Source organism: Phyllostomus hastatus, unplaced genomic scaffold (assembly GCF_019186645.2).
Source record: "Phyllostomus hastatus isolate PE091 unplaced genomic scaffold, TTU_PhHast_1.1 phas_scaffold_114, whole genome shotgun sequence".
Lineage (NCBI taxonomy): Eukaryota > Metazoa > Chordata > Mammalia > Chiroptera > Phyllostomidae > Phyllostomus > Phyllostomus hastatus.
In genome coordinates this window covers 13,433,491-13,577,669 of record NW_025334006.1, presented here as the reverse complement: position 1 = coordinate 13,577,669, position 144,179 = coordinate 13,433,491, and the positions used below count along the sequence as shown (strand labels likewise).

At 35.9% G+C, this 144,179-nt stretch overlaps 1 protein-coding gene and 1 pseudogene across 5 annotated transcripts; both read right to left on the bottom strand.

Annotated features, from left to right (window-relative positions):
* Positions 1-35,050: 35,050 nt before the first annotated feature.
* LOC123829807 lies at positions 35,051-35,562 on the bottom strand (annotated as a pseudogene).
* A 6,644-nt stretch (positions 35,563-42,206) lies between these two features.
* Positions 42,207-111,853, bottom strand: POT1 (protection of telomeres 1). Of its 5 annotated transcripts, none has more exons than XM_045855786.1 (20): positions 111,801-111,853; positions 110,828-111,007; positions 108,708-108,780; positions 107,845-107,936; positions 105,259-105,366; positions 104,532-104,579; positions 102,822-102,936; positions 84,591-84,721; positions 77,156-77,446; positions 68,413-68,568; positions 63,664-63,833; positions 62,439-62,521; positions 59,572-59,628; positions 57,322-57,478; positions 54,332-54,537; positions 50,934-51,069; positions 48,191-48,279; positions 45,821-45,912; positions 44,157-44,262; positions 42,207-42,590 (listed from the first exon to the last, which is right to left on the bottom strand). In XM_045855786.1, exons 2-20 carry the CDS (start codon positions 110,948-110,950, stop codon positions 42,478-42,480), a joined length of 2,346 nt encoding a protein of 781 aa, XP_045711742.1. In that variant the 5' UTR covers positions 110,951-111,007; positions 111,801-111,853; the 3' UTR covers positions 42,207-42,477. The 5 variants fall into 5 exon arrangements, with proteins under 5 accessions (XP_045711742.1, XP_045711744.1, XP_045711741.1 ...); XM_045855788.1 differs by having other exon boundaries at positions 111,754-111,823; XM_045855785.1 differs by having other exon boundaries at positions 110,828-111,105; positions 111,801-111,822.
* Positions 111,854-144,179: the final 32,326 nt, after the last annotated feature.

Genomic DNA, 144,179 nt, shown 5'->3' with positions numbered 1-144,179 from the left:
TAATAAAAACATAATGAGCTATTATGCAGACTGTATAATTAACATTAAAGTAGATGCCCTTGAATAAGATAGTTTTAAATTGAGACCTGTAAATGGATGGGGAGGGAATGAGAAGAAGAGAGTTGGACACCCAGAAGAAACTAGGACAAAGATGAAATTCAACAAGATAGGCATTACACTAGTGACAGTGGTACCGTGTGGCAGGGAATAGAGTTGAAAGTGGAGGTGGGGAGAGACAAGTTAGAGAGGCAATAAAGTGACACATTATGAATACACTTAAAAGCCAGTGATTTTCCCAGAGCATCCCCTACAAGGATGCTCTGAGGGGCCATGATCCACCCTTTGTCTCTGCTTCTTTGTGCCAATAGCCTTTTTTTCTTTCTCCCAGAATCCTATCTTCTTTTGCACCTCAAATATATGATAAAATATACCTGGCAACACCTTGTGAATTTACACATGAAAGATTTAATCATTAGAGAAAGATATTGACTTCCATTTTAGTTCCAGTATCCCCAGAAAGGGCTGGACTTGGTCAGAGAACCATACCTGGCTCTTAAGTGTGGCCAGAGGGCAAGCACAGCACCTTGAAGTTATGTTATGCAGAGAAGTGAGTTCACAAAAATATGTGGCGACATTTCCCCACAATAGGAAAAGCCACAAGGCTTCACTTCATTGTTGTAATGATTGAACAAACAATGTATGTCAAGTCAGAGCGCACCTCAAAATGCAGTGGCTACTCAGAAAGTAACTGTTATGTTTTAGTTGCTTCAATATCAACAAAGACCTTAAAGTTTTTACAAGGACCCCTTGTTTTGGCTTACCAACAGCCATACACACTTTTCTGGGGAGTATGTCCACACAGTTTATTTTCAGAGGATTGGTTCTGTCAAATAGACCAAAGTTTGGCCAATAAGCCCCATGCCTGGAACTTTTCTAACCGGCAAAGACAGAAAAAGCAGGTGGGGAGTAGCTCCACTGTAGCTAGATCATGGGAGCTGCTGGCAGCCTTATTTCCAATGGAGATAAAGACACATAGAAACGCAGGCTGTAGCTGGGAAGACAAGTGAAGGAGACAGAAAGAGAACTTCACCGGAGCTCCAGACCGTAGTCTGTTCCTGAAATCCAGCTGCCTCTCAGTCCCTGGAGTCCATGAGCATTTTTTACCAAGTTAGGTCGAACTGTGGTTCAATTACTTGGGTTCAAATTTGTCATTGCTAATACGCATTCTCTATCTAAAATACTTTATTACACTTTTATCTATACAAATTGCCCAACCTGTAAGAAAAAACTCTTAAGCATCATCATAGCAAAGACTTGTGCACATTTTAAACCCAGTAAAGTAACTATAGATAGAACCTTAAACAATAGCAGAGTTTTATACAAAATTGTTAGGTTTTCTAGATATTGGATTTTTTAATCTGTAGAAGGCATTTTTCTTACTTGTGTTTGCAATCCATGGAGGATTTTATGCCTAGAAAGATTTCCTCTGTGGGCCTATAAAGGAGGGAAATAAAAAGAGAAAGGAAGTCATATTCCTTTCACACCTCTGAATCACCAGAGGTCACCTTGAAGCACAGCCCTGCTGTGGAGCGGTTGTGGAAAGCTGGCTCCTAGTCTCTCCCATTTTCTCAGGGTACCTTGAGGACACACAAAATGGGGGAGGGGGCGGTGTCTATAACCCAGGTCTTTAGCTAGGAAGAACAGGTTATACGACTCTAGCACAGAAAATGGGAAGTAGGTGAAAAAAGCATTTCTTTCCCCCCAAGCTCAAGGTGAAGAAAAATGAAACAAGTACAATATTTAAGATGTGGAGGTCATGTTACAGCAAGAAAAATAATTGGAGACAATCAAACAAGTGTCCATCTTTATGTCCATCTTTATGTCCATCTATCTTTATGTGGCACTGTGCTGTGTGGCTGGTGGAGAGGACTGAGCCAAGGTAGTTCTCAATTTTGAATTGCTTACAACCTAAAACTGGGCTTCAGAACTATAGACAGGATTTTAGAAGCACTAGCACAAGACATTTTCATTTCTAACAAGTTCTGAAATTCTTTTAACTTCTGGTGCCATTTTGAAAAAGCAATTCAGAGTTTTGTTTATTGGAGGATATTTTGTTGCTGTTCTACAATTGCTACAATATTAAACTATTATTAGGAAATATTTTTACAGTGTTAGGGGCTGCCATTTTAATAGAGGAAAATACTTTTACTAGGAAAACACATGCTCAGACTGTTACAGCATACTGTTCATCGTGAAAATTAGACCTATGTCAGGTTCCTATATATTAACATATTGAGAAGAGATCTGGGTTCTAATCCTGACTTTCACTAACTACCTGACAGGATAGTTTTGGGAGTGACTCTAATCTTCCTATATTCGTATCCTCATTTTTAAATGGTTGAGGCATTTTAAAAATATAATATTCAAGAAAATAATAAATCTTTAGATGTTCATTTAATTCTCATGATAGTGGTTTTCATCATTATATTGTTTATAAAAATCTGTCTTTGGTACAAGAGGTTATGGAAGAGGAAAAAATCTAGAAGCTCTAACATAGGTCTGCCAACATCACTACTAATATTTATGAGATAACAGGAATAATGATGGCTTATTATAAGTACATGTTGCTATATCTTTACATGATACATGCACATTGCATGAAACATGGACTGTGTTGAAAACGACTGTGTTACATGTGGTCCATGCATCTATGGATGGAGAATGATCGACACGATGATTGAAAACATAGTGATTTTCCAGGTGGTGCAATGTGTACCATTTTTATTTTCATAAATAATTTTTTTAAATTTCTATAATAAACATGTTATCCTTAGGATAAGGAAAAAGTACACTTTAAAAAACATACAGTTCAGTTAAAATTAGCCAAATTTTTGGATTCACTAACGCTGGCCCTTCACCTGTTTGACGACGACTGCCCTCGGCGGACCCGACCCCGCCCCCGCCCCGGCAGACTGTTCTCTCCTGGACTCATCCCTTCTGCCCCCTCCCTTCTCCTCGCTCTGCGCGGCTTACACATGAAAGCCAGTTGTTCTTGTAGCTCTAATTATTTAAATTAGCTTTGTATAAAAACTAATGAGGTGATTATGAAAGTAAAAAAGTGGTTCTCTTTGAACATTTTATAAAGGGATGATTAAAATACTATTAAATTGGGTGGCAGGAAGGCAACTGTGAAATATTATGATAAAAAGTTAAAATGCTTATGCTTTTAGATTGCTTTACAGTGATAAGTACTTTTTTCTTCTTTAATGAACTCAAATTGGAAATGTAAATGATGTGTGGTTTACGCAAGAAAAAAGGTGAGAATCTTCAATCAGAAGACATCACTCAAAAGGTTAGTAAACAAACGATAAACTTACATATTTTTTATATTAAAATGAAGTATTTAAGGTATGCAATAATCACTGTTTAATGAATCCTCACATTAATTGCTTTTCAATTATGTCACCTACTATAGGTTTTCCTTGGGTTAGATAAGAAAATTCCTATTATAACTATTTAGACACCAGCGTGGTAAGTAATCATCCTGTGGCTCGCTCCCTTCCTACTACACTTATGTAGATACCATCTACCTTACCCTTGAACCTCAAGCCCTTTATTGTTTGCAAATCCTTTAATTATCAACAAAGGATAGGTACACCCTGACTATAACAACCTAAAAAAAAAAAGACTAAACACAATTATGTTGAAGGACCCATTAACAATTCTCTTTTAATCCGGACTATCATTCTAATTACTACAATTTTTAAGGGAATTCATTTCTTGGTCAAATCAGTCCATTCACCCAACTTTGTTGTGTCCTGCAGAGCAAAGGATTATTACTGTACTTGATAGTTTTTAATGTTTGAAACAAGCATTTTATCTTGATCAAGTTAAATAAAGTGTTACTATTCTCCAGAATGGCTTGTGAGGGGGAAATACAGATATATAACTATTTTATAGGCTTATTATTTCAACAAATATTTACTCTCTATTATGTGCAAGACAGCAGTGTGCTGTATGTACTCGAACAAAGGGGGAGAGAGGTCTCCTATAAGGAAGCTTCATATGCCTGTTGTCCTCACTTTAGGGGGAGTTTCTTTGGGTGATTTTAAACAAGAAGTATGAAACAGACTATGTAAAATGTGAACAGAAGTTCAATAATATACCTAAAAAATTCTCTGATGAGAGCTCTGTGCCTGAATAATATGAAGGCCAATGCATTAAGTTTAAAACAGAGGGCAAAAAAAAAAAAAAAATAAGGCAATAAAAATAACAAGGGAAGCCCTCAGGATTTAGAGTGAAGGTTATTGCTGTTTTAATCTGTATTTAATATACTAAAAATTCTTCACAGTTTTCTGCTAAAACCTGTGCACTGAAACAATGCCTGACATATTTTCTCACTGCGAGTTTTCAGCCATGTGTGGCTGCTAATGACAGCATTTGCTTGGGAGCCTTCCCTGCAGGAGAGCTACAGCCTTTGGGGTGGGGAATGTTCTACAGCGGCAGAGCTGCCACAGCTGATCTGTCAGGCTGAGTCACAGAGGCTTTCTGCTCCCTAAGGACAACAAGAAAACCAATAAAAATCAAACAAAATGCAAACAATTTTATCAAAGATATTTGGCAAATTAGTAGTTGCCCTGAAGAATCAAAAGCAAGGACAGAAGAAACAAACAGCACTTTGATTTCAATATTTCAAACATAAATTAGATTATCTTTTATGTCTTCTGATATTTAATTGCATGAATATGTGGGCTTGAAACATGGCCGACATTATTAGGTGCTCTCACACACTGCTCATAGTCATTTTTCACTCTTTCTACAAATGTCTGTCAAGCTTCTACTACTCCAAGGCACGGTGCTGGGCACTCAAAGAATGTAATGGTGAGCACGGCTGACAAGGACTCCCCTTCACCAAGCCCAGAGTTTATTGGATGGGAATGGGGAGACAGACATAGTAGTTAACTGTTCATGCAAGCAAATATGAAATTGCAGTGGATACAAATTTGATGGTGAGCTATGTGATTCTTAGAATTGATGGTTGGAGTATTTTATTTAATCCAGAAGATCAAAGATGACTTCTATAAGAAGGTCAGAAAGATTTTCAGAAGTTAATTACTCAACAAAGGAGGAAAAGATGCTGCAGGCTTAGGAAACACCCACCTTCTAAGGCATGGTGCAGAAGCAGGAAAGATCGGGTGAGACTGACAGGAAGTCACGAGCTAAAGCTGAGTGTCAAGGTGCTGTGGGTCTGGAAGAAAGATGACGGGGACAGAGCAGGAAGGGCCCCACAGGCATGGTGAGTGGTTTTGCCTCTATCTTGAGAGACTTATGAAATCAATGGCATATTTCAGGGTGTGCGTGTACATGTGTTTCTGCATGTGTGTATGTGTTCATGCATGGTGTGTGTCTGCTGATGGTAAGGGTGACATGCTATTTGAGTGGCATGGCGTGATTCAGTTTACTTTCATACTCTAGACTTTACTTAACTGTTACAGGGTGCAGCCAAGAGGGAGGCCCCAAAAAGGGATTTGGAATGGGGTCCAGAACTCAAGGTGTCCAGGAAATATTGGGATGTCCTCACCCCTCCCCGCCACAGGTGTGGGTTGGGGGAAGGGACACACGTAGCAGGGCCATTGAGAGTTGTTTTACACAGCAACAGCTTTGCAGCTAACCTCTGGCATGGTCATTTAACACATCTATAACCTTTAACTGGTTACATAGATATGTTAAATACCTGTGGCCACACTCTGAGCCAGGGGAATGGAAGTAACTTCCCCACCAAGAGGTAACTGGGGGGCAGGTCCCCTGAGTTACAGCACCTGAGTGGGAACTTGGAGAAGACTGGCTCCATGACATGGGGCCATGCCTGCCCAGACCCATGATGGCAGCCCAGTAAAGCTGGAAGGATATGAGAGTTCTGGCAAGTGTAGCCGATTGTGGGAGGAGTCGGAAATGGGGCTGCAGAAGATTGGCGTGGGGATTTAAACTGAGATGCGGCAGCCATTGTGGAGGGAGGACCACAGCCAGTGCAGAGAGAGAATCACTCGGTCTTTAGCAGAGTGGGGACTCCTGCCGCCCTGTGAGAGAGAATCACCATGCAGCCTTAGCAGAGAACCGCCCCCTGGCTTTGGCAGAGTGGCAACCCCCCTCTTCGCAGCCATTGCTGAGAGAGGACCACAGCCCTGTGAGAGAGAACCATGCGGCTTTGCCAGAGTGGGGACCCCTGCAGCTTTAGAAGGGCAAACCAAGACCCGACTTTAGCTGAGATCCCAGCAACACAGCTGATGGTGCCAGGAACCAAGGGAGGCCTATCAGCTGAGACGAATTACTGGAAAGAACTGGGGGCTGCCTGAGCCATGGAATTCTATTTCTTTTCCTGAGATACGATACCCCAGACTGAGCAAAGGGGGGAAGGAAGGACTGTGTGTGTTTGTGGGTGATTTAAGGGACTTTTTGAGATTTTAGTGAAGACATTAGGTCGCTACTTTAAGTCTGTATAGCATTAAATAAACATTTCTTTTCCTTTCCAGAATCTCTGGCATTGAGAGATCTTTCCTATAAGGTGGTGGACAATCGAGCCCGGTAGGGGGTCCTTTCGACAACAGTATATCCCCCTTGGCCCCCTGTGTTCTGGAACATAACCACTTCTTAATTTTACCAGCAGACAGCTGTCCTTGTTAAAGTTCTCCATATGTTAAGAGTAATTGGAGCTGAATAAAAAACAGTTTATAACTACATCATGGAAAGCACAAATAGAGCATCATTTATGAAGAAAATAGTAAACCAGTATACATAAACAGTCACAAGTTTTGCATGTTTTTATTTGTAACAGAATGTAACTGAATGGCTTTTTTAAATATGTATTCCAAAATACAGGGTGTGGCTAAAGTAGGTTTACAGTTGTGCATACGGAAAATAATACAAGAATAAACTTTTTTTGTGTACTTAAACTGTGGGCTCTTGCCCACCCCCCCCCCCCCGTAGTATAATTGTTACAGAACAGAAGAGGGGGTGCTGAACAGTATAAAAGAATCCCTGTTTTTCTCTCGAGGGTTCCTCCCCCAAACTAGGTTCGCTTTGCCTGCCGCCAGAGGAAAGACGTCTCTCAATGCTAGCGATTGGTGAAAAGGAAAGGAATTGTTATTTATTTAAAAGTTATACAGACTAAAGTTCTTTAGAATACCCACAAACGCACACAGTCCTTCCTTCTACCTCTGCCCTAATCTGGGGTACTGTATCTCAGGAAAAAAAGTAGAAGTCTATGATTCAGGCTCCTGGCACCATCCACGTGGCAAAAAGGGAGTATTTCCAAAGCCTTGTGATCCTGAAAAGGCTGCCACACCTGGGCTTAAATCCCAGCCCCAATCTTCCTCTGCAGCCCCATTTCTGGCTCCTCCCACAATTGGCCACAGCTGCCAACGTTCCAGGTAGGTGTGGCCCTGTGGTGTGGAGCCAATCATCTCCAAGCTCTTCTGGACCCCATTACAAATCCCTATCTGGGGCCCCCCCTCCTGACTGCACCCTGTTGCGTAATCTGCTCTTAACATGAAAAGAATCAAGAGGAAGATTATTCTGACTAAATCTAATTAAATATTTGAATGATCACCTTTAAGCATATACACTGTTTTTCCTGAGCAAAACATTAAATGAAATGTTATATACTTACCAGTATTGGTTACATTCAAAGGTGACTAATGTTTGTATTTTAGAGAACTTACGATACAGTAAATGTACAAGAAGTTGGGAATATAAACGATCTGAATATACTCTAAGCATACTACACTGAATGATAACATACAAATTAAGACATTCTAATAATAATAACGTGCTGTCATGGGTGACTTCAGGACTAAAGAGAACCCAGCTCATAGAATATGTTTTTCAAATCAATTTAGCAATATAGTGATAAACCCATAGAATAATGGACAACATTACAGATGCTGCAGAATTCCAGTTTTAATCGATTTAGGGCCTGCAATATGTCCGGCGCTCTGAATGTTTCCACATGGAATCTTTGTGAGCCGCTTGTTTGCAGGAGGGGTCCTCACAGAGCGTGGATCCCAGGCCTGCTGAAGCCTGAGCATGGGTATAGAACCCCACTTCATCCCATCGCCACATAAACACTCGGGAAGGTGCTAATTTTGTTTTGCAGTAGTTATTTGCACCTAGTGAGGGGGCAGGCATGTAGCCAGAGTCTCTGGAACAGTCTACCTGATACCAGTAGTAGGCTATTAAGAAAAACAAAATGAAACAAACAAAAAAAAACCCCTCAAAAACATCAAAGGAAACTTCTCGCATCTGGCAGAACCCTCACCATTCAGACAGTACCATCTGAAGCTGCATCATTACCCTGGAATGCTGGGGGAGCCTGAGAAGCCCTACCCATCTCTGAAACCACTGTGTGTTAAGCCCCACTTTACAGAACTGCTATCTGTTTCTCCCACCCCCGTAAAGTCTCTAACCTGAGCTATTGAAGCCTTACCTCTTTCTGTCAATCACATTGCCATCCTGTTGTGGTGATGCAGAAATTATGGCACCCACTTTATAAATGAAGACACCGAGGCTCCGAGCACTACAGTGATCATCCAAATGGACAGGCAAGAGTGTTGGGGTCTCGAGCAACACAGCTGAGCCCTTTGTGGGTGCTCTTTGTTGGGGAAGAGCAGGGAGGCTGACAGGCGAGTGCATTATAACGTAAACGTTAGGAAGAGAAAAGGAAATCAGTTCCATAAATGTGAAACTGTGATGGATGGCACACCATACAGAGACTCGTGTCTTTATGGCTATAGACACAGATACATATATAAAATATACTCATATGCTTTCGATTTTTATTTCTAATCAATATCATGTGTGAATAATTTTAACTTTTCAAATGACTTTTCCATCTGCTATGCCCCCTCTTGCACACTGACAGCCCTCCAGTAAACCTGCATGGTGGCAGCTAACTAGCGGTGGGCCAGAGGACCCAGGTGTCGTCACTCGCTGGCTTTTTCCTCGAGGACCCACATCGCCTCCCTCGCTGAAGATTTCAGTTGCAAAATAGCTAGGTGTCAATTTGCCAAGAAAATGCCATTTGGGTTTCATTTTTCTTAGCTTCCTCGAGACTAGACATATGCCCCTGCACTATTTTCTGAATGTTAGAAACTATTGAAATATGTCTTTTCAACATGACAACCTGTGTTTGCAGATGCTTTTTGTTTATGAGAAAAAATGTAACGTGAACTATTTAATTCATCCTATCACAATTCAGTGTCACCTTGGTTTTTATTTTCAGCACTTTCCTGATCCTTAAAAAATGTCCTCTGACTTGCTAAAAGTAAGAACATAATGCTTCTACTTTGGGCGTTAATGACAGTGCCTGGGATGATAAGATGAGTACCCCAAAGCCTCTTTAATGTGTAACACATAAAACTAACTCAGAAGGACAGGATTAAAGCAAATAGTTTTACTAAAAATAGGCCTAAATGTTATCAATAGAGTTACTCTGTAGATATTGGGTCCTAAGGCCTGGAAATATACAATCCTCTCCCTCATTGTTAAACAAAAGAAATAAATGTTTCCATGCTATTGATAATACTTTGAGTGAAGAAGTGAGGTTCATGACAATTGTATTACAAATTAAAGCAGAACAAAAAGAATGCAGGAAGATTCTGCTTAGTTTCCAAAATATACTCCTCAAACCATTCTTTAAAGAGCCCAGTGGCAGTTCAGAGCTTCAACCCTCCAAAGATCACAAACTTTAATTTTGTATTTCCGAACTCTTAAAAGGTATGTGGAAGAAGGAAGCCATAATTCAAAGTCAAAATCTACTTTATTTTCAGAGTTGTGGCATCCTCCCCCTTGTAGAACCTTCCGCAGGAGTAGAGGCTGTCCTAAGCCACCAGCAGCCCTAAATTACCCAGTGGGATCCATCAGAAAGCACTCACCTGGTTACTCTAGTTCGACTCCAGCACACTCAAGACTGAGGGCTGAGAGTGCTTATGGATGAGCTAACTGGAAGGAAAGCCCTCCCATCTACCCTCTTCTTTTAAAAGTGAGTGGACACTGTAACTTGAGTATTCCTCTGAAATTACTTGGAATCTCTGCAAAGCTCAATACAGTTGTGAAAGGTCCTCCCACCCCCAGCTGTGTTAAGCCTAATTACGTTTCTCATGGTCTCCAAATAACAGCATTGCCATGATGTTGCTTGAATACTTGAACATGTGTGGGGGGCGTTTCTTCTGACTGGGTTGGCTTCTCATGCCTGGTTTTCTCCTGGAGGGTTAGGTCAGAGTCCTGTGGGGAATGCCAGGATGGGTTCATTAACTGCAGCCAATCTGTTTAACTTGATCATGTGAAGTTTGCACTTTAACCTGCCTGGATCTTTTCTACATTGATAGTCCTCGATTTGGAAACCCAAGTTTTATGTATAAAGGAATCTATAATTAAAACCTCAACTATAGATTGCACGTATAAACAAAATGTATAATTTGTGCATTGCCTACAGATTTTTTTCTTCAGAAAAACAGAAATTTCATATAAGGTTTTGGAATTAATAGAAATCTATTCAGTTGTGATTTATGTGCACTTCCAATTTGAGATTGTTACAGAGGAAAGTGTAGCAGTTAATCAGCATGCAAATTACATGTTTATGTATGAGTTAAAATGAATTTTGACAGAGGTATATATGCCAAATATTAAAATTTAAAGCTTTAACTTGTAATGAAAATAACTCAAACCATAGAACTATCCGCCTTACCTGTAGATATACTGAAGGTGAAGAGAGTTTTAATTAACACTTGACAGGTAATTTTTCATTTATTGATAACAAGTTATATAAAATATAAATACTCAAAATGCTGGAAGTAAGGAAACTCTTACAGTAAAAACCTCACCTGCCATCTTCATCACCACACATTGTAACAAAATCCATTCCAATACGTAGAATTTTTAGACATGTTCTCAGAATGAAGTGGGTATATTTAAGTGACCATTCTGAGATAAAATTCTTTTATTTTCTGTTCATAAATATTTGAAAATGCACCACTGTTTCAGAATCTCAATCATGAAAGGAGCTATGAAAAAGTGTGAGATTAAAAGATAAACACAGAGTAGTTAAAGTAATTTTCAGTAATGTCACTCATCTGTGCCTTCTTTAATTCTCATCACTCATTTGGAAGATCCTCAGGGTAATGTGATTTAACACTTAGAGTGTTCCATAAATATTAACTACTGTTACAGACCAGGCAGCATGCTAATTGCATTAAGTTCATTATTCTCTTTAAACTTTGGCCATACAAGAGAATTTAAGCAAACTGAGGCCAAAGGAATGAAATAAGTTGTCTAGCTCACACTGCTGGGAAGTAATGGAGCTATGTTTTCAACCAAGCTATGGTCCAAGGCTCCATTCATGCATTTCAGACTAAATAATCAACTAAAAACAGTGCTTTCTCCCACAGTTCTTTGTTATTTCCTGTTGGTGTGGAACTAAACTTGGAGTTACAAGACCCAGGATAGCAACTATAATGCCAAGAATCAGTTCGGGAAGGAGAAAGACTAGCTCTCCATATGGGAGAAACAAGTCAAAAGAGAGTAACAATTTGCAAAGAAGATGAGTGCATTTGGTCAGACTCTGGGCGAGACTGACAAATGGTGGGGCTTCAGTAAGACAGCAAGGTACAAAGCAGAGGATTAAATGAGTGTAGAAAATGCACAATGACAAATGCAAAATGTATATTAAAGAAATTTAGGTATAAAGTGGAGATGAGGAATGAAGCAGTAATCAAAAGCACTGATGTAGAGAAGGAAGAGAAAAAGAAGGTAAGATAAAAAGAAACTAAAATGTACTTAGTATCTCCCATGGAACAGACATTCTTTTTTATGTCTTACTCCACTTAGTTTTCCATTACCTGCTCCAAAAACAAATATCGTAGAATATATTTTTCTCATTGTTATAGATGAAGGTACTAAACAAGATCTTGGAGAACACTTGGCTGGTAGAATTTAAAGAACCAAGATTTGAACTCACACCCTTTGATTCCAAATGCCACCATATGTTTAAGAACAAAGAGGGAGGGAGTTAATGGGAAGAGATGTTTTAGATGATTTTGAATGGATGTAATTTGGTTGGTAAATTGGAAATTTTCTGCATAATGTTTCTAAGTGTAACAACTATAAATATTTATAGAAAGAAATTTTTAAAATTTCTAAAATTTTCTATTCTTTTGGCATTTTTAAGAAGAAAATACCTGTACTTTTCTTGTGGATCAAATGTATTTTTATAAGCTCAACATGACCTTTTTTGCTTCGGTTTACTCCATCTTTAAAAGAAATTCTGTACTTGAAATGGCATCTATCACACATTGGTATAGATCTGTCTTGGAATATTTTTGGTGCAGAGGAAGAGGGAAGGGGTAAATTCAGGCAGTGCATTTATTTGACCAGCTAAGAGATCCAGCAGACTGGAGGAAGCAAAGAGGTGCATACCATTTGTTTGAAAATATTGTTTTCTTTGTTTTTATTGACAACAGGAAATGAACTAAAATAGGACACTATTTGTGTGTGCATGATAAACCAGGATGTGTTAAATCTAGAGGATATATCACATGCACCGTGGTGTTAACGCCAGAGCAGGTCCCTGGGCTCCCCAGATGGGGAGCATCAAGGGTTTCTTTTGGAGCTTCTCCACTGATTCCAGGTGCTTTGCTAGGAGGGGGCAGCTTAGGTGTGTCCTTCGTTATTTTTCTACTGGATCTACATGGATTAGAAAGCGCTCAGCTTCTGAAGAGTTGCTATCATATTCCATATTTACCTGCCCTGGAAAAGGGTTTCTTTTATTTCCTTTCTTTCTTTTTAATAACCATTGGTCATTTGAAGGGGTGTCTGTAAAGAGGGAGTTAACCATGTGGTAAAATTACCATTTTAAACCTAAGCCCCTTTTGAGGAGACCATCTTCATGTAGTTTTAACAAAATTTAAATCTTTCAAAACTAAGAAGTGTTTGTGAGAAATCCTCCAAGTAATTTTTCAGCATATCTAAAAATATTTTTAAGTACATTGAGCTAGTGCAAGTATCATATTGTAAATGTTCTATTTGCCTTTAAATACATGAATGTATTGTTTCTCTCTGCTTTGTAGTCATGTGCCACAATTTGCATAAAATGCTATGGTGCCGGCCTATGTAAGGATCTAAACACAGTAAGCCTCACTACCTGTTTGCAGTCTGTGGAAGAAAACGAAACTATTTTTTCTTTAGATATTTATTCAGAATACATGTCCTACAAAAATTCGAAGCCAATACTACTGAGAAAGTTCATTTGGCTGTTCACGGGAAGGTTACTGTTCCTCCTCCATCCACTTGGTTACATACTACTAAGAAACACTGACGTGCCTTGTGGATGGAGAACCAAGGACTGCTAATTCTGTGTTTCCGACACATGCACAAACATTCTCACAGTTAATCTGAGATACACGCACACTTACCGAACACACTTCCTTCTCTTTCTCAGGATTTCCCTCTCATCTCTTTTCATCTTTTAATTTTCTGTTCCTCATCTCTATAAATATCTGGGACCTATGTAGTATTTTCTGCAGGTAGTCTCTCAATTTCCAAGCATCTTTTTGTGTTATTGCCTCCTAGTTTATATTATCTGACACTTATCCTTTCGTTTTCTTTTCACTCGTGGAATCATCTGCCATTTTTATCTTCTATCTGTATAGTCCACATTCCCCGTCTTCTGCCATGTAACCTCAACCCCTCACTTCCTCTCTTCTTTTTCCCACAAGGATGAATTTGTGCTGTCACTTTACCTCCCAAGATAAGTTTAATTTTTGTTCATTTCCTTGCATTCATCATTCTTTTCTCTTTCCAATAAGTAAAAAAGAATAAAAAATATATTCATGGACACGATTCAAATTTTTCATTGTTTTCATATTAATTGTGCCTTGCACATTTTTTTATTTTTAATGAAAGAATATTTTATTTAACTGCATAATGAGAAGCAAATTTTTATCCACTATAATATAAACACAATTGTCTTAGCTTTTTATTGTAAGTCCACTATATTCCTAGTGACTTCAGTTGCCTCGGCAACACTCTCTGCTCCCATTTCCCCCCTAAACTGTTATCGGCCACTCTAAGGAAGCCCTGGTGTTTCTCTCTCATAAATTGACTTCTCGTTTCACAGGGAACTCAAAGTCTTTTAAGTTAGATGCTCTGAATGGTGCTTCTGCTGAAACAATAAAAATTTTAGTTATAATATTTAAAAAAATCTTTTTAAATGCCTACCTGACCTAGCACAAATTTGAGAAACAGAGTCCAAATCTGAAGTGAAGTTGAGAACACAGGGAGGTAAGTGACAAAGTTAGCTTTGGTATCAGTGGTTTCAGACAGGCCCACAGCCAGACTGGGTAGAAGGAGGCCAGGGGTAAAGCCTAAAGCCTGAGTCCAGCTTGGTCTGCAGCATAGCAAACCCTCAGAGTAAAGGTTAATGAGAAAGAAATTCTCCCATAGAAAAGGATAGCAAAGAAACTTGTCTTTCTAGAACTTGATGCCTCCCCTGAGGATTTATAACCATTAACAAGCTTTCAACCGAGTTTCTAGTCCAAACTATCATCATTTTGCTGTGTGAGGAAAGTTTGAGTGGAAATTTTAATTCCAGGTAGTCTTAGCTTTAATTTTTTCTTTTAAAAAATAGAACTTTAAAGATTTGAAAAGACACACATGAAAGAAATTCAATGAGAGAATTACACAGCAGATTTGCATAGTGGGAGAGAGAATGATCGAATCTGCAGGATAAAATGATTGTCAGCAAATGAAAGCAAGATTAAAAAGAGTGAAAGACACAGTGCAAGGACTAGGCAGCTGTTGAAACTCCAGGAAGAAATGCCTGACATATTTAAAGAGATGAGGGCTAAAGATTTTCCAGAACTATTAAAGGACATCAATATTTAGATTCAGGAAGCTCAATGATTCCCAACAAGAAAATGACAAATTCCCACCTTAAAACATTGCCATATGAGGAGGGATGCCCTCCCCAAAACCAAAATTATCTTCTGGAGGGCAGGCCCCTTGTAGTACAGGCCTCCCCTGTGAGGTGGGTGCTCCAGGAACCCATCTGTGTCAGTGTACCAGATGGTGTTGTGATGAGAGGCTTCATTCAGCTTCAGTGAATTGTTTTTGAAGACTCAGCACTTTTACCCATTTCATGATGGCTGATTTATGAGCGTACCTGCCCACACCACACTGAGTGTTCAGCAGTTTTTGACCAGAAATGGCATGACCCTCATGCTCCACCCACCCTATTCACCCAACCTTACCCTGAGCTACTATTTTGTGTGATTGTTTGTTTGCCCAGATGAAAAAAGTCCTCAAAGGGAAACATCTGACTTGGAAGAGCTGAAACGAAAAATGGCAGAAGCACTAAAAAGCATCAAAATCAACAAATTCAAAAAACTGTTGTGTAGCCCAATGGATTAAGCATGGGCCTGCAAGCCAAAGGGTCACGAGTTTGATTCCCAGTCAGAGGTACATGCCTGGGTTTTGAGCGGTGTCCCCAGTGCAGAGTGCACCAGAGGCAACCACACATTGATGTTTCTCTCCCTTTCTTTCTCCTTTCCTTCCTCACTCTCTAAAAATAAATAAATAAAATCTTAAAAAAGAAACTGTTTTGAGCAATGGAAAAAACATCTCGATAGGTGTATTGCATCAAATGGAGAGTACTTTGGAGACTGAAGTTTAAACATGTAAGAATAAATACACAATTTTTTATAAATAAATTCCTTTTGGGTGGGGAGTCACCCTCGTAAATTGCAGGGACCTTGAAAGAGAAAGAAGACATAATAAGCCAGTTTTTTTTTTTCCTCAGTGATCTCACAGCCTGTAGATATGCAAAGGACCTAGCCTCTGCATTTGCAGCAGTTACTTCTGGCATTAGAGGCCCTTGTGATAATTGTTTCCATAAGTACAATTTGCACCCCATCCCACTTCCATTTCTCCCATGGCTCTGCTAACAGAAAGATGGACTCCTGCAGATTTATGATTTCATTCTGACTCCAGTAAGTCCTGGGAAGCCAGATCCTGAAGCACAGAAGTCTCTGAAACAGGGTAGAGACTGAACATTTCTTGTCTTCATGCTGCTCTTTGTGATTCTCTTAACTGCCCACGTTTTTAATCTTCACACTGGTCTGTGTCCATCATTCACTCCTGATGACATTTGTGTACTTAGCATCATATGACCCATTTTATTTCTCTTCTGCACCCAAAGGATCATCATTTCAATGAGCCAAAAATAGGACACAACAACTGTATAGGACTATAACCTCTCTACACACACAGGCACAAATGTTTGCACACGTTCCCAAGGAGCTGTAAGTGCTAGATTAGGGAAAGCTACTGGAGTAGGATCCAGGAAAACTGGGAGAAGACAGAGAGGTAGCTAGAAAGTGAGAGCAACTACTGCACTCATCACCTTCCACCTGGGAAACTAGGCAAGAAAGAAAAGAACATCACTGCAGGAAATTTTCCTCTTCCTGTTCTGCGTGCTGCAGACAGGGTCGCTCACTGTGATGCCATTGGTCTATACTAACCTCTACTCCTCCTCCTCTCTGTGGTCTACTGACTTCCTGGGAACTCGCCCTCATTTACTGAAGCCTTTAGTGTCTCACTTGTGGTTTTCATCTCCACCTCAATTTCCATTTCAAAAAACAACAGATGTGAAAATCCTATCCCCTGCTACCTTGGCTTTCTGGCTCTAATGATCTGCACCTTCACTCAGCTTCAGTCATGCACTCCCAGTGCCGCATCCTGGGCCTTATCATTACATAACAGTTCTCCACCACTAAAATCTTAACCTGAAAGTCCCACTCTGCATGAATTCCTTCTCTTCCAGCTCTTCCATTCAGTTTCTTCCATCAAATGCTGTTTTACATTATCGTGCTCAGTTCTCTCGAAACCATGTCTGTGAACAACTTTTGATATTCACATTCTTTCTAACTTAGTAGATTTCCATGATTCTTCTCTTATATTGCAAGTCCTGCAATCCCATTACTTAAATAGTTCAGGAATTTGCACTCCTCTATTCTACTTTGATATTGTGATTTATAATTACAAATACATATTTGGTTTTTATCAGTTTCTGGCATAAACCTCCTAAATCCCTTGGAAATTCTGAAGTGAGAGAGCAGACAGAGGTATGTTTTGTTATGTTGATGAGGTGGTGTTTGAACCTCACCTAAGGATGGGGGCTGTTGCCAGTGGAGCCAACCATGTGATCAGAGAGTTGGAACTTTCAGACCCACATCCTGACCTCCTGACACAGGAGAGAGGCTGGAAATAAAGTTCAGTCACCAGTGACCAATGACTTAATCAAGAGCAACTATGTAATGAAGCCTCCTTAAAAACCCAACAGACAGGGTTCAGAGAGCTTCCAGGCTGATGAACATGTGGAGACTGCGGAGATTGGTGCCCTGGAGAGGGAATGGACGCTCCACACCATTTCCCCAAACTTTGTCCAATACATCTCTCCCACCTGGCTGTTCCTGAGTTATACATCCTCTTATAATAAGCCTGCAATTTAGTAAGTAAATTGTTTCTCTGAGTTCTTTGAGCCTCTCTAGCAAATTAATCAAGTCCAAAAACAAGGTCACTGGAACCTCAAGTTTGTAGCCTGTCCCTCAGAAGCACAAGTGACAATGGAGCTTTCAACTGGCCTTTGAAGTGGGGTGAGGGAGGGAAGGCACAACAGGTTTGTAGGACTGAACCCTTAACCTGTGCAGTCTGGTGCTGTCCCTGGGTAGGTGTGTCAGAATTAAGTTGAGTTGTAGGACACCCAGCTGGTGTCCTAATTGCATGTTGCTGTGGGGAAACTGCAATTCCACATCAGAACTGGTACTCTAACCTATTTACTACTGTAACAATCCTAGTTTAAGTCACCATTATCTCTCACATAGGTTACTTACTGATACCCACCCTGGTCTTCAAGACCCTGGTCCTGAGCCTACCCTCCAGACCATTCTCCACACTGCAAGCCAGAGTGATCTTTCCATAGTACAAATCTGACCATGCCATTTGCCCCTTTAAAACACTGTTATGACATCTAGTTGCTTCTGGAATAAACTACAATTTCCATGATCCAGCACCTACTTTCTTCACAAGTTTCCCACCTCCCTGATGAACCTACTTGCTCTCAAGAACTCCATATTTCAGGCAGACCGAGTTATTTTCAGTTACTAAATCGGTCATGCCTTATCATATTTATAAGTTGTTGCATGTGTTCATTCATCTTTCTGGAATATTCTTCTGTACTCTATTCTCTTACTTCATCACTCCTCTAATCCTAATCATTCTTTACATCTCGCCTTAGGGATCACATATCTCAGGCAGCTTTCCGTGACGTCTCAAGTCTGAGTCATAAACCCTCTCCCACGTGCTCTATCACCCTGTCATGGCACTTAACACAGCGTCTCATAAGTGTCTAAATGTGGGCATCTTTCATCAGATGGAGAGATGTCTGGGTAAGGATTGTAGGTCCATGGTCTAGCCCAGTCTAAACCACACTCGCTACTCAATAAATGCTGAGTGAAAGAAAGAAATCACAGAGCACAGTGTTCAAAATGCAGAAATTAAATTACGTACACATAACCCTAAATCAGGATGTTAAATGAAGAAAGTAGGGAATTTCCATGAGATGATATGCCTGAAAATGTGGAATCTTATCTGCTATCTTTAAAGGCTACTGAAAATAAAATAGCATTATTATTTCCAAAATGATTATAAAATTTGTCTTTTTAATAATATGTTAAATAAGCATTTTCATTCCATGAACTTTACATTTTAAGAAATCCATTTTGAGATTTGCACATGTAATCTTCACAGTCAGTACATGTACACTAGCACTAGACACTATTTTCCTGATTCCAAATCAGCATATTTTCTGAAGAATTTCCCTTTTTGCCTCAATGTGATGGAAAGTGACATGTAGAGGCACACAAAACTGGTGTATATCAAATCTCTCATGACTTGCCTTATGATGTACCGCCAGTCCCACTGGAATCTAGCATTTCTGACAGATTCTCCATCTTCCACATAGCTTCGGCTTCACATAAATACAGTAAGTGCCACAGACTTGTCTCCTGGAAACTTCAATGCCAAATTCACTCAGGCTACACATGTGTGAGTTGACAGAGGACAGTGATATTCTCCTGCATGTCTCCTGATCCTATAAAAATGGAAGTGTCAGATGATAATTCTCTTTCTATCAAATGCCTGTAAAAGGAAGACAAATTGAAGTAAGATAAAAGTTAGCAAGAAGGTTTTAAGAATAAAAGAGAAAATAGCAAGCTGTTAAAACTCTCCAAGCCTTTCATAATTGCTGTCATTTTGATAACATCATTCTTGCAGCCCATTAAGCCATGTCCTGCTCCCTCCAGCTGACAAGGGTGAGAAGTTCCTGCTGCTCTTACAATTGAGTGGTGTGTCTGTATGAAGGAGAGAATAGCCTGTTAGAGGCTTTATACTGTCATAACCATGTGGAAGTTGGTATGTCTATCTACACTGATAGTTTCACACAGGGATGATCACTGCAAAGCATAAGTTTCTGAATTCCACTTCCAAAATTCTTATCTACTACATCTATTTTTGTTCATTGTGTTTATAGTTTTCTTTTATGAAAATAACATTTTATATACAATGAAATGTAGAGATCTCATTCCCTCTTTTGAGTTAGTTATCTATTAGCATTCCATTTTAAATCCTTTTTTACTTTTATCTACAATTCTGTTAATTTTTTAAAGTAATTTATATATAATTACCACATACATCTCAAGTTATTATAGTCTAGAGTTAATATTTTCCCACTTGACCCAGATTTCTAGAGCCTGACAACAGCATAATCTTATCTACACCCATTTTTTGTGCTATTGTTGACATATATTTCAAATCTACCTATATTATAAACCCAACAATACAACCTTATATTTACATTAAAAGGCAGTGGTCTTCTAAATAAGAAAGCATATTCCTTTATATGTATCCAAATGTTTATCTTTCCTTCAGTTCTTCAATTCTTCCTGAAGAGTTCCCCAGTCATCATTTTTCTTCAACTTAATGAAAATTCTTTAGCCTTCTTTTAGTGCAAGTCTGCTGGTGGCAAACAGTGAAGTTTTCTTTCTTTGAAATGTCTCTGTTTTGCTTTTACTTTCTAGAGATTTTTTTTTCTGGAGATAAGATGCTGATAGTTTTCTTTCAGCACCTTAAAGGTCTTGTTCCATCGTCTTCTGGATCCCACAACTTTTGGTAAGAAGTCAATCATCCTTGAATCATTGTTTCCCTGTATGCAATAATATTCTACCTTCTACAGGCACACTTCTGGCTGCATTTAAGATTTTCTGATTAGTTTTGGTTATCAGCAGTCTGATTATGATGTATATACTCTTGTGGTATTCTCTGTATTTATCCTTCTAGAGATTCTCTAAGATTTTTCAACCTGAAGATCATGTTATTTACCAAATTTGAGAAATTTCAAACAAATTTGAGAAATATCCTTCCTGAATTTTGATCCACCACACATGGGTGAGGGACCAGACTGTTCTGTGTTTGCACCCCTCCTACCAGCCTGGATGGCTGTGATATCTTTAATTCTGTGGTTGTCAGGCTTCCATTCAACTCAATTTCTGACAGTTCTGAGTGGTGGTGTTCTATATTTTTGTTGTTATTTTGATCAGATAATTTCCATTGCTCTGTCTTCAAGTTTAACCATTTCTTCTGCCATCTCCAATCTACTATTAAGCTCATCATGTGACATGTTTATTTCAGATATTTTAATTTTCAGCTCTACACTTTGCATTATGATTTGTTTTATACTTTGTATTTCTCTGCTGAAATTCTTTACCCATTCACTGAATATGCACAATCTTCTTCTTCAGCCCTTGAACATATTGATAAAGGTAGTTTTAAAGGTGGATTCTGATAATTTCAGCATCTTATGTATCTTTGGGTCTGTCTGTTGTTTCTATTGCCTGCTTTCTTCTCCTGCTGATCCAGCATCATAGTTTTATTCTGCATATTTAGTGATGTTATATTCTAGGCATTATGGATGATACATGGAAGATATGCATGATTCTATATTGTTCTCTGAGTACTACTGATTTTTTTTTAATTCCTAGCATGCAGCTATATTATTGGCTGCTCATCTCAAACTCGTGAAGGCTTGCTTTTACATATTGCTAAAGTTGGCCCAGTTTTGGATTGTTCTTTCCTCAACACAAATCCCATCGGGCAAATCCTGTGATACAGTGTGAGGCCTGAAAGCACTGTGTTCCGACAGAAAACCTAAGGCATCTGTCAGCCCTGCTCACTTCCTGTGACTCACACTGCAAATGCTTTCCTGTAGTGGCAGCAGCTAAAATCTTTATAGAGCCTTTTAAACTTTGAAGCTATTGATTTTCACTGAACTCCTTGGATTCTGTCTTACTCTCATACAGTCACCCAGATTTGAGCCAAGTTTGTATTTATATTGTGGTGCCATCTCCTCTGTAACCCCTACCTGAAAGGAAATTCTCAGCCACTTGGCAGCCCAAAATTCTGTCTCCTAAGAACCCAAAGCAAAAAACACTACAGCTTCCTGCTTGAGTTGTCACTGCCCTGTACTATACAAAGCAGGGTGGAAAAGGATGGCAAATGCAGTTCCTTTATGTCAAAGGACAAATTCCACTTCTGGTCATTCTCTAGTGACTTCATTATTTTTGTTTAAGATTTTATAATTTGTAACTATGTGAGGTGATGGATATTCACTAGACTTACTATGGTAATCATTTCACAATATATACATATATCAAATCATGTTTTACAGCTTGAATTTAAATGTTATATGTCAATTATTGCTTAAAAACTGGGGAAAAGCTTTTATAATTGTTACCTACAGTGGGTGGGAAGGAGCTTTGCACAAATACAAGTTACTTCACCATGATCAGAACCACACCTGTCTGGTCATTTAACTGATTTTTTAAAAATAAACTTCTTTTTTTCATTAATTACACAAATGGTTATTCATTGAATACATCATAAGTGCTGGTCACTCTTCCTGACTCTGACAATACAATAGTGGACAAAATAGATACATTCCCTGTTTCCAGAGAGCTGAAATTTTAGAGATATAGAGAGACAGAACAATATATACAGAAAGTAGTATCAGGTAGTAGTAAGTTCTATGAAAAAATTAAAGCAGAATAAGGGGTAGATCTGTTTCTTTTTTCCCTTCATAAGTTTAAGAGCATCACTGAAAAAATAAATTATCAAAATCTTTACAATAAAATTAAAAACACAGATAATAAGAAAATCACAGGCTATTTTTAAAATCAATATATTACAAGCTGTTGTGTAATCTAGTCTTATAACTTACAAACATTGTAGGAGTATTTATATTATAAAAAGTACAAAATGAAGCAAGCTAATCATTTGAAATATAGTAAAGTCAATCGTAAAACTACCTACTTCCTCACAATTTCATTTACAAAGAGACAATATGAAGATCCCCACTTGAACCCATCCCTTATCTAACCCGCTACGGCACTCACTCCCCATGTCACTGTTGGCTCGAGTGTACCCACGTTTGCCCTCACTCCATCACTCTGGCACCTCGGTCCTCCAAGTCCCCTGCCCAGGGTTAACACTGTGAACATTCCTCTCTGCTTTCCCATGTCCATAGCGCTCTCGCTCACAGCTCCACTCAGTTAAACAAGTATGTATCAAGCAACCAGTATGCATGTGCACTGTGATAATAGCCAGGGATTAAGGCACAGAAGGGAACCATCATGTAGGCTCCACCCTTCAAAGAATCTAGTGGGAGATACAGAATCATTACAAGTCACCCTAGTTCAGCGTATGAAGTTGCATGAACAAAATGTTATGGGAGATAGAGCTGCTTAGTCTTCCTTTATGAAAATCTGGTTATAGAAAATGACAGAAAGTAGTTGACATTTGAAATATTTCTTGAAAAGTGAGTGATCATTTGCCAAACGTGACTGAAGTGAACATGACAGGCAGAGGGCACAGCTTGCTAATAGGCCAGGTTGGTGTGACAGTTTAGCATGCTGCATTTGGATGAAGTGAGAGTTCTAGTGCAGAGTAGGGTAAATGTGAGCCAGCAAAAGTGCAGAAAACAGTTGTGACTAGGTTAGGTTATAAAGTCTCTTGTTATGTTGTTTTGCACATGATGAAGGTAGCAATCTAATAAGCAGGAAAAGTTGTAATTCCCCTCTTGTCTTACACCAAAATAAATTCTAGGTAGATGAAAGATTTAAAAAGAAAGAATGAGACTCTAAAAGTATTTTAATAAAATTATGGGAGAACCATGGCCTAAGAAAATTTTTAAAAAATGATATAATAATAACTAGAAAGTACCAAAGAGATTAATAAATTTAACTTATAATAACCAAATTATTTTTCATGACAAAATAAATTAAACCTAAGGAAAGTAAAAATGACAAATGACAAATAGAAATATCCTGATAAAGAAATGGGCAGTAAGTCAAGTGCAAGTAAAAATGAGTTTAATTCATGAAAATTATAAAGTCATGAGATTTTATATGACTGAGAGTGTTTGAATTCTAGTATTGCCACTACTAGCTATGTGAAGTTACTTAACGTTTCTGTGCTTTGTTTTCTTCATTTGGCAAATTTATTACAGTCACACAGGGACCTATCTTCCCTGTAGGATAGTTTATCTGTAATAAAATGTTACTTTCTTCAGGGCTATCATGTGGATTAAATATTTATCACAGTACTTTGGAACATCATGGGTACTCAATTAAGGGCAGAGAAATGAAAGGTTTAAAATTATATATTGATTAGGAATGGATGCAGTTGCAAATAACAGAAATCAAAAATAGAAGTGTAAGCAAACAGGGGTTCATTTTTTCATAAAGAAAAATGAGCCCAGAGGTGGGAAATTAGTTCAACTTTTGGGGACTCGGGCTCTTTTTAACACGTTGCTCCATGGCCAGCACTGTGTGGGTTTCTGTACTCACTCCCTCGTGACTGCAAAGTGCTGCTGTATCTCTGGGGAGAGCATCTGCATTCCACGTGGGAAAAAGGATAAAGAAATAAAAAGCATAAAGGTTACAATGGGATGCCAGCTCACTCTCTCTCTTTTTATCAGGAAAGCATCCTCTCAGACAACAAACTTCTACCCCTAAAAATGTTGTGTGGTTACCATTAGCTGAAATGCTGCTAGAGGGAAGGGGCTAATGAGTAGGCTTTGGGTCAAACAGTAACAATGAAAAGAACATCCAGACACTTAGAGTGGCTTTAACCTTTACAGTCTTAATGAAACTCTTCATTGCTTTCTCCCCACCCCCCATTTTAAAATAATTTTTATTTTTCAATTATACTTAATATACATTATATTATTTTCAGGTGTGCACCCCAGTGAATTGATATTATATAACTTACTAAGTGATCATCACAGAATATTATTGACTGTATATTCCCTATGCTGTACTATACAACCCCATGACTATTCAGTAACAATTTGTTCTTAGCCCTCTCAACTTTTTCACCCATGCCCTCAACTCCTCTCCCATCCGGCATCCATCAAAATGTTCTGTCTATGAGTCTGTTTCTGTTCTGCTTGTTCATTTATTTTGTTTTTTAGATTCAATTGTTGACAGATGTGTATGGCATTTTATTGTTCATATTTTTAATCTTTTTTTCCCTCTTCTTAAAGAAGGCCATTTAATATTTCATATAATGCTGGTTTGGGGGTGATGAACTGCTTTAGCTTTCTCTTGTCTGGGAAGCTCTTTATCTGTCCTTTGATTCTAAATGATAGCCTTGCTGGGTAGATTATTATTTTGGTGGTAGTTCCTTGCTTTTCATGACTCTGAATATTTCTTGACAATCCCTTCTGGCCTGCAAAGTTCCTGTTGAAAAATCAGCTGACAGTCTTCTGGGATCTCTTTTGTAAGTAACTAACTGCTTTTTTTCTTGCTAATTTTAAAATTCTCGCTTCATCTTCAACCTTTTGCATTTTAATTACCATGCGTCTTGGTGTGGGCCTCTTTGGGTTCATCTTGTCTGTGACTCTGTGTGCTTCCTGGACTTTTCTATTTACTTCACTCCGTTGGGGAAGTTTTCTGTTATTTTTTTTCAAATAGGTTTTCAATTTCTTGCTTTCTCACTTCTCCTTCTGGTGTCACCATGATGCAAATGTTGGTATGCTTGAAGTCATCTCATAGGCTCCTTACACTATCATCATTTTTTAAATTCTTTTATCTCTGATTTTGTGATTAGGTGTTTTTTGTTTCTTTATAGTGCAAATTGTTGATTTGATTCTTGACTTCTTTTACTGTGCTGTTGATTCCCTGTAAATTATTCATTTCAGTTAGTGTACCCTTCATTAGACTTGTCCTTTTTTATGCTGTTGAGGTTCTAAGTTTATGGAGAATTCTTATAATCATTTTTTTGAACTGTACTTTTAGTAGATTGCTTGTCTCCATTTTGTTTGGTTCTTTTTCTGCAGTTTTGTTCTGTTCTTTCATTTGTGATATGTTTCTTTGTCTCCTTATTTGGGCAGCCTCTCTGTGTTTGTTTCTATATATTGGTAGAACTGCTACATCTTTCTTTCAGGCTTGGTAGTGGCCTAATGTAGTAGGTGTTCTGTAGGGATCAGTGGCATAGCCTCCCCAATCACCCAAGCTGGGAACTCAGGTTGTAGCTCCCATGTAACTTGTGTACACCCTCCTATTGTAGTTGAGCCTTATTTATTGTTAGTGTGTCAACGGGAGAGTTTTACTCCCCATGCTAATTAACTGTAGGACCTAGCTGAGATAACTGGCCACTGTCCTCTGACCACCATGAACAATCAGCTATGCAGGCATCCACTCCACAGAGCAGGACTTACTTCAGCAGAGCTCTGTTACCTACTGAGTCTGTTCCTTGAGTGTGTATCTTGTGGAGGTGGTTGGGTGGTGGTGCTTCGACATGGTATGAAGCTATCCACTGGGTGCATTAGCTGTGGGGCCTCCTGGGAGGTGCAGGCCAAGGTCAACTGCTAACTGTATTCTGCCTGGGGCTACCTAGCATGAACTACAAAGCGATTTGCCAATGGCTGCTTCTTGTATTGGGCCTGGAGGTGCCTATGTGAGGCAAAGCTGTAAACTGTAGTTGGCTGCTGCTAGTGCCAGACCTGGGTCACTTATCAAGAGTTATGGGGCACACTGAGGCCAGATGCTGCTTGTTCAAGGGAATTTAGGAATATCTGAAGCATGAGCCAAGACAGGTCTTCTGTGTGGAAAAGCCACTGGAAACAGCTTGGGTGGGCCTGCAAGCTGGAGGAGATGGGGTCTCAGGGAATCATCTGGGTGGGGCAAAGAGTGTGAGCCAGGTTAATGAAGTCTCAGATACGGTGCCTGCTTCTGGCTCTGTGGGGAAAGGGTTCATCAAAGGAACAATGACTGCTGCCAGCACTTCTGTCTGGGAGAAAGATGCCCGACTAGCTTTTGCCCTGATGCCAGAAAATTCAGTTCCTCACTAAATGTCTTTGGTGCCTGTGAAACTCAGAGGATATGAGTTCAAGTAAGTCTGTGTGTGGGCCCTTTAAGAGGAATTGCTTGGGAGTCCTGAAGCCCTCCGTTTCCCTTCACCTCTATCCTCACTGGTTTTTACAGCCAGAAGTTATGGGGACTTCTCTTCTTGGCACTAGAACCTTGGGCTTGGGGTTCTGGTGGGCATCTGGGACCCCTTGGTGCACTGGAAAACCTCTACAGCTGATATATCCCTCCTGATTTTTATGCACCACACGTGGGTGTGCGAATAGCCTGTTCCACATCTCTACCTTTCACAGCACTCTCCATATGACTTCATTAATTGGCTAGTTGTAGGACTTCCATTCAACCAGATTTCAGGCAGTTCTGAATGTTGATTATTCTGTAGTTGAGTTGTAATTTTGATGTGGTTGTGGGAGGAGGTGAGTACCATGTTTACTCACATTGTCATCTTGACCAGAAGTCCTCTGTTCATTGCTTTTTCACAATAAAAATTAATTATTAGAAAATAGAGCTCTGATAACGTATACTTTTTTTTCTGTTTTTCTATAATCCCCCCACTGCAAACACATACCTAAAGAAAAGGGAGAATAAGAAAATTACATTACTAGCATGCTGACATTTCAATGCATCATTTTGGCACTTGAAGACATTCATAAATTTTAATCTATTACTTGTAGAGTATTAGTGACATTTTTGTGTTTATGAGACAGTATGTGGAGACCACTCCCTTATATCACATGCTAACATCTTTCTCTCCTTTACAATGAAGCTAAGAAACCAAGACAAAAATTGCACATATTTTTAACTGGTTTCTTTACTAAAGTTTCCTTCTATTACAAATATCCACTTCAAGGACAGCAGCCTGAGGAATTTCACACCCAAACACTAAATAAGGCTGAGAAAGATTATACAAATTCAGTTTCTCAAACTAAATTTTAATCTCATTCAGTTTAATCAAATAATTTCTCATTTCTAACAAAAAGTCATGAAAGAAGAGAATGGTGATAATGAGAGCTTCACAATAAGTACATGGAGTGGAGGGATGTCTCATCAATAGGCATGGGGAGAAGTATGTAAGGACTAATTATTTGATGTGTTGGAGGTGTTAGCTAGCCTGTGGTGGTAAGCATTTTGCAACGTATGAGTGTATCAAATTAACATTGGATATCTTAAATCTATGCAATGTTATATGTCAATTATATCTTTAAAAAGTAATATTGAAGATGAATTATTGAAAAGTCAACAGCTATCAAGTTAGACTATCTTTGCCTCTGCTTATTTAAAATAAAATCTGTATGAAACAATCTTCTTTATAAAAAAGATTGTATGAACACAATTTTCTTTATATAAAGGTATACATATATAAAATATTTGTTTTGCTGTTTTGTGTAACTGTAAGAGAAAAGCAAAATCTGGTATTTTGGACAAAATTATGAATAATCCTTGTTATTTTAATATAAACTGTGGAGGAAGTTTAAAGACCAAATGTATTTGCATTTGTAATCAGAAAATGAAGATTTGCAAAATCTTGAGAAAAGTATTCTGTTGATCTTAATGAAAATGCTTCACACTAATTTTATAACAGGTAAATACCCTGATAAACTTCACAAATATTTTTTTTTATTTATGATAAAAGTTCACTACAGAGGACAGGTAGTTAACAGTGCTTCAAAAGATAGCAAATGTAATTTGTACCTGAACTTGAAAAAAATTCAATGTAAGAAAGTAGTCGTTTGCAGTAGACCACACAATAAATTAATGCCAGAACCAATAAGACATTTGGGTCAAGCTGTCTTCTCAGAATAAGAACATTCCTGGCCTACTGGATACTTCCATTCTTATTCATCATTTCACACAGTTGTCCAATTTGTTCTTGATAATCATAGTTATAAATTATTATTGTTACATACCAGATATTCATGCATACATTTTAAATGAATAAACAAAAGACTCTCCTAAATGAAACACAGTAAACCAGTCAGTAAAATTCATTGTCTATAAAAAATTTCATGAAGAGACTGAAACTATGGGATTAAATGTTCCTAAACTGATCTAAATTCATCCAGAGTTTTTAACTTTTATACAAATATTGGCTTTCCAGTAGACACAATTTTCTTAGCCTATTTGTTCTAGGATAAGACAGGACAAGAACAAAGACAATTTGGTTTGAATTTAATACAAGACTGATCTATAGAACTTTTGATAATTTCACTCAAATTTATTTGAAATCAAAAATAGTTGCTCTTTAAAGAGATATGGATAATGTTTACAAATACTAGTTAGTATTCTCACATTCTCCTTCATACTCAAGACCTGAATGTTTTTGCATCTGATGCAAAGTCAATGTTTTAAGCTGTTTAAGTCTAAAGTAATTTCTATAGTATGCACAATAAGTTTCTTATGCATCCACAAACTCCAAATTCATCCTCCTTTCCTTTTAGAAAGCAATTTCAAATGAATTTATGATGGAGGAATAAACAAATACTTAGTGCATAAACTACATCTGCTCAGTGAGTGAAATAGAACGTTTAGTATTGCAGAAAAGATATTTCTTGAATTATGCACTGCATCTAGAAACTTAGTGGAATCAAAAAAGCTTTTACAATGATAATTATACACTGATACTTAAATTACTTGATGGTATCTTTAAATGAGATTTTTTAGTACAATTAAAAATGATAGACCAAGCTTCCATACCAGATGGAGACATAGGTAGATAAGCTTCACTTCTTTGCAAAACCAAAAGAAGGATACCAACCAATTTAAAAACAAAAATAATTTAGAACTGCCAAAAACCGAAACTGTATGGAAGTCTGACAACCAAGGAGTTAAAGAAGAAACATTCATCCAGACCAGTAGGAGGGGCAGAGATGGACAGCTGGGGCATAGAGGATGCATGGCAAGGTGGCAGCTAACGGACCAGGTGGTCTGACATTTGTGTGAGGATAAACCAAGAAGAATAATTGGGGAGTGAGTCAGACCATGCAACCCAGGGTTCCAGAGTGGGAAAAGAAAGCTTCAAAAACCTTTAGCTGTAAAAACCCGTGGGAGTTGTGGTGGTGGGAGAAACTCCCAGTCTTACAGGAGAGTCCATGGGAGGGGCCCACGGGGTCCTAGAATGTACACAAGCCCACTCACTCAGTAATCTGCACTAGAAGGGCACAATTCACTTGTGAGTAGTGGGGGAAGTGACTGAAAGAAAGGCGAGAGCTGAGCAACCAGCAATGTTCCTTCTTGGACTCCTCCCCCACAGATAGCACCACAACACCTCAAAGTGGGTTGCCCCACCCTGGTGAATACCTAAGGATCCATCCCTTACAACTAACAGGTGCACTGAGGCAAAGAAATGTAGCTCAGGTGAAAGAACAGATCAAAATTCCAGAAAAAGAATTAAGTGACAAAGAGATAGCCAACCTATCAGATGCAGAGTTCAAAACAATGGTAATCAAGATGCTCAGAGAAATGACTGAGTATGGCTGCAAAATAAAGGAAGAACTGAAGGCTATACAAAGTGAAATAAAGAAAAATATACAGAGAACCTGCAGTCAAGGGAAGGAAACTGGGACTCAAATGAACAATTTGTAACAGAAGGCTGAAATAAACATTCAACCAGAGAAGAATGAAAGAACAAGAATTCAAAAAAAAAATGAGGAGAGGCAGAAGAAGCTCTGGGACAACTTGAAATGTTCCAACATCTGAATCATAGTTGTATTAGATGGAGAAGAATAAGAACAAGAAATTGAAACATGTGAATAAATAATGAAAGAAAACTTCAGCTATCTGGTGAAGAAAATAGACTTCCAGGAAGTCCAGGAAGCTCAGAGAGTCCCAAAGAAGTTGGACCCAAAGAAGGACACACCAAGACACACAGTAATTAAATTACCCAAGATTAAAGATAAGATAAGAAGAGAATCTTAAAAGCAGGAAGAGAAAAGGAGACAGTTACCTATGAAGGAGTTTCCATAAGTCTACCAGCTGACTTTCTCAAAAGAAATCTTACAGGCAAGAAGGGGCTGGAAAAAAGTATTTGAAGTTATGAAAGGCAGGGACCTATATACAAGGTTATTCTATCCATTTCATTTAGCTTTCATTTAGAATGGAAGGGCAGATAAAGTGCTTCTCAGATAAGGTCAAGTTCAAGGAGTTCATTATCACCAGGCCCTTATTATATGAAATGTTAAAGGAACTTATCTAAGAAAAAGAAGAAGATAAAAAATATGAATAGTAAAATGACAACAAACTCACAGCTATCAACAACTGAACCTAAAAACAAAAACAAAAACAAACTAAGCAAACAACTAGAACAGGAACAGAATCACAGAAATGGAGATCATATGGAGGGATATCAGCAGGAAAGGAGGGGAAAAGGTACAGGGAATAAGAAACAAATAGTAGGTAGAAAATGGACAGGGGAGGTTAATAGTATAGAAAATGTAGAAGCCAAAGAACTTATATGTATGACCCATGGACATGAACTAAGGGGAGGGAATGATGGAAGGAAAGGGGATACATGGCAGAGGTGGGTAAAGGGGAGAAAAAATGGGACAACTGTAATAACATGATCAATGAAATATACTTAAAATAATAAAAGGAATAAAATGAAAAAAAAATGGCCAACCACAATGGTGTTCAATTTTATTGAAAATATATTAAATTAAGTGATTTTGTACAGTCTGGTTAGCCAAAATATTTATAATATAGCAGGGTTCTTCCATTTTTGTACCAATTCTTCCTGAAGACATTTGCCTGAATTTTTATTTTTATTTCATTTTTAAATTATTTTTTATTGATCATGCTATTACAGTTGTCCTAATTTTTCTGTCTTTCCTACACTCCACCCAGTGCCCCCTACTTTCTCAGGCAATCCTCCCCCCCACCCACATTGTTCATGTCCATGGGTCACGTGTATAAGTTCTTTGGTTCATCCATTTCCTGTACTATATTTTATATCCCCGTGGCTATTCTGTGACTACCTATTTGTACTTCTTAATCCCATCACCTTTTCACCCATTCTCCCCCTTCCCCTCCAATCTTGCAACCTTTCAGTATCTAACTTCTTTTCTCTTGCTTTTAAGAGTCTCTCTTTATCTTTAACATTTGGCCTTTTAATAATGATTAAATAATGGAGTGGGCCTTCATTGAGTAAATAATAAATAATGGAGTGGGCCTCTTTGCATGCATCATAATTGGGACTATCCATGCTTCCTGCACTTGTTTGTCTATTTCCTTCACTAGATTAGGGAAGATTTCTTGCATTGTATTTTCAGATCAAGTTCCAATTTCTTGCTCTTCTCCTGTCATCCCCATGACACGAATATCGGACCTCTTAAAGTTGTGTCAGAGGCTACTTATACCATCCTCATTTTTTTTGGGGGGGGGGGATTCTTACCTATTCTTGTTCTGTGTGGTTGTTTTTTGCTTCCTTATGTTCCAAGTCACTGATTTTATTCTTGGCTTCACCCATTTGACTGTTGTTTCCCTGTAAATTGTTCTTTATTTCAATTAGTATATCCTTTGTCTCTGACTGGGTCTTTTTTATGCTGATGAAGTCCTCACTAATTTCCTTGAGCATCCTTATAAACAATGTCTTGAACTCTGCATCAGATAGATTGCTTATCCCCATTTAGTTTAGCTCTTTTTCTGGAGCTTTGATCTGTTCTTTCATTTGGGCCATGTTTGTTTGTCTCCTCATTTTGGCAGGTGCTGTGTTTGTTTCTGTGTATTAGATAGGGCTGTTTTGACTCTGTGCCTAGGTAGTGTTTGCCTAAATTTTTAAAGAATACCTCTCTTAGTTGCAAAGTAGAAATACAAGAAAATAATATGCTTGTTTTATTAGTTTTCCTCCTTATCACAGAGAGTAGGAACATGTTATGAAGATTATCATAATGCTAAGAGAGATTACTTTTTTCAAGCTGCTTAAGAAAACCACCTTTATTCCTCCAGCGTTTCTCCTCATCTGAGAATAGTAAAGTGAGTAAAGTAACAAAAATGTGTTTATGCTTTAGTCTGAATATGAGTTCATACATGATCCTCACAGGATTCTGAAAAGTATAGACAGGTTCAAAAATGCACAACTGTTAGCATTTGGACTGGTTCTGCCTGTAATTTTTGGCCTGTGTATGACTCTGAGGGGAGGGACTGTCTTTGTTTATGCTGCTTTCCCAGTTTTCATCACAGTGCTCACAAAACGTGCTTGTTGAATAAATGTGTGGACACCCATACTCAACGGGGTCAGAGTGCATGAAGGCTGGGCTGGGAATCCAAGTTTACTGACTCCGGGTCAGCGAGAGGTGCACCAAGCAGCCTCATCTTTTAGCCCTGCCTCCACTTCCAAACTTCTTCAAGGCTGGTGCCACGCCACTGTAGTGTGTGAGCAGTGATCTTTTGAGTTGTGCAACATGGTCCTCTTATTCTTGTTCTTGGAGACCCTGGACAGTCCTCTATTTTCAAGAAAATGTCACTTAAGATTTCATAGTGGCTTTAAATATTTATAACAACATGAAGTATTGCCTTTCTTCCAGACTTATTTGCATTTTATGAAAGCCTAAGTCCAAACAAGTGAAGCTCTTCCAAGGAGGTTCAACCTCTTATGAGGTGTTGTTCTGGCAGAGAGGAACTTCTGTTAGGCAGCCAGTGACTAAGGCAAGCATGAAGTGGATATTAACTTCTGGAAATCACTGATCTATTTAGAGCGGGTGGGGTAGTCCTGTTATGAGTAGCTTCCTTATAAGGGCAGGAACTGAACTGTGCCATGTGATTTAATATCCTCTGCCATGACCCTTCAGGTGTACTCTGGTTCTGAAAGATGTATCTTATTGCTGTCTTAGGGTAACCGAGCATTGTATCATGAAGCCAGGTTCCAGTAAATTTTAAGTACCTAATATGTGTTATCTCTGTAAGAATCAAATCTTATTTTCTGAGGCAGATAAATTCTGATGTGTCATATGCTCTTTTTGTGATCTTAGAATAGAAAGTAATTTTGCACATTCAGTATTGGAAATCCAATGATTTCGAATAGGTGTCAGCTATGGTCTGTGGAACCATAAAATAAGCATTAAAATATCTCGCCAATTATCCTGGCATAAAAAATGCATTTTGATTTGCATTTAGATTTAACTAAAACCACAGGGACTCGATACTAGTGGTGTATTACATCATTATTCTCTGTTTAAATCTCGATAATAATAAGAGACAAGTACATGGGATCGTATAGCTCATTCCCAAACTAGATCCTACCAAATATTAAGAAGAAAATTTCTTAATGACTCTGAAAAACAACTAATAGATGGCTAGTGAATGACTTATTAAATATAACCACTCTTGAGTGATGAAAGCATTGGAAAATTTATTGATTTGTATTTTAGTTTTAAGGGATTGAAATAAAACAGATAAGACTATACAGACTACATTGCAAAAAATTTTCCCCATATTTACATATGACTTTCTTCTTTTCCATCAGTGTTTTAGAGCTGTGTTTTTAATCAGACAAAATATTTGCTTTTTTCCTCAGAGCTTGCACACTGTGCTATTTTCAGATTCCTCTCCTTGTCAGTCAAGCTATTCCCTATTTCAAAATGAACAGCCCTACTGGTACATTTTGAGTTTGTTTTTCTGCATTTTTCATAATAAGAATGAAATAGTGAGAAAATGGGATTTGAAATAAAAAACCTATCCAAGATAACCTCCTTAGGAGAGGGTTCTTTGGTCAGTTAATCCAGTGATTGGGCCCCATTCCATTCCCACTTCTGTGATGGCCTCAGCGGGTTGGGCCTGAAATGACCCGGAGCGTGCAGTTGTTTCCCTGACCACCACTGCAGCAGGGCTTGCTTGGACGTTAAATAGGAGGATAAATAAATTCCAAATCTCTTAAACAGAATAGTAATAAAGATTAGTTTTTGTCACCGAAGTATAGTAGTATGTAATCCTTTATGAGGGTTTCCTATGTGCCAAATTCAAAGCGTTTTACATATCTTATTTCATTTAATCCACCTTGCATCCCCTCCATGGTTCTCTGAGGAGAGCTCTATGGATATTCTCAATTTTCAAGGGAGGTTAACAACTTGTCTGAAGTCAAACGAGTAGTTTGGACTGCAGACAGATTGAAGCCATGCAGTTTTTTGTTTTGTTTTTGTTTTTTTTTAATGCTGCATAATGCTTTATTGTTTCTAAATTGTCCACAGCATGGGAGCAGGCAGCAGGGTGGTTAAAAGGATGCTTAGTGGTTGCAGGGAAAGGCTCAAGCAGAAGCCAGACACTAGGGGGTACAGAGGAGTCCTTCCAAGGTCTCTGGGCTCTAGAGGCTCCTAGTCATTCTAGAGGAGGGGTGTCAATCTCATTTTCACCAGTAGCCTCACAGTTGCCTTCAAAGGGCCGAATGTAATTTTAGGACTGTATAAATGTAACTATTCCTTGACAGTTAAGCGAGAGCTTGGTGCTGCTGCCGGGTAGAAACAAGGTGCTGGGCCAGATAAGACACAGTGGAGGGCCGGGTTCAGCCTGTGGGCCTTGTGTTTGTCACCTGTGTTCTAGAGGGTGAGCCTCTCAAAAAGATACTTGCCCAGTCCTGCCTGGGGGCTGGTCAGCCTGCACAGGTTAGCCAGGTGGTCACCTGTTTTCTTGATGAATTTCACTTCCTCATCCAGGAAGCAGTTTTCCAGGAGGTCACAGAGATGAGGGTCTGTGTGGGCAGAGCCCAGGGCCAGCAGGCCCAAAGGGCTTGGGTCAGGTTCTTCTCCAGGACCATGGTGGCCTCCCTGGCATCCTGAGATCCACCCCACTCATCTCGGGACGGCTTCTGCACATCCTGGAAGAGGGTGTAACTGCCGGGCTGGTTTTGCATCTTCAAGAGACACTGGACACCTTCATGTTTCCCTTGGAAGAAGTGCCCCATGCTCTCCAGAGCCACACTGTCAGAGTGGAACTAATAGTAGAAGCCCCGGGAGGGGTGGGTGTAGGAGGCCCACAGATGCAGGCAGAACAGGCGGTTGACAGCAGTCTCTGCGTCGATGGAATAATTCAGATGAATTTGGAAGCTCATGGTTGTTCAGCATAAGGAGTTAAGCTCGAAAATCTGTGTCTCAAAGGAATCACCAGGGGAGATTACTAAGAATGCAAATTACTGAGCCTCAGCCCCATGCACTATTTAATTTGCATCAAAATTCCTGGGTTTTATTTTTAAGTGCAAATTTCTGGGTCCTGGAAATCACTTTAAGGGCTAGTATTACTTTAGGTGCTCTAAAGTCACTTTAGCTGCTAATAAATTCTAAAATTCTCAGATTTTGAGGCTGAACTCTTAAATATTTTATTAATTCCAGAGACATTACTGAGCACCTATTACATGCCAGGAACTTAGGCACGGGGTAAACAGCAGTGAGTGATCAAATCAAACTCCCTGCCTCTAAGGAGCTCATGCTCTGTTGGAGGAGGAAGCATATTATGAACAAATAAATATGGGTCAGACAGGTAAGTGCAAGGGAAGAATTATGTCAGAGGTCACGATAAAGTGTGATGGGGTAGACTGCTTTTTTTAACATGGTCAGGGGTGGGCCCTTTTGATGACTTTGTTACAGAGGATGTGAGGGAGTGTGCCAGGGAACTTGGAACAGCTCAACCAAAGTAACATCAAGCACAAAGTCCTTGAAGGGAGAGTTCACCTGGTACTTGGAAAAAGCAAGGACACCAGTGTTTGGAGAGGAGAGGAAAGTGATAGTAACAGATGTCAGAGAGGCAGTAAAGAAACCAGTCACATCGGGTAGTGAAAGCCATGGTCTCGTTCTGTGTGACATTAGAAAACATTGGAAACTGACAGTATCTGCTGTACCTTTGAATGGATCAGCCTGGCTGCTGTATGGAGGACACACTGTGTGGGGCAACTGTGGAAGCGGGAAGGTCAGCTGGGGAGCTGCGGCTCTGGTCCTGGCGGAAGTTGGCAGTGTGGCCAGCAAGCACAGTGCAGAGGGAGTGGTAAGAAGTAGGCCAGTTCTGGGAATATTTTAAAGAGCAAGCCACAGTGATTTCTCAACTGGGCTGTGAATGAAAGGAATGAAGGATGATGGGATCTAATGTTAGGTAGGGCATTCGGAGTTTGGCAAATCTGGTGTTGGTAAAACTCTCCCAGCAAAGTCCCAGGTGGGCACTGCTGTGAACCTTGTTTACTTATGATAAAGCAACACCTTCCATGGGGCACTGATCTCCCAAACGGCTGCGACTCATTAAAGCCCTCTTTCTGCTGATGTGAGACACTGAATCCGAGGCATTTTTTATTTCATTACCTGTACTACAAAAGGTAAGACGAGTTCATTTTCTCAGTGGTATTTCTATCAGGAGGGAATTGACTTTTTAATTTGCTCCTGTTGTAATTCATTAAGGCTTTTCTAATAATTCTTACATACGCTTCAATCGTTAATAAAACCAAAACAAAAAAAGCACTTCAAGTGAGAGTCAATCGAAGGCAGAGAGCCAACTGAAAATGCCCCGCTCCGTCTTCCACCTTGTCTTCCCTCTCACCACTGTGGATCAAGCTTCTGCATTTTCAAGTAACTATTATCAATCACAAAAATCATTGTTATTTAGTGTGCTTAATCTAAAAATTCACATTGTTACTCCTTGTTGAGATAAATAAAAAGTTTCTATCTTCTAATAACATGAAATAACTTTTCTTATTTAATAAAAGCAATGTAACCTCTTGCATTTTCATGTATAATGCTTCATTCAAAACCTGTAGCATCCCATAGGTTAGGAATATTGAATTGTTTTAACATTCCTTTTGATTTTTTAAATTTATCTCCTGTCTTTTTGCTCTATTTTTAAAGGTTGTGTCTTATGTGTCTTTTACTGTAAACCACACTAAATTCTTTTCTGGAGAGACAGATGAATAATGAATGCCAATGTATGAGTAAACTTTTAAATACCTATTTTGTACTCTCTATTCTTTACCTAACCTCTAAGCTTTGATCATTGTACAGAAATATTTGTCAATTATTCCAGAATTTATGAACAAGCTTATCATTCTAGTACCTTATCTAATGGAGAATAAAATAAGCGCATAGAATTTCCTATCCAATCAAATAAAACCATAAGCATGCCTATCCACTGCAAGCTTTGTTTTCATCTGACTCCATAAGTTACTTTGACTTTTAAAAATGTGTTACCTTTCCTATGAACTGTTACAGAAGCTTGGGACAGAAAGTCATATAAGAGGCTGTTAAACTAGGCAAAAGATTTTAAATTTTAGAAAGACTTTGCCCTACAATAGAGGACAAAAATCTGCTGAGGAACAGTTCTATGTAATGACAAACTGGCTTTATCTGGGAGTTCATATTTCAAAGCGGAAAATCATTCTAAGGATGTAGAAAAAAGGTATACACTTGAACTTTAAGACTGTACATGTAAAGTTACTTGTTTAGAAAATGCAACACTTGATAGAATATTTTATGAATAGATGATAAAAATGTTTTCAATAAACACATACTCCAAATCATCAACATATTATGAATAGATGAAGTAAAACTTTTCACACAAGTTAAAAATGTCTTTTTTTGGCTGTTGTGGATTAGGCTGTCAAGTAAACTACAATATAGTACCTGCAAAGTGAACTCAAAGCAGGGAATAAAAGCAAACAAAACACACACACACACACACACACACACACACACGCAACCAATGTGCCCTTGTGGCCTAGATTTCAAAGGGAAAAACCAAAAATTCATTAAGATGCTGCTATTATTTAAAAATAGCGGAGGAGTTTCTGAACTATCCATATTTCACCAATGGGCACATCTGAGAGCTCCCATTTACATTGATGCATTATCCCTATCATGTAACTGATGCCTAACACTTCTCAACCCATCAAATGCAGTCCTGAATGGACAGGACATTAATCTCCATGTAAGATGATCATCACTTTGAAACCTGAAGTGATCTCAAATTTCCTAACAGCTTAAATGACAATACTGCAGGGAAAAGTAATACATAGTGTGCTGATTCATTTCCTGACTGCCAAAAGAAGATAGTATCTCACATAACTGAGCACACTGGTGAGCTCCAGCTTAGTGAGTTCCGATACCATTTCCAAGTACCAGAGGGAGGAGATCATCATGTCCAGATTTCACTAGCTGACTCGCTCTCCGTTTTCCAGGAGTAACAGGAGGCTTAGACGCTATCCAGTGATCCTCCTGAGGCGACTGCATGGGAATATTTTTATTTCCCCTAAACTGATGTTCTAGTAAGTTCCATGTGACATTGTCACCTTCACAGAGCATGAATTTCATGGTGAAAAGTATTACGGAAGGCATTTTCCCTTCTTACAGTAACACAGTTCTTTTCACAATGAGTTCTTTAAAGTATGAAAGAATATTTCAAGGTAACTATGTCATGGCAGATTTTTAATCTGTATTAGGAAGTCTGGACAGGCTTTCAAAATTCTCATCACTTGAAAACCTCAGAAAATATTGTGAAACTAGACCCAGGGGCTCCAGATTTAAAGGGAAAATAACACCAGATAAAGTACAGACTAAAATAATAACAATAATAAAGTATATGAATAACCATAAGGTAATAAAGTTAACAAAAGAGAAAACAGGAATAAATTCTGGAAAAAATATAGGAAAATATACAGGAAAAAATATATTGGCACAAGAAATAGAACACTTAAATAAAGAAAAAAACCCACGAGGGGTTCTGGCCATGATGGAGGTGTAGGTAGATAGGCCTCCTCGCACAACCAAAGGAAGAAAACAACCAATTTAAAAACAAACAAAAAACAGAATTGCCAAAACACTGAACTGTATGGATGCCTGACAACTAAGGAGTTAAAGAATAACATTCATCCAGACTGGTAGGAGAGGCGGAGATGGGCAGCTGGGGCAGAGAGGATGCATAGCAAGGCGGCAGCTGGCAGACTGGACAGTCGAGGCAGTGGCTGGCAGACCAGGTGGTCCCACATTTGCGGGTGGGTAAACTGGGAGAAACAACAGGGGAGTGAGACAGACCACGAAACCCAGGGTTCCAGGGTGGGGAAAAGGAAGCCTCAGAACCTCTGGCTATAGAAACCTCTGGGGGTTATGGTAGCGGGAGAAACTGCCAGTCTCTTCAAAGCTGGGTGAGAGCTGAGCAAGTGGCACTGTTCCTGCTCTGACCCTGGCCCCACATATATCACCACAACGCAGCAAAGTGGGTTCCCCCACCATTGTGAATATCTAAGGCTCTGTCCCTTACTATGTAACAGGTGTGCTGAGATAAAGAAATGTGGCCTAAATGAAAGAACAGATCTAAATTCCAGAAAAAGAACTAAGTGATGGAGACAGCCAACCTATCAGATGCAGAGTTCAAAACACTGTCTACATTCAGTTAGAAACAACCCCCAATACGCATCATGACCAGCAGTCAAAAGTAAAAAACGGGGAATTGCACACTGCATCTGGGCATGTATGCTTCCCTCTGATAAAGCAGTGTAATGAGGTGGCCACAGAAAGAACCTGCAAGCAGTGCATATATCATCATCACATGTAGACACATATGGCTTCTAAAGAACAGTGCAGGGGGTTAAAGAACAACCCAGGAGTGTCTGAAACGGGAGGCTGCAGAGACTGGAAACTGAGCAAAAGGCTTTACAGACACTCCTTTCTTAAATTCATGTAGTGTGAAATATGCAGGCTCTACAGTATTCACATGGACAACAGAGGGAACAGAGCGCAAATCTGGGCACAATAAGCCACCCTCGAGTTGCTGCTTCAGAAGCAGGATTCTATCACTCTGGGTTCCTGATAAGGGCAAGGCGCATACACCACCAATGAATGAACACACTAGTGTTGATGCAATTCATCTGGTTCAAAACTGTAAAGTTAAAAAACAAAACAAATGATGACAGTGTGGGGGGTTATAGAAAAAGGGAAACAAAAGAGAAATAGCCTATCATCATGAAGGTTCGCATGAAGAGCTTGACTTGACTTTGCTACTCTGGCCTCAGCACAGGCTGACACTGTGAGTCTGCGGTCCCGTGCGGCCCCCACTCTTCTACATTGGGTGCTTCCCGAAGGACGAGAAAACATCTCTCTTCCCTTGGTAATCCAAGCGTACCAGCAATGCTGAAACATATCTGTTCTATTTTAGGGTTTTAAAAGTTTTCCTTCAGTATGTTTTGCACCAAGACTTTAAATCCCCAAAACATCATCCGTCTTTTTTCATGATTTCAAACAAGGTGATAATTCGGTGACGGGAAAGGCGGGTGGTTCGATCTGGAGATATGCTAACATACTTAGGAACTAGAGCTTAGAGTTATTACAAGCAGAGGAAATCAGACATTCAATTCTTCTTACCAACAAGCTGTTAAAACCCTTTTGGTTAGTATAAGAAAACACATGAGTGACACTAACTTCCAATGTTACTTAAGATATTTAAGGCAGGACTCATTTGCAGAAAGCCACATGCTCACTTTGGCTCCAGAATCCTGCAGTGGTAAACAGTGAAACCTCTGAATAGAGAATATTGACTAGCACTTAATAATTGCTAAGTTGAACTGTCCAAGTTGCACTTGGACAAGTCAGCTCATCAATCAAGACTCAAGGAGTTTTACCAGGAAAATGGGTTGTTGTGGAACTCAAATACATATTAGGTACCTAGTGTGCAGACAGTCCTAAATATCTGCTGTCATGATATGCCTGCTTTGATTCTTTTCCTCAAATCATGCCTCAGCTCAAATAAACAAATGAAACAGATGAACTGTGTGCATTTATTCACAATTGAACTAGAAAGATCTGCTTCTCTCAGTCTCTAGCAAATAACACACATACATCTCCATATATATATACAGATACACAGAAGTTTATAAAACTGAATATTCATGATTTTAAATTTGACATGCTGTCAGGTAAAAAATGGCCTATATGCTGAATTAACATCTCATTTAATGCCCTACTTAAAATATATTTTACATAAGACTATCAAAAAAAGTATAATATCAGTCACTAACACTGTAAATCTGACCACTTCATTAAGTTGAGGTGGAACACAATAATTTCTAATATTATGTAGAGAAATAAGCATTCAGAGCATGTAATTCTGGTCCAAAAAAATGGCTCAACTGGTAAATGTCAGTAGCCAAGGAAAGCAATTCTACCACTTCCACTTAAAGTACACTGTAGCTTACCTGAACAAGTGTTTCTTTTTTTTAATTGTAATCCTTTTTTAAAAATATTTTATTTATTTTTAGAGAGGGGAGAAAGGAGAGAGAAAGAGAGAGAGAGAGAAACATCAATGTGAGAGAGAAACAGCCATAAGTTACATGGCCTGACCCAGGACCAAACCAGTAATCCAGGCATGTGTCCTGACCAAGAATCAAATGGGCAAACTTTTGCTTTGCAGAGTGATGCCCAACCGAGCCACACTGGCCAGGGCTGGAACAAGCATTTCCTTGAAGAATATTTGTTTAAGCAGATCACTCTGTACAAAAACAAAACAAAACAAAACAAAACAAGACAACTAGCCATTCCAAGGACATCTTCTAAACCCATAGTCATGCTAAAATCATCAACATTGCTGATATGAAAATCTAGGCAAGAGAAGGAGCTGAACCAGGGAAGGTGGATGGCAGAGAAATCAGTGGCAAAACCAACACGGAAGGTAATTTTTACCAACAGGTAGTGTATGGTAACAAAAGAGCTTCTCTGAAAGGACTACAAAGAGTAAACAAAAACAGTCTTTATTTATTCAATGTCTCTGTTTCTTTTAGAATCCTGGAAGCTATCATACTGGATATTTTTGAGCAACAGAAACATTTTTAATTTACAAGAAGGTGTTAAAGTAACACAATATCCATTAAAAAAATTTAAATAGTGGTTAAAATGGAAAATGAACCAGTGAACTAAATCTTTTACATGTTTTATGGCAATCTCATAGAAAACAGTAATGATTTCAAAAGCTACAATATTTACATATGCCGACTTGAGTGTCAACATTAGATAACATCATCTGCAACCGTGGTGTCAGAAATCTGGTAGCAAATTTGCTGCTCCGTCCCACTTGTGACATTATAGGACTTGATGAAGCATTCCAGCCATGGATATGTATCTACAGTCCAAAAGAAAACGTTATTTAACCATTAAAATTAAATAAATAACTCCAGTATATCTAAGTATAATAGCTAAAAAAATTAACATTTACTTTGAAGCCTGACAAGTAAATAAATACACTTACCAAATGTAACATGATCTACGTTTCCAAATTATATACTGGATTCATGTTATTGTTTCACAGCAATTCTGACTAATTTGAATTTTTTCTTAACAATAGGAAAAAGTAATTAAATGTGGGGTTTTTAGAATGTTGGATAGTGGAGATAGTAAGCTATTTCATTTCAATTTTTGTTCCTTTTTTTTTCCTGCTAATTGCTCCCTGATCTCCCTATTTTATTTCTTTCTTTCTCTTGGTTGACTGCAAAGATACTGATCCTGAAGTTCAAATGAGCTGAACCCCTTACATTTGTCAAGGTGAAACTACAGGTACCAAGTACTGAGTCAAGGCAAAGCTGGCAGCCATAGATGCCATTTCTAAGCTCTGCTTACTACCACATAAATCGATGTATAACACCTAGAGAAGTTTCTTATTGTTTCTTTCCTTCATGTTTTGAGTTTAAAAGACATTTAATCTTGTCCTCAATATTAGCAAGGGTCAAGCAAGACAGACACTCTCCTACAGTGCTGGCAGAACTGTAAATATGTAAAATATTCCTGAAAAGCAATTGGGCAGTATGTATCAAAAGTCTACCAGGGCTGTGCTGTTTCCATATGACACTTTTATTTCCAGAAATCTAGCCAAAAGAATCCAAATAGCCAACAAAAATTAAAACTGACATTAAATGAAAGTATGTAAGTTAAACTTTGTTACAGATGTACAAAAACTATCTTTTTAGAATTGTTATGAAATGCACAGATTGACCAGGGAAAAATAAAGCCTAATTAAAAACAACCTATAAAAGTTAAAGTAACAGTTAAATATGCAGGGGGTAAAATTTGTTACTGATGAAAAACTGTTAGAAGAGTCAAACTGTTTTAATCTAATTTAGAGCCACAAGCCTCAGTGTAAGCACGACAGCGGCCCCAGAAGGAAAACGGAGCGGCAGCAGGCGAAGTCTACATGCAGTCTGACCGGAAGGTCGGGTGGGTGAATAAATGTCATACAGAAGACAACTAGAGCTGCTAAAAATAATTACAACAATAAAAATTGTAAAACCTGAAACTAGTTAATAATGAATAGAAAATTCACCAATGAACTAAACTAGCTCAATGGAGCTTGTTATAGAATATGTTTCTTATCAACATTTCATCCCGGTTAATTTCAAATGTTATTATACATAAGCATAGTATCAAAAGTGCTTGTGATCAAAACTGCCTATCCTTTATTATATTTCAAAATATTTTTAAAAATCTTTTCATTTCAGGAATTATGATTCATACTCATTTTATTCCTTCTACTGTTTAAACCAAAGGTAGATTACACAGTAATCTAATACTAATTAGCAATATTTGGATTCATATTTCAAAGTTTTTATACCTCTAAAAGTCCATAGATTAGATATAAACTAGGTGCTATTTTTAAACAAACAATGAATAGGACTGACAAAATATTACTGCCTACCGATTTTGACTCCTGGGGGGCAAAACATATTCATGATCACATCCATACTTTCCTGAAGGTAATCATTGGTCAGGATTTCTGATGCTGGAATATGGAAGAACTTGTCCTTAAAAAATTATAGAAGAAAGCAATATTAATCTTTCATTAAAATTATAATTAATACAAAAGTAAAGAGGTGGGCAAAAGTAGCTTTACAACTGATGGTGACATTCTTTTGAGTTAATAAAGCTATTGTAATAAGCATAACCTGCACATCTTTTTCAATACAAACCTCTGTAAACCTACTTTTGCCCACCTGTGTATTTAATACTATCTAATTAAAATCACCTAGGCTAAGTCGCTCTATATCAAGATTGCAAAATTCATAAACTGCACTGCAGTCTTAACTGTAACATCTGACTTACTACTTTAATTTAAAAACATCTTTGAGGTATAAAGTCAAATTAAACTGCTTTGACTTAGTGATAATAAAAGTAATGATCATAAAACGGTGAGGCTTACTATTCTCTTGACATACGTATGTTGAGTGCTTACAATGTATAAGTGTTAAATTTAAGAGTATTACAGAGTTTTTTCCTTTCTACTAGATTATAGGGAGAAAAGGGATTTTGCTTGCTTTGCTCACTAGTACATCCTTATCACAAAGAACAGTACCTGGCACATAGATGGTGCTCATTAAACATTTCATACCTGGAGAGTACCTTGTTTGCCTGGGGACACTGGGTCACACTGGGTCACACTGGGCAGTTTAACTATGTGAGTTGGAGAAGGGAGTTTGCATCCTGTGGCATTAACTTGACCTCTGGGAGGGGCTGAAGCCTGAGATCAGTTACACGTACATTTGACCATGACTATGAGATAGAGCTCCAGTAAAAACCCTGGACACTAAGGTGCAGTGGAGTTTCCCTGGCTGGCAATACTTCATGTGTGTGGTTACACACTGTTGCCAGGAAAGTAACATCTTCTACTCTACAAAAGAGGACAAATGAAAGTTCCACACTTGAAACTTTCCTGGACTCTGCCCTCTGCACGTCTTCCCTTGGATGATTTTAATCTGTATTCTTTAGCTGTAATAAACTGTAATGGTGAGTACAATGACTTTCAGTAAGTTCTGTGAGTCCTTCTAGTGAATCAAAACTAAGGGTAGTCCTGGGGACCTCTGAACTTGCAACTGGTATCTGAGTTAAGGATGGTCTTGGGAATCCCCAAACTTGGGACTGTAGTCAGAAATAAGGGTGGCCTTGTGGAAATCTCCCTCGCTTCACCCAATATAACTATCACCTAACAAATTACCTTGTTCCCTCTAATATGAGGGAACAAATATTATGAGAAGGCCTGCCAAGCCTAGTGAATGCTGACAGATGATGTGTAGAGCGTGTGGCCATACCTCTCGGCCTTCAGCTCCTGGAACAGAATTTCTGTGTGGCATAAAAAATGACTCTCTCCTAAAATTGCTATTCTTCAATTTTTCATTATTCAGATAATAAGATTTACAGTGTAATATCAAGAGACAAATGCACAGACAATTTAAGATCTACACACTTGTATTCTATTTTTCTAAGTTGCCTTACTTAAATCTTCTTAGTAATAAAGTAGGTATGAATATATTAACATTCAAAAATTTATTTTTAGTTAGAAATATTTTCACCACCTCTGTTACTTACAGAATCCATGAGATAAGCTTCCAACACTCCTGTCCCATCGTCAAGAGTAAATGTCATCACAAACACATGTTGGAGGGGAACAACACCCAATACTGGTTTAGAAAAAAGATTAAACTGTATGAATCTTCTATTCCTTGTAATCAAAGTAGAGTTAAAATTGTTTTTGGATAGTATGTACCTGTTAATTGTTAATTTTGTTTATTAAAATAATTTAAAGGAGAAAGAAAAACTTACACATAAGCTTTTTTTGTTCCCTAATACTAACATATTAAGCTCATCTTAGCAGGTTCATTTTGGAACATCAGACTACCTGCACCGAGGCAAGGACTCATGCACAACTGTATCTTTTTTGATTAACTATTAATGTATCTCTAAAATGAGTACATTTTTTAAAATTTTAATTGTTGTTGAAGTACAATTTTCTATCTTTTACTCCCATCCCAGTGCACACCCCCCCCAGTTTTTGTCCATGAGTCCTTTATACTTGTTCCTGTAAACCCTTCCCCTTTTCCCCTGAAGTTCCCTCCCCTTTTCCTTCTGGTCACTGTCAGCCTGTTCTCTATTTCAGTGTCTTTGGTTATATTTTGCTTATTTCTTTGTTTTGTTGTTTAGGTTCCTGTTAAAAGGTGAGGTCATATGGTAGTATATCTTGATAGAAAACATGAAAACTGACTTATGAAATATAATATACTACATGTTAGTCTTATGAAAGACAAAATTAAAGTACCAGAATGCTCTGAACAATAGCACGCAGTTCAATATTTATGATTATGTAACACATCTCCCCCCTTTGTGCTACAAGTATAGGGATCACTTATTTTTGAAGAGATATTATCCAGTTAAATGGACAAAAATGTCAGAAAATCTGGGACTTCATAACTTGGTAAGATGAGAAAAAAGGAAGAATTTAAAGAGCTAATAAATCATTTGAAAATTTAAAAGTTAAATGAACATCTTTGTGTTTGGAAATGGAAGGCATTCAATATGTTTATAGAAGGGAGTATTTTTTCCACGTGTGGAATCAATATTTGAACAGAACTAATAAGAGGGCAAGTAGGAAGAATAAATTAGGGCATAAAGACATGACAGAAATTGTTAATACAGAGAATTGATTTTTAGAATTTAAAAGCTCTCAACAGGTTAAAACTGTGAGCTAAAACCAAAATATATGATCACAACACCTACTCTGGGGACCGTACAGACAGACAGGTAACCACATTTAGAATAGGATAGGGAGACCATGCTGGAGAGCGAAAGTGCAAATGTGAAAGGCACCTGGAATTTTATTGGACCACAAACAAAATAGGAGACAGCAGTATCACATAGCTGAATCAAAAGGAAAGGAAAGCAAAACCAAGTATACAGATTACTATCAACAGGTTCCTGGAACTGCAGTGAAACAACATGTAATGAAACCAATTTTACCAGACATTAATGAACAGAAACAAGAGTTAAGTTCCCAAGGCATCTTATCAGTGTTATAATAAAATGACACCGAACAGAATGAAATGGCGTTATTCAAGGACCTGCTGTACGATGAGATTTTCACGCAGAGTAGAAGCAGAGTGTCCACTTTTAGGGAAATAAAAGTTTTGTTCATATTCTGAGTTGGCCAATATTTGCAGCCCTATTTACAGATTTAATGGCAAACTTAGGGGAAAACACTGGTAATGTGAAATGTTTACTATGGAGGAGAAATAAAATACGTGTAAGGAATGTGGGGAAGTACCAATGGAAATGAGATGCCTGCTTGCAGAAATAAAGACGAAATGCAGGTTCAACAGTTATCCTCAAAAGTATAAATCTGCTGATCTTGCAGAACAGGGAACAGATATACTCTAATTCTAGTAGATAGAATGTGGCCCAAGGTAAAATTATAGATAGGTATGTTCTGCCTATTAAAAACTTCCTAAAAACTAAGGGAATTTTTTGTTGCAACGTAATGAGTCCCCTGTCACCAAATGAGTTTAAGCCAAGGCTAGGTGGCCACAGTTGAGATTGTGATATAAAAAGATTCTAGTTCCAGCTAAAAGACTTGTATTGAGTAAAAAGTTGTTATAGCTATTTCTAAAACTGTGAAATCCCACAGTACTATGAACTGGAGAGATTTTTCAGAAGCTGATTAATACTGAAATAAATTACTGAACATTAAAATATCAGTAAAGATTAAAAGGGACTGGCAAGTGTTCGAGTTTCCAAATATTTTAAACATTTACTTTATAGTTTTACTACAATGACTGTGAATGGTTTTGCATAAGGAAAATTAAACTTTTCTCTGGTTTTACTAGAGGCACAAATATTGAAATATAACCAGTGAAATCACCTTACACAAAGACAGTTAAGATTACAGGACACAGACATTTAGCTAACCTTCTGCCACAGAAGAAGGAATCCATGACATTTTATTCACCAGGTTATTTAGATTTTGTATTGGTCTCAAGGTAGAACACTTTCTACACCTGAAATTAATACAACAAAATCAAATATTAAAACAAAATAATTTATTAGAACTCATTTGACATTATAACTTATTTTTGCTGTTTGAGTATGCAGTTTAAAAAGTAAATTAAAACAGTACATTACCTCCTATACTGTACTGTGCTGTACTGTATACTGCACAGTAATGTGCGTATTACTAACAGAATTATTTACAAAAACAAGCTTTTTACAATAGAAGCAATTAAAACAAGTATAGTTCAGGATAAACACTATTAAATTGAGAGTAAGAGAGAGGTTTCAGGTCCAGATTATTAATTAATTTGGCTGATTTCATTATTTGGTAAATGAAAAAGTTTAAACAGACATTCTCTAAGAACTTTCATTTATGGGTCTGTGAATGATAAGTAATAGCTGAGGTCTTAATTCAACATAGCCAATATGAGGAAAATTTTCTAACTAAAGAAGGTAGTACTGGCAATATTTGGGGTAATATAGTCAGTGAGCACATATTTAGAGGTTTATAGTGTATGATTCCTAATACTATAGTTACTCTTCATAATATAAATCAATTTAAAACTATATAATATACTAACATTGTATATGATTTAGTATAGGTATTTTTATTATATACAAAAATATTTTAAGTAAATTTTTTAATATATAACATAATGTTTAAGAGAAAATAAAAATACATACTTAAATAACTATATAAAATCAATATTCAAGAGGTTCATGCAGATTCCTTTTCATTTGCATTCTGGGGAAAAATAGAGGGTAACTACAACAAATGGTATCCTTTCCCAACCTTCAAACACATCTAAATTTTTTTGAACAGAAAAACGTAATAATTAAAGGAAGTTACTATCATCTTTAAAAAGGCATTATTAACTTTAGACATTCATAAAGCAAGTATACCAACTAAAAATTAATATACAAATTAAAAATTAAGGGTAACAAATAAAAATTAAATAGAGAATTCATAACTTCCAAAGCAGTAAAAGAGGCAAAGGAGAAAATTAAGAGTATTTGTTATATCATTTTATTTTCATTGTATTTTTTCCATTACCAAGAACATTTTTTTTATACATCAATTCCACAGCAGACTGAAGAAAAAAGTAAGCAAAATAATTAACAAAAAATAAAGCAATAGTATAAGTGAAAAACAAGGTAAAATATAGAAATAAAACCTAGTTATATCAGAAATTAATATACTTTAAACTTATCTATTTAAAAACCACCAAAATCTAGGCGTATTTATTCACACGACTTATTAAAATACAACAACAAAGGAACATGAAAGTAAAGGGATGAGGATGAAAATAGGGTACTATTCTTTTGCTTTGTAAGCAATTATGAACCAAAAACAAGAAACAAACTAACAAAAAACCCTGATAAAATAATAAAAAATTTTAAAAGAACCCTTAGGGCAAAAAAGCATGATTAGAGATAAAGTGATACAAAAGAACATATCAAACAACTAATTCACCAGGAGATGAAATTCTGAGCCTACACAAACCAGCCAAGAGCTTCCAAACATATAAAGCTCACAGTGACCTGACCAAATAAAAGGTTACAAACCCACAATCACAGAGGACATTAAGCACACTCTCTAAGTAGTGAATAAACAGTTATAGTTACAAAGGAAAATAAAAGTTTTGAAGATAATTTACAAGCCCGGCTAACAAATATAACTAAATATTAATAAACACTAAACACTACTATTGAAGAATATATATTCTTTAAAAATTTATGAAACTTAATCAAAATCTGAACAGACATATTCTACAATAAAGCAGCTAAACAAATCTCAAAAAGTCATTATGAAATGAATCACAGTATTTGGTTAAAAAGTCATCTAACCAAAATGCAAACACCAACATAGCAACTGAAATGTATGTGTAGAAATTTTAAAAGAATTCATGGGCCAAAGATATCATAATGGAAATTATGAAACATGTAGCAGTGACAAGAAAAACATTAAATACCAGTCTTGGGTTAAAGCCATGGCTAATTTTTGAGGGGAAAATTATAGGCTTACAAATAAATATTAAAATATATTAAAATTAATGATTAACGTAAGTGTTCAATTAAAAACATTTGAAAAATAAAATCTGAGGAAACCTAATGAAAATAAAGGAAGAAAATAAAAATAACAATGAAAAACAACAGAGCAACGACAAAAACAAGTTTGTTCAAGCGGAAAGAAAAGGAGATTTATTCCCACTGCCTCTTTCCAAACATAAAACTCTGTTTCTAGAACCCAGTATATTCTGATACGTTCCGATTACTCAGTGGCAACTAATTTGTAACTTTGTGGCCCAGAAACTCTGGAATTCAGTCACTTTTACTAGGATGCAGCTTTGAACCTCTCTCTGTAAGTAACAGCTAAAGCCTCATGAAAGAAAACATAATTAATTTCTCAGGTAGCCTTATATCTAGCACATTGTAGGTATTCAAAATAATGCTGTCAAAACAATAGATGTATTTATTTATTTAAACATTAATAAATAAAAAATTAGTAATAAAAATATAAATAAAATAAATATAGTATATATAAAATTGGGACTTGACAAGTATCCACTGACAATATAGTAAAACAAGTAGGATAAAAATAAAGTAAAAATTACTCGTAGAGAATGTTTAACCCCAAAGGTCCCCAGAACTGAAAACACACCCGTAGTGATGGACTTTATCTTGTATGAGGAACGGTGCCGACAGGTCAGACAGTTCCAGGTCTTCGTGGCCAGACCTCACGGGAATCACACTGTGAAACTTGTTGGCAAGTTTGTGGAGCTCACCGAGTGTGCCTCCTATTAAATGAGAACAAACAGCCCTTCAGGTTGGCCAAATACGATGTAGGCAAAATGAAGTGCCTGTCAAGTAACATGTGAGGTACAGTAAAAGACGAAAGAAACTGACAGAAAAAGACAAAGTCATGAATTTAGAGATTTAATATGTTTATACATTTATTGTGAAAATATGATTTGTAAATTCAGGATCCTACACACTGATGAAACCACTACCCGAAAATGCTGAGACTTGAGTTATTATGAGGCTTGTGAAATTGTGACCATCTTCTTAAATTTATACAAGATGCTCTTTATGTCAGGAATGCCATAGTTCAAAGAATCAAAAGAATAGAGTTGTGAGACAAAGTAGGATTCTCATTAAATTTACTATATACTACTAATGTCTAGGCAAGTTTAGTCCTGAGTTTGAAATAAATCTTTTAAACTTTCAGGTCAACATTAAAGTTAAATATATATGCAAATAGTTCATGTACTATGAATTCATGTATTGTGTCTGTTCATTTTCCCGGGGAAAACCACCCTACTTACCCCAATCCTGTGATGGGTGGGCGTGAAGACAGTTGCCCAATGGGGCACCATGATTACATGGCAGCATTATCTAGGATAACTCAAACCTACTGGTCCCTTTTCTGCTATACTTTTTATTTACATTGATAATTCTTCCTCTCCAGGGGAAGTGAATACGATCTATAGAAGTACTTTGGTGTATTTCCTAAAATTTGTATACAATTTGTAACATTAAAATTGCATTGTGAGGTGGATGTACTTCTAGCACAGCAGACCAAAGACATCCAAAAATAAGACTTTTCCAGAAAAGCAAAAGCACTGGCAAATTTGTCAATTCAACTTTTTCACAAGTCTAGAAATTAACCAAAGGCTCCCAACAACCCAAAGATAAATTTTGTTTTTTCAAAAAGTGAATGAATCCATTTTGGTAAGAACAGTGGCTGTATGGTGTTTTAACTTGGTTCCCATCCCTCCTTCTGCAGCTCTGGGACAACTGGAAGTCACAGTTCTGCCCCGCCACACTGCAGTTTGATCACAGCCTCGGATTCACTAGGGTGACAGCACTCAGAAACATAATAAAATAAAATATTACATTTTGATGTAACCGTTTTAAATTTTAAAGTGCTTTCGCATACACTTTCATTAAAAATCTGTAGATGATATATTACATTGGGTGTACTTAATTATTCAATAAATATTTATCGAGGGTCAGTCATATACCATGTGTACCACGCCAGGTGCTAAAGATGCATACATTAAAATAAACATGTATTCTGTTTTTAGGGAGCTTTCATTCTAATAAGAAAACAATTCTATTAACCAACAGATAAAACACAAATATAATACCAGAAGTGCTCTATGGAAGTTCATACAGCATGTAGTCTTAAGGACCAGTCAAATCTGCCTGTTGAATAAGAAAAAGTGCTTCTTACATACCGGTGCTCATTAAATATTACATGTGAATTGCTAAAAAAAGAAATTACTGAGTTTACTTCTGAAGATGTACTAGAGCAGAAATTCTCAAGAGAACAGCAATGAAATGGCAAAAAGTCACCAAGAAATAAACAGGGTTTAGGAATTGCCACTAGTTCAGTAAGGCTGGTGGGTGGGATGCTGATTGTAGATGAGACTTAACGTTTTGGGGATAAGTGGTAATTAAAGATCGGGTCAGGAGCTAAAGAGACCTTTTAATTCAAGCTTCTCTGCACCCTCGAGGCCAACCTGGCTTCAGCACAGAATTCTGTGGGAGGCAGTATAACACAGGAGGGCCCTAAGGCACATGTGACATCCTCCTAGTTGGCCCTACAAGGACAGTTCTTATAAAACCTCATAGGACCACGGCTTTGTTTTATTTTTATAGCTTACAAATACTGTCACTCCATTTTATTTTTAGATTTGTTTTTGTTTATTCATTTTAGAGAGAGGAAAGGAGGGAAAAAGAGAGGGAGAGAAACATAAGGGAGAGAAATGATGTGTGGCTGCCTTTTGAGCACCATCTACTGGGGATCTGGCCCGCAATTCATGCATGTGCCCTGACTGGGATTTGAACCAGTGACCCTTTGGTTCACAGGCCCACACTCAATCCATTGAGCCACATCAGCCAGGATTCTTACTCCTTACTTGTATGCATGTATGTGTCTGTGTGTTTTTGTTTTTAAATCCAGTTCCTTGTAGATTAAAATATTGCTAAGGAAATAAGATACCACAATTTACTCATCAAATTGGTGAAATTTTTTAAAGTGCTAGTATATGATGACAAGGGTAGGGGAACGGATAATGTCATACTCTGCTAAAGCATATGCAGACTAGGATAACTTTACTAAAAAGGAATGGGCAACAATTACTTAATTTCTTGTGTTCCCATAATTACATGTCATGCAAAGGGGAGATACGTTCATCACAAGGTTACAATTCAATTCCACTACTTAACACCTATTTGGGGAAAGACATGGGAAAAAAGTCTGTGGTTCAATACATATATTAGATAAAAATAAAACAAAAGTGGAAAAGCAATGCAAAAATAAATATGACTCAAAATTTTATTTTTAAAAAACATATCAAATTATCTTATTTCAAGGGTCCCTTCCTTGATTTAGATATCAATAGATGATATCTAGCCCTGGCAGGGTTGCTCAGTTGGTTGGAACGTAGTCCCATATATCAAAAGGTTGTGGGTTCTATTCCCATCAGGGCACATACCCTGACTACAGGCTCCACCCTCGATAGGGTCACTACTGGGGGCAACCAATCAATGTTTCCCTTTCATATCAATGCTGTCTGTCTGCCTGTCTCTTCCCCTCTCTCTTTTCCCCTCTCTCTCAAATCAATAAACATATCCTTTGGTGAGGATTAAAAAAATAAATGATATCTATTTCATTCTACTTTTTATGGAAAAACAGTGACACCCAGTGGCCAAGATAACAACAACTGTAAATCACATGCAGTCTCAATGATTCCTCAGCTTGATAATCAGGTTGGATCTGATTTAAGATTACATGCAAAAAGCCAACAAAATGAACAAATGCAAACTACTTAGTTTAATGTACAATTTCAAAATGTCATTGAGATAAATCTATATATGTGTGCATGTATATATTTGATTCTAGTTGTTATGGATAATATATTCCATGTTACAAAATTTAACAGTATTTTGACTTTACATGTCCCAGGTTGCCCCTAAGATATATTTAATAATAGTCAGAAAAAGACATAAGCAAAGATGTAATCTAATAAAACAGTAACTTAAATATCTTACCTTCTAGCAAAATTAGACAGTCGTTTGAAAGTGGAAGAATACCATTGTTTTTCACAAAATGAATAGCTACTTTTCGTTCTCCCTGATCTTTAGCTGTCCAGACTTTCGAATCATATAATGAGGTATTTTGCAGTTTTGCATCTGGAGTTTTAGTTGCATTCTCTTTCAAAATTCGATCCAAATCATCTTCACATGGAACTTCCTGCCTAAAACCATCATCAATGAAATTAACACAAAACTTTGGAAATCCAATTTTACAAACTACAATTAAAAAATTGTTCATATGCTGATGAGCCAGCTACTTAGATTAAAGACTCTTATTCAACAGAAAGATACTTGTATTTCACGGCTAAGTAGCTCCCTCTCAACTACATTAACCATCACCAACTTCCTTGCTGGGTTTGGTGACATTGAGGGCACTAACCACATGATTTCTAGCACCTATTCGCCCTTTGCTGTCAGGAGGGCTAAGCTCTCCATTGGAACAAGAAAACGCAGCAGCCTCTCCCTGACTTCTCTCCAGTGAACAGCAACTCATCAGCTAAGAAATCTCAGGTCTAGAGATTACTAGTGTTACAAACCAGTATTTGTTTCAGTTCCTTTTAGAAAGCCACACGGTAAAGCATGACAGAGCAGACTCGGCATGATCTGGATGATTTGTGAAACTTGAGGTAACACCTCTTAACCTTTCTGAGGCAATTTCCTTCTTTGTTAAAAAAAAAATGAATATAGAGGGTTTTTGTTTCACAAAGTTACGTGATTTTACAGCATTTGACAAAACTATGATTTGATAATACTTCAAAAATTACCTAAAATCTATATTTTTTACTCCAACTACCACAGCAAATTAAAATAAGTAGAAGAGAGTCAGTTCCTCTTTTTACTTAAGGAGGTTTGGTGATCAAAAATCTCCACAAACAGTAGTATACGTAGATGTTAGAGGGGGATACATGTATATTAGCGCACAGAGAAACATAAACACAATATATGAGCACACAAATATAATGGAGATGTGTACATACTGGAGTGGGCAAAAGTAGGTTTACAGTTGTGGGTACCCAAGTTTGTTCTTGTATTATTTTTATTAATTGGTATATTATCTTTGTATTGTAACTGTAAACCTACATTTGCCCATGTCTGTTTTTATACACTATATGCTTAGAGGAAAGACTGTGGAGCTGATAAGTACGCATTCATTCTAATGTCTTATAAATTTATATATTTATATATTAGTTGATATTTAGAATAAAAACTTCGAGAGGTACTGAGAAATTCTCAATTACTAACAAGAATTTAAATTATATTTACCATATTGTAGTTATTAAACAGAAGAGAAATACTCATATTTCCAACAAGGCTTTCTTTTGTTTTTTTCTGGACATGATTTTTATTATATAACTTCTTTCAGAAAGTTAGTAAGTTTCCATTTCTTATTTTATTTTTTATTTCTATTTTTTTCCATCACCATTTATCCCCTCTATACACTCTTCTGCCTCCTCTCACCCCCCTTCCTGACCGCAGTCAGCACACTGTTTTCCAGCAAGGCTTTCTATACCACCTAATTAAAAATTTCAACTAACCAGACGTCTTTTCTAATTTAAGAATTTTAGTTATTTTGGCTATTCAGGGTCTTTTTTGGTTCCACACAAATCTGATGATTTTTTGCTGTATTTTGCTTTAAAAATGTCATTGGACAAATACCGTATGAACTCACCTTTAAGTGGAACCTAATCAACAAAACAGAAGATGTGGATACAAAGAACAAACTGAGAGTGACCAGAGGAGAGTGGGGAGAGGGATAACAGGGGAAAAGGGGGGAGGGGCAAGCAAAGGAACACAAATAGGGGGCTCATGGGCATGGACAATGGGGGGACTGACTGGGGGAGGGGGGATGGGGCAGGGGAGAGCAATGGGGGAAAAAGTGGGACAATTGTAACTGAACAACAATAAATTTAAAAAAAAAGAAAAAATGTCATTGGGGTTTTGATGGGGATTACATTAAATCTGTATATTGCTTTGGGTAAAATGGACATTTTAACTATACTGACTCTTCCAGTCCATGAATGTGGACTATCTTTCTAATTCATTGAGTCTTTTTCAATCTCTTTTAATAATGGTCTGTAGTTTTCAGTATATAGGTCCTTCACATCCTGTGTTAAGTTTATTGCTAGGTATTTTATTCTTTTTTTTTGTTGCAATTGCAAAAGGAACTGTTTTTTCCATTTCTTTTTCTAAAATTTCATTATTATTAACATACGGGAATACAGTAGATTTTTGCACATTGCTTTTTATATGCTGCAACTTTCCTGTATTTGTTTATTGTTTCTACAGTTTTTTTGTGGAGTCTTTAGGATTTTTATATGAAAAAAAATCATGAAAACTATATAATCTTATTAACCAATGCAACCCCAATAAATTTAATTTAAAGAAAGAATTTTAGTTATTAATGGTTAACTTTTAAAGTCTTTTTGTGACAAATGTGCGAGTCTTCCCAAATAGTTTCATAGTTTATTGTTTGCATTTACCAGAGCTACTAAATTGAATTCCATATTTAAAAACAGACCCTACTTTTATTTACTATAACTAAGAAGTATCAGAAAGATTTACTTTCTAAGAATTTAATATTTTCTCTTAAAAATGTTACCATTCTATCAAAATATACCATATTTTTGGGACTATAAGACTCACTCACCCTCCCCCCAAATTTGGGAGGAAAATGCAGCAGCGACCCTATTCCCGCCTTTTGTGACCCCGCTCCATCACTGCCCACCCCCCCCCCCCCAGTAAGCCAGGTAAGCTACATTCGGTCTATAAGATGCACCACTCTTCCCCCAAACTTGGGGAGGGAAAGTGCGTCTTGTAGTCTGAAAAAAACACGTAATACATAAAATCACAATCTCTTCATTGCTAGAACTTAAACTGATACATATAAAAACATATATCCACAAATATTATGAAGTGAAACTTGTTTTATTACAGAAAATACTTACAGTGAATGACATTTAGGACAATGAAGTTTAACAGACTGGAAGAGTCTTCTGGGCTTATAGGACCTCAGTTTTGCTCGGATCCGATAGTGATGAGGAGCTTTTTGCTTCAATATAGCACATATTGGGGTGTTCTCCAAATACTGATGGTCTGTAAGTACTACAAAGAATTTTTAGATTAAGGTATAATAATCTACAAGAAGAGTAAGTACTTTCATGACATGAATCCCCTTGAACATTTATACAATAAAGTCCCATCAAGTTGTACTATCAACCTCATTAATATTTTGTTACATTTATCGTTTCCATCTGTCTTTATCTTTGCCTCTCTCCACATTTATATAAACCTTACAGATACATAATTCATTTATGTGTGAATGTATGTGTATATACACATATATATATATATATATATATATGAATCATCTGGGAATTATTTCCACACATCATGCCCCCTTATCCCTAAATATTTTAGTGTGTATTTCATATAAACAAGAAATTTCATTGACATAATACAGTGCAATTTTCAACATCAGAATTTTTAATACTGATGTAATATTATCATTGAATCAACAAACTTTAATCAAATTTCTCCAACTGTTCTCATAATGTTATTATTCATCATTTTATTTCCAGGTCAAGGACCCCATCCTGAACCCTGTATTTCATTTGCTTTTCCTGTCTCTTTGGACTCCTTTAATGTAGAATGGTTCCTTAGCTTTCTTTGTTTTTCATGATACTGATGTATTTGAGAGGCCGTTTACTTGAGTGTTCCTGGCTTTGCTCATGAAAAGATACTAATTATGTATTTTTGGCAGCAACAGTATACAAATGATTTTGTGGTCTGCTCAGTGCATCCCAACAAGAGGCATATGCTTTCAGTGTCTTCACTCCTGGGGATGCTACCTTTGCTCAGTTGGTTAACATGGTGTTCAATAAATTTCTCAGCTATAAACTTATTTCCCCCCCTTTTTAACTAATAAGAGGGTAAATAGGAAAATATAAATATGCCAATCTTGTTAAATATTAAAGATCCTCCTAGTTTAGGACACATTGGTGATTCACAACTAAATAAGCTATTACTATTATGGTTGCAAAATGGTGTTTTTTTTTCCTACGTTCATCATTGTTTTTACATTTATTAGTTGCCATTTTATTGTAATAAGAGCTTTCCATTCAATTTCATTTATTCATTTGTTTTGTTCTTTTATTTACTATCCATACAAATAATGGATTGCTACATTATTCCATACACCAGTTCTATCCCATCACTACTAGTATTTTTCATTTTGATGCTTAATTTGTACAAGATTTGACATGTTCCATTGTTAACTGAGGACTTCTTTTCTCTCTGGCACAAGATATTCCAGAAACCTGGAGTCTCCCATTTTTCCTAAGGACCCGGATTCCTTTTAAGGGCAAATATTATTTATAAACCAAGATCTATGCACTGAGCATGTTCACTGCCAGAGGGCACCATTGTTTCTACGGCTTTTTGTTGATAGAGCTAGGACACATGTGTACACATGTTGATACCTATACTTATAGACATCACCTGTGTATAATGTATGTATGACTATGTATGTGAGTGAATACATATGTACAAATACACATCTGTATCTATTTCTGCATCTATCCACAAAACCATGAATTCATACAGACACCTCCAACTTCAATATAATACCACAAGCATCTTTCTTCTGGCCTTCCCCTATTTCATAGTTATATATCCTTTCTCCAATAATGAGAAAAATATTTTATAATAGTATATTATAGAACATTAAGAGACTTGTGCTTATTTGTTTTTAATTTTCAAATCTCAGCTGAATTAATAGAAAGAGGGCATGTGGTAAATTAGTATCATTGTTACCATAAAATTACAGTTTTGGGGCATATTGTAAGGAGCTGTTTTATGGATGCTCCTAAGTGCACAATGTGAAATGATTAAAATGTCATATTAAGATATTTTACATTCTCCAACTAAAAATAAGCCCCATTGCACTGTTAAATAGTGTATGTTTTATAAACCTGACAGCTATGTAACGTAAAAACATCTATCTTTCTGGGTTCCACTTTATGAGTGCGAATGAGGTAAAGGAATAAAAGATAAATAGCGACATATGAGTAATTTTGCGCTCATGGATGGGTATCTGCTCTTGGTATTCCGTGGAAATGGATTTGTTGACATGTGTAAGAGCGGGCTTTATAAACTCACTACTATGCCCGCATTTCAAAAAGGAAGTGTGGCCTTACTTGTAGCTGACAGCTGTTGACATCGTTCTATCTCATACAATGACACCGATCCGGAGCCTACAGGAGGTGGAAGGTAAAAGGAATTATACAGTTTTAAATCTATTAAAATTCAATGTGGTGCTGAAAACTATAAAACATTGCTGACAGAAACTGGAAATGATCTAAACAAGTAGTAAAATATGCCATGTTAAGGGATGGGAAGGTTCAATATTGTTCTAGTTAGTTAATGGTGGTCATTCTGAAATGTCTAGGAGGTATACTTATGTTTGCAACTTACTTGAAATGAACAGAAAAAGGTACAACAGACTGGTAGATTAAGAGAGATAACAGCACACAGAGTAAAATGCTAACTGGAGAACGAGGTGATGAGTATGTGAGCGTTCACTGTACAACTGTTTCAACTTTTCTGTATGTTTGAAAATTTTTACCATTTTGGAAAAACAAAATGTGAAGGAAATAAAAGAGAGAGGTAGATAAAATAATAAACTTACTAAATTTAATAGGATGACTTGAGGATTACCATAAAATAGAAATTTTACTTTAACAAGAATGCAAAAGTAGTGAACAGAGCAGTAAATTTTAATAATGCTTTCTAAAATGAAGAATTTAAGACTTTAAAAAGTATCCATATTGTAATTACTTTACCTTACATTAGGTAAGGTAATTACATTACCTTACATACTATTATATAGAAATATAATAGTATATTATACTATTTTATCAGTTATGGGGCATCATATACAAACACATGCATTATTTGTCTCTCCCAACACGACTAATAAACTGCATAAGAATCCGTGGCAAGAGAACATGAGTGGACATGTGAAGCTAGCAAAGAATAATTTCAATGAATCTGATTATTTAATATCTGCCATTCTGCATGAAGTGGAAACAGTGGTAAAAAGTTTAAAATTAGTCAAGTAATGAGAAAATATGTGTAAAATATATACACAGTCTCCCATAAACTGATAAAAAAGATAAAGAAGGTGACAGAAAATCAAGAGTTGACAACTCAAAGGAGTGAAAAGAGCTGATAAATATATGATAAAATTTTTAAGTTTCCAAGTTCATGGGGAAATTAAGTATCCCTTTATACCTGCCAATTTCTTAAGAATCACATACACTGATAACCTCCCCTGTGCTGTCAGGGAAGGACATTCTCCCACAATGTTTTTGCATATGAATCCTATGACTTTGGCATATGATTTGGCACAGTTTATAAAAATAAAAATGTGCTTACCCTTTTATCATTCAACCTCACTTTCAGGAGTTTATTTTAGAGAAATAAAGGGGATGTTTAGTAAATCACTATTTGTCAGAACAAAACACGGGAAATAACCAGAATGTCTATCATGTAGAAAATGGCTGAATTAGTAAGATTAGATTCTTACTATAAAATATAATGCAACTATTAAAAGAGTAAGTTGGAGCTATATAAATATCCCAGAAAGAGGTTTATGATAGTGCAAGTGGTATAGGAGGGTCCCATTTTTGTAAACATTTTAACAGAGGGAAAAGGCCTATCTGTTCATGCACTAGTATATATATTTGTAAACATGTGAAGGCTCTGAAGGAATCACACTACACTATTAACGTTAACTCCAGAAGTGGGCCTAAAGGCACAGAAAACTATGTAACTTGATATTATGACTTGTATTACTTTTGTAATTTAAAATTAATTTTAAAGTCCTTTTAAAAGGAGGAAAGAGATTTCAAAGTGTAATTACTAATTATACTATCTCCAAAAGATTGTCAGTTGAGTTACATTGGCCCCCTAATGGTTGTTCAAGTAATCATAGCTCAGGCTAAAATGCCATTATCAAGGGGCTAGGAAATGTGGAGTTTTGGCAGAAAGAAAGAAAAAATAAATTTAAAATATACGCAAAAAAAATTCAAATAGCCTGCACTGATACCTGACTGGCTTTGCCATCAGTTAAAGCTAAGTAACCCAGGGCAAATTATATGACACCCAACCCTGCTTCATTCAAAGCCTCAGTTCCCTTTCTCTAAAAAGAAAATAGTATCAGGCTCATAGTAGTGCTGTTAGGATTAAATAATAATGCATGTAGGCACTTACTAAGTGTCTACCAAGTCATACAAGTTAATTTTAGTGCTTACCCTTACTGGTATAGAAAGACAGTAAACACCTATAAAATGACTCTGGATCATAGTAGAGGACTTAGACTGTAAGATACAATATATATACAAGATAAAAACATGACATGCATGCTGGGTCCCAGAATGTACAAAGAGCTATTAAGACAAAATGGTAAAAGAAAAAAAATCTTACAAATTGAGAGTTTTAAAATTTAGAAATTTGAACAGTCACTTATTCAGATGGACAATAACACATATGCATAACCAAGTGTTTATTAGTATCTTATAACTAGATATTTGATTAACTCAATGAAGTCTGAAAATCATGTATACATCTAAGATATATGATGAAAAAAATTCTTAGGCTGTTTGAAATAAAGCAGGGAAAACCACCTTTGCTCCTTTTAGACACTAACATGAAAAAAGCAGTTGCCTAAGGAATTAATACAGATTTTAAATTAATGAATAAATACACATATACACATAAACATATATGCAAAAAATACTACATATATCACAAATCAAGTAATCCCAACTACCCTTATTTGAAAAAAAAAAAAAGAAAATCTAATTATACAATTAAGGGAGGAACAATGTTTACCTTTTTGCATAGACACAGATAAAGATTTAGTATGTTCCTTTACAATGAATACAGGTTTAACAAAAGACAAGAGACAGAGATAGGAAGATAATAAAATGGAAAAATTAATGTTGACAAAGCCATTTTACTTGGCAGATATTATACTGTCGATGTTAAAAACTGTCCTTACTTGTTGGAACGCTGTCCTCACATTCTGATTGACATATGCCATCTGAACACTGACTGGCTGTCAAACCTGCATATTCTAATACCCTATAATTGAAAGAATATAAGTTCAAATTGAATAAAACAAAGTCAATATGGTCAGTTTAGCTTTATGCATAGAAACCAAAACTCACTAAAATTGTATAAGAAATTCTGTTTTGTGTGTATGCATTCCTCAGTTAAAGGTCTACATACTAAAAAAAAAAAAGGTCTACATACCTGGAGTTCCAAGGGCCCCCAAAATTTAAAAAAAAACCCTGAGTCTAGACAGATACAAATGTAACAGTGGGATGATGAAATACTGTGGACAAAAATAAGTTGGTAATTTAATGGATAACATTCTCCTGACAATCTCACTCTAGATTCAAGAAGTAAAATGTTATGCTGCTGTATATTACATATGAGGAAGTAGTGAAACTGATGTAAGATTCTTAAAATAGACTGTTAAAATAGTTAATTTAATTGGCTTTAAAGTCATTGGTTTCAATATATTAAAATTTAGTGAATATCTGTGTCATTTCGATATACTGAAAGGGATATTTTCTATATATATATTTTATTTTCTGTATTTCTTTGAAGATAGGCAGAAGATATATTTTTCTTGCTCTATAATACTGATCAAAAAATTTCTGTACACAGAGATACTAGAAATACATAAGGAAAAAGAACTGCATATATAGTAAGATTTAAGGTAATATTTACTCTCTGGAAACAAAAGTTTAAAAAATATGATACCCTAAAACACTTCAGTTACCTATTTTATCAGCAATGGGCACTTTAGAAAGGCCAATATCATTTTTTGAGGCAGGATCACGTATGTTTGGAATGCTGGATAATGTACTGAGTTTTCCAAACTTCAGCTAAGCTCCAGTTTCTCCTCTTTGTTGCTGTTCTTGGAGAATGTGGCAAATGGCAGAACAGCAAGAACAGTCCTGAGCATGCAAGTGGAAACCTTAGACAGTATCCCTAGCTCTGCTACTATTTAGCTGTTTGAACCTACAATCACTGGATTTGTTTCATTTGGTTGATCTCACTAAAAACAAGATGAATAATGCCACAGAAGGCTGTGAGGATCAATTATAAGGAACCTATTAGACCCCCCTTGCCATCCCCAAATAATCTCTTATCTCGAAAATCAGTTTAATTAACACTTTACTTACATTTTTAAAATAGGTATATAATAAGCTTACTTTTTCAGTTGATCCACATCACAGTGGCCTTCCAGCAAGACTCTGATCCCCCGACCGTAACTGGTGCCTCCATGGAGATGAAACTCCAGAGCTAACGATGTTGACTGGTTTGCTGAATTCACTGACTGGAGTTTCGTATGGAGGCTATAAATTCTAAGGAAGCTTCCAACCTAAAAAGAGATTATCTTTTTCAGAAAATGGAGGAAAATCAAACAAATGCTGGTACTCAAAGCATTTAACAACTATATGGGGCACAGCCCAACAACAAGGGGCGCTGACCAATCAGAAAAGATACTGGTGTGGTATACTGGTGGGGTGTGTACTGAGCATCAACCCCAGAGACGCTGCACCAAAAATAAAATGGGTGTGTGTATACGAATATACATTCAAAAGTGAGGCCTATTTCTACTTACAGATCATAAAGTATGCAATAAGATTCAGCCCTAGCATTGGTAAAATAGAGCAGTTAAGAAGGCCATGACCTAAACCAAGTGGAAGCCCTCCATTTGATTAATAAATCTGTTTGATTAAGGTTTCTAAAAATAACTTGTATTAACTACTTTAAGGCAAGATTTAGTTAAATATGATCACTAAAATTCTCATTATAAGAATATTAGAAAATAATTTAAAATCTGCTACATATCAAAATAATACATCCCCTATTCCACCAGTTTATGAAAACTTTTACAATAAATGATTTGTGTCTGTATATTATAATGTGAACACATTCTTTGACTTCAAATATAGGATTAAACTATAGTTCTGAACTAAATGTTCTATAGTTAATTTCTATAGTTAAGTTTTGCTAAATGTAATCTTAAAAATACCTTTAGTTATAAAGTATTTAATATGCTTTTAACATAGACGACTTAAAACGAGGCAAATGGAATTGGTTATCAAAGACACTGACACCTACTCAAAAGAAGAAGCTCTATAACCTAAATGACATTTATTTTTATGAAGAGTTATAAACAAAATGAGTTACTAAATAGAAATGTTAATTTATCTGAATAAGGCAGCACTCTTTACTGCTGATGACTGTGGGAATACAATTCTCTTTTTTCCTTTCAAGGTCAGAAATGAGTAACAGTGGGAGCTTCTATGTAACTGCAAAGTACACAAGGGGGGATACAAAAAGATGAGATAATAAACCAACCTCCCACCTCTGCTTATTGCTGTTTCAGTTAATTGTATTTCTCCTCACCACTCTCTGGATTTGATGGAGAAAAGAAATGGGAAAAGAAAAGTAAGGGGGAATAATCCACACTCCCAGATGCTACTCATCTTCATTCTCAAGGGTCTTTTCCCCTCCCAATAAAGGATTTTGTGAGGGGGAGCTCAAGCAGTTTTTAGTGTTTTCTTCTCTGACTTCTTCCCTAACATCTACATCAGGGGAGGGAACAGGGCAGTCAGAGAAGGAAACACACACACACGCACACACACAACTAATTTTCCTCAAGGTATCCAAAGTAAGATACTAAAAGAAAATATAAAAGAGTCTATTTCTATTCACCTTTATCTGACTTTTCTGAGCATTTACTGTAATTGGTGATTCTTTTATAATATATAGAATACATCAGTGCAGTACATGTAAGCCCCACAAAGGATTTAAAGAAGGCCGAACCCAAGGAGGAAGATATCATATTCACAAATAAAAAGCTTCAACATTATGAAGACAATTTTCCCTTAATCTTAAAAGTCAATGGAATTTTGATAAAAATCTCCAGTGTCTTTTATTAAATTTGAAAAGCTGCTCTGACATGTATATGAAAGTAAACAGCCAAGTCAGTCTTGAAGACTAAACTGGGAGTGGGGCCTTGACTGGGGGAATATCATTTAAAAATAAAGGTACAATAATTAAGACAGTCTGGCATTAATACAGACACATGTATGAATATAAATAAAGCCTAAAAATATAATGTCAAAGAACAAAGCAAGTTACAGAATGATACATATACAATATACATTTCCAGGCAAAAGCACATAAAATATAATAAACATGGGTATACATACCTACATATGAGGATATGTAGAAAAAGGATATTGGGGGGCAAAAATGAGAATATGCAGAGGTACAAAAAAGGTTGAGTATGTAGAGTTTTATCTCTTAATAATCAAAAGTACCTAAAATAAGTGTGGCAAAAACATTTAGAAACATTAAATGTGAATGCCAAGACACCGGTGTTTATTACACTATCTTCTCTATTATTGCATTTCAAAATAAAATTTAAAGGCCAAGGGAGAATTTATTTATGTAAATAGGCTATAAAGATGATGATTTGTTATTTTCAGAAATTCCTTTCGAAGGAAGGACTGTATATTTTTCAAGCATGCTAAATATACTAGGAAATATGCCAGATGCTCTATTATACCAGACAAATGTTACTTAGTCTGTTGGTAATGTCAGATTCCAGAAATTCAAGGAGGGAGTCTTAACCAAATAATTATAAAAACTACTTTAAAAAACTGTTACAAAAGCCCATTTCAAAGCAGAAAATTAAAAATAAAGCAAGGCAAATAAGGGTATTACGAAATCTCTAGCCATTTAGAAATAATTTAAAGATTCCACATAAACTCTCATGAATTTCACTTTGCGTTTAATATTTTTAAAGATCTCTACATGTCCAAAAATAACAAGTCAAATTACAGCTCTTAGGTCACTAAAGGTGAAACATAATTAGTACTACATGTTTTATAATTATTTTTAAATTGTGTCAGGATAAGACTGGGGAATGGAAAATACACTGCTCTAACTTCTAGACAAAAGGTTTAGTGTGTCTGTGTGTAAAATGTTTCGACAAGGAGATAACTTAAAAGCAAGGTTTAGGAAAAACCTTAGGCAACTTTCGCTGTAAAATATGTTACATGTATGTCAATTATATTTACTTTATAATTGCCTTAACTGTCCTCTTTAGTTAAAAAAAAAAAACAAAAAAACCACACATTTTTTTTCCTGTTCCTGCACAGTAAAAATGTGTTCCATGTATTTTGGTAAAATAATGCAGTTTTAAACAGCTGTCTTCAAGTGCTGATGGAAATTCATTTGTATCACTGCCATCTGCCTCTGGGGCATCTTAAATTAATACGAAATTGTTGAGATAGAGTTGTCGCAGAAAAATAAAATGTGATATTAATGTACATTAGAAAGCCTACAGTTATATTACTTTTACACAAAGAAAATCCTTTTCATTTTTCTATTACATTGCAGATATGCCCTATCTTTAGAAAAAATTAGGTGCTCTGTATTTTAATTGTGTGCTCACAGCACCCTCTAGTGGGTGAGGTGAAGCAGACAAAAAGGGAGATGGAAAAAAATCTGAAAAAAAGAAATCACAGTACTCTGATTCACTCATTTACCAGGAGGTTTTATTTACTTCACCCTTACTGCATGGAAAGCCCTGTGCTGGCTGCTGTTCAGGAGTTGGGTAGGGAAATCAGGACAAGCCAGGAGAACAAAAAGATATATAGAAGCGGCACAGGGAAAGAGAAGGGCATTAAATAGTGAAAGTAGATCTAAAATGTTTTTCACTTATAAAAGAAACCTACATTTTTAAGACTTTAGAACTAGCTTCAGCATTACTTCAAAATAAACTAATCAATACAGATAAAAATCAGGGAAAAGCATCCAAGATATACCTGCAAAAGTGGACTTTCTTGAATGTGTCAGAACATGTGCTCACACACAGGCATAAAGAAATAACAAAGTGCAGTTATTGCCTTCTGAGATCCTAACTTCAAACTAATTTATTGATTTGGATTTATTTTAACACAATGCACAAGTGGAAATATTTCTTCCTCTAAGTACATGTATTTGCAAAGGAAAACTGGGTACTAAAATTCAGTTCTAAATAACTGCAATTCACTTTTAGTTTCCTTCCTATAAGTAGGCTGTAAAATTTCCTATAAGTAAGCTGTATAGGAAGCTCTAAAGGTGGGATGGATCTATTTGCAATAAAGAAAATCATTTCTTTATACTGGTTAAAAAAATGGCTCTGGAAACAGACAGTGTAGATTCAAATACTAGTTTCACCCAAGTAGTTGTGAATTCTTGGGCTTAAACTCTGAGTGTCTGTTTTCTCATTCATAAAATGGGAATGATGCTAGTTCCTACTGCACAGGATAAAGCTAAATACAGATGAAAGGCTTAACAAATGCAACTATTATCATTATTGTTATTATTAATGATGTCATTCTTTGCCAAAAAGAGTATTTGCAAATAAGATAAAATAACGTGAAAAAATTCCTTAAAATATTACTAAACAAAAAGTACCAAATGTAAACAGTGTACTTTTACCTAAAACTATATCCCCAAAACAGTGCACAGTACATGTACACAAATGAAGACACAATATGATGGTCAAGGTGGATTAATAATTTCTTAAACTAATAAGTACAAGGGTTAGCATATTATCAAGCCAAAAATTAACAAAGCTTAATGTTTAAATTTGCAAATATTTTATAAACCATGTCATTGTAAAGCAATATTTCTTAAACAATTTTCTTTATTTTCATAGTATAACTGTGTACACATTTAAGATATTCAGGAAGTGTTCTTTACTTTTAAAAAGCTGTTCAAGCCACTGTATTTTAATGCACACAATTTATTTTGAATATTCATTTCACAAATTAAAAAATAAAGAAAATAAAAATTTGGAGTTAATTTCTAGACCTCAAATATCATGTATAAATGTGATTACCACCAGATTTATAAAAATAAAAAATAGCGAACAGCTTGCTACTCAACATCACCTTCAGAGATTTTGCCGCTTGAACATGGTTATCATAGACTAAGATGTCTACTGTCAGATTCTGCAGCCGGTGGATGTAACTCAAATCGCCATGAAAAACAAGGTCTTGTATTAGGACTCTCCAGGATGGATACGGTGGCCGGGTGCCATCCCACACCTGTCATAGAGAGGAGAGCAAAGTTTAATCGCCTTTTATAAATCTGTGGAGGCTGAAAGGGTTTTATTTGCTGATAACATAACTTAAAAGTAAATATTTTCTAAACTTTAAATATGACGTGTATCCTTTTCTGATTGTAAAGGACTGCATATGGACAGGTAATATAGACAATGTAAAGAAAAATGATCAGACTACTATGACCATAGAAAAAATGTTAACCAATTGTTGAACTTACTTTATCTTTTTTCTTCTGTACATATATTTTTTAAAGATCTTATTTATTAATTTTTTAGAGAGGGAAGGGAGGGAGGGAGGGGGAGAGAGAGAGAGAGAGAGAGAGAGAGAGAGAGAAACATCAATGTGCAGTTGCTGGGGGTCATGGCCTGCAAACCAGGCATGTACCGTGACTGGGAATCGAACCTGTGACACTTTGGTTCACAGCCCGTGCTTGCTCAATCCACTGAGCCACGCCAGCCAGGGCCGTATTTTTTAAACTGGCATTATATTCTGCTTTTTCGTTTCCTAGCATATTGTTGAGCAATTTATCAGGGAATTTAAATATTCTTCTCTAATAGGATTTTCAATGGCTTTGTATTGTTTTATGGTATGGATACAAATTTATTAAACTCATAATCCCTTTATTGGTCATTTGAGTAGTTTTAAATCTTTCATGCTATTTTAAATAACTTAGTAATTATCTTATATATAAACTTTTATGAATATTTGTTAATATTCTAAAGTATAAATTCCTAGCTTTTAGGAATATTTGTTCAGTTTGTTCTGATTTGGGAAAAGGCTTTAAAAGTACAGCTAGGAGCATTTTGCTTATGAATACAAATGAATAAACATCACGGATCTAGAAAAGGAGGAGGTGTGCTGAACTGCTACGTAAGGTGTTCAAGAACAGGGCACAGGAGATGTGTGTGTGCACTACCCCATCTTGAAGACCCGAGCCAGTCTGTATGGTGCTTGAAGAGCACCATACACAGATACATGTCTGTGTAGGGTTTGAAGAGATGGCCCGGGCTACGTTGCTCTATGAAAGCGTATGACAAGACACTTGGGATGAGGTGAGAACGCCTCTGCATGTCAGAAGTTTGGCTGGACAGAAGTAAATAGGCCATCTGGATTAAAAACACCACTATATTTGTATAGAGAAGGTGTCTGCCAGTGTCAGATTATAGAGGAAGAAATACTGAATAATGGTGACACTGCTAAATTACAAATAAATAATTAGGAGTTTGTGTCACTCATTCTGTTTCCTAAATAATTCAAAGAACCAGTACAATTACTTGGGGAGCAGTAATATCATCTGTCACAAACATTTTTCTCCACTTGGAATTTGTTCTCAGACTGTTTCTGTGACTTTAAAATGGCTTTACAGCCCAATTCACAAGTCTTTTGAGGGAGGGAAGGAGCGGGCCCAGTGTTGCTATATCGCTTTATGCTCCAATTTTACCTGCCTAGAAATCAGACTTTTAACAATCTTACTTTACCAATTTGAAATGTTATTTTTATCACGTACTGAATTACCATAGATATAATAGAAGACCATTCCTGAGGTTCCTAATCTTTTCCACTGGTCAGTCTTACTATAGCGCTAATTATTATAATTGTGTAACATATTCTAATATCTGACATGGACCTCCCACTTAGTTTTCTTTGGTAAGCCTTTCTCACTTTTATTCCTGATTATTTAATGTTTCTAATAAACTTCAGAATTATAACCAATTTAAAAAACAAGAATGTGGCTTTAATTAAAATTGAATTTTATTTATAAACACTTTAGGAAAAAATAAAAATCTTTCAATCATCCAAGTTTTCTTTGAAGTTCCTCAGTAAAGCTTTGTAGTTTTCTTCACAGAAGTTCAGGTATTTCTTGCATGAACTTTCCTATTTTACAGTCATTGAGACTTTGAAAGATCTTTTGTTCAATTATCTGTTCTATTTATTAACAAGATGTAGGAGAGCCATATTTTACTAATGTCTTAAATCAGCTGATTGAATAATTTTATTTATCCAAATAGCTTCAATTAATTGTTGGGATTTTTATATCTTGAGTACTAACTTTTTCCTTTTTTTTATAGTTAAATTGCTCATTTCTTTTTCTCATCTTCGTGAATTCCCCAAGACTTCCTGAACATTTTATTTTATATATTTAGTTTTTAGATTTAGTGGGATGACAGCATTTTATAATAGAGAAATAGTTGGGTCTTCTCTCGTTTCTGGCATTACTGACTCCAGAATTCAAGTCTAAATATTGTCTATTTACCATATGACAGAAATTATTTACCAAGTTAAGAAGGCATACTTCTATTTTTAAAAATTTTTTAAGATGTTTATCCTATTATAGTTGTCTCACTTTTCCCTCCTTTTAAAACCTCCTTACCCCAGCCCTACCTTCCCACAGTCAATCCCACACCACTGTTCATCTCCATGGATGATTCATATATCTTTGTCTAATCCATTCACCGTATTTCAACCAGTCCCATCCTTTCCCCTTCCCCCTTATACTTATCAGTGTACTCCTTGTCTTTGTGTCTCTGATTCTATTTTGTCTGTTAGTTTATTTTGCTCCTTAGATTCCAGTTATAAGTGAGATCATATGGTATTTGTCTTTCATTGGTTGGCTTATTTCACATAGAATAGTCTCCAGTTTCATCTATGCTGTCACAAAAGGTAAGAATTCCTTCTTTTTTACTGAGACGTATATTCCATTGTGTAAATGTACTACAGCTTTTTTATCCACCCATCCAATGATGAGTGTTTAGGCTGATTCCAAATCTTGGCTACTGTAAGTAATGCTGCTATGAACATATGGGTGCATAAGTTCTTTTGAATTGGTGTTTTGGAATTCTTTGGGTAGGAACAAAAGTTCAGTATCACTAGCAATCAGAGAGATGAAAATTAAAGTCACAATGAGACATCTTACATCTGCCATCATTAATAAATCAGCTATCGGCTGATAGCGATACATCGGCCATCATTAATAAATCAGCTATCGGCTGATAGCGATAAATCGGCTATCATTAATAAATCAGCAAAGAACAAGTGCCAGCGAGGATGTGGAGAAAAGGGAATTCCAGTGCATTGTTGGTGGGAATGCAGACTGCTGCAAAGCACTCTGGAAAATAGTATGGAGTTTCCTCACAAAATCGAAAATGGAACTGCCTTTTTACCCAGCAATTCTACTTCTGGGAATATATCTATTTTGCTAAATAGTTTCATAAATATTTTTAGAAAGTTGTATTATTTATTTTTAGAGAGAGGGGAAGGGAGGGAGAAAGAAGGAGAATTATTAATATGTGAGAGAAACATTTATCAGTTGCATCTCGTGTGCCCACAATCAGGGACCCGGCCCACAATCCAGGCATGTGCTCTGATTGGGAATTGAACCAGCAGCCTTTTGGTTTGCAGAACAATGCCCAATGCACTGAATGACACCAGTCAGGGGCATTTCCATGAATATTTAAAAAATTTACTAATACGATAACATAACTTTTAACATGCATGGAGATAACTAAATTTCCTGAAATTGAACCATTCTTGATTTCTAAAAATAAAACATTCAGGTTTTCACATTTATCAATAAAACTTCGATGTGCGTCCTTGTTTTGTGCAATATCTGAGCTCATAATCATTTTAGTAGTTAAGTCAATAATTTAAAATGTTTTAATTAGATTTAAATTTTAAAAATAAAAAATAATTTAATGTAGACTGATATTTATGAATATAAGTTAAATATAATATTTTATGAAGTTTAAACTTCCTCAATATATGTAAATATACATTTGTATCAATCCTAATTTAGAAAATTCTTTCATCTTTTTAAAAATCAGAATAACCTGATTTTGCTTCTTAAACTTTTGAATTTATTTATCATATTTTTGTTTTTTTAAAAAAATGCCTTTAACTATACATAACAATTTTTACATCTTATTGTTAGGAAACAGGTACTTAACTGTTGGGAAATGGGTACTTTCATACATGAAGGTAAACTTAGCAAGAGCTATCAAAATGTCAAATGCACATAATCCTTGCATCAGCAATTCTATTTCTAGCAATTTATGTTCACAACTCTGGGCACCCATGTAGAATGACAAATGCTTAAGTCAACTTCCTAAATGCATCTATAGGATACAAGTATAGAAACATACCATGCTTCCATATGATAAAGACAAAGCAATTGAATAGTGCCCCTCCTCCAATTCCTGTTTATGTGGAACATTTGAATGTGATCTTATTTGGAAACTGTTTCTGCAAACATAATTAGTTAAAATGAGGTCATAATGAATTAGAGTGGGTCCTAAATCCAATGTGACTGTGTCCTTATAAGGAAACATAAAGGGATAGAAGTCCATTTGATAACGGAGGCAGAGACTGGAGTGGTGCATCCGGCAAGCCAAAGAATGCCAGCAACCACCAAAAGCTAGCAACAGGCAAGGAAGGATTCCTTCGAGAAAGGCCCTGCTGAAATCTGGATTTTGGGCTTCAGGCCTCCAAAACTCTGAAATATATGTTATGTTATGTTATGTTATGTTACATTATTATTTTATTTTATTTTATTTTTTCTTTTTAAAAAAGATTTTATTTACTTATTTTTACAGAGGGGAAGGGAGGGACAAAGAGGGGGAATGAAACATCAATGTGTGGTTGCCTCTAGTGCATATCACCTACTGCGGACATAGCCTGCAACCCAGGCTGCCCTAACTAGGAATCAAACTGGTGACCCTTCTGTTCGCAGGCCCGCGCTCAATCCAGAGCTACACCAGCCAGGGCAGTGTTTTCACCATTACCATAAGCAACACAGCTTATGGTAAAAAAAAAAAAAAAAAAAGATATTCAAGAAATTGAGTCCAGTATTTTAAACAAAAGAAGAAAAAAAAGATCTTGACAAAAATTCCTATGTATTAATATAAATTACACAGTAAATTATGGCAGCTTTAAAAAACTTATGATAATGACTGTTTTTTTTTTTATGTAATATTCAGTCTTGTTCTTAGATTAGTTATACAACATTCCTCTGCTGTTTCCATACAAATAACTAACTGGTGAGAATCAGAATAGTTCCTTTAATGTAATGATTTTCTGGATTATGTTATGCTTTTTTATCTCTAAACCACATTACAAATTAGATACAAAAACTATCTACCAGCTCCGATTTCCAACACAGCACATAAGCAACACAGCTTATGGTAATTTGTTATGGCAGCCCTAGTAAACTAACACAAGAACTTTTTAGGTAGTGATGCAGAAAAATCTTTATGTAAAAATAAGTAAAAAAAGCAGACAGAGTGGTATGTATAGTCTGCTATCATATGTATACAAAAGGAGAAAAATATTTACATACAAACTAAAATATGTCTGAAAAGATATTCCAGCTCTGGCTGGTGTGGCTCAGTGGGTTGAGTGATGTCCTGTGCACTGAAAGGTCACGGGTTCAATTCCCAGTCAGGGCACATGCCTGGGTCCAGACCAGGCTTCCAGTTTGGGGTGTGTGAGGGGCAACTGATCAATGTTTCTCTCAAACATCAATGTTTCACTCCCTTACTTTCTCCTTCCCTTCCCTTTTTTATAAAAAAAAAAAAGATATTCAAGAAACTCACTTTGTAGTTACTAGTTTTTGGAAGAAGAGACAGAGAAGATGGAGTCAAGAGAGGAACTTGAGGAAAAAAACTTTTCACTACATATTTAAAAATTGTTATTAACATTATATTCTTAAAAAACTATAATTATAATTCATTTCTCCTTGAAACAACAGGATGTGGGGAATACTATCTTTCTTAACATCCAAGTTTTTGGTTTGTAACACATTTCAATTTATACGATTATTGATTCTAGTCAAAAGAATATATTCCCTAATGTCTCTTTCTGAGAAATAAGTATTTGTAGTAATTTTTCTATGGTAAAATTATTAGCATAATTATTACCTTAAGATTCAATCAAACTGTTTTCATTGTTAAGTTACAAATATCCCACAGTGAATTCTACTACATTTGAGTTTGAAAATACACAATTATCAATAAAATAACTTTCACATTTTAACCCACAATTTTTTTCATAATGTGTTATAATACTGGTGATATGAATCTAATCAGGTAATTTTTAAAAATGATTAAATTGATTTCTAACTCCTGAGTCAAGTATTTTATACAAAAGAAGAAAAAAAAGATCTTGACAAAAATTCCTATGTATTAATATAAATTACACAGTAAATTATGGCAGCTGTAAAAAACTTATGATAATGACTGTGATTTTTTATGTAATATTCAGTCTTGTTCTTAGATTAGTTATACAACATTCCTCTGCTGTTTCCATACAAATAACTAACTGATGAGAATCAGAATAGTTCCTTTAATGTAATGATTTTCTGGATTATGTTATGTTTTTTTATCTCTAAACCACATTACAAATTAGATACAAAAACTATCTACCAGCTCCGATTTCCAAATGATCTCTGGCTGTTCAAAACAAAACATTAAGAAGATGAGGCTGTGCATATCGAAGAAATGTGATAACTTAAAGTAAACCTAATTGAAGAGTTTACTGCTCAGAAAGTAAGTTGTGTCAATAGAATAGAAAAAAATGTGGATTAATGTTAGTAGGAGTACAGATATATTAAACCATGATTTTAATGCAAATCATTGGTGTAATATATCTACTAGAATAATTAAAATGAATGCATCAAAGTCACTAACAAAGGGACCAATATTAATATCATATGTGGACTGAGACAGGAAATAATTATCCTATATTCCATGCTGACCAGATCTCATTTGGAAAACGTCTGGCTCTTTTTGTTTTTAAACATAATTTTAAAAAGTTATTTCTGGTTTGCAGTAGGAAAATCAATTTCAGAAGAAAAAAATCACTTAAAATTTAACTCTCCAGGGATAAAGAGAGTACCATATCGCTATACTTTCTTTTCAATATATGTTTGGTATGTACATAAAATATTTTTAGTGTATAAAAGCTGCATTAATCACTAAATAGAATAACATGGATATCTACCTTAATAAATATATCTACAATGTCATTTTATAGTCACAGAATATTCTATAATACATAAATATTTCAAATAATTCCCTATTATTACTATCTGAGTTTTTTCTAGTTTTGTTACTATAAGAAATATAAGATTAAATATCCTTTAAATGTATTTTTCCACATTTTAAAGAACTAAAATAAATTTATGAAAACAGAATTGAGTCAGAGAATATACAAAGACTTGATATTTATTTTAAACTGTCCTCAAGAAAGTCTTATTAATGAATTTCTTACATTTATTTCTGAATGCTGTACTTGAAAATAACATCTACATGATAGCTGTTTTCCCGGATCTGAAAAGGCTATCTATAAAAACGGGATGGAGACATATGTTTTGTTGCAGAGAGAAAATGTTGATTCAGCCAGGTCAGCTAAAAGGCAGCTGATTTTATCTCAGAATTTGGAATTTTCTAACAACACACTAGTCAAAAGATAGCGTGCATTCTCCACACAGCAGAGGCCGTGTCATTGGAAGTACTCAATAATCAGTAAATGCTCATTTGTTAACGGCATAACTTTGGGCAGAAATCATGACTGCTTGACCAAAGTTTCTTTTCTAATTTTGTTAGGATGCTTTTATTGCAGTTTTAGCTTCAGCTTTTTCATACTTGACTTATTTAACTTTCTTTATAGCATGCCTTACACTTTTAGAGTAATGTATATATAAACATGCCATTTTCAACTTTATACAATATTGTGCTCAATGGTTTCTATCTTCCCCATTCCTTAGCGTGGGTAAGGTGTAAGTGATAACAATGCCAAACCCCAGTATTTGTCCAAGCCCCACTACAGGCCATTTCTTGTCCTATTGTTCCAAAGAGTAGAAGCTAAAGAAATAACCACAGGTGCAAGGCTGAAGCAGTGTTTGTTCAAATGAAATCTGCCTCGGATGGGGAGGTGCGGATAACATCAGAAAACTATGTTCTCCAAAAGCTATTCATGCTTCAACGGGCACAGTTGTAAACAAAGATTAGATGGGTCTTATTTAGATGGGTCATTTTTTTTATCCTGCTGATTTAAAAACAAAAGAGTGATAAACATTCCGAAACTATCTGTGATCTACCCATGAAGCAGGCTGACAAATGGCATGGGACAAAACTCAACATCAAATGGCCAGGAAAGTAAAAGGGAAGAGGAGCTAACATAGCAGGGAATCGGAAATATGCATATGTAGAACTGCAACAAAAAAACAGTAATATTTTTAGTATTAAAATAAGAAATACATATTTTATTAGTACTAAAATAAAAATAATTTATTAGTATTAAAATGAATGCATAAATAAATAGAACACAAACTATACTACATTTAAAATATAGATCTGATAATACTATTTTTCTCTAGAAGTACAGGATAAAGAAGAGAAATTCAAGAGTAGAGTTGCATGGATATCCAGGCTTATCAAAAATGGTAAGTTAGATTTTAAGTTCATAATATAACATGCAGTATGGATAATTAGTCCATCAGAATGCTAAAATATAAGCTCTTCATGAACATGTAGGTGGTGCTAACTTATAATTGCAAGTGTTTAAAAATAACTACCTTTAGCAGAAATGATGCTCCATCCACTTCCGCTTTCCCCAAGAGTTGGCAGGTCAGGTCGAAGTACTGCATTGGCTGAACATCACACAATTTTACTGATGTAGAAGAAGGTGAAATATGAGTAGATGCCCAAGAACGTAAAGTTTCTACCATTTTGTGGTCCTCGGTTGTGAAGTTAAAATTCTTGTTTGAAGTACGAGGTATGACAGGAGCTCCCAAAGTCCCCTCGAATGTTAAAGACGCAAAGCCAGAGCTGGTGATACCTTGAGTCTCATTTTTATATACTTGGATCTAAGAAAGTGGGACAAAATAGAAAACAATACAGAAACAAACAAAGCTGCTTACTGATGCAAACCTTGAGAGATCATAAAATCTTGCCAGTAAACAGAGGACACAATTCTTTAACATTTCATTTATTTAGCATATGAAATATAAAATCAACCAGGTTCCATCAAGATCCCCAAGCACCATGTAAACTGTAAAACACTGTGCAAAATCTATTCCTATTTTTTAAAGAGCTAGCTAGGTGTTAGACTCCCTAATCCCATCAAGCTTGTACTTTAACATTTATTAGTTTTAATTTATTGAATGAAAAATAACAAGTGACAATTACTTAAGAATGTAACACAGAAAACCAGAACACCTAAAATACGAGTTTGAAGTCAATACAATGCAGCTGAGAACTGAGATATGCCGGCCTATCTTTCTGAATTTGAAGCTCAGGCATTAGATGCACGTGCATTTATGATAGTTACATCTTAACAAAGCACCCCTTTTTTTCACCTTGTAAAATGCTTCCTCCTTTCTGATCTCTTGTAAACTCTGATATTAATGTAGTTATTTTATTTTCCTAATGCTTACTGTTTGCTTTGTGTATCTTTTCTACAGCTTTACTTCCAACTTATTTTCATCATCTTGTAAAGATATATTTGATTCTTGCTCTTTTTTTTTTTAAAAGATTGTATTTCTTTTTAGAGAGAAAGGGAGGGAGAGAGGGAGCAAAACATTGCTGTGTGAGAGATACATCAATCAGGTGCCTTTTGCACACCTCGACTAGGGACCTGGCCTACAATCCAGGCCCTGACTGGGAATTGAACCAGAGACCTTGCAGTTCACAACTGACACTAAATCCACTGAGCCACACCAGCTCGGGCTGATTCTTGCTTTTTATCAGTCTATTTTTTCCTTGCAAAAGGAGTATTTAGTCCATTTAAATAAATGTAATTATTGAATGGTTATATTTAAGTCTATTATATTACTTGTTTTCCTTACTTGCTTTAAAAAACTTCAATTGTTTCTTTCCTGCCTTATTTTGAACATATTAGTGTTCCATCTACTTCTTAGCTATGAATGAATCCTTAACATCTTTATCAATTTGTAATAAATATTGTTCTACTACATACCTATTTTTCATATCCCCATTTTATACTTTTTACTGAAAGTGTCATAATTCTCGAAGGTCAGAATCTCTCAGAGGTATAATTCCTTTTACCACCCCACCCACCCCTTGTGCTGTTACTGTCATATTTTTCTACATGTTTTACACACCTGGCCTTCCAGTATTATTCTTTCTTTTAAATAGCCATTTATCTTTTAGTAAATTATAGTTAGAAATTCCAAACACTATATCTGCTCATTAATTAACCAATTTTGGTCATTTCCTCATGATCAAGATTCTAGCAGCAGCATTCCTCCCTACCCTGAACACCAACCTTTACCATTTTCTTTGTCATGAAGATATTCTAGCTACGGATGCTCTCATTTTCAATTACATAAAAATGTCTTGATTTTACCCTAATTTGTAAGGTATTTGGTTTCTAGATACTAAATTCTAGGTGAATAATTTTTTTATCATCTCTTAAAATCCATCCTGACTTTGTTTCCCAGGTGTTATTCATGGTAAGTAATCAAAGATGAGTGGTATCATCATTTCCTAATATGAAATGTGTCATATTTCTACAACAGGTAATTTCAAGATTTTTCTGTCTTTTTCAATGCCATCATGATTTGTTTAGATGTGCTTTTCTTTGTGGTACCATGCATGGAGAATACCTAGTTTCTTGGATCTGTAAGTCAATATTTTCCATCAAATTAGGAAAAAATTCTGGTCCTTATTTCTATAAATACTTTCACATTCCTATTCTCTTCTCCTGTATCTCATAGACATGTTATACCATGTGATATTATTCCACAGATCCCTCAGGGTCTATCAATTTTTCTTTAATCCTTGTTCTTCAGGTTACATAATTTCTATTGTTTTATCCTCTTGTAAACGTTAACATGTCCGATCTGCTGTTTGGAAGTATTCAGTCATCAGTAAATGCTCATTTGTTAACAGCATAACTTTGGGCAGAAATCATGACTGCTTGACCAAAGTTTCTTTTCTAATTTTGTTAGGATGCTTTTATTGCAGTTTTAGCTTCAGCTTTTTCATACTTGACTTATTTAACTTTCTCTACAGCATGCCTTACATTTTTAGAGTAATGTATATATAAACATGCTATTTTTAACTTCAAACACTTCATTAAATGTAAATGTTTCATTTCATTTCATTTGCTATTCTTTTCAGTTACTCAATTTCAACTAGGTTATTTGTTAGTTTCCATTTCTTGCAGGAATTTCTTATCTTGCATTAACCACAGTTTCTTTTATTTACTGAACTTATTTTGCTTAATTCTTTGAAAATATTTATAAGTGCCTTATAGTCTTGTTTTAAAAATGTAACATCTGAGCCACTGTGAAGTTCATTTGGAGTTAATGGGATTTTTTTTCTTGACTATGGGTAATACCTAAAAAATTTCTTTTTATGAATAGCATTTTTTCATCTTTACTAGACATTGTGGATGATGTTCTGTCAAGGCTCTAAATTTTGTTACTTCCTTCTGACCAACACTGACCTTGTTTTTATTGGCACTTCAGTTGTTGGATCATCATCTGGCACTTACAAAGGCAGTTAAATGATCAGTTAACTTGTTTGACACATATTTATGCTTCATTAGAATGAAGCTGTGGAAAGCTCAAAGTGTTTCCCCAAGTCCTTCTGCCTGCTAAGACTCATCCTGCAAAATTATCTTCCCCACAGAACTTGTTTTAGGTTTTGATAAACATATCTAGAGTAGGCTTTACTCTAGCATTTGAACCTTTGTGAAGTGATGAGAACTTTTAGTCTCAGCTGAACAGCCAACATATTAAAGAGATATTAATAAGTTTATTTCTGACTAGGTTAGACCTCCAGCATCCCACTGCTACACCTATAGTATCTGTTTCATGTTTAAGCACTAAGTGCAACCACACAGCAGCTCCTGTCATCCTTAGGTAGTCTTACCCTATCCATGTACAGCTCGGCTTTGTGTAAGTGTTCATGGGCAACAACCCTACTTAGCAGACTTTTGGCCGTCCCCCTCAGTATAATTCTGCCACCTTTGGGGAACTGTCTTGAAGATTCCAGCTGCCTTGAACTTTGATCTTGGTTGGCTCCCTCAGATTAGCAAGACCACTATTTTCTGCTTGCACTTCAGTGCGCTGTGCAGTGGTTGCAAAACTGGCCCCAAGCAAAGCTGTGATGACCATGTGGCTTACTCTATCAGTTTCTCTTCTCTCTGATCACAGATGCCTGTTGTCCAATGCCTGAAAACAGCTGGCCTCATATATTTTGTCCATTTTTTTTATCTTTATAGCAGTAGGGCTAGTCTAGTACCGGTTAATTTCTCAGAGACATAATAAGTTCGCTCTGTAGATTCTAATCATACTTGTCCCATAACAGATCAGTCAACTTGTTTTACACATATTTAAATGAGGTTTGTTATTTGTGTATTTGCTGATCTTTTTTAATTTAGGCTTTACTTAAATTTCCAATCATTCTTGGTTCTGTGTTTTTCTTTCTTTGTATAACAAATTCCATGTCCACTAGTCTATACTGTTGATCAAAGTTCGCCTCTGCTGACCATTAAGGTAACCACTCTAGTCATACCATCCCCATCTCTAGATTGTAAAACAGAAATAACCTCAGAACAGATCTACATTCATGCCTGTTCCTTAAAATCCATTCACTGTCCATGGAAACATCAGAGTGCTTTTTCAAAATATAAATCTAATCATTCTATTTAAACCAATCTAATGACTTCCCACTAAACAGAATAAAATCTAAACAACTTACTTATCACAGGCAATGTATGAACTACCCTCTACCTTCCTCTCCAGGTTCATCTTGTACCACCTTCTCCTATAGTTAGTTGGCTAAGATTCATTATGGCCTTCTTTCTGTTCTCCTAATACCAGGCTCATAACTACCCCAGAACCTTAGTACCTGTATTTTCTTCCACCTGCCTGGAAAACATGTTTCCTCATATCTCAACAGAACTTCTATTCCCCATCTTTTGAGGTTTGAGTCTTATGCCCCCTCATTAGAAAGGCCTTTTCTGATTCTGTTTTATTTTCTTCATAGCAGCTATCACTATCTGAACTTACTTTGGCTTACACATTTACTTTTAACAAGTGTCTGTCTCCATTAAAACAAGACTATAAAAAATAGGCACTCAAAAAATATTTGTTGAAAAAACAAACAGAGGCCTTGACTCTTGTTTTACTTATATTTTCACTATGAACAATGATCTCCAAATTGTGAGGAGTCAAAAAACCGAAAACCAAACAAACAAAAAATAAACAAACAAAACACACAAAAAAGAAACCCTGACAAGATGAGACATGTCTGTATTTTTAATGGCCTTGTCCAACTGAAAACAAAACAAAAAAAATTTTCAGGCTATTCAAAACTAACTGAGCTATCAAGACAAAGAGTGTAAGACACACTATTAGATCTAAATAGGAACATTTTATAGCAGCAAAGAAATCAATCTTATAGGAAGAAATCTTAACCTAATTCTATATAGCAACCTCAAAACAGAAAAAACATAAAATGTAATTAAACAAAGGAGCCTAAATCCAAGTAGAAAAAGATAAATCTTCTGTACCAGTGGAGTCTTTAAAAGATGCTTTTCAATAACTCATAAAATAAGTATGTACAAAATCAGAAAGAATGTAGGTCTGAATAATACAGTTAACAAACACGATCTAATTTATATTTATAGAGCATAGCACTGAACAAGGTTCACTTGAGTGTTCACAGAGCATTTACTAAAATGAGCTATACACTAAAAGAGTGATTTTCAACCAGAGTGCCCCAAGAGGGACAATGACATGCAGCGAGAAAGTTTAAAACATGCAATACCTGATTATTTAGTCAGCATCACTGACCTATTTATTTCCCTTACATTGTCAAAAAAAAAAAAAAAAAAGAAAACTAACATAACGATAGTCATCCAGTGTGAAAGACTCTAAATTATATCTATTTTTTTAAGATCAGCAAAAAATACATTTTTTAGTGTGCTACAGATTTGAGTAATTAGTTTATGTTTGCCATGGATTAAAAAGGTTGAAAATCATTATGCTAGAGTATAAAGTAAACATCCACAAATTTCAAAATAGTAAACATTTCAAAGTCTGTTCTCTGACCAAAACACACAGCAATAATAAAAAGTTATCTATAAAATAAATAAAAATAATTTATAATAAATAATTTAAAATATACTTCTAAATGTATTTATAGAAGTATATTGATTTCAGAAAAGCAATCAACTGGAAATTAGAAAATATATTGAACTGAAGGATAATGAAATTGTTACAAATTAAAACTTGACTAAAACTAAAGTAGTACATAGAGAAAAATCTATAGGCATAAGTGATTATTTTACAAATTAAGAAAGGCTGAAAATCAGAGATTCAGACTTCTAACTCAAGAAGCTACACAAATATATCTCAAACCCAAGGAAAGTAGGAGAAAAACATATGAAAAATAGAAATATACATAAAGAAAAATCAAAGTGAAAAGCTGGGTTTTTGAAGAGCTTAATAAAAATGATAAACCTAGGAAAACTGATTTGGAAAAAAAGAAGAAACACATTATAATATCAAGACTGCAAAAAAAGAATGTATCATTACAAATCCTAAAACATGTAAAAAATAAGTGATGTTATGACCAACTTTATACTGACAAATTTAATTGGGGTAAAACAGACACAAACATTTCAAAAATTAAGTTTATCAAAGCATTTTAATTGGTTAATAAAAACCTATCAATCAAGACATCACCAGACTCAGATAGCACCATCAGTGGATTATTTCAAGCATTTAAGGATAAAAAAGAAATCCTGCACAAACTCTTCTGAAAGTGAAAAAGTGGGGACACTTCCTGCTTTCATGAGGCAGCATAGCTCTAATTAACCAAGACATTAAAAAAAAAAAAGAAAATTACAGATCTAAATATAAGACAGAATAACAGTAAATGACTTAAAGGAAAACTGAGGAGCCATCTCCACCAGGTAGAGCAGACAAAGAGTTCTTCAACAGGACATAAAAAGTACTGACCATAAAGGATGCATTGTATGAACACAAGTATTTCAGTTTCCAACACTGTGTGAGAAAAAAGCTATTTAGTGAAGTTTGAATAAATCCATAATAGAGATTTAATAAGTTCTACTTTTATCTTCACCCATTCTCTACTGCTCATCTATTCTTAGGGAAAAAGGAACAGACAGAACAAGGGAGGTAATTCCCAGCATAGCTAAGAACAGAACACCTGGAATACTGTGCTCATTTAAAAGCATCACGCTGACCACGAGGGACACAGACTAACTGAAGTATTAAAAGAAAAAGAAAACCAAGACAATGAAGGGTCACATGGAAACCCATGTAAAAAGAGGAAAAATAAAGTGACGAAAATGTTTAAAACCTAAGAGACTGAAAACAACCAAGTATTGCAAAGGGGAGTTTTAAAAAGCCACATACTATTTAATAGATTTATTTTTATATCAAGGGCTTTCTTATATTTAATTATTTAACTGCTAGTATAACTTTAAAAAATACCTAAGTATCTGTTCATATTTCAATGCATTTCTCATAAATTATGAGAAATTGTAAAAGTGCAACTTTTTAAAAATTTTATATTTAGTATCTCAATGCTTTCTTGTACCTGAATTAATATAGCAAACAGGAAAGAATAATACAATCTCCCAATAGTCGTATACTTCTGTTGCTGTTGACCTAAGACTTTTTTAAAAAACAAAGTTCTGTATCAGATTCCACACTGAAAAGATTTACAACATTAATCTATATTTTGAAGAAAACAGAGAGCAACCAGTTTGAATCATGTCACCTAATACATTTTCCATGGAAGGAGGGGCAGGCAGTTTGTTCAAATGAAGAAATTTTCTAATATAAATTATCTGAAGTCTGATACTACTTACATTTCTTCCTATCTCTTGCAATGCTTGATGTCATATTCTAACAAAGCAACCACATAATTAGTGCTAACTAATTTTAGTGAACGATACAGAGTTGTCTTAAAAAATATAAAAGTTCTAGACAGTATGAATTATACCTTCAGCCTGTGAAAGCGAACGATATCTCCATTTTTATAAATTAGTGGAAGGCTTTCATAATTTCCACTGAAGAGCAGGCAGGTTAACTTTACTTTTGTCTGGTCCACAATTGTAACAACTGAACAATAATCTGGAAAATACAAAAATATTTTACCTGATTGTTAGTATTTCCAAGGATTTGACAAAATAACAATATGCCCAGTTCAAAATATCAAACCAACTTTATCCCTCCCTTTAATTAAGCCTTCTAAGATAAAAACACAAAGACATTTTCTTTGCTGTCAAAATGCACTACAAAATTATTCTGCAAGTGTTCCACAAAAACTAAATTCGGTGAAACAAAAATTAAAATCGTATAAATTATCTATAATGGCAAATGGTAATAGGATTGAGGGTGGGAGTAGGGGTGTGGGAGGTGAGGGAAAGTGGTGGTGGGAAAATGGAGACAACTATATTCGAACATTAATATAAAAATAAATAAATAAAAATAAATAAAATGTTTATTTCTTAATTAAAAAATAATTTTTATTACTTCGGAGTTAAAAAAATCATGATGCAGATAAACATACACAATATATCATTTATAAAATAAATATAAATTTAGAATGAAAGTAAAAGACCAGAAGATATTTGCAACAAATCTGATGATGAACCAATATATCACAGAAAAACCCTATGAAAACTGATTATAAAACCTAGAATTTCACAGTAAATATGTAATTCAAATGAGCAAACAATTCACTGAAAACTATATATATAATAACAAACTCAAATGAAAAAATGATTTGCTTGTTACCTCTAAAAGATTAAGCTGGGAAAATTTAATGATAGTTCAGTTGCCATGAAAACAGTAACTTCAAATATGGTGGTAGTAAAACTGTAACATGTGCTGCCTTTTAATATCCATTTCAGATAATTGCATACAAAACAATTGTGTTGACCCCCTACCCTTCCTGGTAGCCTAGTAATTACAATGTACAGATAGAAAAGAATAAACCCAGAACAGTGAAGTAATAGGAGAGAAGGGAAGAGAAAAAGGTAAAGGACAAAAGATACCAACGTATTTCAGGAAGATGGGGAAAGTAAATGGTTAAGAGATAAAACAAACAGAGGAGACTGCAAACCAGAAAATATTATAAAATGGCTACTGCTTTTTTGTCTCAGTGGATGGAAGCCGCTGACATTAAGAATGGAAGTGAAAAGTAGAGCCAAAATCAATGTTAATTATAAGTTCACACATAGAACCACTGTCTCAGAGTCCACCCATCCTGACCCCCTATTCCCTGTAAAAATGATGTCATACAGGCAGGCATTCTTAGTTTCTAACCCCATTGCTTCCTGGAGCTTAGCTGTTTTCCATGAGTTTCACTGATTAACTGGAAGTGGTAGCTTGTAGTAACGGTATCACCACTCAGAATAAAACCGTCCTTCATTATCACCGTGGTGGGCCCACAGCCTGGTAGCTCTCTTCCCACACACCCTAGACTGACACTTTCAATCAACACCCTATGTAAGTACTAACTGTCTTCATCAGATTTGCCATTCAAGGAAGAGATCAAGTTGGAAAAATAAACTTATAAAAAGCAAAGGTGAAAAATTTCTGTAGTACAAAATAAACCACACCTACATTTTTTAATGTAAAGACAGCAATTACCAGAAAAGGAACAAAAATGGAAGGCGGGAAGAAGAAAGGAAGGGAGGGAAGGAAGAAGAAAGGAACCTGGGAGGGAGAGGGGAAAGAGGGGTGAGCAGACAGAGGAGAGTGGAGGAGGGAAAGGGGAAAGAAATGGGAGGAGAAAGGGGGAAGAGAAGTGAGTAGGGAGGGAGAGAAAACAGAATCCTGATTCTGTGAGGGGGAAAAAATTCAGAGAACATTAAAAAAAACTTGAAAATAAAAACAAAACCTTAAGAAGCATCTTCAAAAAAAAAATGCTCATTTCTTCATATACTAACAGGATCCACCGAACTGAATTTTAGTTTTTGAGTTTCCTTTTTCAGTAGTTCTAACAATGTGAAGAGTGTTATTTCATGACTTTTTTTCCTCTCTCAGTAGTCTTCCAAAGATCATTAAAAAAAATAACAAATTTTACTTTTTTAAATTCAGTAAAACACATTCATATGCCATTGTCATATGGCTTTCACCATACCTTTTTAAAATATAAGATACATTATGGGATCTTAGTCATCTGTTTCCCTACTATATCATTAAATATGTTGTCATTTGATTATCTTACTAATTATGTCACCATTATTCCTACCTATACTAAAAGAAAGACAATTGATTTTAAAAATGGGCAAATAATGGAATTGACTAGAAAAATGATATGAGTGAAATTAATCTTTATTGCACTGCATTATTCAAAGAACTATAACACAATTCAACAAGATATAAAAAGGATTTGAAGACATTATCTTTGGAGTTTCTTCTTTAGCTTTATTTAAACACAGTTAAGAATTCAGAACCAAAAAGTTTTGCCAATTGTCACAGGGAAGAAAACTGACCGACAAAGTCCTTTAACCTTTATTGGGTGAATAAGAAACCAACAACAAAGACATAGAAGCACTTTACATTCTATTGATAATGATGAATGTATTTTGAATAAAACACAAACTCTCTAGAGGTTTTAAGTTATGTAAAATTCCAAGACAGAAAAACACAAGAACAAAGAGAAGTTTAGCCTAACAAAATCCAATTCAGGTATATATACATCATTGAACTATTTTTTTTTAATTTTTTGTTTCTTAATAACTTCTGTAAAATTACCTATCGCAAATTTATTTGTAATTTTTCACATACATTTCATATTTGTACCAGAAAACTATTTACTACTTATATTTACGATATTATTTTTGTTGCAGGAATTCTACACTATTCTTCTCATTTTAAATACTTCAAAATGAGCCAGTTTTGTAAACTGTGGATATAAGGCAACAACAAAACTGCAAATCTAACAAGGATAAATAACAATAAATTTAAATGTTAGCCAAGATTAACTGACAGAGCCCAGTAATATAAAAGCTCCACAGGGTCCACATAATTTTTAAGAGTATAAAAAGCTTGAAAACCACTGATCTAGAGCAACAACATTATACATTATGAAGGTAAAAATTCATAAAGTACACAGATCACCAGAAACAAGGTCTCTTGCAATTTCTACCACAAACTACAAAGAAGTAAAAAGTGGCCCTTCCCTCTTTCCAGTTCACAATAAAGAGCAAATGAGGTTAAGAAAAAATAATGAACTGCTTGAAAGTAAAGCTCTATCACCCTTAATAGGTTTCACAATCCCTTAACTTGACTCCATGGAACAACAGTTCCAGTGAATAAGAATCCAAGTGCATTAAAAAGGGTCCCATGCTCAAGTAATTTCAAATGAAAATATCTTAATAATAAAAAGGTTCCTTTCCTAAAAGTTGTAGAGGTTATGTGCAAATATACACTGTCATTCTCAAGAGCTAAGTATGCAGAATTTCCCACTTTTTCACAGAAAGTTTCACAGGACTAGTGTTTCTTCTACTAAAAAGGGCTTTGTCAAAAGCTTATGTAGATTAGGTCTGCAAGTAAAGGAACCTGTTTATTATTAAGGTATTTTAAAAGGAGCATTACTGAGAAAGTTGGATAGCTTCAAGCCTCACAAGCCTCATTTGAGGACAGCTGTTCGACAGTAGTTTACAGTTCTCTGAAGACATTCTCTTCGGGAGTTCTTGCCTTTCCATTACCTACCCTTTTAACAATCTACAGTTAGAGATGTTTGTCTCTTTTTTGCCTTTTTAGCTCCCTCTTTGTTACTTACAAGAGTGCAAAAAAATCCCATTTTAATGCTCCATGATGTCAAACTAATTGCTATCTTGACCTCTCCTACCCCTCCTGAAGGTGATTAGAAGAGAGATGGCATCCTTTCTTGCCCAGAAAACGGGCAGGGAGCAACTGACATCTTAAGGAATGTTTCCCAATTTGCATAAACTATAAAATTAAGTACCCAAGTAAACTCTGAACCAACTGCATGACAAAAAAACCTGGATAACATATGTAACCTTATAACCTGTCCTTAGTAAGACAACCTTTATAGGGGCACCCAAACCCCCTGAAATTATCTTCTGGAGGGCAGGCTCCCTGTAGTACAGGCTTCCCCCACTAGGTGAGTGTTTGAGGAACCCATCCACATCAGTGTACCAGCTGCTGTTGTTGTGAAAGGCTACATTCTGCTTCAATGATTTTTTTGAACACTCTTTCAGTGTGTTTGCTTTTCATGATAGGTGTTTCATGAGCACACCTGCCCACACCTTGCTGAGTGTTTACCAGTCTTTGACCAAAAATGGTATGACCCCTGTGTCCCATCCTCCCTATTCACCTGATCTCACCCCAAGCAACAAATTTTGTGTGCCCAGATGAAAAATTCCTCAAAGGTAAATGTTTTGCCAATGTGGGAAAGGTGAAATAAAAAACTGCAGAAGCACTAAAAGGCATCAAAATTGATGAGTTCAAAACTTATTTTGAGCAGTGGAAAAAAAAATCTCGATAGGTGTATTGCATCAAATGGAAAGTACTTTGAAGGTGACTGAAGTTTAAACATGTAAGAATGCACAATTTTTGATAAATAATTTGTTTTTCAGAGTCTCCCCTCACAGAGCCAAGCCCAAAGGCAATCAGAAACAACTAATATAGTTTCCATCTTCTTACTGTATTTTTTTTAAGATTTCATTTATTTATTTTTAGAGAGGGAAGGGAGGGAGAAAGAGAGAGAGAGAGAAACATCAATGTGCAGTTGCTGGGGGCCATGGCCTGCAACACAGGCATGTGCCCTGACTGGGAATCCAACCTGCGACACTTTGGTTCGCAGCCCGCGCTCAACCCACTGAGCTACGCCAGCCAGGGCATCCATATTCTTTATACTAAAGTTTATAGGTATGTGTTTACAATTTACCACACAAGTTAGTATTCTGAACCAATGATATAATAAAAAATCAAAGCTTCTAATTTTTAAAGGGTTTAAAAAAGTGTTTTAGTATTTGATTATATATCATTATAGACAGACAAAATATATATCCATAAATTTGTACAACACATTGTGGATTTAAGTAAACCAACAGGAACAAAACCCCATACATTTCATTGTATGTAATAGTTTGCTCAAACAATTGTATATTTCGAACTGTAGCTATTGATAGTTATACTGAAGTATTTGGGGATGATGTGGACTGATATTTTCAATTTACTCTGATGTGTGAAGTGAATCAAAAAATGAATGATCTACTAATGATAGTTGTTACATGGACAGCCATTATAAAATTCCTTCAAATAGTCTGTATATTTAAATATTTTTATAATAAAATGATGACAAAATAAATAGGACTTTATATATATATTTTAAGATTTTATTTATTTATTTTTAGAGAGGGAAGGGAGGGAGATAGAGAGACATCAATGTGCAGTTGCTGGGGGTTATGGCCTGGAACCCAGGCATGTACCCTGGCTGGGAATCAAACCTGCGACACTTTGGTTCGCAGCCTGCGCTCAATCCACTGAGCTACGCCAGCCAGGGCAGGACTTTATGTTTTTAATTAAACAATTTATGCATAAAGTATTAACAGTTCTTTAAGTAGAACACCTTTATAGAATCTTTTGATCTGGTAAAACCTCAAAAAATCCTGAATTAATCATGTCAGAATTTAAAATAAGGTTCCAGAAATTTATCTCTAAAGTAGTAAGGAAGAAAGTAGCTTAACAGTATTATCAAGGATAATAATAAATGAGTAAGTCATAGTTTTGATCTTGGTTCTTTCCTCCATTTGGAGTGTTCTATCTGTAATTCTACATGAAATCTTACTTTTCAGTGATAGAACGTAATTGTGGATGATGGTACCAGCCTTTCCAAGTATCACATACACTCAAAAACTGAGAGGAGTTACCAGAGCCTGCTGTATGCTAAAAACTGATGAACAGCTTTGGATATGGTGACAGAGACTGAAGTACAAACTCTGCTTATTATTACATGATCAAAACTATGTCTAGTTTTTATAGAAATTCATTTGGATTTTGCAGTTCTTATTCTATCACTGATACATGCTCCCAATAATCTTATGCTTAACCTAGTTTATATAACACATATAAAGGGCACATCTTTCAAATATGTAGCCTAAATTAGGAGCTTTCTTATCACAATGTTTCTGCAAAGCAGAATATATGTGTGGTTTATCATTCTTTTCTAAAAATCTAACTCACTGTTTTTCAACTAGATAATATCCAAACGTATACACAATTCTATGAAGTTTTTATACAGTTATCCAAAAAAAGCAAAATATTTGAAATTGCTAAATATAAAGAATCAAAGCATAAAACAACTATAAGAAATATTCTAGGTGGAGAACTTCCAGCTCAGACAGAGGCATAGGTAGATACACTGTGCCTCCTTGCACAACCAAAAGAAGGACAACAGCAAATTTAAAAACAAAAATAAGCAGAACTACCAGAAAATTAAATTGTATGGAAGTCCAAAAACCAAAGAGTCAAAGAAGAAACATTCATCCAGATCAGTAGGAGGGGCAGGGATGGGCAGTCAGGGTGGAGAGGAAGTAGAGGAAGGTGGCAGCTGGAGGACCAGGAGGTACCTCATTTGCATGCAGATAAACTGAGAGGAACAACTGGGGTGCTAGACAGACCGCACATCCCTGGGTTCCAGCACGGGGAAATAAAGCCACAAAACCTCTGCCTGTAAAAACCTGTGAGGTTTGCAACAGCAGGAGAAACTCCCAGCCTCACAGGAGAGTTCACTGGAGAGACTCACAGGGTCCTAGAACATACATAGACATACCCACTGGGGAATCGGCACCAGAAGGGCCCAATTTGCCTGTGGGTAATGGAGGAAGTAACTGAAAGCAGGGAAAGAGCCGAGCAAAGTGACATTGTTTTCTCTTGGACCCCTTCCCCACATACAGCACCACAATGCAGCAAAGTGGGTTGCCCCACCCTGGCGAATACCTAAGGCTCTGCCCCTTATAACAAAAGAAATATGCCCAGACAAAGAAATATAGCCAAAATGAAAGAGTAGATCAAAACTCCAAAAACAAAAATAAGCAATGAGGAGATAGCCAACCTGTTAGATGCACAATGCAAAACCTGGTAATCAGGATGCTCACAGAAATTGTTGGGTATAATTGCAAAACAGAGAAAAAAGTAAAGGTTATGCAAAGTGGAATCAAGAAAAATACACAGAGAACCAACAGTGAAGGGAAGGAAACTGGGACACAAATCAACAGTTTGGAGCAGAAGGAAGAAATAAACATTCAACTAGAACAGAATGAAGAAACAAGAATTCAAAAAAATGAAGAGGGGCTTAGGAACCTCTGGGACAACTTTAAATATTCAACATCCAAATCATAGGGGTGCCAGAAGAGCAAGAGCAACAGCAATGGCAAGAAAGAGTAAGAGTAAGAGCAAGAAATTGAACACTTATTCGAAACAATAATGAAGGAGAACTTCCCCAATCTGGCAAAGAAAATAGACTTCCAGGAAGTCCAGGAAGCTCAGAGTTCCAAAGAAATTGGACCCAAGGAAGCACACACCAAGGCATATCATAACTGTATTCATTACCCAAGATTAAAGATAAGGAGAGAATCTTAACAGCAGCAAGAGAAAAGGAGACACTTACCTATAAAGGAGTTCCCATAAGACCACCCACTGATTTCTCAAAAGAAACCTTGCAGGCAAGAAGGGGCTGGGCAGAAATATTCAAAGTCATGAAAGGCAAGGACCTTCATCCAAGATTACTCTATCCAGCAAAGCTATCATTTAGAATGGAAGGGCAGATAAAGTGCTTCCCAGACAAGGTCAAGTTAAAGAAGTTCATCATTACCGAGCCCTTATTATATGAAATGTTCAAAAGATTTATCTAAGAAAAAGAAGATAAAAAATATGAAAAGTAAAATGATAACTCACAACTATCAACAACTGAACCTAAAAACAGAAACAAAAACAAACTAAGCAAAAACTAGAACAGGAACAGAATCACAGAAATGGAGATCACATGGAAGGTTATCAGCAGGGAGGGGGAAGGAGGAGAACGGGGGAAAAGTACAGGGAATAAGAAGCATAATCGGTAAATACAAAATAGACAGGGGGAGGTTAAGAATAGTATAGGAAATGGAGAAGCCAAAGAACTTATATGTATGACCCATGGACATGACCTAAGGGGGGGAAACTGCTGGTAGGAGTGGGGTGCAGGGCTGAGGGGAATAAAGGGAAGAAAAAAATAGGACAACTCTAATACCATAATCAGTAAACTATACTTTAAAAAAAGAAATATTCAAAGCCCTGGCTGATGTGGCTCAGTGGATTGAGCCCTGGCCTGTGAAGCAAAGGGTCGCTGATCTGATTCCCTGTCATGATACATGCCTGGGCTGCCAGCCAGGTCCCCAGTAGGGGGCATGTGAGAGGAAACCACACATTGATGTTTCTCTTCCTTTCTCTTTCCCTTCCCTTCTCTCTAAAAATAAATAAATAAAAACTTAAAAAAAGAAATTTTCTAATTCATAAATTAATTTTAGCTGGTTCCTACTATAAAGCTCAACTTTTCAAAAATCTTTTTTTAACCCTAAAGAATTTTTTGTGTGTGTTTTCATTCAGGGAAAGGGACACAGGAGAGCTAGGGTTATGATATAACTCAGAGAAAATTAAAGGTTTTGAAGAGAGATGAAAGTCTCCTTTTGAGTCATTTAAGTTACACATTTCAGTAGAACTTCTATTGTTTTAAAACAACTTTGCCCTCACATAACTCATACTATAAAGTCCAATGATAACATTAATATCCATATCCATTATAGTTTTGTTATATAAAACTTCCAACAAGCATTTCAAAATTATTCACAGCAAAGCTTATGGCTCCACATCAATGAATTAAATTATCTTACCTTATTTCAGTAATCAAAGCAATGTGTATTATGAACATCTAGTGGGGTGACTAAGAGAAGTGGAACACACACTGCACTCAGAAATACTGCACAATGAAAAAATAAACAAAAAAACTACAAAATTCCCCAGTACCTTTATTTTGCAGATTTGTTTAATTTCTCACCTTCTACAGATCTAATTTTGGACTACTGTTATAATCAGGAATTATTTTTCTACCTTCAGGTTTTTTTCTCTCCATATCTCTACAAACAACTCCATCATGTCACCACTCATGTAAAAGAACTTCTAGTGCTATGGCGGTATCTCCTGGTATTTCTGAGTTGTGAAAAAAATGAATATGCAAATACCAAGATGTGTATATACTTAATTACAGAATTATTAAAGAACTACTTCCTTAACATCAAGAACTATAAAAATAGCTCATGTGAAGTTTATTTGTTAGTACAATTAATCTATCTTTCTAAGTATTTTCTTTGCAGATACCCATGCATGCACACACACATCAGTTCTATTCAATTACTGAGCTGAAGGCCCAGACAGGTCTTATGCTAGCAGTATTCTTCAAACTATCATCTACCTGCTGTAAAGCAAGCTCCCTAGAATAGCAAAACTAAACAAAGATGTTCTTAGGATTGCGCCTAAGGTTACCCACAAAATAATGAGTTTCAAAATAAAATACCATTTTATATACTTTGTTTTGTATTTAAGTATGTATATACTTATAAAAAAGAAAACAGAAACTCAGATTCAAGAAATAAATGTCATTTCAAAAAATGTCTAATAACTTGCTTTCAAGAACAAAGATAAGCAACAATCTAATTGAAATGTTATATAGCTTTCGGGTTCTTTCAATTAGCATTAGATCCATGACATGATTAGGAAACCAGCTATCCATTTTAACAACTACTGTAAATAAAAAGGAAAACTACTGAAATATGTTTTACTTAACTACTCCAAGTGAAGTGTTCTACCAAATATGTACATACACACATACATAATCCTTCACTGACTACACAAAAGTGAAAATATTTATTTCCCGTGACCATTTTTTAGCTATTCCCAAATATAAAAAAGCTTTGTGAAATTAGAGAAAACTTACAACTTGATATTTTAATAATAAAGTTAAAAAGCTAAGAAGGTAATCTGATAGTCTATTTTCTTGACAGCTATCATCACAAGGAAAGGTAGGGACAGTAAAAAGACTTTAATAAATCAGTGTTCCTACTTTACCTAAAGAGTTCATAATCTCTAAAAATATATTCCAAGTTTTGATCCAGTACAGACTTTAACCACTTTAATGCATTAGTGAGACTTCATATTTAAACTGTTGATGAAGTATTTAACTACTTTAACACTTAAGTAATTCTTTCTGTAACTTGATATGAATATGGAAAAGTTAACAAATGATAAATTAAGCCCATGTTCTGCAATCTTGAGCACTTTACCTAATTTCCTCGGTATGATTAAGTGTAAATTCCCTTAGAGTTTTATTGTAAGAAAAAGCTGGTAGTACATCTAAGCAAGGTCTTTAATCAAAGAAGCACCCATGCATAAATTATATAAACCATAAAAAAACACCTCCATGAAAGCTGCTTCACCTCCTTTTTATCTACTACAGCACTGTTTTTAAGTAATCGGTATTTCAGCTACAGTTTTCCATTTATATAAAAGTTTATTACTGAAACATTCAAGTAAAAGCTCTGAGGGCAAATCACTGAATCAAGGGCATATTATATGATACCATCTTACCTTCTTTATAAGGAAACTTACACAAGACAATGTAACAGCACTCCCCTTATACTGCTGGTCTGAGGTTACATAATTCCCCTTCATGTTTTTATTATATTTCAAAAGATCATGGAAATTGGAAAGAGAAGAAAGCATAAATACTATGATATATATCCATATATACACATGCATACACAGAGGGAGAGACAAATTAAATAAATAAGTAGGTAGGTATACAAATAGGTATTCCATGACTTCATAAATGTTATTCTGGAATTACGAAGACTAGCAATGGTCTCTATCTTCACAAAACTTGCATTTAAAATAAGGGAAACCAAATAGCAAGGATATTTTTTTAAATACCTATAAAAGTATACTAATATTTAATAATAAAAATTGATACCAGCTACAACATGAATGACCCTTAAAACCATATGCTAAGTGAAAGAAGCCTGAAGCAAAGACCACACGTTCCATAAGTCTTCTATGTGAAGTGTCCAGAAAGACACAGAGACTGAGAGCAATCAGTGGTTGCCTAGCACTGGGGATGGGAAGGAAGACTGACTGAAAACAGAAGGGAGACTTTTGGGTATGGTGGTGTTTGTTTATGCTTTCCCCACGCATCGAAATAAAATTCACTCTTTTTGGTTAAATCAGTTTGCATCAACCATCCAAATCTCAGCACTGAGATTTTGTTGGTACATCTTAGAAGATACTATATCACACTTAGGGTATCCTGTAAAGTGTAAACAACAATCACTGTAAGAGACATAACAGAATTTAGTAAATACGAGCTAAAATATTTAGAGGGTCATGCCCCTGAAGAATACAAGCAAAACAAATTTCACAGAACAAAAGGGTAAACACAGCTTCAGTTTAGTATTGTTATGTATCTAAACTCCTTTTATTCTTAATTTTATATTTAAAAAATATCACTAGCTGGAGATGGAAATGAAATTGGTCCCTCACAGACAAAGTCTTCTTCATGACTTTAGAGACTTTTACGGTTTAAAGGTATTAACAGGTTAAATCTCCCAGAGATCATACCTATTATGGTGAAAGGACAATTAATAACATTTTCAGCAGAACTTCAGTATCTTTGGCCTAGATTAGTATTATACTTATATGGATCCAGGGATTTCAAAAATTTCCCAATAATTTCATAAATATATAGTACTGTAAGCTATACAGTATCTTATTAGATAGGCAAATCCAATCAGTTGCTAACTTCCACTGATCCTACTTCCATATCTTATTTTACAATTACCTTTGTCTTTCTTTTTTAAAAATTTTTACTTATCTATTTTTAGAGAGAGGGGAAGGAAGGAGAAAGAAAGGGGGAGAAACATCAATGTGTGGTTGCCTCTCACGTGCCCCAAGTGGGGACCCAGCCCACAGCCCACAATCCAGGCATGTGCTCTAACTGGGAATCGAACCAGTGACCAGTGACCCTTTGGTTCACAGGCTGGCACTCAATCCACTGAGCCACACCAGCCAGGGCTTGTCTTTCTTAATGTCAAAGCCCAAATTTAGGTCCCCCTTTTTTAAAATCTAGTTACTGTAATAATGTAAGAGTGTTCCTTTATCTTCATCACTTCTTTAAACACTGCCATCCCATAATAACGCTGTTTTCCTGCAGTCTTTCTCTCTTCTCCCAGAGCATCTCCACGGATTTCCTACGTGTACAGAGCAAAACCCTAGGTATTTAGCTAGGAATGAGGCTGAACGTAATTTGATGCTACTCTATCTCTCCAAATACATTCTCCACGATTATTCTGCAAGCGCTTCATATTTCAGACAAAATGAACTTCAAATTCCTTGTATAAATTCTGCAGTGTATTATATATGCTTTCTTAATACACTACGTTGCCTGGATTTTTCAAGTCAAATCCGAGCTCTGTCACTTTTGTGACATTAAACAATCCCCTTAAATCCTGTTTTTAGGTTTTTCAACTGTAAAATGGGAATAGCTACAAAAATCTAATAAAGAAGGTTTCTATGAAAATTAAATAATACATTAAATATGCTCTTATAAGTGAGATATAATTACATGTAATCTTCAAGGCCTCAGACATTCAGAAAGTCCCCTCTCTCCAATGCCTTTTCAGCTTCCCACAACTACAAGTAATCGTCCCCTTTTGACCTCCCTATGGCAGTTTGTCTTCTCTCACACACATAACACATCTGGCATCACCAAGTGGTTCAGAACTTATTGTGGAATTAATTACCTGAGCCACATACATCTGCTTCACAGGAGAATTTTTCAGTTGCAACTGAAATTTGTTTTTATGTGATTACTGACTGATGTCTCCACCACTACACTGAAAGCAAATGATAACGACTAGGTTCCGCTCACCATTAATTCTCTGGGGCTTCTCTGTCTCCATCTGGGAGAGAAGGGGAACTCAACTAATATTAGTGAATACTGGTTAAAGGATTGAATGCAGGAATGCATGACTGATTGAAGAATGAATGAATAAATGCCACATGCTGGAATTATACATATATAACTTAAAGTTTAAATACATACATACATCAGATCCTTTCTCCCTTAATAGCTTATAGATAGTATTACTCAAATTTCAGTATGCCCTATTTCTTTGAATATAGAAGTAAAAAGTTATACTGATACAGTCAAAGTTCAAACAGTAGATTTATTTTGGTCCAGAATTTATCACAAATTAAAGATAATTTTGTAAGGATTAATGTGATTCAATCAGCAGAATGTTCTGATTATTAAACTTGTTTCCTTAAGAAAGATGGAATACCTGGGCCCTAAAATACAGACTTTCTTTCCAAAATCTTAGGAAGAAATAAACCAGTAAAAGATAAATCTGCAATTTCTTGTGTTACATTATTTTAAGAGTCTTTCTTAGAATTTTCCAAATTTTAGAGTTATCCAAATAACTCTAAAAACAGATAAATGATAATTTGTTCACACATTAAATACTGAAGGCCTGAAAAATACTAAGGATTATGCTAGATATTATAGCAGGGAGAGAAACTAGTGTCACATGGGTAATTAAATCACAGTGTGACCAGCACAGTAACAGGTACTTGGAGAGCACACAGGGGACAGAGGCCGGCTGGGATGGGGCCGGGTGAATAAAGTATGCTTTAGAGCAGGATTCCTCAACTTCAGCAGTCCGGACATACTGAGCTGATAATTCAGTGTTGGGGTGAGGGCTTATCCCATGTATCACAAAATATGACGTAACATATCTGGTCTCCACCCACTGGATTATAGTTGTGGCACCTCAGCTGTGATGATTAAAATCTCTTCAGACATTGCCGAATATCTTCTCGGGGGCAAAATCACCCTGAATTAAGAACCACTGCTTTAGAGAAATATCTGTTCTGAGTTCTGAAGAATCTCCACTTAGTAAAGAAGAAATAAAACATTCTAGAAAAAGAACACCATGAACAAGACCCCAAATCAAGAAACCAAAAGTAAGCAAGGCATTTGTGCAGAGGCAAGTATTTCACTAGAGCTATGTAAGTCCAATGTGTTGGATACTAATCTTAAGAAATCTGACTATAATGATCAGGAAGTGGCTAAAGGTATCCTTTTACAAGATAACGAACAGCAAAGGAAAGGTCTCCTTGAAGAAACACCATAACACTCCAAACTGTTCAGGTTTAATCAAACTGCTTTCCTAAAACAAAGAATTTTAATGGGATGCAGGGTAGGAAAGACAAACAATTTAGGAAAAAAGAGCATTCCTGAGGTAAGGTAGGGAGCCACAGGTGATGTGCCACATCATGTGGCACAAAAAGTCTCAGGCCTCGAGCCTCAAAATTTGGGAAAAGAAGAGGACAGGTAAACAGTACAAAATGATGACATGAAATGATGATATGATGACTATTATCTCCCTTTCTCTGAACTCAAACACAGTAGAACCTCAGTTCTTGACTTAATATTTTCAAGGCTGTCTGAGAAGCGGCTTTTTCAAAAACTGAATTTCCCTTGCTTGTTGGCTGACACATGGGTGATCATACCGGTACCAGCAATTCTGTTGGACATACAAGACATTTCTTCCCATGAACAGCTTGGTTGAGAACCGAACTGTTCAAAACAGGAGACGTTCAAGAACCACAGTCTGACTGGAGATCAAGCACAAACGAGGCTCCCTTTACTCTTCCTACCTGCTCCCAAGAGCGAGCAAGTCTTACGGTTTTGATCAAGCAAGTGTGAACTCTGTACTAGTGATGAACCTGGAAATGTTTCATGGCCTGCACACATTTATCTTATTTAGCAAAAACAGATGATAAGAAAAGAGTAAATGTGCCTCAAGCTTAAAAAAATATTAAGCTATTTTTTAAAACCTGAGACAAAGCTAAAATTAAACTTCTTTATGTGTTCTCTAAGAAAAAATGATCAATGATACCTGTACAAGGCAAAGACTACACATCTAACCCTACCTGGACAGTTCTCCGAAGGAGAAGTAACTGTGAGGCTTTCAAAGAAGAAAACTTACAAAATCTCAAAATCCTGTGAAGGCAGAAATGACCTGGCCGTCCCATATGAAAGCCATAGTATGTACCCCTGAGGACTCACTATCAAAATCAATCCTTTTGAAAGATCTTATTTATTTTTAGAGAGAGGGACAGGGAGGGGGGAAAAGAGGGACAGACACATCTGTGTGACAGAGAAACATCGACTGGTTGCCTTTCATACACACTCCGACTGGGGGCTGAACCGGCAACCCTGCAGTGCGCTCGGACTGGGAAGCTCTCACTTAGTGGAAGGCTGCCTGACCAACTGAGCCACACTGGTCAGGGCATCAAAATCATTTTTAATAATACAATGACCTTTTCACATATGCTGTTTCCATAATCTCTGAGAAATTCTGTTTTCATAATGAATTTTATCACAACAGGATGGATAGAATTCTGCAAAAATAAACTCTCCAGCTCCTCCAAGACTGAAAACAAAGCTTGGGAGATGAAGCGGTATGCCACAGGTCATATGCAGTCATTATTACTAAGGATGAGAGAAAAGTCTTCAAAAAATTTTTGTCAAGGAGGATGTTAAATTGCACCCAATTGCCTCTACCAGATAAATGTTAAATCTAACATTTATAAAATAAATTTTAATAAAAAATTCTAGCTAATAATATATAGCAGAATAAACTTTTTCCATCCATCTAAATTTGAGTGGCAGAAAGGTAATTTTCCTCCACTTAAGTAGTTATGTACATCTATATATAACATTAGATCAGCCTTTACAAAATAACGGTGCTTTATACAGTATAAAAGAGGCACAGCTGTGGGTCATTCCTGCACATTTCTTCTGCTAGTTCTTAGTGGTGATACCGAGGAAGCTGATGCTCTCCTGCACACAAAAATCCATGCTGTTTGTCTGACTTACTGGCAGCATGTTGAAGGGTGGGTTGTATCAACAGAAATAAAAATGTAACTGAAGTTATAAGGTAGACAGTTTTAAAACTTTTACCATCTTGACAGTAGTAAAGATATCTTACTATATCTTAACATACATTTTAGAGTTTCAATAAACATATTTGGATAAAAATGATGACATTTTAATTTAGTGTCTCAGAAGAAACAGAGAAACATCTTTGTCATAACAGATGGCTTACTGCCACTGTTTTAATTTTTTTTTATTAAAGGGCTGCATCTAACTAAACGTATCTCACAGGCATGTAAGAGAATTATGAATATACAAAAAATATTATAGTTCCCCAATGCTTTCAATATATATAATTTAATAATACTGTCAAAGAAAATTATTATGCTAATAATTTAAAATTAATATTGTTGTTAATGTTTTAAAAACAGCTATAATTTCATTCTATATTACTATCATTTTATTATTTTTGAAAATAATATGTTTGCTGATTAATTTACTGAAATTTTACCAAGGTGGAAGTGAATATTATTATTATGAGCAATGAGGCTTATTCCTGAATCTGGCAGGCCAATTACAGCCAGCCAGGTAACACTTGCAAATGGAAGAGAATCATTGTGAGTACATCTTTATAGTGAATCTCCAGAATAGGCACAAGTAAGATTCAGGGGGGAAAATTTTTGATACTGAAAAGAAACTACTAAAATGAAAGTATGCAAAAATGTATTTTGAATGGTATGATGGGAATGCAGGGAATTCAGACTTGGAAAAAGTCAAATGAAAGTATGTGAGAATTACATATTTAAATAAAAAACTCTCTGCTCCAACCTTAATGTTTAATATTTCTCTTTCTGCTAAAACAGAAATCATAAGGGTTTTCAATATAACATCCCTTTGTGGTTTTCAGACTTAGTTACCAACCACATCAAACTTCTTGTCTCGTATGAACAAGCTTCACAGAGCTGTTTTCACCAGGATTAAGTCTCCACATTGCACATTAACAAAACCGTCTGACCACACGAAGATAAAAAATTTCCCCCCAGCCACCCCACTAAAGAGTAGAGTTAAAGTTCACTCTACAGTAAAATTTGCATATGTATAATTTAGTAAATAAAATCTTTTCAAAATATGAATTGGATGAGGACTACTCAGTGTTCCCCGCGTGAGCTGTAGCTTTCAGCACGCAGTAGATAAAGAGGGCATTTCATCAGCACCACGGCTGCACATTTTTCACATTTCTAAAACACGGCCACTGCTCACAACCGACAGTGAAGCATGGCTTAATTGGAAGCACTCTTCTCTTCTTAATGACACATAAAACAATGCATTTTACAAATGGTGTTTCAGATTAAGTAGAGTAATAATGTTAAATTTAGCTGAACTGAATTAAACCAAGGTGAAAGTGTAATGCTTATTCTCAGAAAACTGAAATTCATGTTTTTTGTCATTCTTTTATGTTAGTCTGTTTAAAAGCTCACATATATATAAAATTAATAGTATATCTTTTGACAGAGTAGTTCATGTTTTTATATTCAAAGTAATTATTGATAGGGAAGGAATTACTACTGACAATTGTTTACCATCTATCTTGTAGTTCTTTTGTCCCTCAATTCCTGTTATAGCCTCTTGTGTTTTGCCTGATTCCTTTCTCATTTTCTTTTGTGTGTCCCCTGTAGCTATTTTCTTTGTGGTTATAAGAGAGTTTACATAAAACCTCTCACAGCTATAGCAATCTATCTTAGGCTGATAAAAAATAAACTTCTATCAATACAAACGCTCAACACTTTTATTGCTCCACATACACACTTTATGTTGATACCACAATTTATATAGTTTTATATTGTGTATCCATTAACTTATGTTTATAGATAATTACTTTGTATATTTTTGTCTTTTAAATTCCAGGCCAGAATTAAAAGTGATTTACATAACACAGCTACAGTATAACAGTATTCTGTATTTGTCTATATATTTATGGTTTCTAGACTTTTTTTAACACTTTCGTTGTTGTTATGTTGCTGTTCTTCATCCTTTTCTTCATTTATTTTTAAAATCTAAAGACCATACTTGCTTGATAAACAAAAATAACAAAAATATACACATGAGTGTTTGCTGGCAATTGTAAATCAGAATTAATTTTCTAAAACAGGGCACTGAAGAATTGTGTTCCTGAAACCAATAAGGCAGCTCCAGTCCATTAAAATCTTGGCCAATTTGAATACTCACCAGTTCCTTTGCTTAAATATGGAGGCTTAAAGAACTTCACGACACCGTAGACATTGACGACCATGCCGGCCTTGAGTTCATTCAGGGGTGTATACACATAACGCACTGCTGCAACCTGAAGAAAGACAGCAACTATATCGGTATTAAGTATTTACATTTTAGAATTACGTTATGATCAAAGGTGAGTCAGCTAACAGCATTTTTTTCCCTTTAAGTGTCCAAAAAGAGGCTGAAATCTTAAAAAAGGAAATACATGACTTAAAAGGTTACTATATAAACCATGAGAATTAACTTTGCAAAAAATAGCTTTGATTAAAAATGGTATAATTTGTAGACAATTCTAAAACAATAACATTTAAGAGATTTTGGTTCTGGGTTTTAACCTTAAGTTTATCATTTCAGAACTTGAGGGAATTTTTTTTTCCAATACTGCTATAAAGATTCTTTTTAGGCATAAATAAAACCAGGTTTTGACTACAAATGGTATAAAGATATTAAAAATTATAGTAAGAGACAAAATTTCTGAAATAACTGTATATAATTTTGGAAAGAAAAAGGAAAGCGATTCACAAGGATATGTCTGCATATTAGTCAAGCCATAAAAAGGTTCAGACATCTGTTCCCACCACCCTCCCAATATATTATCTTAATAAGTATCTCCCTAATGTAAACACACATGAGGAAGGCCAGCATAGCTCAAGGTCTATAACCATTACGGTCATCCAAGTAATGTACTTGTTAATTGGTGGCCAACAAACAACTTTTAAAATATAATTTAGCTCTGCATGTAAATAAGCCAGTATGTGTACACAGAAGCTAAGTTATACAGAATAACTGGCTTTTTGAAAAAAAATGTTTATCAAGGCTAGAGGCTCCTTTGTTAATTTCTGCATTATTTATGGGTTCATGGATATGTCAAATATTTGAAGATGACTTATTTGTAACAATTCTGAGAAATGTTAATATCTGGGGTTAACTTTTCTTTTAAGTATATTAATCTTCTAATTGGCTATACTTTCTCTAAATTACAAATTCAAATTGTACCACTACAGAATTATTAAGAATTTAAAACTTATATACAGTAGTTATTGGCAAATGGAAACATAATCTCTGGGCTCTCCTTGTCTATTAGAAACTAAAGGTTTAAGAACACAGCAGGACATGAATTTTAAACTTTATCAATATATCAGCTTCTTTCTAGTTTCACTCAGCTACAAGAAGTACATCTGTAAAAATAAGAATCTTCCTATTGCTATAAAATTTTACAAAATGATAAAAATGGTAAAAAGAAAAGTAAAATGTGTGACAAGTATAATAAATTACTTATAATCACATTATTCAACACATAATAATCTGTTTAAATCCAAGCTGATAAAAACAAAAGATATACATTTGCCTGAGGTTTAAAAGTAGTAGAAATCCCAATGTCTTTACACAATAAAACTTTTTAGTTTATGCATGTACCTTACAGAAAATATCAGCATATATTCCAGGCAACAGAATAGCCAGACAATAATGACTGTAAATATATAACTTGAATGTAACATCAGTTACCAGAAAGTAGAGATTATGTTTTCCCATTGTACTGACACCATTTCAATACCACACTATAAAGTGGACTGAATATACATATATTATATGTGTGTATCTACATGTGTATATATGTGCAGGGGTGTTACATATTCTACATTATACTATATGTAATCTTACCAAAGACATTGACTCTGTTGAAAAACATGATACAGATTTAATATAAACCTGGAAAAAAAAAAAGAAAGGGCTTATTTGTATACAAACGACTTCCGATGTAATTACAGACCTTTAATTGCAATAAACTACACACATTGCTGTATATAATATTCAGACTCATTAGAATGGCATAAAGTTATCGCTTACAAATTAAGAGTGATATGTTCAAAGTTATCTCAGCTAAGCTCCAGTCTAATTCATTAATTTTAATATTGTAAGTCAACCCCTAGCCCAAAGAGCCCTGTGCACGCTAGGAAAACACAGGCCGACGTTGGCCTTAAGCACGTCACTTGACCCTGACGCAAGTCTACCTGACGGTCTTCCTCAAATAGGTAGCCTCCACATGCATGTGTTGGGGATGCAGGGGTTAGGATGGAGGAGGGAGAAGATAAAGAGGATGAGCACCTTCATAGCAAATAAAATAGGAAATCAGTTTAACCTAAAAAAGGGACACCTGATCAATTTAAAGTGAAATGAAATCATCAAAAGAGGCTGGTGGTATAACTGGAAAGAGTAAGATTAGGTCTGGAGTGTCTGTGAAATTTTAAAATGTTCAGCAAGAAATTTTTTTTTCTACCTGGAGTCAGACAAAATAGTCTGCTGAAGATTTACAGAAATACTACTCTATTCTATCAACTTAGCCCATTAAAACCATAACATGAGTAGAGACTAAAAGTTATACACTTACATAAACAGTTGAGCTTAAGTCCTCAAATGCTTTCAAAACTAAGCAATGTTCACCATCTCTGCTTGTAGATGAAGACAAAACGATAAATCCAGCCACTGCAATGGTGTCCTGCATTAAAAAAAAAAGGTTTTAATTGCCAAAATATCTCTAATTGTGAAAAACATATAAATCCTTATTTTTCATTATTTAAAAACAAAAATAATTTCTATAATTGAAAAACTGGTTAGCCTAAACTTGTTTAGTGTTTTCTGAATAAAAGGCTGAGCCTACCACCTCCTCCAAAGTGTTATCAACAATGCAGCCACAGATGGGTATAATGTCCCACTTCAGGGACCAGGAAAACACTAACTAAATCATTTGTAAAAAACTACAGAATTAGTAGTTTTCCATACAGAAATGCATACTAGCATATTTCCATCCTAGCAAATGGTTCTATGGGCATTGCTGCTCTAGAGGACCCAGATCACAAGAGATTCTCATTTTCTGTTATGTATCTGTATTGCCTAAATATCGCATAGCAGCCATGTATTTATTTTTATTGAGGCAAAATATAATGTAAAACCTCCCATTTTAACCATTTTTAAGGTTATAATTCAGTAGCATTATCACAATGTTCTGCAACCATTACCGCTTTCTACTTCCAAAACTTTTTATCATCCCAAATAGAAAGAAACTCTTTTAACCATTAAGCAATAATTCCTCATTCTCACTATTTATTTTCTGTTTCTGTGAATTTGCCTATTCCACATACTCATGTAAGTGGAATGATACAATAGTTCTCTTATGTCTGGCTTATTTTACTCAGTATGGTTTCAGGTTCATCCATGATGTAGTGGGTATTAAAATTTCATTCCTTTTGATGGCTGAATAGAATTTCATTATATATATATATATCATATTGTTTATCTATTCATTCGCTGATAAACAGTTGGGTTTTTTTTCCACCTTTAGGATATTGTGAATAATCCTACAATGAATATTAGTGTACAAATACCTGAGTCCCTGTTTTCAGTTCTTCTAGCTCCCCTAGCTGTGGGATTACTGGGTTATACCATAATTCCGTTTAGCTTTTTGAAGACCCACCACTTTTCCACAGTGGTTGTATAATTTCACATTGAGTAGACTTGGCACCTTTTGTCAAAAACCAACTGCCCATGTATATGTGTGTTTATTTCTTGACTCTAATTTCTATTCCACTGGTATACATGTCTGTGCTTATGCCCCTTCCATACTGATTACAGTATCATTGTAGTAAGTTTTAAAATCATGAAGCATGAGTCCTCCGATTTTGCTTCTTTTTCCCAGAATATTTTAGAATTCAGGGCCACTTGAAATTCATTATGAATTTGAGAATCAACTTTCCATTTCTGCAGAAAAGGTCACTGATATTTTTATAGAAAGTGCATTGAATCCATAGATCACTTCAGGTAGTATTGATAGCATAATATTAAGTCTTCCTACCCAGGAAAATGCATGTCTTTCCATTTACTTAGGTCTTACTTAATTTCTTTTAGCAATGTCTTTTAACATCCAGTGAACAAGTCTTCCACATCACTGGTTAAATTTATTCCTAGGTATGTTATTCCTACAGATGCTACCATATCTGGAATTATTCTCATAATTTCCTTTCCAGATTGTTCATTGCTAGGTTTATAGAAACACTAGAGTTTTGTGTGTTGATCTTTACATCCTGCAACACTGCTGAATTCATTTACTAGTTTTAGTAGCTTTCTTTTAGGTTTTCTAGGATTTTCATGTGTAAGATCACGTTATCTGAGAATAAAGATGGTTTTACTTCATCCTATACAATTTAGATGTCTTTTACTTAGTTTTCTTATTTAATTACTTTAGCTAGAACTTCCAGTACAATAGTGAACAGCCGTGGTAAAAGCGAGCACCCTGTGTTTGATTCCTAACCTTAGGAAAAAGCTTTCAGTTTTTCACCATCGAGCATGGTGGTAGTTGCAGATTTTTCATAATTGCTCTTTATAATGTTAAGGAAGTTCCCTTCTATTCCTAGTTTTCTAAGTGTTTTGATTATGAACAGGTATAGGATTTCATGAGTGTCTTCTGCATCAATTAAGATGATCTTTTCTTTTTTTCCCTTTGCCCAAGTATTGTGATATACTGCAATGATCGATTTTCTTATCCTGCACTCCTAAGATAAATCCTGGTTGTGGTGTCTATTCCTTTAATATGTTGCTGGGTTAGGTTTGGTAGCATTTTGATTAGGATTTAGCAGGCATGTATTTTTAAAACAAGTATAAATAATATTACAAGCATATAGAAGGTTATAGCTCATATTCTTATTAAGAATTTTTTAATTGAGGGAAAGTGTACACATCTTTAAGGCATTCTACTGAATGCTAAAAATTAAAATGAAGTGAAAGGAAAAATTGCCCTTTTTATGTTAAGTATTACTGATCTTAGGCTTGCTACAATTTTAAAGATGCTGGTTCTTTAAGTATCATTTTTTACATGTCTGAAAATATATAATGAATCTCTAAAAAAAATGGTCTACAGAATGAATATGGAATCAATAATTCTAAATCTACTTCTAAAACAATAAATATGAAAGTATTTTACCCCTTCAGAGAAAACTTTCGCACAGTCCTTTGCTAATTTCCCAAAAAATAATACATTAATGGTGTTACTTTCCAAATCTGAGTTTTCTTGTTCTAGAGAAAAACAGACATACACACGGAAAAATACTTATCAGATACAGCAGTTTTATACACATAAGAAAACTGATGGCAAATGCATTCTAAAAACAATAGTCACTTGAAAATGCAATTATAAAGAATTAAAATGTTTATAATTCACTTTTAGCTTGCTATAATTTAATTTTAAAAACAAAGAACAGAATACTACAGGGAATAAAAACCAAAATCATAACAAGTTTCAACTAAAACATGCTTTATAAATTTCTATAAATATCACATTAATGTCACTTAATGACCACTTTCTCCCCCCCATTTTTATAATCAAAAGAAACAAGGTATTATTTATTAAATTTTATACATTATCACCCTGCAAATATTTCATTTTTACTGAATGTCTAAGTAATCTATAATTATTGGTATATTGTTTTAATCTAGACAAGTGCAGCCTTCTCCCCCAGCACCCACATATCAAAGAGTAAAAGAGCTGCGTGTGTAAAGACCAAGCTATACGTAATTTTGAAAATGCAAATTACTCAGGCACAGAAATGAACATTTTACAAGTAACCTCCTTTGGATCTTCTAGGCTTTGGGAAAGAGTCTCCATAATCTTCATTCTCCAGAATTTACTTCTATAATCATTGCAGGTAGGCTGAATGCTAAGACTCAATTATATCACTATATAAATAAAACTGTGCTTTTGTATTTATGTATATGTGTACATTTACATACAAAGTTACCCATTTGTAGATTACGGGCAAAAAGTAAAACAGAAATGGTCTTATATACCTTGTAGTCCAATCTTCAAAATAGGTGTTCTGTTTCCACCGTAAGTTAAAGAAGAGACATGTGAAAGTTTTCCCTGAAATAAGAGAACAAGAATTATACAGAAGAACCAAAAGAGCTTATTGTAACATCAAGATATAATTAAAAAACTGGAATTTTTTTTTAGGCAACTACTCTTTGATCTTTCAAAAAATTAAAGTACTATGCTCAAATTAGTATTTTGAATACATGAAAGTGATTTTATTTAGAGAAAAATGAGAGGCCTAAAAATATTTCAGGTTCTTATTTAATTTCTTAAATAATCTTATATGTTAAATATTATCAATTCCTCATTTATACATAAAGATTAACTAGCTAAACTTCAGCTATATTTTAGCCTATGAAACTGTTCTCTACTAAAGAAAAAAAAATAAGAGTTTGCTTCTACAAAATTAATTTATTAAGATAAAAATTTAAAGTACAAAATTATAATCTCATAAACAAGGATAATATGGACAAATCAATGGAGTAAGGCACAAATGCAGTTTAGTCTTCATTCTGCTTCTGTAACCAACCAACTCTGTCAGCCAAAAAAGTTATTTAATCAGTCTCAGAAGAAATATTTAATCTGGATAGTTTCTATAACTTCTTCTCACTCTAAAATTTAATGATTCTATGAACCAATATAATGTATGGCTCTTTGAAAACTTCCACACAGAAATAAAATTTAATAAAGTTTAAAAACAGATCCTATAATGCATTATCTCTCAAACTAATATTTCAGACTTTGATATAGCCAAGAAAAACAGTTATGTTCATAATCAATTTTACTTAAAAAATGGAAATCAGGGATAAAATGACTGTCAGCTGTACATAATAATTCAGTCAAAAGTAAATGGTTCCACTGAGAAGGCAGGAAGCTGGAAAGAACAAGAGAAAGATGGACAATGCACAAATTCAGAATTTTTCTTGGCCCACCAGAGTTGAAGTCAGAAGGCAGCCAACTAACCAAAAGCCTAGGGAAAGAGAAGTACCGCCAATGAGAGATGGGAGGCAAGTGATCTGAGGTCACAGGGCAACAACTAGCCAGAAACCCAAGGAAAGAGAAGATCTCCAAAGAGACATGGGCAGTAAACACATGCTCACCTGAGGTAAATGGCAAACGCTGCCTGACATCTGTGAGAAAAATTTATGTAACATTTTAATGAGTTGCTAAAAGCCAAGTATAGGCCAGTAAAAAGAAATGGAAACTCTGGGAGCTGCAAACACAAGGGGGTTCACTCTGACTTATAAGCTCTTCTCCACAAACCTGACAAGATCCAGGCCAGGAGCAGTACAAGAGTGGGTGGTAGCAGTTAGTGCAGAAGAGGAAAGAGTCCCTGCCTGGACCTTTCTTCCCTATCTTTCTTTCAGAATCAAGTCGCTATTCGCTGGCAGAAGGTCAACAAATGTATGAATCTTAGAGTTTTGGTGAAAACCCACTGCAGCTGGAAGGGGAAAACAGAAGAAAACTAATACATAGAACTTTATTTTATCGAATAAAATACCCAGGAAAATGGAAAATAAACAGAAGCACACAAGGTACACAAGTGAATACTGATTAGAAGGGCCACAAATGTAGCAGTACTTCTTTTCCTTTTACTCTGGAGCTCACTGTACCAATAAGCCTCTCACTTCCCTCCTCTCATTCTCTCCTTAGTCCCTAATTTAAATGTACAACAATGAAAATGAAAAATTCACTAAGTGTGTGTAACAGAATATTGGATATTGCAGAAAAAAGTTCCATTGATCTAAAGACAGGTCAACAGAAATTAATCTAAAAATCTTTCTCCACCAAGAAAGAAAACAATACTGACGAAAAAGAAATAGGACCTCACAGACCTGTAATACCTCAGCAAAGAGCCTAACATACAAACATACATGTAATTGACATCCAGGAGAAGAGTAATAATGTGGGAGGGAAAAAGTTCCATGGAACATCAGCCAATATTTTTCCTAAGTTGGATCGAAAACATTGATTTATGGATCCAAGTAGCTCAATTACCAAAAAGCAGTAGAAACTCAAAGAAAAACCACACCTAGGCACATGACAGTCTATCTGCTAAAAACAAAACATAACTTTTCTGAGTTATGAAAATTCTTACCTGAATATATTTCTTGCTATAATCACAACCAACCTGTAGGGACCTGAAATCTACTTTGTGCAGTTTTTTTAGCGGCTCAATTTCAGGCACCCCATTGACTTCTTTTATTAATTCAAGTGGCATACTGGATCTCCTTTCCAGTGCCGTGCAAATTCAATCATGGAAGTTGATATCTTGCAGCTGAAAACACACATTGTTTCATACAAAATATAGTCAATAATTTGCTTTAAGCTTCTTTGACTTAGTTTTGTTTTTCTTTTCCTTTAAGTTAGTTATCACTGTTGGGGGTGAAAGCAAGAGAATGAATTATGCTATGATTTTATTACAAGGATCAATATGCGCATTCTCCTGAGGCACTGAAACCTAATCTTGTTCTATTTAGTTTTGTATTTTTAAAAAGTACCTCTAAAAGTCAGCTTTAGGGCCTGTGAAAACAGCTAAGAATAGGCTTACCACTATGCTTTAAAATGTACAAGCCACTGGGAAAGGGAAGACGAGTTGAAAAGTTTTGGTTACTTTTTTCAATCCCTTTGACAATTTTAATATTGTATACGCAAATTGTACACCAAAAGCAAATTACTCCAAAATATATCTGTTGTCTCTTCCCTTCAGCCTCTATACACTGGAAAAAAACGAATACTAAACTGACGTTAACTTGCGTACTGTAGGTTCAATCTTACTTCTCAAAACTCTTGACTAGGGCATCCACGAGTGTCAATACTTAATTTCGATGCTTGCGCACCAACCTTCCCGTAGCCAGCAGAGATCCGTGAGGGCAGGAGCTTAGATCAAGTCAACTAAGCAGCTCCCAAAACGCTAAGCAACAAGCCGAACACAGGGAGCTCACGATAAAGACACGCATTAACTACATGAAATTTTATTCTAAACTAAGTCAGCCTCTTTATAACAGTGCAGGCCCAACCCACCTTGTACCCACGCAACAAACGCCAAAGCTGTTAAGAAATTAACTCACCGCGCTCTAAAGCAAAACTAAACATTTAGGCGGGCGCGCCAATGACGTCACACACGCTGGCGCGCAGTTCCACGCATGCGCACTCGGACGCTAGCGCTGAATGGCTGTTTCTTCCCTTATCTGCAGAAGACGTAGCGAGGTGACTTCCTACGTCTAAGATGCTCTGTGAATTTAAAGGAATACGAAGTAGTTGAATCTGCAGCGCCATGGCGAGGTGGACAACGGCATAGTGCCCACTCCGAATTCTCTCGGCTCCCCTTAGCCCTGCCTCCTATCAGTTTCCCTTAGGTTGGGGCCCGAAGCACCAGCAGGGGAAGGCGGGAGCTGATTTTACAATCTACAAAGAAATAGTTCCAGCAGTGAGTGATGCTCTTTTTGGACAGATTTGATTAAAGTCTTCACTGGTTTATAGGGATATGATTTGCCATATAATTAATGAGACATTGTTCACTGCAAACAAAAAGTGACCCAGGTATTCCTTCAGCAAAAAAGGTCTTATTGGGGGTCGGGAGAGGAAGGATTGCAGCTCAGGTACCTCCATCCATGACAAGCCTCTTGTAAGAAGAGAGCAAGATAATAAGAAACTCGTTCGTATGGGGGAAAAGGAAGTTGGAAGTGGGAAGGGGAGCAATACCATAAAGTTCAGTTAAAACCATAAAGTTTTTCTGTAGGGCATTCTCTATTGATGCAAGATGTGAGAGGCCCTCCAACAGGCCAGGCCCTTCACATTCCTGTCTTAGTTAAGGTCTCTGTCATAAATTTGGACAAGATACTGTTAAATATGAACCCTCTTTTAATTTACAATTCATGACTCTGATCATTTTATTTCAGTGAAACTGAGACAGGCTAGGAAGCCAAGACAAGCAGAATAGGGAAACAGACAAACAGCCACGCAGTTTACAGCCATCTAGTAAATTGCTTAATCCTATCTTCTGTAACCAAGGACATTTAAGAGTAAATTTTACAGTTCTCCCCTACCAGAGGGTAAATAGCTTAAATCACCTTACTCAAAGAGACAGATAACAGAAATCCAATTAGTGCCATTTTGCCAACCATACCCACAAGGACAGATGAAGTTAAGGAAATCAATCCCATTTTGACATATCAGCATAAAACTGATAAATATTCCATTGAGATCCTCCCCAAGAGGATATCCCCTAAACCTCTATTACTTTAAAAAGCCTTAAGAAGGACCCAGGGTATGCTCTCCCTCCTAGGAGCATGCCCACAAATTTTCCTTTCCCTTCTACTTCTCCCACAGGCACGCAACTCTTAAACTCTAAGGGGCCCCATGAAACTTGCAACAAGGGAGCACTGGGCAGTGGCAGCTCCTCCAGGGCTGACCCCTAAACCTGTCCCCAAGGCCCACTTTTTCTCTGACTTTCCAGTGAGCTAAAGCAGCACCACCAAGGCTCATTCCTTTCTCATAACATTACCAGAGAGCCAAGGCAGCGCCATTTAGGCTCTCCTGTTGCTTCTTCTGTCTCTAAGTTCTTCCTTGTTTCACAGTCCTGGACTTTAATAAATCACCTGGACTCATGTTGTGAAATCTTTTTTGCATGAAGTCAAGAACTCACACAGTACTGGCTAGCCCTAGGCAGACCTGCTCAGGGCCAGGTCTCCTTTCTGGTGACAAAACCACCTAGGGCAAAACAATAGTAAGGAATTACAAAGCCCTGATCAGTGTGGCTCATTTAGTTGGTCATCTCTCAAAGCAAAAAAGGTCGCCAGTTTGATTCTGGTCAGGGTGCATGCCTAGGTTGCAGGTTAGGTGCTGGTGGTTGTGGGGATCCTTATGAGAGGCAACTGACTGATGTTGCTCACACTGATGTTTCCCTCTCTCCCTCCCTGCCCTTCTCTCTAAAATAAATAAATAAATATTTTTAAAAGAATTACATAAATATTTTCAAGGCTAATTTGAACTAAAATATCTGCTGGAGATAACATTTGCAGGAGGAAACAGCTATTTTTACAGTAAGTTTTTTCAGCAGGAAGTATGCAATATTAGCCTATCTTCCCCTCCAACCCTGTAATCATGTGCCCTGAGATTTTTTTTTTTTTAGAAAAACTATGCTAAGTAAGTCTTAGATACTCTTCTTCCTAGTCTGGCCTCACTCAGCTCAGAAATAACTGTTCTTCCACCTTGGATCTTCATGCTTTTGTTCCATCATCAATTATATCTTCTCTCAACATATTTTCAACTGTTCCTTCTTATTCTTTGCCATCAGCATTTAAACACATTTTTTTCCACAGTTTAAGCTGTAAAGGCAAAGAGGAATTGTTTACCATTATTTACACAGAGCTTCCACTGTGCTTGGTACATTGCAGAGGTTAACTATTCATTGAATGAGAAAATGCTAAGGAAAAAATGTTTCTCTTTCCTCATCTATGGCTAAACCTTTACATCCCATTACAGCTGCAGTTCACTATGTTGCAACTGCCTGAGAAGATCACTGAAGGTCTCTTTGTGGTGAAGCCAAGAAGATACTTTTTTAGCCTTTCTCACTCATCTTTTCAAAGTGTTTTCATTTTGTTAACTCATGTTTAGTTTTCCTCTTATCCTCTACCAACTTCGAGTTTTCAAGTTTATTCTTTTGTGCTAGTCTATAAATCTTTGTCTTCTAGAGTAATGAAAACTCTAACAGAAGTGTCTATATTGTCTGTAACTGCTTTTATTGTGATTATTTTCATTTCTCTAGGCCCAAAATGCTTCTTACACATCCAAGTAAATTCCAATCTTGTTTCTTCTTCACAATCTCCTAGGGAAGCATATGGCGTGGGAGCCTATACTGCTTTCCCTCGCATTAGCAATGAGTTTCTCCTACAAATTAAGAAAATTTGAACATGAATATGCAGTACAATTTAAGATAATAGGAGAGGAAAAAAAGAGATTGAATCAACTAGATAAGGCATTGAAGTCATATATTCCAAAACAATCCATTACTATTTTCCTGTCTATTGAAGTGGCATAAAAGCTATTTCAAGACAAACAATTAATGTAATAACTATGACAAGTTGTAATTTTAAAGGTACAAAGAATAAAGTTTTGATATAAAATATACCATGTAAAAGTGTTCCATTTTAAGAAGTGCTGAATGAGATTCTCACTAATAAATAATGAGCACCAGAAATGCAAAACTAGTTTTCTTCAAATCAAATGCAGTGAAAAGCCCTATCAGAGAGAAATGCCAGGGGACAAACCACAACTAGGGGGGAAGTGGATGAATGCAAAGAGAAAATAAAAGTCTAAAAGCCAAATCAGCATAACAAGGAATTTAAATGTGTCAAGAAAGACATGGAGTAAGCATGTGGCTGTTAAGGCCACAAGGCCACATGGCCACATGGCTATGGAGAGAAGATGCAAGAGGACATGGGACGAGTGCATTACCAAGTGCGGGGCGGTGGGGGGGGGGGATCAAGAGACAGAGAGACAGAGAAAGAAAGTGGGAAAGCTTCTTTGATCCCCTGGGGTTATAACCAGGAGCTTGGGTTGCGGACAGACCAGATGCTTTTTCAAAGTCACCAATCAACTTCTCAAACTTGTGTGGGCTTTGATAGACCCACCCCAAATTTAGACTGACAAACCTCTGTGGTCCAGCACTTCCCCTGGGACCCCTAAGAATCCAGTACCAAACAAGGAAGGGAAGAGTGTTTATTCCCTTGGCAGAACACAATGCTGTAATCTGCTGGGGCGTGAAACTGTAGCTTCTTGACTAACAAGCAGGCTAACGTTCCCCATTTTACTAAGCTCAATGTTTAATTCCTTTTGCTCCCCTTTTCTAGCTAAATACAAATGCTAACAATGTCACGCGACACCGGGTGGCTCATAATGTGTAAAAGGCACAGGCTTGAGATAGACTGTCTCAACAGAGATAACTTGTGATTAAGTTACACCAAAGATATAAGTTAAGATGGAAAACGAAACTACATTCACAAACAAGAGTGTTAATTCATAAAAAGTTTCTCTGATACGCTTATAGGAAAACACCAAGACTCCCATGGAAAGAAACATATTGCCTAAGAAAATAGTCAGTTCTTCAGGTTTCTCTGTGGAGGTGGGGAAGAGATAAATATTGAGGAGAAATAATCACAAAAAACAAAGCATATGCATGATTATCGGAAGAGATGTCATCCTCTGATGCTTGTGTTGTCTTCCATTCACCCATTCCAAAGAGAGACAATCTTGAGCAACGTAAAGTTATTGCTTTCACAGTAAACAAGTAAAGAACTTGGTTTATGTTCACATTGATACAAGGATAATTGAGGCAGCATACGCAGAGAGAGATGGAGAAAACTAAGAGGAAAAGATTTGCTGGCTCAAAGAGGATCTTTCAACTCCTTTACTGTAGAAGTGGGGCTTTATGTCTTAAGTTTAGAGTCCCCTTTTTACTTGACCTACACTTTATACCATGAGAATACGTCCTGAAAAAAACCTACAATAACACTCATAGAAGGAACCTTATTTCTGTGTAATCTTAGACTAAAAAATTGTGTTGATGGTTTGTTTTGTTTTGAAAATACAATGGTCCTGTTCTAAATGGCAGAGGGCAAAGGGGCATATAGCAATTTGTTAGTCTGATAGTCTTCTCTTTTTTTTCTATTTTTTGTGTAAGAAATAAAAAATAGACATACTTTAAAACCTTTATAATGAATAATTTTAAATAATGGAAAAGAAATTAAGAGGTTGCATGTTTTTTAAATTTGTCATTATTTGGAATATTTGAGACCATTTACTTTAGGTTCAAAATGAATTTTTTAACACAGAAAGACATTTTGTAAGTTTGTTGGATGTTTCTACTATTAGTTTAAATAGAATCTGCATTTATTCATTATGTTCATACATCTTTTTCAGGAAATAGAAAAATCAACATCACAGAGTTCTTTTGATGAAAAGTGGAGGATTTTATACATTTTTCAATTGTGTGTTATAACAGTGAAATTTTCTATGTTTAAATGACAGTTTTTCTTTTCTGTCCACAATTTCCCATCAAGATCTTGTATTGCTAGAATGATAGGGTTATAGCCACTGTAGTAATTAGAATGAAAGGAAGTGGTGAAAGGAAAATTTATTCTTATTTTTCATGACATTTATATCTGAGCATCAATAGATTTTTATGTATGCCAAATCATCTAATTTTACTCATATTAGACTTAGAAATACTAACTATTAACCTTGCTCAATCTCCTCCCGAATTTTTCCTTATGCCAGAAATGCCTCTTTTCTTTTAATTTCTCCCAGGTCTTCTTTATATCAAACCATTCATTTCTCCATCAGAAAACCCTATCTTCTTTGCTACAGTTACAGATTCAAGAATGAGCAAGTGACCCAAAGCAAACTGAGGAGAGGTGAAGAGATATTTCCTGGGTCTTCTGGAAAAAATAATTTTCTCTCTATAGAGATGACAAATCAGCCTCTGCTCTTCCTAATATTAAGAAAAAAAAACAGGTTTAAGGGACTCCTGGTCAAGATGAAGGTGTAGGTAAATGTGGCTCCCCTCCTCACACAACCACAGTAAAATTACAACTAAGCTGTAAAACAACCATCACTCGGAATCATCAGAAAATTGAAGTACATGGAAGCCTGACAACTGTTAGACTTTAAAGGAATTAGAGACCCCACATTCATCCAGATGGGTAGGAGGGATGGAGGCGTGGAGACGTGGAGACATGAATCAGGTTGTCCCAAATCCACATGTGGTGGATATAAAATGGAGGGATATCTTGGGAGCAAGGGATCCCACCCCAAAACTAGACCAACCAGCGCAGGGTTCCAGTGCCAGGAAGATCAGTCCCTGTAACTTCTGGTTGTAAAAACCATCTAATGATAGTCCTCAGATCTTTGTACTACCAGGTATTGTTTTAATGCATAAGGTATAATCTGGCCACTTTTCTACCATTATGGCCCATATAAGCTGCCTCTTCCCTTAAATACATACAGAAAAACATTCTACAAGTGACAGATTCCATCACAAAAATACCACTAAAATAACACCCCAAACTTCTAGAAGAGATGAATTCATTTAGATATTGCATTACCTTCTTAGAAATGTTTAACCCAGGCCAGAGGGAAAAAAACATATTTCAACTTAGTAATCAAAAAGGCCTGAACAAGGGCATTGCATGAAGATGACAGACAAAACATAAGAAACTTCTCCAACCCAAATCACCTTTATTTATTTTTCAAAAAAGATTTCTATTTTTAGACAGAGAGGAAGGGAGGGAGATAGAGAGAGGGATAGGGAGAGAAACATCAATGTGTGGTTGTCTCTTGAACCCCCTGCTGGGGATCTGCCCCGAAACCCAGGCATGTGCCCTGACTAGGAGTTAAACCAGCTACCCTTTGATTCACAGGCCGACGCTCAATCCACTGAGCCACACCAACCAGGACTCAAACCACCTTTTAATAGCCATATACATTTTACAAAATAATAAATCTAAAGTGGTGACGGTAAACTAGAATATCTTTCCATCAAATGATATGTGCCATATCATTTGAGGAATTTGTTAAATACAGAAAACAGAAAAGAGGCTCATGTAAACCACAGGCCAAAAGGCATACAGAAGAGGATTGGGCAACATGTGAATTGTCATAAAGGGCTTTGCTAGTCCAGCAAAACACATTCAAACAGTTGGGGTGGTCCCCAGGGAAGGGATTATTTGGGTAAGTGCACGTGGAATAACTAGTGTTCTCTCCCTCCTTGGCTACCAGCTGAATTTGCTCTCAAAGCAAAACTGCAAGGATTAGTGCTTGCATCCTTGAAGCCAAACATAATCAGACAGAAATTTCTGGCATAGCCCACCAGCATTGTGCTCCTACAATCTCTGAGGCCAGTTCTGGTGTCAGAACATGCATTCACAGCCAGGAAAACAAAAATTATTAAACAAAAGTGTGAGGAGCTAGCAAAAATATCACAAAACCCTCGAAGAAATTATGTTTTATTGACATAAGTCACCAAGCCCAATTTGGCAAAAAATTAACCTCAAGTTTTATAGAACAAACAGAAAATTTTAAAACTTCAGAGTGAGTGAAGATGACATATTATAGATGTAGAATGTTAAATGAGATATAGATGTGATGCTAAATGAGTATAAAATAATTGGTGCAAAATTTACACCAATAAGATTTAAATGCTAAATGAAATGCATACTTTTCTAGAGAAATACAAATTGACTCTAAAGTGAGAGGAACTTTGAATCAGAGTAATAATAGATAAAATGGAAATGACAATGAAAAATCTACTGAAAAAAATGCACAATGGAGGCATTCACTCAAACTGGAGGAAGAACAAAATCTATGCCTGCCTCTAACAAAGAAAATGAGAAGCAGAAATTGAAATTTAATCTTGGGTATTAGCACCAAAAATCCTAAACTTGAAAACGTATTAATAAAGGACACTAAATAAATTAAACATTGGACCACTTTGAGAAAATTGAGAGTAATGGCCAGCTACTTCAGATTGTAAGCAAATCTGTCAGTGTTGCAGGTTGCCAAAGTGGCTGGTACCACCCAATGGAAAAATGATCTCTGTGTTAGACATAAGGATTGAGTGTGTGGGTTGAAGAAGCCATCCTGATTCTCTTCTCTCCTCATGGAGTGGCAAGGGAGCTGGAGTTGAAGGAAAACAAAATCTACGTATACTCCATTTTTTCCCAACAAAGTGGTTTAACACACTCTTCTTCACCATAGCCCAAACTGTTGTTCTGATCTTCATCCACATTAAATTCTAGAAATAACGGGGGCCAGGAAGAACTTCTCATTCAAAATTTTGCAGCAATGGAAAGGAACATACAAAGGGGAAAAGTCATAAAGGAATGTTAAAAGGTAAAAACAAAGGTGGTAAACAATGGATTTTAATATGGAGTAGATAAAGTTTGGTGAAATATTTTCCTGAGATAGCTTGGTTATAAATGCATGAATATTTCAAGACAAAAATATACGAACCCAGAGAAGAACTAATACTGCAATAAAAAGAAGTAGAGCCTTGACCGACACGGCTCAGTTGGTTGAGCATCATCCTGCAAAGGGAAAGGTTGCTGGTTCAATTTCCCATTACGTCTCATGCCCGATTTGCAAGCCTGCTCCCTGGTTGGGGCACATTCAAGAGGCAGCTGATCAATATTTCTCTAATACATTGATATTTCTCTCACACATCAATGTTACTCTCCCTCTCTCCCTCCCTTCCCCAACTCTCTAAAAATATATAAATAAATCTTTAAAAAAATAAAAAAATGAAGTGGAACAAATATAAAACCACAATTGAAGCATTCATACCACTGAGAACAAATCTTCCTAAATGAAGGACAAATTTTTAGCATACTGAATTAAATGTAATAAAAAAGAAAAAAGCATTTAAATAATTAGAAGAGATAGATGTGGAAGTTTGTCAAAATCAATACATTATACATAGATTTGGTGTGCATGTAGAACAAAATAAAACAATTATAACAGAAAGTACACTTAAAGATGTTAATCAAGAAAAATATCCTGAGATAAAAAACACTTGGCTCAATTCGTTGAAGGTGAACTTAGATTCTAATTAAAGTTGGCTCAGACTTATTAATGCTGTGACATTTGTGTATATATATTCTGGACTTAAAACTAAAGGAAGATTTCAGTGGTGCCCTGGCCGGGTACTTCTGTTGGTGAGCATTGTCATAATATGCCAAGTTACAGGTTTATTGCCTGGGTCAGGGCACATACAAGAAGCAACCAGTGAATGTATAAATGGATGGAACAACAAATCAATGTTTCTGTCTCTATTTCTCTCTCTTCCCCTTCCTCTCTCTCTCTCAAATCAATAAATACATTAAAAATTGTTCAGTGGTAAGCCAGCCACCAAAACTAAATAAAATAAAACTTCTACTCATCTTAAGAGGCATGTGTCAGATTTGTTTTAACCTTCTTTACAACATTTTCAATAAGAGAAGGAAGTAAAGCAATTCTACGAAGCCCTTAAGTAAAGAAAATGTGACTCAAATATTTTGTACAGCTCTAAATCTCTGTTCAGGTAGAGGCAATGGGTAAGTAACAGTGGCTGACTCCCTTGCTATAGCCAACTCTGAAAAAAATAGGCTGTTAGTTCTCATTCAGAGAGTCTATGCTATTTACACAAAAATTAAGAGTACTTCTTAAAAGCTGGACTTCACAGCGGCTGAAATATGGAAATGTGTCTTGTGAACCTCCAACACTGAAAGGCAAGTGAAATTTCAGTTTCTCGAAATCATTCTAACATACATTGTTCTTTTCTGCGAGAGATTCCAGGAAATGGGCTTGTGCAAATTTTGTACAAGTCTCCCCAGTGCAATTCTTTTTAACTCATCAGTTTCCTTCCTGGAACAATAAATAATAGAACCTGGACACAAATGAAGAAAGTTTTCTTTCCCTCTTTTTTACTCATGTTTGTAAGCATAATTTTATTGGACTGAACTTTTATTAGATGTAAATAGTAAATATTTCTTAAAAATTTAAACTATATTACATTTAGCTTTTTCTTAATTAAAACTGCCTACCTTAATATCACTCATTTATAAATATAGGCATACCTTGGAAATGTTGTGGGTTCGGTTTCAGACCAGCACAATGGAGAAAATATCACAATAAAGTGAGTCACACAGAATTTTAGTTTTGAGTGCACATAATAGTTATATTTATACTATACTGTAGTCTATTAAGTGTGTAATGGCATTGATATTGGCACGGTGCCAGAAGGAGAAGGGAGAAGCAAGGGAGGAGGTTGCCAGAGGCAACAGTAAACAAGCTAGTGCTTGCTTGACAGATCTTCCTACCCCTGGGCCAGAGACGTGACGGAAGGAGATGATGCCCGAAGTTTTTCCTGACAACGGAGGGTGATTGACAGAGGAAAAATCCCTGCTACCTTCTTCCAGAAAATGGCAGCAGCGGGAGGTGCAGACCTGTCAGTCTAGCCGGGCAAGAGGACAGATTGGCTGGGAAATTGGATGCTTCAGGAGCTCATGGAATTTTGGGCTGGGAGATTTAGGTGGAGGGAGGGCAGAGATTTGGCCTTTTTTCTTCCTTGAGGATCCACTTAGATGATCATGGGGAGGCCTCCTGTGGTTTCCCAAAGGATGGTATTTTTAACTGACAGAAGGAACTCAGGATGCAGCCTTGAACTGCTCTGGTAGAGGGTGGAAGAATTTCTCTTGGTATTCTACAGGGGATGGGTTCTGAGGCAGAAGCCTGCCATTCTTCCAAAACTGTGTAGCCTTTGAATGAAAGAATCCTTTCCTTTTCCACCAAATCTCTGCTTCTGGAATTTGCCTATGGGCTGTGGTCAGCAAAACCACATCTCTGTTCATTAACAGCATTATGTCTAAAAAATGTACATAACTTAGTTAAAAACACTTTATTGCTAAAAAATATAACTATTATCTGAGCCATCAGGAAGTGGCGATCTCTTTGTTACCAGAGGATCTGAACTTCTGTTTGTAAAAATATCAATATCTCAAAGTGCAATAAAACAATGTATGCCTCTAATTAAAAAACACAAATATCTTTGATTTCTCTTTTTTGGCCACTTGTATTATCTGCATCTTATATATGATGGTATATGAGGCACTCTCTTTGCTTTCCCACTTTGCATTTCCAATTTCTCTCTTCTCTTCTGCGGGAAAATATTAATTAAAAATAACAGACAATTCTCCACATTGATAAAAGAGGAAGAAACTCCCCCTCACCCCTTTGCTTAGAGAATTTACTTTAAAAATCTTGTTCTTTTCTGCCTCTTCGAAATGTATGTGGATCTTTTTGCAAGCTAAATAACCCTTTTACCAGCTTTCTGAAACAGGTGTTTCTCTCTCAGGTACCTGGGAGCCATCTCTTTTACATGTAATCACGGAATACAGCACCCCTATCTCCCTGTGTCTGTGGGAGAGTTGAAAGCTTTACTTGGGGGAGGCCTTCCTGTAACTTGCAACACTACTTTAAGTCATCAAAATATGAGAGGTTTGTTTTTCCTTTAAATATAGTGAATTCGCTAACTGAAATAGTCATATCAATAGCCAGAAAAATTTAGAATGAACTCTGTGTAACAACTGGTACTGTGCAGTCTCTTTCTTGAGTGTTACTGTCTGTCTTGAGAACATGTATGTAATGGACTGTATCTGCATGTCTGTAAAAATCATGAGATTGCTTTCTGTCTTTGCAGTCTCTAGTGGATTGCTTGCAGTTCACGTCACATTCTGATGACCCATTTTTAATAAAAAAGGTGTTTTCTTTCTCCTATTTTTCTGTGGAGTAGTTTACTGGGTTGGAAGAAGATTTTTTTTTTAATTACATGGTCTTTCCAGAAAGTATCTAACCATGTAATATGAAAAATAGAGACGTTTATCGATGAAGATACAAGATACAAGAAACATTGTACATAGGACAATAGAACCTCAGTCCCCTTCAGAGTAGGCACCTTGGGACCTCACACAGTTCTCCCAGTTGCCATGAGCTGCTCTGCCAATATTTTCCTGAATCTCATTGACAGCCTGAAATCTCTTCCCTTTCAAGGTGATTTTAGTTTTAGGAAAAGTCAGAAGTCACAGGGCACTAAATCTGAGTTGTAGCTGGGCTGAGTCACCTGGGTGACTTGCTGTTTCACCAAAGAACTTTGCACACAAGGTGGTGCAACAGCAGGCGCATTGTTGTGATGAAGCTGCAAATCACAGCTGCCTATAGCTACAGCCTTCTGAATCATCTGAATAGTTCCTGTGAGGGAATGTTCAAGCTGAACACAAACTTTGGTGCAGATTCATTGCTTTGTTCACTCAGTCCTTTTGAATGCAATGGCCACACAGTATACATGCTCCCCCTACAGCGTGAACCACCCCCACTCACTAGTAAAATGAAGTGGTCATTGTTCGTGTACACACAGTCCAGTCCATTCTCCTTGGCTGTCAAGTTACATCCATGTCATGCAAAATATCCTTGTTTGTTGGGAACTGCCCTGACTGGTATCAGAAGCTGAAACCCCCACCTAGGCTAAGGCTAAGGGAACGCTCTTGGAACTGTAAGCCAGCAAGGAGACAAAAGCTTATCTTCCTGGCAGGAATGCTGCTTCTGCTGCTTTATTCATGACTGAACCCCCCAAAAGCTTGGTCGGTTAGCCAAAGACGGGTAAGATTCCCCATGGGGGGAACGACCTAGACAGGCACGATCACTTTGGGAGGCCCCCCCAAAAGAAGGACTTGGGGGGCTGCAGCAAAAGGGGGTGATGGACCCTCGCTCCTCGGCTTTGACATAGCCTGAGTTCTCAGCGTCTGGGGAAAAAACCTCCTTGTCTCCCAGTTGCTTTAGTTCCCTTGCTCCACCTAAGCCTGAAACAATGACAGGGTGGTGCAGCTCTGTGCTGAGAAGTGCGGATTCCCCAGGGTGATCAGGCCTAAGAAAGAATATGTAAATTACTGTGAAACCTTCTTTGTTTAGAATGCTCTCAGTTGAATGAGAAGGGTCTTAGGAGGAAGTTAATTTGTTCCTCAGTCTTACAGCTCTTTGACCCCGACTCAATAGACTGGCAGAGTTCTTTGTTTTCTATAGTTCCTTACTTCCCCCTAATGAGTTCTGTACTTTACCTGAATTATTATGCAGAATGAGCCCAATAAAAGCAGGTATGGACCGTAAATCGGCGCACTCCTCACTAGAAGGGGTAGCCATTTCGTCTCTACTTCTCCACAGAAGCTAGTTTGTCTCTGTGCATGTTTTTTCTCGCGTGTTTATTGTCAGCCATCCGCAGTGTTCCGTGATCACTGCTGGCTGGTGACCCACGCAACACTTGTTATATTAACAATGGCTGAACTTTTTCTGGACATACTTTATACTTCCTCAACATTACTTTTACCTGAAATGACATTCTTAGGTGACTTAGGTGATGCTGGAAACCTTGGGTCACCAGGCTGTAGATTACTACATGTAGAGGCAGGACTGCAGAAAATGAGCGTGAGTATCATCTTAAAAGAATTGACAGATGTTGCCTGAGTATCAATGGGAGGGAGGAAAAGTGCAGTTTCAGTGGCATGTTTATAGACATAAAGAGCATAGTTATTGATGACTGAGTACATAGAGAGAAAACAGATAGAACTTTCTGAACTCCTAGGAGAACAGAAGGAAGAAAAGCTTGACATGGAGGAAGCAAGAACATGAAGATTCTGGGTACTGGAGAAGAGGCATGAGACAGCTTTAAAACGGAAGAGTTTTCCATGCTGTAAAGAGGATGGGAAGAGGAGACTTGAGAAACCTGCCACTGGATATGTCAAGTACACTACAGGAAAAATAATTGTCCCTATACCCTTCTAGTGTGTTGGCGGAGACACCCTATTAATAAAAGACAAATCAGAAAGGAGAAAAACAAACAGAAGATTAATTATTGTATGAAACTGTTAGTATTGTTTGCCTGTGCACATCAGAACCCAATACAATGCAAGCAGGACTGTTCAGCAAAGAAAGTAAAGGTTTATTTAAGGAAATGGTGCCAGGCCAGAAGATACAAGTGAACAAATATTCTAAAACCTGGTTCTTCAATGGCTCCTAGGGGATGGATTCTATATGGAAGAAATCATTAATCATGATGATTAATGTAGGGGAGTTGTGAGTTCTATGGATTGGCTGGGGCCCCAGGTAGAAAGCAGTTGATCATTTGTTTCAGGTCCTGATGTCAGCTATGGAGTCATTCTGTCTAGTTTTGTGAGGCTGGGGCAGGTAGGGTCCTTCTGTCTTTGAAGGCCTGGGGGCTGAAATGGAACTGAGGTCAGGATGTGATATTTAGCTAAACTGGAATTGTGTTCCTTTAATCAATAGACCTGAGGTTCTATTCTTAAGACAGTTTGACTCTGACCAAAACCAGATGTGCTTAATGAGAAGGGTGTGGTTGTGCTGCATGTGAAAAAAGTAGAAGAGTCTAGTTGAAAAGCGATAAGTGAGTCATGATATTATTAGATTGGACAGAGTTAGCTTGAATTAGGAAAAAGTCACGTTCCTGTGCGGTTACAGTAACACGTGTACTCCTTAACACATGGGAGAGGCCAGAAAAACTGAGCAATTCTTCAAAATGGCTCAAGCCACCACCTTAAATACCATCTCCAGCTAAAGACAAAAGATGTGTGTACATGTGTTGGGGGTAGGGAGCGGGTAGCCAGCTATGGGAGATCGTCAGTAAAAGCACCATAAAGGAGGGTATGGTTGTTAGGCCCATTTAACTCACTGCCTTCTCCATTGATAAGAGCTTCTAAAGATTTTTTCATCCTCTGCTTCTTGGTAGAGAGAGGGAGACAGCCTTAAATGGAAATCATCCTTGTAAAGTTAAGCTTCTCTTACTAAAAGATAATGTCTACTTGTGTTTGCAAGGCTTCTTCTGTGTCTGCTGTTTCTTAAAAATGAACAACTCAAGATAGTAGTTATGCTGAAGAGACACTCTGGGGTGGCCAATTCTGTTCCACTTCACAAGGAAAAATATTTGAGTAGAGAAAAAGTTTGTCTAAATAGTAAGTGTTTAAGCATTTTGAAACTACTTCTAGTCTTAAAATGAACAGGATCAAGGACTAATTTTCCTTAAAAATGTTATAGATCTTAAGATATTGAAGACAGCTGTGACATACTGTTGTATTCTTTTTATACCAAACTGCCTTACTTATTTCAATTGTTCCATCACTCCTTAGGTTCCATTCTCTAATTGTCCCAGCTTCTTCCAAACATACTTCAGCTAGTTCATGGCAACTTCAAAATATACTCTCTGGTGTTTTTGATATTATAGGAATGCTTGGAACTGTCCAGATTACAGTGTGATTTTTTTATGAGACAGACACTCCATAGTTATTGCTTTAGTCTAAGAGAAGGGAAGACTCCGAAGCTCACTTTATGAGTCCAGCATTATCCTAATTCCAAAACCAGAGAAAGACTATAGGAAACTATAGTCAATATCTCTGATGAACATAGTTGCCAAAATCCTCAACAAAATATTGCAATATTGCAATATTGCAAAATAGCAAACTGAATATAGCAATACACCAAAAAGATCATACAGCATGACCAAGTGGGATTTTTTCTGGAAATGCAGGCTGCTACAACATTCACAAATCAATAAATAGGATTCACCATATAAATAAGATGAAGGGTGAAGACCACATGATCATATCAATAGATGCAGAAAAAGCATTTGATAAAATCCTACACACACTTACGATAAAAACTCTCAGCAAAGTGGGAATACAAGGAAAGTAAAGGCCGTAAATGACAAACCCATTGCCAGCATCATACTCAATGGGTAAAAACTATAAACATTTGCCCTTAAGATCAGGAACAAGATAGGGTTTTACCACTCTTATTCAACATAGTTACCAAACAGTAATGTGGGTTCTGCTGCTTGCTGCCTCTGTCTAGAGAATAATCCAGAGGTAGAGGTTTGGTAAAAAAGGAAAGAGGTAATTTATTCAAAAGCTCCACAATTTTGGGAAAATGGTAGACTTTTGCCTTAAAGCCCATTCCCTCTAAAATACCCAAAGAAAAATAACCCCACTACCCTTTGCCATGTTGATTTAAGGCTGCACCTGGAGTTCTTTCTCCCATTTAAAATACCATCCTTTCAGAAATGCAGGTGACTTAACTTGTTCCTGGTAGCAGTTTAGCTTCAGGCATCTTTTTGGAGTCTGCATGTGTATGACCTGTGCAGCCACACCACTGCTGCTGCTGCTTCCTGCTCCTGGGCCAAGAGCCACTGCCAGACCAGTGTTTTCCAGGCTGGGCCAGTCCGTGAATGCTCTGGCCCCAACACAGCAACCAAGCAGAAGGAGACTGGCCAAGTCCCTGCCCTCTCTTCATTGAAAATCTGGTCCCCAAATTCCATGTGCTCTGGAAGTGTCCACCTTACCTAGACAATTCATCCTTTTGCCACTGTAGCACAGCAGGTCTGCACCTTCCCCTGCTGTCATGTTCTGGAAGACAGCGGAGAGTTTTGCCTTCATCAATCCCCCTCGCCATCCTTATGCAGACTCCATGCCAAGTCTCCTCCTGCCACATCTTTACCAGGTGTGGGGAATCTGTTGTCATGCAATGCGCTAACTTTGTTGCATGGGCAAAATGACCGTGCTGCACCAGTTTGTTTACTGGGGGAAATTCTCATGCGCTGCCTCAGCCAGGAGATAAAGAAATCTGTCACACGTGGCTTCCATCCCACCACTTCTGGTGTTTCCTGCAACCCCTCCTTCCATCAACCCTCCTCTGCCCTGTGGTCTAGGCAGATCTACCTGTATCAATAGTACAAGAAGTCCTAGGTATAGCAATCAGACAAGAAGAAGAAATAAGAGACATTCAAACTGGAAAGGAAGAAATAAAACTGTCTTTATTTGTAGATGACATGATCCTGTACATAGAGAACCTTAAGATATAACCAAGAAACTACTAGAATTGACAAATGAATTCAGCAAAGTAGCCAGATATAAAATTAATATCCAAAATCAGTTGCATTTTCATATGCCGATAATGAACTGTCAGGAAGGATAATTAAGAAAACAATCCCATTCACAATTGCTTCAAAAAGAATAAAATACCAAAGAATAAATCTAATCAAGGATGTAAAAGACTTGTACTCAGAAAATTATAAGACGTGGAAGAAAGAAATTAAAGAAGATACAAATAAGTGGAAGCATATACCGCATCCATGGATAGGAAGAATTAACATCATTAAAATGTCCATACTACCCAAAGCAACCTATAGATTCAAAGCAATTTCTATCAACATACCAATGATATATTTCATAGGACTAGAACAAGAGTTTCAAAAATTTATAGGGAAACACAAAAGGCCCCAAATAGCAACAGGGATCTTGAGAAAGAAGAACAAAGTTGGAGGAATCACACTACTTCATATCAAACTATATTATAAGGCCATAGTAATCAAAACAGCATGGTCCTGGCAGAAAAACAGGCATATAGATCAATGACCAGAGTAGAGAGCCCAGAAATAAACCCACATCTGTATAGTCAATTACTATTTGACAGATGAAGCAAGCACTTACAATGGGCTAAAGATAGTTTATTCAATAAATGATGTTGGGAACCTCAGACAAATATATGCAGAAAAAATGAAACTAGACCACCTTCTTACACCACACACAAGAATAAATCAAAATGGATTAAAGACTTAAATGCTAGCCCCGAAACCATAAATATCCTAGAAAAAAAACATAAGCAGTAAAATCTTGGACATTGCTTATAGTAATATTTTTTCTGGTATATCTCCTCAGGCAAGGGAAACAAAAGAAAAAATAAATAAATGGGACTACATCAAACCAAAATATTTTTTCACAGCAAAGGAAAACATCAACAAAATAAAAAAGACATCCCATGGAATGGGAATAATGTATTTGCAGATACATGTGATAAAGGGTTAACATAAAAAATTTACAAATATCTTATAAAACTCTACAACAAAAAAAATAAAAAATCCAATAATAAAATGAGTAAAGGACTTCAATAGACACTTTACCAAAGAAGTCATACAGATGGCAAACAGACATAAGAAAACATGCTCAACATCACTAATCATAGAAAGAAATTTGAATTAAAACTACAATGTGATATCACACCTGTCAAAATAAATCAACATACAACAAGTGCTGGTGAGGATGTGGAGAAAGGGGAATGAATACTTTTGCACTGTTGGTGGAAATGTAGATTGGTGCAGTCACTGTGGAAGTATGGAGATACTTCAAAAATTAAAAATGGAACTGTCTTATGATCCAGCAATTTCACTTCTAGGAATTTATCTGAAGAAGCCCAAAACACTAATTTGAAAGAACATAAGCACCTCTATGTTCATTACAGCATTATGTACAATCACCATGATCTGGAAGCAGCCCAGGTGTTCATCAGTAGATGAGTGGATAAAACAACTGTGGTTCATTTACACAATGGAATACTATTAGTCCATAAAAATGGTTCATATTTACTTTTTGTGACAGTATGGATAGACCTGGAGAGTATTATGCTAAATAAAATAAGCCAGTTAAAAAGACAAATGCCGTATGATTTCACTCATATTGGAATCTAGTGAACAGACTGAACTAAGAAGCAACATAGAAACAGACTCCTAGAGAGTAGGCTGACAGCTCTGGGGTGGGGGTTAGCAAAAACAGAAAAGGACTCGTGGACATGAAAAACTGTGGTGATTACTGGGTGTAGGGGGGTATAAGGGGGATAAATGGTAATGGAAAATATAATAAAATAAAAATAAGTTTAATAGTTATTTTGGGGAATTATAACATGGCTGGTAAATTTTGAGCCTGCCATGTACTAGTAGTAAAACAAAACTGCAAGCCCAAAATGGTATCACTTATGCTAAAGGCCATGCTACCAACCTAGATGTAAAAGCTGACCTAATTGCTGCTTCACCCTCTTCCAGAAACAAAATCTTTGTTAACAAGTCTGGAATTTCCTAATCAAGCACCAGTAAAGTAATCTGTCACCAGCACCATCTCCATCTCCTCCTGCCCCTACAGTAAGAAGGCGCAATAGGCACGTTAAAAACCTTTGCTGCCTGGCTTATTTCACTGGATCTCACCCATAAGTGGGACCTAATTAACAAAATAAACATGCGAGCAAAATATAACCAGAGGCATGGAAATAAAGAACAATCTGACAGTAACCAGAGGAGAGGGGGGAGGGGATAATGGAAAAAAGAAGGGAAGGGCTGAGTCAAGGAACATGTATAAAGGACCCACGGAGAAGGACTACAGGGTATGGGGAGGATTGAATGTGAGAGGTGGGGGTGGGTAGAGCCGGGGAGAGGGGGGTGGGGTGGGAGGAAAAGGAGGACAACTGTAATTGAACAACAATAAAAATAATAAAAATTAAAACAACATTGAAATATATTTTTAAAAAAACCTTTGCCACTTTCTTCCCCACAAAAGATGTCCTGATCTAAAAATACATTTTCCTTCCTTCCTTCCTTCCTTCCTTCCTTCCTTCCTTCCTTCCTTCCTTCCTTCCTTCCTTCCTTCCTTTCCTTCCTTTCCTTCCTTCCTTCCTTCCTTCCTTCCTTCCTTCTCCCTCCCCCCTCTTTCTCTTCCTTCTCTTTCTTTCTTTCCTTCTTTTTTTTTTGGTTAATAGTCCCTTTGCCTTCCCTTCTTCTTAAAAAACCTTACATTTTGTACAACCCCTCAACCCCTCAGAGAGTCTTTCTGGTTGCTAGATGGGATGCTGCCCAATTCATGAATCACTTAATAAAGCCAATTAGATATTCAAATTTTAGATACTCAATTGAGTAAATTTGAATTTACTCCTTGTTTTTAATACTAGAACATAGAACTTCTGGTAAACTCCATTTTCCAGATTCCTCCATTCTAACTAGACTTGACATTTTAATTTAAAATATGTAAGCATGGAAATTTATTTTTCCTGATTGAATTTTATTTAGCTAGAAGCAGCTCATTTTTTTCTGGCAGGTCTTCTTTATGAAGATGTGCTAGCTAAACTGTTAGCTATGCTCCCAGTTCTACATTTTTAACAAATTTGATAAGTATGTCTTTTATTTTTTCTCTGGGTGAGAGAGAAATTTGTATTAGTTATTCTCTAAACCAATCCAATTTCCAGATAGTTGACATGACACAATTGAAAATATTTTTTATGCAACACATGATATAAGAATACATTATTAGATCAAGTATTTTTTGAGCTTGTGTATGGTATATGTTAGAGGCAAGGACATGAGACAAAAATGGAGTTGTTTATGCTAAGCTCCAAGTCACCAAACGAAGACTTCATTACAGTTTTGTTCTCCCAGCAATGGCTTCTTAAATCAGTCAGTCAGAAATCAACTGATCAGCGCTAGTTAGGTAATCTGCCAGACAGACCTCTCCCATCCCCTAGCAGGGGCATACAAAATTTTGGCATTTCTGGGCAACTCTGGAAGAATAAGAGTTGTCTTGGGCCACACATTATATACATTGTGACACATAATCACAAAAAATCTCATAACATTTTAAGCAAATTTACGATTTTGTGTTGGGCCGCAATCACAACCATCTCAAGCCTCTTGTGGCTCCTGGGCTGCAGGTTGGACACCCTGCAAGGAAAGTAACTGCAATAACCAGCACAGTTGTTTGCCTAGTATAGCTGCCTTCTTTCTACTCCCTTTTGCCTATAAAAGTCTTTTATTCTATATAGCTCCTCAGAGCTTTTTTTCTATCTGCTAGATGGGATGCCGCCCAATTCAAATTGATTTTTGCTCAAACAAACTCAAAAGTTTGATTTGTCTCAGTCTAGCTTTTAACAAGTATTTATATGTTCCAGGGACTGTGTTAAATGGAAATATCAACCCAGTTAATATTTATCACATCTCTGTGAGGTGGGCTATTATTATTACCTTTACAGGTGACTGAACTGAGGTACAAAATGGTTACATAATTTATCCCCTAAAATCTTCTAATAGTGAATAGTACAGCCAAGGTTTCAACCAAGAAAATTTCACACTAGACTCAGAGATTCATAACCAAGCCAAATCCTGTTCCACCCCAATGTATAACTCTGTAGTAACATTGTAGTTTCATTACATGATAGACCAATTCAGTGATTATTGTTATTACTGACACAATCTTTGCCAGTATTGTAAAATATTTCTTTTTAATTTTATGCTCAGAAGGTTATTTTACTAATTATCTTTATTAGTTCTGGAGAACCCTTTTTCAAGTATATTAGTTAAATAGCAGAATCTAAGGCTGAGAAATGAAAAGCAATGTAATTAAGTTTCCATAACTGAATCTGAGCACTTTTATTTTGGAATAAAAGTGCAAGCATTTAATTATTTTGAAGTTAACGCTTTATTAAGATAAACAGAGGAAATCTGTGCCTCTCTTAGTGCTAAACTGCTCCAGGCTCCCTGGCTTCAGAACAGTGTGCAAGAGGCCAGTGCGCCGACACTTAGCAGGAAGGCTGTCTCTGTGGGGGCCAGCTGTTCTATGCTATTCGGTAACTTGGACCTTAAAATGTGAAAACAGCAAAGTTGACAGTGAAAAAAGTATTCCCTCACAATGTCATGCAAAATTTAAAGTAATCTGCTGAGAAATAGAAATTTTTTAAATAAAAATGTCCTATTTATTCTCAATTCTTACGTTCAACCATTATCTAATACTGATCTTCAAAACTACTCTGTGAACACACATATTTCAGAAAAACTGCTAGGTGTGCTGTAGAGATCAACGAGAATCTCCATAGAAAATTGAAATTTAACAAATGACAAGAACATACATTGTATTTGTACTTGACATTACTCTTGAATTTCTACTAATTTGTTAAAAACATTTTTAAGAGTTATTTTAGGACTAATTTATAATCTTGATGTCTAGGAAGTTGTCAACATTTTCACAATCTGTATTGGTAAGGACCAGAAAATTAACTTTGAATTTTTAGCTCTCAAATATGAGACCTTACCTTACCTTAACAAAAATGTTCTAAATAAATATAGTGAAGTTTTTCCTGTTATTCAGGGGAGAATGACATTTTTTATTTATCATAACTGAGACATTGTTGTATCTTATATATCTTTAATGAAAGCCCTTACACTTACTTTATGGCATCATTTTAACTTGACATCAAACAACCGAAAGGAAACAAATAGTGAATGATATAAAAGCAAATGAGCCACAGAAACGGAAATGCTAAGAATAAAAATTTTACACTTTCACCTAAATGTGACAATGAGTAGATTATTTCCACAGGGGGAAAATTGTTCTTTGGAAGTTAATTAACACAACAATAAAAACACCCCTTCTAAAGATTTAAAAAGATTTAATTTTGAGAAAATAAGGTTGACATCAATCTAGACATGCAACAGAGCAAAACAATTCCATATGAAATAAACTCATATGGCTAATGCATCTGTTTACAGCTTCATTCCACAGTATCGAACCTATAGAATTATGATTGGGACAGCAGAGTTTGCCATCCAAATATGCCTCTTTGGGATATTGATTATTTTAAGCTGGCTACTTTTAAGAAATGAAAAACTTGGGAAGAAACATTGATCATTTTGCTTATTGCCTAAAAGAATGTGTTATAGATACAGGACCTGCTCCAGGAAGGGAGCTATCATTGTAGATAACTGTAGCTTAATATAAATAATGTGACAGTGAGGAACCTAGCAAGGCCCATTTGACCGAAGTCCTCTCAGTATCCCATTGTTAAAGATGGCCCAGCAGACATTTGTTTACCAAACATTTGCTCTAGACCTCTATGTGAGTTACCTGCCAGCCCTTTGAATTCTCAAACCACAATCCTCCTTTCTCTTTAGCTCAAGATAGCAAATAAGCCTCAACTGTCCTGTGGCCCTCAGATTCTTATGGAACCCCTCTATGTACATATGTTACTAAATGTGGTTCATGATGAAAGACAAATACCATATGATCTCACCTGTAAATGGAATTAATCAACAAAACAAACAAGCAAGCAAAATAGAATGACAGACTTGGAAATAACAAACTGAGAGTGACCAGAGGGGAGGGAGGAGGAGGAGGAAATTGGGGGAAAGCAGGGGAAGGGGCAAGCAAAGGAACTCGAATGGAGGAGTCTTGGTCACAGACAATAGGAGGGGATTGACTATGGGAGTGGGGGCGGTGGGGCAAGGGAGAGCAATGGGGAAAAAGGGAGGACAACTGTAACTGAACAACAATTTAAAAAATGTGGTTATTTTCTCCAGTTAATCTGTCTCATGTCAATTTGATTATTAATCTAGACAGAAGAACTTTGAAAGGTGAATGAAAATCATTTTCCTCCTCTATAATGCAAAACCAAGTATCTATTTTAATGTTAGAAGTACAATTAAATTAGATCAATTTTCACACAAAACACATATTAAAAGAAATATAAAATAAAATAAAGTTTTACATTCTGTAGACATATTAATCTGCTCCTGTCAAAATGTATTGTACAGTATGGTACCTATAGTTATGAGGTGTATATCTTAGCAATTGTTCTACTTGGTGGAGTAAACCATATTTATAAATTCACACATACACAAAGCACATTATATATCTTGGCTTCTGCATGTCTTCTTTCCCGAATGATCCCTCAGACATTTAATATATACTCAACTTGTTAGTTCCCTCTCCGGGTAAAATGCAGGTAATCAAAGCTGTGTGGTAAGAAGATATTTTTGGATCTATAGGAAATCATTAATTTCTTCTAAGAAAACCTCTGATTTGTAATAAAAATTTTCTTGAAACATTTATTTAAAAAGTACTAGTTTTGGTGTTAAAAACATTGATTTCTTATTCTCAAAATGTATTTGACAGCATATAATATGGAAAAATGTTTTCCAGAAACAAAGACATTGTGACAAGAAACATTTAAAATGTTCAAAATTTTAGTTTAAAAATATATTTTATACTAGAACTTTTAAAGTAACATTATAATCACTGTGAATATAATCAACTTTAAAAGACCTTTAAAATAAAAATATTAGGATTAATTGTTTGTTTTATTTCTCCTTCATCAGAAAGAAGATGGAAGGTCCATCTCAAGAATCAGAGGTAAGTGTTCTCAAGACGATTGTGGCTTGTCTCATCATCTCTATGCATTAATAATTAAAGTTCACAAGTTCCCCATAGCTAGTTATTTTGGCTGTAAAATTGTTAAAATTTTCTCTAAAACCTTTTTTTCTGAGGCCTTAAAAATCAACTAATTAAATTATGCATTTCCATTAATGTTCATTGCAGTGAAGGAGAGAGAACATTTAGAACATGCTTGCTTCACTCCAACATATCCCGCCTTTATATCTGCATTAATGGTTTTGGCTTCAAGTAAATAGAGCTTTATACGTAATATAAAATGATGACACTGATTTCTTTTTATTTCAAAATCCATTTGTAAATTAGTTGTTTGGAACTCTAAGTGTATTTTGTTTCTATGAAGACAGTAGTACTATAGTGAGCATTAAGTAATTTCCAAGGTAAATCATACATATATATATATATAACCCAATGTATAACTGAAGAATAACAATATTAATATAATAATTTTAACTATTAAGTGGCTACTAACTACTCTAATTACTAATATCCTTGCTTGGACTATCTCATTTAATCCTGATAATGACTTTGTGCATTCAATTCAATTATGTGAAAATTTTAATGTGTTCATATTAATAGAGTTTAGGACACTCATGTTCTTGTTTCTGTAGGAGTCTGTATTTCATATTTCATATTTGTACTTTCCAACTGCATTTTAATTTTTAATTCAGACTTTCAAAGTTGTTAAGCAAAAACAAATCAAAATATTTAAATTCTGCTTCTAGCAAAGGTTGTAGCAAAATACGTCTATCCTTATAAATACTTAGAAAAGATGGATACACTGTAGCTCAAAATAATCTCTATAAACAACAAACAAAAGAAAATTTAAAATAATAAAAATAAAGGAAACGATCAATTAAGAATACAAGTTGATGCTGTAAATCTAGGAGGTAGTTATCAAATTCAGAGACGGAGTACAATGCTCAAAGACTTGAGTTCTAATGTTCAGGCAGAGACAAAGGGTGAGACATTTGGGGCAAGTAAGACATGAGTCGGAACTAAGGCACATGTACAGACCCGGAGTCCTCTGGTTTTTCATCTTTGGTGAAAAAGGGGTTAAAAGGCTTCTGGTGAACTAATCTTGATCAAATTATCATGTGTCTGTTAAGTTCTCTGGGCAGAAAGTAGAAATATTTCATGAGAGTTCAAAATCAAGTGTGTGCCATGCATGGGTTTGAAGCCTGGTCCTAGGCTATTAGTTTATATATGTGAATATTGTCTGTGTGAATCCTGAACAGAAACAGAAGTATTAATATTGGTACTTATGTTATAAAGATAGATATATAGATAAATGGAATAAAAGGAATAGAATGAAAAGTTCAAGAATAAACCCATTAAATTAAGGCCAGTGATTTTTGGTGATGGTGTTGGGTTATGATACTCTAGAGAAACAAAATCACAGCTTATGGGGTGTGTGTGTGTGTGTGTGTGTGTGTGTGTGCATATACACACAAATAAATGGGGAGGGGAGAGAGAGTGAAGGAGAGAGAGATTTTAAAGAATCCATTCACACAATTGTGGAAGCTTGGCAAGTTCAAAATATGCAAGGTAGAACTTCCCCTACAAGTTGGAGTCCCAGAGAAAAGTAGCTCTCTGATTCCAATGGCAGTCTGCTAACTGAATTCTTTTTTTCTAGAGTGGGAATTGTCTTTTCTCTCTGTTTAAGCCTTCAACTGATTCAATGAGGTCAATATAGAGGGTAATCTGCTTTACTCAGAGTTCTCAGATTTAAAGGTTAATCTCATCCAAAGACTCCTTCACAAAAAAATCTATAATAATGTTTTAACAAATACCTGGGTACTGTGGCCCAACCAAGTTTGACACATAAAATTAAGTATCATAGATATCAAGGCAATTCAATGAACAATGAGGAGTATAAAGATATTGATTAATATTAGACTTTGTCAGGTTAAACTACATATATTAGAAATTTAAAGGGAAGCACTAAAATAGAGTAAAACATATACCCTCTAATAACTTAGAGAAGAAAAATAGAGTGCAGCACTTTCTCAGTCCAACTGAAGATCATAAGCAATAAAAATGAAAACAAACCCACTAAGTGAGGTAGCACAAATGAAATGCTAAAAAGCACGATAAGGAGAAATGTAATAAACTTGACCATTAAAAAAGGCAATTATGACTATTACAATTTTTCAGCTGTAAGTTATTATAAAAGACACATCTAAAACATAATGATGTGGTAAATTTGAAAGGGGAAGAAAAATGTCATATCTGATGAATATGAATCAAAACAAGCTGGTATCGCTATCTAACTCTCAGGGAACTCAGTTTAAGTCAGAAAACAATAAGGTTAAAGATGGTCATTTTAAAATGATAAATTAAAAATCATTTGCTAGGGAGATATAAGAAAAGAATTTAGAAATCCATTTTCTGAGTATTTATGCATGTATAATTCTCAAAAGGTTTAAAACTAGATAAGTCCTACTTCAGCAAACTTCCTCTTTTTATTTGTTGACATCTCTCCTTAAAAGTTTAGGGCACATTCCTTTCACTAAGCCTTCAGTATTGATTTTTCCCAACCCTTTCTGCCTCTCCTCTTGCTCTTATGCAGTGTATTGTATATTGAGTTTGATAGAAAACCTCGCCGGAGCTTTGTCTTTTATGTGTTTGTAAGTACCATGTATCCTTACAACTATTATAAATAAATAATAATCATCATCTTGGGATGAAAATCAAACATAAAAGTGTCAATCTTTCAAGCAAAAATGAGTTACCTTCCTCTCTATATACCTTAGAGATGCATTCTTGTAAAATTCTAGAAACTCTTTCAAATATATATTTAAGTTAAAAAATAAAAAAATAATAATGGTGTATCTGTCTAGGTTGAACAAACATTCTCATTTGCCTGATTTTAGCACTGAAAGTCCTATTTCCCAGGAAACCCTTCAGTCCCAGGCAAACAGGAATAGTTGGTTGCTCAATAATATTGTACTACTGTTAAGAAATCTCAAGCCCATACACATTACAATTTTTATTGAATATTTTATTTATGTAAAGTTTTAGACAAAAAATCAAAAGTTAATATCCACAATGGAGTAAAACTAGTAATTTTCCCTAATCAGAGTTTTAAAAAATTTTCTACTGATAAAAATAAAAGAAAATGTCTAGACTTTTTACAGCCTGAATATTTCTTTCTATTTTGATTGTATCTAGGGCATCTTGTTAACTAAAAAATCTGTGAAATGTTGGAAAATGACTTTTCTCTTAAACTAATATTTGTTGTCAAGTAATCTCTGGTATTTGTGATATTTTTATTAATTATTCTAGTGAAATACACACTCATTTTCAAGCACTATGAAGTTTGACAAGTTGAAGAAGGTGAAGGAGCTATGAAACCAGTCACCAGTTCTTTAAAAGAATATTTGAAAATGTTACATAAAATTTGCTTATATTAAACAGCTAATTTTTTGGCCAAGGAAATGATTAAAATAGATTGTGGACTTTAAAGAGAAAATATGTGGTTACAATAAGCTATATCTCCATACACGCATAATATAAATTTCTCTGCTATATGAATTATAAAATATATTTTTCATATTTGATGACTTGTAAAATTTAAATTATCTCATGTAGTCAATATACTTCTGAGAACCTAATAATTTATCAAAAATTTTCATCCATTCACAAAACTACGTACTACATGTCTGACACTCCAAAGAGGAATATTACATGGCCCAATGTTTAAGGGATTCATATTCTGTTTGAACTCATAAATAAATTATTGTATTGAAGTTTAATATGATATAGTTGTATATAGAAGGTGCCATCATTATAAGAAGGAATAAGTTACTAAGGGATATAGCAAAAACTTCTAGAAGAATTTGAAGTTTGAATTAGATTTTTGTTCATTCATTCACCTATGAATGAATTTATCAAATTTATTAAGCAACAATTTTGTACCAGGTACTGTGCTTAGTACTGACTACAAATTATAAAAAGGAAGGGGAAACTCTAAGCATCATGCAATGTACACTCTATTAGAAAAGAGAGACAATAAACATGTTCACAAATAAATGAAATATGTTAATCACAGATGGTGGCAAATGTTATCAAAGAAATAAGCAGGAGATGCGAGAAAGACAATTTGAGAGGTGAGGAATAAATAGGAGTTGTTTAGGTAAGTGGGTTGGGGCTAGACCATGTCATTCCAAGCAACAGGTTCCTTTAAGCTGTCTGGCTCCCCTCTACAACACATAGTTGCCACTTCACGTAAGTGGTCAGTAACCTCCTTGAATTTTTCTTGGTAACTGTCTTAAAGAGTAAATCCTAACATCACATCTACTAGATTCTAATTTGTTTCTAATCTTTATCCATTTTAACCTCCTGTTCTTTTTTCCTGTGTATTTATTGTCTTGCCAGACTTGTGATTTAATGCCATTTTCCTGCCAGCAACTTTTCCTTGATTCTGATTTCTATTCTTTTCCTGGTATGACTAGAAATAAAGGGAGTTGGGGAATAAGGGATGAATATCAGACCAAAAAGCCAAATCTGCTATAAGTTTCACAGTAAAATATATAGGAGTAGGAAAACTTAAATACAATAAGAAACAGGTCTGGAGAGAAATGGACTGATGCCAGAAGGAGAGGAGGAGGGGAAGAAAAGAAAGAGAAGGAGAAGGAAGAAAAGAATGGGAAAAAGAAGAAAAACAAGATGGGGAAAAAGAAAGAAAAGATCAGAGCAATAGTAGAAGACCCATATACTTTGCCCAAAACAGGGATGAAACAACAAAGGTTCTGCCTCATTCGATATAAATATGGAAGTGAGTCAGCCTCAGATAAAGAACCAGAATTTTTAGAAACCCACCAACCCTTGGGCATCAACAATACTGCTATGAATTTGGGATTTAGTTTCTGGCTTTATATGGATTGTAGAAATGATTAGCCCAAGCAACCTTTACCACAAGAATGCTCTGTCTGTGTAGATCTGTGCTTTCCCCACACTTCCTTGTTATGTTAAGTCCAGCTCTCTGAGAAGTCCACCCAACACATTTATGGTCCACTGCAATAAAGATGGAGAGGTAGTATGTGTGCAAAATATAAGGGCTGATATTCCTGCTGTCATAAATGCCTGCTTTATAACCAAGACCTAAGAGAATGGCCATCTTTCACCTGACCCGGCCAGGGCAATTTTCATTTATAGCAGTTGCTTGGACAGAAAAGTTTGTTGGTTTTGACAATAATTACAAAATTATTATGTTTCAAGATATTACCATGTTAACTGTTGTAAAACACGTCATTAAAATGAAAAAAAGGTTAATTAAAGAGTAGTGCTATTAATCCACAGTCCCATTGATGCTTGTACTACTTTTTACCTTCTTCACTGTTAGAGGCTTAATTTATGGGGTGGGTGAAAGATTTCAAGATTGTCATTTCTTCCTCATGCTTTAAAAGAAGCAAAAGAGTGTGTTCAAAATGAGGTATCTTGGTTTTGCACCCCATTATCTCTTCCTTTCATTTACTTCAGTGCTATCATTTTACTATCAGATCACATTTAATTCGATTAATTTTATTTCCACCCAACATCTTTCCATAAAAGTGAACAATAGCTTACTGATTGTTTTCATCAATAATTTGTTATAGGGGCTGCTCTTATAGGCAGGTGTAGCATTCCTTACCTTGAAAGATACAAAAAAAACTGTACACATACACAGACATGTAAACACCAGTTTGTTGATAAATTCTAATTGCTTTCTCTTCACTAACAAATTATTTTTTAAAGATTTTATTTATTTATTTTTAGAGAGAAGGGAAAGGAGGTAAAAACAGCGTGAGAGAAACATCACTGTGTGGTTGCCTTTCACGTGCCCCCTACTGGGGACCTGACCTGCAACCCAAGCATGTGCCCTGACTGGGAACTGAACTGACGACCCTTTGGTTCGCAGGCTGGCACTCCATCCATTGGGTCACTCCAGCCAGGGCACTAACAAATTATCTTATAAACAAGTTTTTATTACATAGTTTTTTGTGTGTCTTCAAGGATATTTCATTTTGAATTCTAAATGAAGGAATACAGTACAGGTGCATGAGATTTTTTCAATACAAAATTAAAATTTTTTTTAATACATTTTCACTGAACATTTAGCAATATAAATATTTATCCTGATTTTTTCTTTATATGATATTTTAAAATAACATGTGACTATATAATCTGTGACATAACAGTTTAGTAGCCAACTGAATTTTGAAAATTGGTGTTCTTTTAAAAGTGAAAGGAACAGGCATGAGAGAAGCATTCTGTACTGAGCAATAAGTGGGGGATGTTTGTAAGGATACACAGAGTTATTTTTGTGAACACAATTTTACTTCCAAGTGCTGGCAGAAATATTACTGTATCTATGTAAAAAGAAATCCATATTTGAAAACATTATAAAAGATTTCCCTATTTGGTTTGTATGGACTTGTTCCCAAATGTGTCCTAATTCTTCCAATGCATCTGGATAAATGCATTTGCCAAGAAGATAAACAGACACAAATCTAAGACAACTAATATTTTTGGTCCATAAAGGAATGAAGTTTATTAATCTCCCAACCACTTATTCTCTGTGTTTGGAGAATTCTTGGCTCTCCTTGGTTAATATAAACATGCACTCAGGATTGGCTTAATATAAGGGGAATGTAGAAGTCTCCTTAGTCTGCATGGCTTTAAGATGTTAATTCTGGCCTAGGCATAATCCCAGAAAAAGTACATCTTGTCCTAAAATATAACTTTTGAAGGATAATTGCACTTTTAACTCTGAATGACTTACCATGTCCTATACCAATATGATCTGATTGTTACAGGGGATGGAAAAAAGTGTGATTAGTACTTTGGGCAGATAGAGAAAGCAAATTTACAGTGAATATTATTAAATATTTCCAATATTCAGAGTTTATGGCTTAATTGTTCACAATAGGGAAAAAATAGAAATAACCCAAATATTTAACTACTGCAATACAAGTTATACTGTTACAGATGTGTATTAGCTGGGGACTAAGAAATATGCAATTCTTTGGAAAATGTTCATAATATATTAAGTGACGAAATCAAGTTATAAAAGAGTAATGTATAGATATGTCTTAAATGTATTATGTAGGTGAAATGGGGATGATTTCACCTACATAATGTATTTCACGGATTCTACCTTCCAGGATAGATTTGTTGCTGAGACAGGGAGTGTGGTTCACACAGAGGCCTCACAGTTACTTCCTTCTTGAGAGAGCTGCTTTGCCTGACTTCACTTCTTTTGTGGCACAGCCCACATACAGTATCTGATGCAGGTCAGGGTATAAGGGGCCTGACAGAAAAACACTATAAAAGGTAATACTCATTTTAGAGATTCTTTTTGGGTTGGTTGAGGCTTTGTCACATCTGACAAAGTTTGACTTCTGTTACACAACCTGTTTTCCCTTTCCCTTTCACAGGTTATATCCTGAAAACATCTTGCATCCTAAACTCAATCTCAGCTTCTTCTTCTGGAGAATCCACTTTCAGTAGAATGCCCCCCGAGATGTCCATGTTGTAATCTCAGAGTCCTGTGAATATGCTGCCTTATGTGGCAGAAGAGGCTTCTCAGGTGTGATTAAGTTAAGGGTCTTAAAAAGATGATTTGGTGGGCCCAGTTTCATCACCACAGTTTTTATTAGAGAAAGAGAAATATCAGAGTCAGAGGAGAAGATAAGACTAAACAAAACAAATCAAAAAAAAAAAAAAACAAGGATAAAAGCCAGAGAGAGATTTGAAGATGCTATTCTGCTGGCTTTAAAGATAGAGGATGGGGCAATGAGCCAAGGAAGCCAGACAGCCTCTAGGGGCTGGAAAAGGGGAGGAAATAGATTCCTCCCTAGAGCCTCTAGAGGGAGCATGGCCCTGAAAACAACTCGATTCCAGCCCATTGAAATCCTTCTGAGTCTTCCAGAACTGTGAAATTATACATTTGTCACATGTGAAGCACTGTGTGAAAATCTGTTACAGCATAAATAGGAAACAAAGTCACAATCCAACACCTTATTTTTTTTCAATATGATATCATTTTGGTAAAAAATTATTTTTCTCAGGAACAAACAATGGGAAAATATAGGCTATACAGTATTTACTAGTGAGTGATATTTTCCTTATAAAATTTTTTAGATTTCCTACAATACATATTTATTCTATAATATATAAATTTTTAAAGAAAGGAATGATTTTCATGATTTCAGTCAAAATACTCAAAGTAATGATAATATATGTGCATTACACATATTTAATAAAGGACAAGTAAGAAAGGACACTAGTGTTTATTGTAATAGAGTAATCCTTTGCTAACAGAATATCGGATAAATAACTGCTCAATACAAGCTAAATTAAATTATTGATACATTGTGTTTCATTCAAGTACCCTCTGTTGATGATATTAATTCACCTACTGTTTTTTTTCCTTTTATTGCCATCATTAAAAATGTTATCATAAATATCCTTCTACAGAGATTTTTAACTACTAGCTCTTTATAGCTCTTAGGATAGATTTTCCAGAGGGGAATTTCTGAGTAGGCAATTTATATGTTTTCATTTTTAATAAATGTTGTAAGATTGCTCTGTAAAGTGGTGTTACAACTCAAATTTCCAGGAGCAATGCCTAGGACTACCTATTCCCCATGGTGCTGTTTTAGATTTCTATAGGTTTAGACACAATTGACGTGAGAAGGGTGTAGGGACCAGGCAGAACTTGCAGGAAAGGTCACAAAGGTCACATAAAACTTAAGACTGAGACTGTTGGGTGCTCGCTTGGTCTTACATGGTGCCGCCTTTCCAATCCCGCCTCCAGTTAACTACCTTTGTCTTAAT

Bases quoted from the DNA above. Each gene is read 5' to 3' on its own strand.
- POT1 (XM_045855786.1), bottom strand. From the start codon at position 110,950: ATGCCACTTGAATTAATAAAAGAAGTCAATGGGGTGCCTGAAATTGAG. The intron at 68,569-77,155 runs GTAGTTATTTTT...TCTCTATGACAG, and splicing joins GAGCATCATTTCTGCTAAAG to GTGTGGGATGGCACCCGGCC. The intron at 57,479-59,571 runs GTAAGGCCACAC...AATTCTTTGTAG, and splicing joins TCAACAGCTGTCAGCTACAA to TACTTACAGACCATCAGTAT.